The sequence below is a fragment of the Ambystoma mexicanum genome, chromosome 9 (genome assembly GCF_040938575.1).
Source record: "Ambystoma mexicanum isolate Mex_15411 chromosome 9, UKY_AmexF1_1, whole genome shotgun sequence".
Taxonomy (NCBI): Eukaryota; Metazoa; Chordata; class Amphibia; order Caudata; family Ambystomatidae; genus Ambystoma; species Ambystoma mexicanum.
The window spans coordinates 773,291,948-773,436,126 of record NC_090931.1 but is presented as its reverse complement, the minus strand read 5'-3'; positions in this window follow the sequence as shown (position 1 = coordinate 773,436,126).

The window sequence follows — 144,179 nt, the reverse complement described above, 5'->3', positions numbered from 1 at the left end:
CCCCTGGTGGCGGGGGGGTGGGGGTGGTGGGAGAAATGGGTGGGGGCCTGGTGGAGGCTGCCCCTGCACTGCTGGGGGTTGGGGGTGGTGGGAGGCATGGGTGGGGGCCTGGTGGAGGCTGCCCGTGCACTGCTGGGGGTTGGGGGTGGTGGGAGGCATGGGTGGGGGCCTGGTGGAGGCTGTCCCTGGTGGCGGGGGGGTGGGGGTGGTGGTAGACATGGGTGGGGGCCTGGTGGAGGCTGCCCCTGGTGGCGGGGGGGTGGGGGTGGTGGGAGACATGAGTGGGGGCCTGGTGGAGGGTGCCCCTGGATGGTGGGGGCTGGGGGTGGTGGGAGACATGAGTGGGGGCCTGGTGGAGGCTGCCCCTGGTGGCGGGGGGGGGTGGGGGTGGTGGGAGACATGGGTGGGGGCCTGGTGGAGGCTGCCCCTGGTGGCGGGGGGGTGGGGGTGGTGGGAGACATGAGTGGGGGCCTGGTGGAGGGTGCCCCTGGATGGTGGGGGCTGGGGGTGGTGGGAGACATGGGTGGGGGCCTGGTGGAGGCTGCCCCTGGTGGCGGGGGGGTGGGGGTGGTGGGAGACATGAGTGGGGGCCTGGTGGAGGCTGCCCCTGCACTGCTGGGGGTTGGGGGTGGTGGGAGGCATGGGTGGGGGCCTGGTGGAGAGTGCCCCTGGTGGCGGGGGGGTGGGGGTGGTGGGAGACATGGGTGGGGGCCTGGTGGAGGGTGCCCCTGGATGGTGGGGGCTGGGGGTGGTGGGAGACATGGGTGGGGGCCTGGTGGAGGCTGCCCCTGGTGGCGGGGGGGGGGTGGGGGTGGTGGGAGACATGGGTGGGGGCCTGGTGGAGAGTGCCCCTGGTGGCGGGGGGCTGGGGGTGGTGGGAGACATGGGTGGGGGCCTGGTGGAGGCTGCCCCTGCACTGCTGGGGGTTGGGGGTGGTGGGAGGCATGGGTGGGGGCCTGGTGGAGGCTGCCCCTGCACTGCTGGGGGTTGGGGGTGGTGGGAGGCATGGATGGGGGCCTGGTGGAGGCTGCCCCTGGTGGCGGGGGGGTGGGGGTGGTGGGAGACATGAGTGGGGGCCTGGTGGAGGGTGCCCCTGGATGGTGGGGGCTGGGGGTGGTGGGAGACATGGGTGGGGGCCTGGTGGAGGCTGCCCCTGGTGGCGGGGGGGTGGGGGTGGTGGGAGACATGAGTGGGGGCCTGGTGGAGGGTGCCCCTGGATGGTGGGGGCTGGGGGTGGTGGGAGACATGGGTGGGGGCCTGGTGGAGGCTGCCCCTGGTGGCGGGGGGGTGGGGGTGGTGGGAGACATGGGTGGGGGCCTGGTGGAGGCTGCCCGTGCACTGCTGGGGGTTGGGGGTGGTGGGAGACATGGGTGGGGGCCTGGTGGAGGGTGCCCCTGGTGGCGGGGGGGTGGGGGTGGTGGGAGAAATGGGTGGGGGCCTGGTGGAGGCTGCCCCTGCACTGCTGGGGGTTGGGGGTGGTGGGAGGCATGGGTGGGGGCCTGGTGGAGGCTGCCCATGCACTGCTGGGGGTTGGGGGTGGTGGGAGGCATGGGTGGGGGCCTGGTGGAGGCTGTCCCTGGTGGCGGGGGGGTGGGGGTGGTGGGAGACATGGGTGGGGGCCTGGTGGAGGCTGCCCCTGCACTGCTGGGGGTTGGGGGTGGTGGGAGGCATGGGTGGGGGCCTGGTGGAGGCTGCCCCTGCACTGCTGGGGGGTGGGGGTGGTGGGAGGCATGGGTGGGGGCCTGGTGGAGGCTGCCCGTGCACTGCTGGGGGTTGGGGGTGGTGGGAGACATGGGTGGGGGCCTGGTGGAGGGTGCCCCTGGTGGCGGGGGGGTGGGGGTGGTGGGAGAAATGGGTGGGGGCCTGGTGGAGGCTGCCCCTGCACTGCTGGGGGTTGGGGGTGGTGGGAGGCATGGGTGGGGGCCTGGTGGAGGCTGCCCGTGCACTGCTGGGGGTTGGGGGTGGTGGGAGGCATGGGTGGGGGCCTGGTGGAGGCTGTCCCTGGTGGCGGGGGGGTGGGGGTGGTGGGAGACATGGGTGGGGGCCTGGTGGAGGCTGCCCCTGCACTGCTGGGGGTTGGGGGTGGTGGGAGGCATGGGTGGGGGCCTGGTGGAGGCTGCCCCTGCACTGCTGGGGGGTGGGGGTGGTGGGAGGCATGGGTGGGGGCCTGGTGGAGGCTGCCCCTGCACTGCTGGGGGTTGGGGGTGGTGGGAGACATGGGTGGGGGCCTGGTGGAGGGTGCCCCTGGTGGCGGGGGGGTGGGGGTGGTGGGAGAAATGGGTGGGGGCCTGGTGGAGGCTGCCCCTGCACTGCTGGGGGTTGGGGGTGGTGGGAGGCATGGGTGGGGGCCTGGTGGAGGCTGCCCGTGCACTGCTGGGGGTTGGGGGTGGTGGGAGGCATGGGTGGGGGCCTGGTGGAGGCTGTCCCTGGTGGCGGGGGGGTGGGGGTGGTGGGAGACATGGGTGGGGGCCTGGTGGAGGCTGCCCCTGCACTGCTGGGGGTTGGGGGTGGTGGGAGGCATGGGTGGGGGCCTGGTGGAGGCTGCCCCTGCACTGCTGGGGGGTGGGGGTGGTGGGAGGCATGGGTGGGGGCCTGGTGGAGGCTGCCCCTGCACTGCTGGGGGGTGGGGGTGCAGGGGGACATGAGCAGGTGTGCAGGGTAGTCCCCTGTTTTGTAGGCTGCCTGCAGGGGCCGTGGAGGGTGTACAGGGAACACCTGTGAGGACCCACCCAGCCTAATCGCGTGTGACTTCCCACGCACCCCTGTAATACACGTACCCAGCCAAATCGCGTGTGATGATTCCCACGCACCCCTGTAATACACGTACCCAGCCAAATCGCGTGTGATAATTCCTGCGCACCCCTGTAATACACGTACCCTGGCTAATCGCGTGTTAAACTTCCCGCATACCCCTGTAATACACGTACCCTGGCCAATCGCGTGTTAAACTTCCCGCGTACCCCTGTAATACACGTACCCTGGCTAATCGCGTGTTAAACTTCCCGCGTACCCCTGTAATACACGTACCCTGGCTAATTGCATGTTAAACTTCCCGCATACCCCTGTAATACACGTACCCTGGCTAATCGCATGTTAAACTTACCGCATACCCCTGTAATACACGTACCCTGGCTAATCGCGTGTTATACTTCCCGCGTACCCCTGTAATACACGTACCCTGGCTAATCGCGTGTATAACTTCACGTGTACCCCTGATATGCACGTTACCCGCTTTGCGTTCCTTGTTTGGCAGCCCTGTAAACTGGTCCAGGGTTAGCGCAGCCCTTTGCGATGATTTAGTGATTTTGATGGCTTTTCCTTGCGCGAGGGCGTTCTTGGGGGCGTTACTGGCGCTGCTGCAGGGTCGCTGCGATACTCTGCGCCACGGCTGGTTTGGGAGCCTAAAATCCATGAATACGCTGTGCGCCGGATTCGGTTTTGGCGCACGCGGCTGGCGCAGACTATCGCACGCGCACGCTGTGCGCCAGCCGCGTGCGCTACTTGTGCGCTGAATTCTATGAATTATGGCCTGTCGCCCAGCATTGTTATATTTATTGTGGGCTGAGAATCTGTTAATGAGCTGGTCATTACTACAGTTTTTAAAGCGAGCCTTAGCCAGAAGGACCTTTATGTTGTCTCAATAAGCCATACATGCCAACATTCTCGACCACCTGGGAGGGAGGTTTTGAAACAGAAAGCGGGAGACAGGAATTTCACCATTGGATTGCATTGGGGATTTAATAATTTTAGGTGGGAGTAAGTAAAAAAAATAGCAATATTTTTTATCAAAAATTCAGGAGTCTCCTGCCTAAATCGGGAGGGTTCGCATGTATGATAAGCTGCACTTAGTACTGGAACTAAGCAATATCCATGACATATATTGCTCCCCAGGACATGTGTGTGGTAGGATTAGTAGGGTTGTGCAGGTGTTCATGTTCTTGTCCTTATGAGTACAATGAGAACGACCAGGGTAGCCCAATCATTATTGTTTCTACTTTTTCCTTTTTTTAGGGCCATGGTGATTTCTGGTATATGATTATGATCCCATATTCTAGTGCTATTTTAATTGGTGTTTCATATGAATTTTTGAGAATCTTGTATTATCACCCACTTATTTATTGAATTGTACAATGTGATTACTTGGCATACAGTGATGTTTTTGTTGGTATTATGTGATTTATGCGAATAAAGGTGAAATTGAAATTCCTCAACTTTGCCACATGAACTCTCTACAACATACCCAGATCCTCCCCCACTGCTACCTGACGAAAACATGTGTGTTGTCTCTCAATGCACAACTACTCTCTCTTCAAATTCCAGCTCCCAGTCTACAAAGCTATTAATGGTCTTGCTCCTCAGCACCTGTCTTATTGTATCTCATTTTACTCACTGCCTCGTTCACTCTGATCCTCCATTGCACTCAACTTCACCACCCCATAACCTCTCTGTGCCTCCTGATGCTTCTGCTCTTTGTCCCTACTTGCTCCGCTCCACTGGATCCCACTGCCCGTAACAATCAAAGCCAGCCCAACAGTTTATCTCTTTAAAGCTTGGATTAATCTTCACTTACATGCTCAAGAGGGAGCTTCCCCTTCCCTCTACCCATTCGCCTTAGCTGACCCCATCCCTGCTTCCAGTGACGTTTAATAAAGTATTTTTGAATATTGAAATAGTACTCCTCTTTTGTTTGAAGCACTTGCCCCCTTAGGTTAAGGATATATGTGTCAGTCACATGTTTTCTTATGTATTTTTTCTGTTTGTTTTATTTTGTGCCTGATATATGTCTCACTTGTTTACACCCTCATAAACTAGCATGCCTCTTATCTCATCTTTGTGCTATCGTATAGGCATGCTTCATGGGAGTGCCTCTGCCATCTTTAAATGTGATACCATAAGTCATTTCTGATCAAAATTTACATCCATGTGCTTCAAATAAATACAAATAATAAATCACATCATAGAGAAATAGTTGCCAAGGGATGCTTAGAATACAATAATATCCTACCCAATGATCTCCCGCATCAATGAGGGATAATCCCACCCCCCTCATTGGCATTAGAGCAAAGCACCTGGCACCACAGTGTGACTCATAACAACGAACAAGAAATTCAACCACATTTCTCCAATCATAAGGTAGTATCACTGGCTTTCTATCCCAGCTATCCCAGCCAGAATATTCTTTAAGATTGCCTGTGTTACTTATAAGGCAACCATTGTTTGCACACCTGCTCACCTAGCTGCAACAATATGCAGCTCAGACAGGTTGTGCTCCTCCGCCTCTGCCCACTGCAACACAATCCTGGTGGTAATCCGGACCACGCCCTTCAGTCAATACCTAGGCATCCTATCCCATCCCCATGGCTGGAACATCCCATCCCACATACTCTAACCGCCCCCTTTTTACTTCATATGGTCCCCCCAATGGCAAATAATGTGCTCTCTTGCTTCACAGTTAAGTTTATAAAACCACAAATACGAAAATACAAATAGTTCAGCCTTCTACTTCCTCCTCATAATAGATTGTGCAAAAAGACTTTGTGTAACGATATTGCAATGAACATCAAAAAGCCAGTCAGCTACCACAACCTGACATACTAGAAGAGTCCAGAGATGTGGTGGGTCTGGCGTTCATGAAACTTGGTACAATGTATCACTGTCACCTTTGTAACGTCACATAGAAATACACATGTTCCTAGAAAGAAATGAGCTCCACCTTTCATCACAGAAGACCATAAGCCCTAGGAAACAGTCAGTGAGGAAGGTGAAGGTCAGAATGTAAAATCTGTGAGTTAAAAGGGGGGGTCCACATTTTGATGTATCCGCTACAGTCAAATATAGCATATGTTTAATCTTTAAAAGGGTTGTCAAAATATTGGTAGTAATAAGATCAGTGAAATTCAAGAGTGTAATACAAACACCACGGCAGCCATTAAAGCAAAAGCTTAGTGTTTTTCATTAAAGATTTTTCAATAAATTCTCATCTGCACCACTTTGCCCACAGCAGGCCACTGGTAAGCTTGCAATGTGGTGCATAAAATACCTGATGGAAAGAAAAAAATAGTTATTAAACTATCTTGAAATGAGACACCGATGAAGAAATAGCATTGTGAGTTTGTCATTGGAAATACCAGTGTCCTAAATAAGAAATTGTATTAAAATTGATAAGTCTGAGATACTATTGTCATTTAATGTCTGGATATCATAGTCCATTTAGTCATTGCCTTAGGAAGTACTCACCTCTATTAAGCATTGACAACGGCAGTAGGTGTGGCTGTTGTGTGGTGAAAACATTATCTGAGTTCAGGCACACAGACACACTGACACACGTTGGCAGATGTGGGAAATGTGGGTGAATGAATGAATATGAATGCAAGAAATGATGATTGAATGAGGGTGAAATAAGGTGTGTAGATAACGATTGGTGCTGGAGGTACAAACGATTTTGAAGATGGATGAATGTATAAAGTTTAAGGGCACATATATTATGAGGATACTTGGAAGGATAAATGCACAAGTGTGTTATGGATGAATGGATAATTGGAAAAGCCTGTATGATCAATAAATGAGGGTGAATGACTTCATGTGAGAGCAGCAGTGCAATGCCAACTGCTTCATGACATATGCCAGCATTGGCACTGCATACCACGTTCCTGATCCAGCCCCCACAAAAGGCACCAGCATTCCAAATGTAAGGTGCCTTGATGAGTTCTCATCCAAATGTGTGCCAGCATTTCCCATGTAAATCAGTTTCACAAAGCTCAACTCATAATACTTTGCAGCATTGCCACTGTATATCACTTTCATGAAGCAGCAACTGCAATATATAAAATAACTGCCACTTTACATCTCTTTCATGACACTGTGCCCACAATATGTGCCAGTATTCCTACTGCTAATCCCTTTGATGATGTCACAAAGAAAATATATGATAGCATTGCCAGTGTATCTCACTTTCATGAAGCTACACCAATATATTCCGGTATTGCCACGGTAAATCTCCTTTTTATGAAGCTGTGCCCACAATATATGCCAGAATTGCAGCTTTAATATCACATTCATGATGATGTGCCCAGGATATATGCTATCATTCTGGTATGGTATGGTATGGTAAGTCCCCTAAATGATGCTGCCTCTCTCCCCAGCCAAACAAACAATTCATGGCTGCATTTACCCCCTTTGGGGGTGGAACCAAGCCTGATTTGCATATGGTTTTTCCCCTTTTGTAATGGCTTGGCAGGCGAAGAACGATGGTCTGGAGGGTTGCCCAGAGCAATGCCAGAGGTCAAGATTTATTCTAAACCTTCCAGCCATCAACTCTTTTGTTTTGCATTTACCTACACACATGCATACACAGTCACATTGAAATACCCATTTACACATATACACCAAGCACACACACTTGTTCATACTCTAGAGTGTGTGAATGCACAACACACACTCACATGCATATTACATTCAATTTAAACAGACACACATTCAAACTTGTATCCCTCTACTTACCTTCTTACATGGTAATCTGTCACTTGAGTCTTCTCTTCATTATGGTCAGCAAGAAAACATTCAGCATAAGGAAGCACAGCACGCAAAGTTAATCTTAAAACATGGCATGCCTGACAGACAGGCAACTCCAGGGACAAACATTTAGGAATTGAATAGCAGCACCCCTGAAAAGAACATGTTGGGTGCCCACCACCAGGGTTGAGGAGCTCAGTTTGGTTGACAGAAATAAAAACTTAAGAGACAATAGGAAATAACATGTTTCCAATGGAGCCCAGTCGCGAAGAATGAGTAGTAACCCATTTCTTAGAAATGAAAGATGGGAGGCAGTAGGAGGAAGGGGAGGAAGGGGAACGCCAGAAATCCCATTCTGCAAGAGACACAAATGACTTCCTATATCATTATTATTATTATTACTAGGGTATTTATTGAGCACAGGCCTAGCTTCTGGAAGCAATGGAGCTCTTTACAATCCTAGGTGGTAAGAATAAGGTTAGGGAGCATAGAAACAAGGGACTAGGGATCTAACAGGAGAGGGAGGGTAATAGTCACCAATGGATCTACAAGTGACCAGGCATCAGCTCCACCAGTCTCAGGTACGTTGGGGAGTGGATGGTGTACAGACCTAGGTGTTAGGGAAGATCCATTCCTTGAAGAGGAGGGTCTTGAGCTCCTTCCTGGACTGTAGAAGTGAAGGGGCACATCAGATGTTTATAGGAGTGGGTTCCAGCATAGACAGAGAAGATCTGTCTTCTGTTTTTTTTTCCTCCTGCACCGGCAGAGTTCACGTCTGCAGATGTCTTTACTTCTGGTTGATCAAAGGCCACCGAAGAGGCTGAGTTTCTCTGTGAGGTAGCTTGGGGACTTCAGGGTGACAGCCTTGTATATGATGTAGCAGGATTTGAAAATTATAAAGTCTTGCAGCGGGAGCCAGTGCAGTGTGATGAGGGTCGGGCTTATGTGGTTGAATTTGCAGAATCTTTTGATGAGTCATGCTGCAGCATGCATAACACAGCTCAGGGGAGCCAGGGTTTTTGCCGTAAGGCTGTCCAAAGGAGCATTGCCACCATCCAGGTGGAAGAGGTCCAAGGTTTGGACTGCAGATATGAAGTTGTTTTCTGAGATGAAGGGCTTGATTGTTCACAGGAGAGAAAGTTGGTACCAAGCGGTTTGTTTCTTCCTTTCTATCTGCTGTTTGAAGGATAGGTGTCTGTCGATGTCGAACCCAAGGGACTTGGCAAACGTGACCAGCTGGGCTTTGAAGCCTTTGAGGTTTTTAGCAAAGAGCCAGGTCTGGATGTCCGGGTGTTCAGTGTTGTTGGTCGGCAATAGGAATTCAGTCTTGGATGGGTTGAGCTTCAAGTAAGCACAGAACATCCACAAGTGGATCAAAGAGAGGCAGGCCTTGAGCCTATGGATGTCTTTGATAACGGATTTCTTGAGGTAGAGTTGCATGTCATCTGCGTATGGATGGATGTGAAAGTTGTATGGAGCAAGGAGTGTTCCAAGCTGTTGCATGTTAATAGTGTAGATCACAGGGGAGCGGATGGATAGTTCCATAACTCCACAGGGGATGGGTAGAGCTGGGGATCTGTATGAATCCATGTGTACAAACTGGTGTAATTAGCAAGGTATAATTTGAAGCAGTTGAGGATGACCTTGCTGATCCCTGTGCAGCGATGTTGATTGTCGTGACTGTCTTCTGGTCTAGAGTGTTAAATGCTGCTGAGAGGTCAAGGAGAACAAGGAGGCAAGGTTGTCCATCATCAAGGATTTTAATGGCATAGTCGATTACCTTGATGGTTGCTGTTTCTGTGCTGCATCTGGATCTAAAGCCAGATTGGTAGGACTTTTAAGGTTATTTACCGTGTTACAACACAGAGTACAGCGCTACTGCACAGGATCAATGTGTAGCATGTTTTTTTTTATTTTTTTTATGCAGTACCACTGCATGGGTTTGGGGCATTGCTATGATGCAATTGTTATAAGCTATGTGTTGCCAGTGTAACATGGACATATAAGTGAGGGCAGGTTATTCAGTCAAAAACGATGTTTACATATAAAAAGCAAATCATTTTTTTTTCACAGTTAAAAGCACACATTTGTACATTCAAAATGTGCACTATTTTTCACCTGAAATGCCTATGTTGCAAGAGACACATTTGAAAATTAATAAACTAACCTCATTAACAACTAACCTGATCATAACCCACTAATAATAATGTGTTCTTCAGTGCAACATGAATGGAAAATGACAGGCTCGGAAAGTCATTATTTAAATGCACATTCAGTTTTTTTTTTATTTTTGCTCTGCTGTTCTGTCCACAGTAACTGCAGGAAGCAAAGACCTCGAATAAGCAGGAAATCAGTTTGGTTACAGTTGCAACTGTATAAGCCAAGCCATTGTGTGCAGAGGGTGGTTAGGGCATGATAGAATTTTATTGGTTAGGATCCTTTGGTAGGAGGTAACCAGAGTTTTCTTGTAGAATCTCGAGGAAGGAGCTAGGGAGAGACATCTTGACACAGCTCGAAGAAGGACTGGGTTGATAGCTGGGGATGCCTGATTCCTAAAGCAGATTCAACTTGGTTGCAGAGACTGGGATTTCCAGTCAACAAGTCCCAGTTTGAGTGACAGTAAATGCTTGTCCTTGCTGGGTGAACCCCTCCAGAAGGCGAACAGCCAAAGAAGTTACATGCTGAATAAGCCTGGTAATTATCTCGCTGAGGTGTGGGGGCTGAGTGTGTACGGAAATATTCAGTCAGTGTAGGAAAGGAGATTTCTGTGCTTTACCCACGTGTTTAATGTTGCAAATTGAATTCTTGTTCCCTGCCACTCTCTTTTCAGTGTATCACAAATAATGCTGTTACTGTGCTATTTCATTTATTTCTGTAAAGAGTGAGATCATGTTTAAATGCAACTTTTATAATACACAAAAATATCTGAAAGCAGACGGGTGGTGTGTTTTATATTTATCAATACAGTGCGGATGATGTGGGGAGATGTTTAGACAGTGCAATTGTCATTTTTAAGGTAGCTAAAAATAAGATTTGGCTGCAGCTGTGTGCATGTCATTCAGTATGAGCAATTATAAATAACTGTGTGTGTTGTAGTCTGCCGGAGGTCTATGAGTCGGCAGAAAGGGAGGCCCGGGACATAGTTCACTATCGTATATAAGTTAGTGAAAAATACCACATGTAGTTCATTGTTGTAGATAATTCAGTGAGAATTGCCCATGGTGGCACACTAAAAATTAAAATGTGGTATTTCTGAAATGTAGGCCTGAGGTCTCTCTAGTCATCACAAGAACAAACTAAACAAAAACAAGGGGTTCTGGATATTGGGGCCACAAATAAACCAAAGGAATTATGCTCACCACCATACCAACCAACGACACAAACCAACCACGCATACCAACCGCGCATAGCATGTAAATGGGTCTGTGTGCTGAAATAATGCATATCCACTGTGTTATTGTTGTACATGGCCCAATCTGAATGTAGGGAGTGATCGTTACTAAATTATTATTTTTGGCGGTAAGAAAATACCGCCAGGCCCCAAATCTACACAAAATACCCAACAGACTGAAGGAGGTTTTTGGCTTTGATGTGTTGGGGGAGTTGCGTGGCTTCTGCTTTCTCAAGGATCTTACCTAGGAAGGGCAGATGGTTGATGGGCGATAGTTACTGAGGTGGTCAGGGTTCAGTGTTGGTTTCTTGAGAAGTGGGAGGATTTGTCCACTCTTGAGGGTTGAGAGGAAGGTGCTGAGATTTAGGGAGCTATTGATGATTGTCGGGTAAGGGAAGAGTGTTTCAGTTGGAAGTGTCTTGAGTATGCAGACAGGGAGGATGTCATCTGCATTTGATGTGACCTGGAAGGATGCTAGAATGTCAGTAAGATAAGGTCTTCCATATGAGTTTCTGCTGTAATTTTGTGAGAGGGGATGTGTAGTGTGCTGTCAGTTGTAGTGCTAGTGTTTTTTTGTTGGAGGGTTATGCTGATCTTATGCTGATCTTATTGATGAGAAAGAACTGATGATGGTGACTTTCTCAATGGAGTGCTGCATGGGTGGGTCGGGCAGAGGGTTGATGTAGTACTTGATGGCTTTGAAGAGGGCTCTGCTTTCATTGTTGGCCTTTGCTACGGTATGATAATAGTTGGCCCTGGCAGTGGAGATCAGTCGTCACCGCATACCACAGAGATTCTTGAGCAGGGCAAGGTCAGATAGGCTGCAGGATTTTTGACAAGTCTTGTCTTGTTTTTGGATGGTTTGTTTGTTGAAGTTGAATTCTTGGGTGTTGGAAGTTTTAGGCTTGATGACACGTTGTTTCACTGGGCATGACGGTTGATGTTGGCTGTGAGGGTGGTGTTGAGTTCTTGGAGTAGCGAGTCACAGTCATGGTTAGTTAGAGGTCAATCAGCACATGTGAAGTGAAGTTTGGAGAAGTCTTCAGTGAGAGCCTCCGCTGGGCAGTTTTTAAATGATTGGAAGTCTTGTTTTCAGGGTTTCCAATGCTTGACTGGTGTTGTTTGACTTATGTCAAAGGGGCTTCCCAGGTGGTCTGATTGGAGAGCTGTGATTGAGGGTGTGCAGGGCAGTGATAATGAGGACGAGGATATTACCGTAACTGTGTTTTGTGTATTTTGTGTGCTGCATGAGGTTCACAGTGTTGAGTAGCCAGTGGAGATCTTCTCACACTTGGTTGCTGGATTGCCAGGGATGTTGAAGTCACCAAAAAATATGCAGTTGGCATGTGTGAGAGATATGGTGGTGACCAAGTAGGTGAAGTTTTCAATAAAGGAGGTTTTTTGCTTGGGTGGTCTGTAGATGAGGTGAACAGTGACACTGTCCTTTGGGGAGAGCGGGAAGTGACAGGAAAGACTTTCGAAAGAGTCAATAGTGGTGACGTCCAGTTGGATGCATGGCCATGATACATTGTGAATGATGGTGAGGTCTCCACCAACCTTGTTTGGACAGTCTTGTTGAAGAATTCTGTAGCCATTGGGGATGAGGAAATTGAGGATGTGGGTGGAGGTGGAAGTCATCCAGGTCTCAGTAATTAAGATGATATCTAAGTCATGTGTGGTGATGAGGTTGGTGATGTGAGCTTCATGACTGATTGCTGAGCAGACATTGGCAAGAATTAGTCTTCTTGTAGTTGTGGATGATGGAGCGCTGATGGGCCTATGATGATGCGAGTTTGATTGCTGCGATGCAGTGTACCTGATGTTGTTGGTGAGCGGCATGGTTGGCAATGAGTGGTGATTGTAGGGATGGGCTGTTGGGAGAAAGGGGTGAAACACATATATGAGTGTGCTTACCTGATGTCTGAGGAGCATAGGTTCCAGTCCTGGGTCCTCCCGATCCGAACTGATCCAATTAGGAATTGCCCTTTTCTTCATCTGCCCTTCTCTTTGGACACCCGGTTGAGAGACGTCCTTGATCTACAAGTTAATAAAGGAAAAGAAGGGGCAGCGCAATTCGAGTGGGTAGGGCGTAGATAACGTGACCAGCAGCCTCTTCGCTGAAGTCTGCCTGGAGCTAGCGTGGAGTCATTAACTAGCTGACTGGAAGGTGCGAAACCAGGTGGTGGGCAGGGCAACTGAGTGGCAGGGACAGGTCATATGACCAGAAGCCTCCTTAATGCTGTCTGCCTGGAGCTGGCCTGCAGTCCTTCAGTAGCTGGCTGGCGTGAAAACAGGTGGTGGGCAGAACAATTGAGTGGCAGGGGCTGATCACATGACTAGCAGACTCCTCAATGCTGTCTATAGTGCAATGGGTCATGTTTCAGAAACAAAATTAATAAATGCACAATTTTATTTTATAGTATGGTGCTAGTAAGAGAAGGTGGGGCCAGACAGATTGGAGTGATAGTAGCATTCAATCAATCAAGGTCTGCTGCACCCTGCCACTTAAGGGTCAGGCAGACATCTGAATGGATGAATGCTCTACAGGATGGAAACAGCAAGCCAAACCACTTTGCTTCCTTACACAAATACGAAAGCCCAGAAATACAGGAATAAATGTCTGTTTTGCCAACTTTTAACCAAAACAAAAAATAGCCAATCATGCTTAAATATGGCGTAGCCGTCATGTGCAAAACAAATGGGAGTCATAATATTAACAAATAAAGGAACAATTATGATACTTTTCCTAAATAAAGCCTCCACAGATGAAAATTATATACTTTCAATTTGGTTTATATTAATAATGTCACAGAACAAAAAATAGACGATACTTTTTTTAACTAAGAGGAATTGTATTCTTCTCAGGTATGCTTGATGATAGGGAAATGATGTAGTCTTTTAGATTGCTGTGCAGCTAATGCTATATTTGTCAATTTTAAACGTGTGATATGAGGTAAGATGAGGTTTAACAATAAAGGAAGCATAACATTTCTAATGTGCGTTTATTGCATGTGCACATGTAACAACAATGCAATTCGTAATATAGCTGTAACAATTGACATGCGTATGACAAAAAACGAAATGGAGACCAAAAACGTTGTTTGGTCAGTGTGCTGCATTTACAAATAATGGAAAACATGGAACATCTTAGATTTCTGTTCTTTATGTTATGTGAATGTGCTTTTAAGCTGTGCCAAATCACCTGTGTAGTAGTTCCAGAGTGCCTAGTCTTGACATGAAGTGTTGTATTGTACTCCAGCAAGGGTTATCCAGACTGAGTCTGCTGGAGGAAGGATAAGAAGCAATGGGAAGATACTGAATGTAAGAAACAGACGCTACAAACAGACTGGAAGGGATGCTGCTGGGTAAGAATATTTTGTGATACCATCTTTGGATGTTAGTCCTGTAAGGTGGACTATAATGCTGCACAAGGGAAGGAGGCTATGTCCTGAAGTCTCGTGGTAATTGGATTGTGTGTCTAAGACAGATTTGGATAACTGTAAATGAGTACCCAATGAGAGGCTCCAGAGTTTGCTCAGGGAATCCTGCACATTTGGTATCTTATTTGCATCTCTTTACAGTGTAACCTCTTGACTGCCAAGTCTGAGCTAGGAGTGTCACTGACAAGAAGAACAAGTTACTTACCAACTGTAACGTTCTTTCGATTGGATGTTCCTCCCACGTATTCCTCATCTTAGATATATCCTTACCTTTAGATTTTGCCTCAGAAATGTTTTCTCTCTCCAGCAGAGGGCGCTCCACTCGAGGCTGTGGCGTTGATGTCCCTCTGCGGCACCCGTCGAGCACCGACGTCATCCACTGTATAAGAGCTTCGAGCACGCCCGTTGGCTTCAGTTCTGTTTTTTCGTATAATATAGTCCATGGATCTTAATTTGTTAAAGGTGTGCCTTTTTTGACCCCAGCCTTAAAAGAGTTTAGAGTGTACTTCACGTAAACTGTACTATGGGGTTGGTTGGGAGGGTCGATGAGGAATACGAGGGAGGAACATCCAATCGAAAGAACGTTACAGTTGGTAAGTAACTTGTTCTTCGAATGGATTGTGTCCTCCCACGTATTCCTCATCTTAGATAGGCTCCCAAAGCAGTTTTGTATTGGAGGTGGGAGTACAGTATCCTTTTAATCATGGACAGAATGGAGTACCGATTTGGCAAATAGACTTCCTTGAGAAGAGGTCGAGTCCAAAGCATAATGTTTTATAAAAGTGTGCATGGATGACCATGTGGCTGCTGCACAAATATCTTGTATAGGGACACCCCTTTTTAAAGCTGTTGAAGTTGGCATGCTCCTGGTTGAATGAACTCTCAGACCATCAGGTGGTTCTTTTCCAACCAATCTGTAACATTCTGTTATGGCTAAAATTATCCATCTGGTTAAAGTTTGTTTGGTTACCGGGAGACCCAGTTTGCATCCAGAGTACCCCACAAAAAGTTGGTCACACTGACAAATCTTTGCCAATCGTGAGATGTAAAACCTAAGAGCCCTTCTGGGATCTAGTCTGTGCAACCGCTCCTCTTCCTTGCTTGCATGAGGAGGAGGGTAAAAAGTAGGTAAAGTTATTTTCTGTGACAGATGAACATCTGAAACAATTTTAGGTAAAAAAGAAGGTTTGATCCTAAGAACTACTTTGTCCTTATAAAAGATGGTGTGAGGAAGGCCGCTTGCAAGTGCCTGCAACTCACTTGCCCTGCGGGCTGATGACTATGCTACAAGGAGTATTGTTTTCAAAGTTAGGAGCCTTAGTGGACAAGAATGTAAAGGCTCAAATGGAATGCATGTAAGACATTTTAGAGCCAAGTTCAGATCCCACACTGGAACCTGGAAAGGTATTGGTGGAAACACATTATTTAAACCTTTTAAGAATTGAAATATTAAGGGTATCTTGAAGTAAGATTCTTCTTCTGAAGAGCGCTTAAAGATGGATAGCGCTTCTAAGTATCCTTTTATCGTTCCAACCTGGAGCCCCAGGTTAGCTAAATGTAATAGAAAAGATAATATTGTGGAAATATTACATTGAAATGGGTCCACATTCTTTTCTCTGCACCAGTTACTGAACTTATTCCAATGGCACCGATATAGAGATGTGGTTGCTGGCCTTCTGGCCGAAAGCAAAATCTCCATCACGTCATCCGGAAGATCCCAATCCTTGTATCTCAGCCTTTCAGAAGCCATGCGTGAAGGTTCAGTGTGTTGACCTCCGGATGGAGAACATGACCTTCCTGTCACGAGATAAGATCCTCTCTTCTTGGAAGATGTATCGGAGGGCAGATGGGCATGTCCAGAAGGTCCATGTACCACGTTCTCCTGGCCCAATCCGGGGCAATTAGCATCATGGTTTTCCCGAACTTTCTCAACCTCCTGATTACTTGAGGGATCACAGGGACTGGAGGAAACGCATACAGAAGTGAAAACTCCCATTCCACTACGAACGCGTTCCCTAGAGCTCCTCTCGGGGGAAATTCCCTTGAGCAGTATAGTTTGCACTTCCGGTTGGCCCTGGTCGCGAACACATCTACTTGAGGGGTTCCCCAAAGGGTGAAGATCTCTTGAATGACTTCCTGAGCTATCTCCCACTCGTGAGAGACTGTGCTCCGCCTGCTCAGAGTGCCTGCTGTTGTGTTTTTCTCTCCGGCTAGATGAATTGCCTATAGAGAGATCCCTTCTTGTATTGCCCAGAACCAGAGTTGCATCACCTCTCTGCACAGCGGCAGTGACCCCACTCCTCCTCTTTTGTTGAGGTAATACATGGCCACTGTATTGTCATCATTATCAGAACATTCTTTCCCTGTACAGAGGGCAGGAAGGCCTCCAGCCCTAGTCTGATTGCCCTCAGCTCCAAAAGATTGATGTATAGTTTGGACTCCGATGGAGACCAACGTCTGCTGATTGTCAGATCGTTGATATGGGCTCCCCACCCCGTAAGTGAGGCGTCCGTCACTACTGTTATCTCCGGCCATGGCTGCCAAAAAGATTCTCCTCTGAGGATATGATGTCTGCAAGCCCACTATTGTAGATCCTGTGCTACTTGGGCTAGCACCTGCAGCAGATCTGACATTTCCCCTGAGAATTGGGACCATTGAGTTCTGAGAGCCCATTGAAGAGATCTCATTCTCAATCTGGCTTCTGGCACCAGAAAAATGCAGGATGCCATCAGACCGAGCAACCTGAGAAAATTGAAGGCCGGAAGATACTGGGCATTCTGGAATCTTGTTACCATCTGCAGAATGTGGTGAGCTCTCTCTTCGGGAGGCGAGGCTTTGCCCGAGAAGGTATCCAGGACTGCTCCTATAAACTGGAATTTCTGTGATGGTATCATGTTTGACTTTTTTAAATTCAGAGAAAAACCTAGTTTGTGAAGGAAGTGAGAAGTCTTGGACAGATGATCCAGGGCTTGTTCTGGAGAACGTGCTCTGATCATCCAATCGTCCAGATAGGGGTAGACATAACCCACCCCCCTCCTGAGACTCGCTGTCACCACCATCATCAACTTGGTGAAAACTCTTGGGGTGGAGGTCAACCCGAATGGCAGAACTCAAAACTGATAGTGAGAATTGCCAATCGCAAACCTAAGGTACTTTCTGTGCTTGAGATGGATTGGCACATGAAAGTAAGCATCCTGAAGGTCCAATGATACCAACCAATCCTGGAGTTGGAGAGCCTGAAAGATCTGAGAAAGTGTGACCATCTTGAATGTGTCCTTCCTTAGGAAATTGTTCAAGTTTCTCAAGTCCAAGATGGGTCTCAGTCCTCCGTCTTTCTTTGGAATAAGGAAGTATGGGTAATACCAACCCTTGTTCCTCTCCGCTACAGGTACATGTTCTATTGCACCTTTCTGTAGCAGGCTTAAAACTTCCTGCAACAGGAGCAGATCCAGATGTTTGGTAGAGTTGTATTCCGGAGGGTGATTCTGAAGTTTCTTTAGAAAAGGAAGTCAGTAACCTTGGGATACTGTTTCCAGTGCCCAAGCATCTGAAGTAATGCCCCGCCATTCTTCTAGATGCTGTGAGATCCTGCCTCCCACCGGGGTCTTGTGGGTCAAAACCTCAGAGTGGTCTTGCGGCAGCTGCAGCAGCGGCTGAAGGTACAGATGCCATTGCTGGGGCTGATTTAGCACCTTTTCCTCGCCCCCGAGGAAATTTTCTATGACCTCTCTGATTGGCCTGCCCTCTTCATCTTCCAATTGAGGAATAATAGCGAAAAGGACGACCACTCCAAGAAGATAAGCCTGTCTAGGGACGTTGCTGAGGTTGTCTTATAGCGGCACTGAGATATTTCGCCGCCGCTTTGCTGGTCTGTAGCTTCTCCAAACTTTCATCTGCCTTGCTACCGAACAACCTCGAGCCATCAAAGGGCATATTAAGAAGCCTGGATTGCACATCAGGAGCAAACCCGGACTTTCTTAGCCACGGAAATCTACGTTGCACTGTGCTAGTTGCCATGGACCTGCTGATACTGTCATCTGTGTCCAACCCTGATTGAAGGCATTCTCCCGAAGCCTCCTTATCATCCCTTATTATAGCTAGAAAGCCATCACATTCTTCACCTTCCGGGATGTGTTCAGCTGCTGCTGACATGCAGTCCCACAGGGAATATGTGAACCTTGCCAAGGTACAAGTTACATTAGTAGACTTCAAAGCCATACTGCCAGATGTAAAAATTTTCCTAGACCATGCATCCACCTTTTTATCGTCCCTATCTGGAGGGATTGTAGGGTATGCCACATTCTTTGTGGAAGTGGCTACCTGTACTACCAAAGTTTCCGGAGTTGGGTGTTTGCTGAGGTATTCCGGGTAAGATGTGCAAGGTCTATATTTTGCCACAAACTTTCTATGTACTGCCCCTATGGCTTCAGGACTAACCCTTCTCTGTAAGGCAATCTGAAAGGGTAGAATGGGGTCTTCTTGAGGTGTTCCAGATAATATATCCGTCATGTCATCATCTTGACAGACTGGTGAACTCCTACCCCACCCCATAAATTCTGTAACTCTGCTCATGAGTTTTCTATAACCCATATCAACCTGTTCTGATGGGTCTGGTTTGTCAAACTCATACTCTGGAGAAGTATCCAGGCCACTTTCTGTTTGCAAACATTCTTGCAGATCTTGAATTCTTGATTGAGGGTTAATTAACTCCTCTGGCACAGATCTTGTGCCAAATTTAACACCAGCAGAGGTGACTTCCTCCTCTTCCGATGAATCTCCCTCATAGATGGATGACATGGTCGTGAAAAAATCATGTCGACTCAGGTTGAAAAACCTTTTCAGGCATTACAGGTTTTTCCCTTATTAAAGGCTTGGGCATCGACGAAAGTGTCGATGGCGCCAAAGTTTTAATCACCTCCTTCGACACTGTCGAAGGAACTTTCGACAACCTCGATGTAATCGTCGAGGGCGCTGTGGAGACCGTCGAAGGAGCTTTCAAGGTTTTCACGCGTGAACTCAACGTATCTTCCTTCGAGGGAGTTGTCTACTCGAGGACCTTCGATGTCGACTTTGATGGCGTATGATCTTTCGACGCCATTTTGTTTCCCTCTACCTTCGATTTATGCACCGAAGGATCTGTCTTACGAGGTGATCGAGAAGAGTCTCTCGATAACGCTCTCAACGTATTTTTATCAGCTTTTCTTGTTTTGGACCTTCCTCTGTCACTTTTCTTGTGAATAGGAGCATGGTCTTCTTTAGCTTTCTTTGAGGGGGTCTGGGCCACATTCTCAAAATATTTTAGCATGGAAACTCGAAAACCTTCCCATTTACTCAGAGAGTCATGCTTTGATGGACATGCTATGACCTCTTCCGAAGATGTCGAAGAGGATGAGGGAGATCGATGTTGTCTCTTCTTAGCCTTTTTTGAAGACGAAGAATACTTTCTCGATCTACTCCTCCAATGATGTTTTTTATGGTATTTTTTCAAAGAGTCGTCCAAGTCTCTCTTTTTTAAATTGGACTTTGATAAACCCTCCCCCATCGCCAGTACACCTCTATGCTCTTTTAGGGCTTTGTGGGTCATCGACTGGCACGAACCACAGTCTTCCGTACGGTGGTCGGGACCGAGGTACCAAAAACAATTCTTATGTGGATCCGTCAGGGACATCTTCTTTCCACATTTTAGGCATTTTTTAAAGCCTGTCTTCAGTGTGGAAGGGTGCGAAGACGACGACATAGTTTATTTTTTTCACACAAAATACTGAAGCGCCGTTTAACTCGATCCGAAGCAAAGCTAATGGAAAAACGGAACTGAAGCCAACGGGCGCGCTCGAGGCTCTTATACAGTGGATGACATTGGTGCTCGACGAGTGCTGCCGAGGGACATCGACGCCACGGCCTCAAGTGGAGCGCCCTCTGCTGGAGAGAGAAAACATTTATGAGGCGAAACCTAAAGGTAAGGATATATCTAAGATGCTGAATACGTGGGAGGACACAATCCATTCGAATATGCTGTTTATAGAGGTGAGTGGTCAAAGAAGGTAAGGGAATGGAGTGGTCAAACTAGTATGTCAACATTGGAAATGCCTGCCTCTTTGATGTCACAAAGGTTATTCATAAGATGTGGTTCCAAGCCATGTCATGGTAAACTTTACTTTAATTTACTTTACTTTAATTCACGGTGAGACAGGGTGGTGCCTTACTTGGAGTAGGCTGTCAGAGTATGAAAATACATAGCCATTGATAGTGAGAAAACATAGCCTGAGCTCCTTATGCAGTCTGTGTTCATAAGACTATGTGAAAGGGGCTTGGTGGTGCATCTTCTCTGATCTTTACTAGAGGATCAAAGTGGGTCTGCAACTGTTAAATTAAATTGCTGCGCTATCTCGCTGGCTTGGCATCACATTTCTATCACTGTGGATGAGGCTGACATCAACAATTCCCATCGTTCATCACCTCCTTCCCATCCCCTAATGAAGCTCTTTGAAGTCCATGAAGGCCTGAGTGTTTATCTCACTCTGAAAACTACTTTCACCAGCGAATTAATTTGCTGCACCAGCGGTACACACTTTGGTGTTGCAATTGCAATAGTAATCTCCAAATCATTAACAAATTAGTTGTCAGAGGTGTGTGTACTGGTGATTACTGCACACCCAAAGCAGAGATGTGTATTGCAATGGCTGCAGGTACACTCAGATTCCATTATAAGATAAATGTATGGATTTTATGTTGGTACGAGACAACAGCTCATAGTATACGTTTTACACATTATAAATGCATTGATATTTTGGAACTGGTGTTGCTTTGGCAATTGAGCTGACTGGTCTAGATGTATAATTTAGATGCCGATGCGGATGGCTTTTTGTCATTAAATTATCACTGGTGGCTGCCATTATTTGTGCCAAAATATATTTCCAATGGCATTGAGGAATGGGGCAAGGATAATCTTTGCAAATAACTGATTTACTGTCCATATTTTAAAAGAAGACAAGATAGCTATGCGCCCAAAGAAGAAATAGTTTCGGTTTGTGGGTGTTTGCTTGTCACATTGCCTTGAAAGTGTTTCTATTTTAGTACATACTGGGCACGGAGTAAGGGCCTTATTACGAGTTTGGCAGTAAATCGACGGCAAATCATTTACAGTTAATACTACTCATTCTCGTGGCTATAGCACAGGATTATGAGTGGTGGTATGGAAGTGTAAATCCCAATTTTTATAGCCTATACGACACATTGAAAATATTTAGCGGATTTACTGCGAGCGGTAACGACTGGAGTAAAGTAGTTTGGGAGGAAGGATAGTTCTGGGGCAACACGTTTGTTTTGGAAAAAAGAAAATGCAGCACAACACAGGTTCAAATCCTGATCCCACCCATAGAAACCACTCGCATTATAAATGAACAATTAAATGTAAGATCACTTCCAGCTTTTTTCTAAAAGTAAATATTCCGCTTTAAAATCAAACTCGGAATGTTGTAAAATGGGTGTTATGATATGATATCATATGATATGGCATTTATAACGCATAAATGAACAAAGGGAAGACAGAGACAACGATCTTACTAGGCCAGGTTGTGAAAACAAAGAAATTGATATGAGGCTGGGAAGCCCAAAGGAAACACACCAACACAGGTTACAAAGGACATACAAAGCGCTTTATTAAAAAAGCTACAGCAGTTACCAAAAAGTCAATTGACAAACGGATAGCTATTCGGCTCTCAGAGTAACGTAACGAACTTCAACGAAGGTTCGATGCATTAGTAGAGAGACCGTACATTGGAATCCTTGGGCTTTTTATACTCTTTATCCAGCCCTGGCCAACCCCCTTGCGGGTTAACCATTCTTAAGACCAGGCCTAGGGTTCCTTGCCAGGTCAATCCTATAATTTATGCATTTTTGATCAGTTCTGCTGATACAGTTGTTCGTTTACAAATAGGTCAGGGATAGGACAAGGTCTCAGTTCGCGACCCCAACAAGTGGCCTGCAGGCATATTATTTATTCATGTGTGCGGAGGTCACAACGGCCAGAATCTCACTCAGAATGTCATTCGGCCTCCATTTTGATGTTCAGGGTGACTTCCACATTACAAGAGAACCTAAAATGGCGGCTAAATCCAAGATGGCGACTTACACAGTTTTTGTTAAGGTCAAGACCTTGCCGTGGAATCTATTTACACGATATTTTAGACAACTTGGCATAGGCCAACACACATTCAAATACTGCGATAGGAGGTATAATATTATTTCAATTCCAACAGACCCTCCTTTTGGCCTATGCCAAGTGCTAACATCATTTCTAATACTTTTGAAAATAACTCCATGTGTTGTCATCCATAGATCCTGAATCATTGTCTGTAATATCTATAGCCATTAGGTCGTTCATCAAAACCTCTTGTAACACGAATTCTTTAGATGCTGCATCTGGGGCATATATTTTATGCTCTATTGTGCTCACTGCTTGGGCACAACATCCCCCTAGCATTCCACATATACTCGGAAGACATTGAAAACAGCAACAAAGGAATAGCAGGATCCCCAAAATAACCAGAATAACAGAAAGCACCTTCCAACCCCAAGATCGTAAAGAATCCCAGAACCAAGTGCTAAGATTCCAATCTCCTACAGGGATATGTACTTCAGAACTAAGAGTATGCAAGTTCTGTATTGCTTTAAAAATTGTTGGCGAGGAATCTGGTACGAAAACACAGCAAGCGGACCCCACTAATTTGCATACTCCACCTCGTTCTGCCAAAATGACATCTAATGCCATCCGATTTTGGAGTGCTACCAATCTTATTGCTTTTTGCTCTAAGGTCATATTGTAGAGTATGTCCGTGGTCCGGTTGATCGTTCTCTACAGTACCCTTGCTAATCCCCTAATGTTCTCTGAGTTTGTTATTTGTCCCCAAAAGGGCACAACTGATTTCGCTATATCTCCCAATACTTGCCCAGGGGTATCTCCGTTCTTGTCCCGCCTTGGGCGAGCCTTAGAAACCTCCAATTTACTAGCTACAAATACCCCGGGTAATAATATTCCTAAATAACAGGTTCCCTGCCAATCCTTGGGCAACCAGGGAAATGCTAAACTACCACAAACAAAATAAACAGGCCCCCCTACATACAGAGGCTTGTTTTCTCCAGTCAAATTTACAATGTTCTTACAACCTTCAAAATCTCCCATTGGCCGAGTGCCATTTCTTTGTACACAAAAGGGAACCGAATCAGGGCTATGATTTATAGAATAAGAAGGAGGTACGGCGTCCTTATTGCCTATCGGAGCCATTTTAAAGGAAATTAGAGTTTGAAAAGGAAGAGATAGTTTATCAGACGGCCTAATATAAGCGACATTAGGTTTACTTCTATTTGCAAAAAGCGAGCATCCCAGGGGAGTCAATTCACGTTTCTCGAAATTCCCTGAGATGCTATCATTCCATCGCCCAAAGAATAATGCTCTAAGGGAGGCATAGAAAGCGGTCGTTAAAGGTAAATGATGTATATACCATCCCAGTCCCTTGTTCCCATGTTGCGGTAAATGAGTACAAATCCAACAATTACTCTTATTAAAAATGGCATGAGTTGCATTCATTACTGTCATTAGAGTGTTATTATGATCCTTTTGTCTATGTTGGGAGTCTCTAGGGGACAGAGTGTGAAGGTGTACAGAGGGAGTCAAAACAGTTGGTACATTCTCGGTCGGTAGTAAAGGTTTCAGAGGATAGATTTCTTCAAAATACCAAAGTCCTACAGCAGCAGTTGCAAAAATAACAATTATCATTATCAAAACACAGCAGCACGTTTTCGGGGCCCAGGCACATTGTTCATTGTCCAAGTTGGTCACCCCCTTATTCACAAGTCCAATGCGGGGAGCAGCAGCTGAGGTGGCAGGCATTGTATTTCCTCAATCGACGACCCCAATGTTCGTTGCTGGCGACGCTACGGTCGCGCGATTTCTTAGTCCTTCCCAACCCTAGCCAGCAGAATCCCTTTTGTTCAACAGAACTTTCTTATAAAAAGGAAAACTTCCAATCACTTCCTTTTCCCAGATGCACGGAAAAACCTGTGCCGTAGTTCTATTTCCTTCATCGAAGGTTGTACCTGATGGTACCCAAAATTGTCTGATCTGGAAATAAGGTGTCGTCACTTCCTGAGGAAAGCGACGTATCGGAGGCGACGGAAGTCGCAGAGCTTGAAACAGTGTTTTCCGGAAGTGATTTTTCAAGAGAGTGAGGAGACGAAATGGACTGTTCCCCAAGCTCCTCGGGCTCAGAGAAATTCTCCGACGCACTCACAGCGCTGTTTGCTACTCCAAGATCAGAGACTGTAGCATCAGCGAGGGGTTCTGCTTCTTCTGTAACGTGTGGCGTCGGGTGAGGAAGTTTCTTGACATGGTTCGCGTGGATCCAGTTCTTCTTTCCAGCCACCCGCACTGCTGTCCTGGTGACCAGTAACACCTGGTAGGGTCCCCGCCAGCGAGGCGCGAGACAGGAAGACCTCTCGTAGGCCTTCACTAGGACCCAACTTCCAGGCTGTATATCGTGTCCTGGGCCTGTGAACCGTACAGGTAAAGCTGAGTGCACCTGGTGATAAATGAAATACAGGTTTTTAGTTAACTGGTTACAGTAGTCTACAAGCAATACATTTTCCACCTCTCTCAGGGCTTTAGGTTTTGGGAGACCCCAAATGTTAGCAGGTCTCCCCATCACTACCTCAAATGGAGAAAGCAGGTTTTAGTCTGAGGTGTGGTACGCATAGCTAATAATACAATAGGTAAGGCATCTGGCCATTTCAGTTTGGTATCAGCACATGTTTTTGCAAGCTTATTCTTTAAGATACCATTGTGTCTGTCCACCAACCCTGCACTTTGAGGATGTCTAGCTGAGTGAAATCGTTTTTCAAAACATAAAGCTGTGCATATCTGCAAAATTACTGCTGCAATAAAGTGGGGACCATTATCCGACCAAATTACCCTCGGGAGCCCAAATCGCGGAAAGAATTATTTTACCATAATCTTTACAGTGGTCATGGCGGTAGCATCTTTAACGGGGAAAGCCTCGACCCATTTACTGAAGGCACAAATAATTACAAGAACATATTTCAGATTATTACATCGTTCCATCTCAATAAAATCAAAGTGAATAACCTCGAAGGGAACAGAAGGGGGCCCAAAGCTTCCCCTTGGAGTTACTGTCCCCTTACCCACATTGTGCTGTAAGCAGATCATACAGTTCTGGACATGCCTCTTCGCAGTCTCCAGAATCTTGTTATTCACCCAAACTTGTTCTAACATTTTCATGATCTGCTGGGCACACACGGTGTAGGACCGTGTGCCATCGTAACCATTGCCAATACATATGAATCAGGGAGCAACCATTTTCCTTCGGATGTATCCACCCAACACCCTTCATCATCCAATTTCCCCATTCCTTCAGCCCAACTTTTAGATTCTTCTATTGTGGCATCAGTTTGAATATCCCGCACAGACCCAATACCTTCATCCATTATGTAAGCATCTCTCATTTCCCTCAAGGCATACATGTCCGTGCTAAGGTCTGTGGCCGTTTGTCTGGCTATCAGGTCCGCAAAAGCGTTCCCTTTGCCCACCTCATCTATGACCTTACGATGTGCTGCACATTTCATGATCGCTAACTGTTTGGGGAGTGAGAGTGCCGAGAGTAATTGCACTATCAAGGGGCCATGCTGGATCTTGGCCCCATGTGAGGTCAGGAACCCTCTTTCGACCAGAGCCTTCCAAAGTTGTGAGCCACCCCAAATGCGTACTGGCTATCAGTATATATATTTACTATACGCCCTTGGGAGAGTTCACAAGCTCGGGTCAACACTATAATCTCTGCGGCCTGCGCGGAGTTATGCGAAATTCTCTTAGTTTCAACAACTTTGCTCAATGTAGTAACTGCATAAGCAGCTGTAGATGTACCATTGAAGTTTGAAGCAGGAGCCATCGCAAAACAGCTCCCCTTCTGCATTATCCAAAGGAGTATCTATGAGATCTATCCTGCTCTTTGTTTCTTGTTCAGTGGTATACAGGCAGTCATGTAATTCTTCGTCACCGCAAACAGTGTTTTGCGGGAAAGGTAAGAGTTCAGCCGGATTAAGAACACAACACCTCTTAATTTGGATGTGAGGGGCAAACAGAATTAGTTCATACCTTGTTAACCGCGCAGAGGTGAGGTGTTGCGTTTGGGTTTTGTTCAATAGAATATCAACAGAGTGAGGTACCATCAAAATCAAATCATGGCCTAGGACCATTCCCTCACTCTGTTTTACAGACGCGGCAGCAGCAGCGACAGCGCGCAAACATCTTGGCAAAGCGCATGCGACAGGATCAAGGGCGGAGGAGTAGTAGCCGCACGGCCTATTCTTCCCTCCGTGTTCCTGTGTTAACACAGCCAAAGCACATCCATCACATTCATGCACAAACAACACAAAGGCCTTGTCATAATTTGGAGTACCCAGAACCGGTGCAGAGCATAACGCGGTTTTGAGAAGCTCAAATGATCGTTGATGTTCCGATTTCCATGGCAGTGGCAGAGAAATGCCCTTCTTCGTCAAAGCCAACATCGGTTTTATCACTAGCGAAAAGTTTGGGATCCACAACCTACAGTAAGAAGCCATACCTATTAAGACTCTGACTTCCTTCTGTGTATTTGGAACAGACATGCCAGAAATGTGTTTTATTCTTTCAGGTGTCAATCTTCTCCCCTCCTTTGACAGGAGGTAGCCTAAATAGGCAACCTCCTGACAACAATATTGAAATTTTTTAAGCGAAGCTTTATGACCATTTTTAGCTAAATGAACAAGCAACAGTACAGTGCCTTCTTTACAAGCACTCTCAGAGTCTGCAGCCAAAAGCAAATCATCAACATATTGAAGCAGCGTACAAGTAGGTGGCAATTCAAGGGTGTCGAGCTGCTCTTTCAAAGCTCTACTATAAATGCTAGGACTTTCAGTATACCCTTGAGGTGCCCTGGTAAATGTAAATGAGCGTCCCCCCAAGGTGAACGCAAACAGATATCTACTTTCCTCATGTATAGGAATGCTAAAGAAAGCGTTTTTTAAATCCACAACGCTGAAGTGCGTAGCCGTAGCAGGGATCATTGTCAATATCGTCGTCACATCGGGCACAATTGGAAATTGTGGGGAGACCACTCTGTTAATAGCACGAAGATCAATTATGAACCGGTATGGAATTGCATTGTCGCCTTTCTTATATACAGGCAAGATCGGACTATTACACAAACTACCTGTAATCTCTTCGATCACCCCACGATGCACAAAATCGGAGACAATGCATTTCAAAGCACGTTCGCCCTCAACTGATATTTTACACTGCGGAATGCGTGGTAGTTTCACTTCATGTTTCAGAACTATTTTAACGGGCTCGATCTGTAATACCCCGACATCATTGTCATCTACCGCCCATAAACATTCCGGGACAATGCTAAACTCAGGAGGTAAAGGTCGAATCAAGAACTGAGAATTAGGAAGTTGCTGTGGTGAAACCGTCAGCCGTACTCCATCAGAAGAACAATGAATTACTGCGTTCAATTTCTTTAACAAATTCAACCCCAGCAAATTCTCTCCACAGTTTGAAGTGAGAAGAAAAGGGCAATGGTCCGTAAAGGGACCCAAAGAAACAGACACCGGTGCAGAAACTGGACAGACAGTTGGTATACCAGAAAACCCTACGGAAACATTTGTTTGCCCTGACAGTGGAATGTTTGGAACCCGAGAATGATCAATGGAGCATTTCTGCGCTCCAGTGTCTATCAAAAACTGGTGTTTCCTACTCCCTACTAATAATTCAACGTAGGGGCCTTTCTGATTAACGGGAATAGGTGAAGGTTCCAAACCCTGCTTCGGGCAATCCTAATGAAATAGAGTATCGTTGGAAGGAAGCTCTTCAGAAAGGTAGGCAGCAGAAGGGTGATCAAATATGTTCCTCAAGTCCACACTCGAGATCTGATTTTCCCGTGAAAAAGGTTGCTGAGGATCTTGTAAAAACTGACCTCTATCAGGGCCCCCTGCTCCAGGGCGGCCCCTAGGTCGTCTACCCATACCCCCAAACGCACTGTTTGACCTTTGGCGAAGGACAGGGCACTGTGCTCGCCAATGACCTTCCTGGCGGCAATAGGCACATTGATTAATATTCACAGGACCCAAAGGAGCATTTCCTTTTGGGACATACTGACCTCTAGTCTGTGTCGTGTCTCCTCTGGGGTTTCTAACAATTTGCTGTAATAATACTTTGTTTTTCAAATCTCCTTTCCTCTTTTCAATTTTGTCCTTCTCATTGTTAACACGGTTCTCATAATACTGAGCCATGTGCAAAACCTCAGATTGAGATTTTGCCTGCCAAGCGCTCTCAGAGGACATAATCTGTGACTGGATGTCAGGCAACAGTCCACGTACAAATTTGTCCACGAACAACCTTTTCCCAGACTCTGTACCTAAATCCTGTCCACTGAAGTCAGAAAATACCTGCTCGAATCTATTAAAAAATTTGGTGGCGCCTTCAGTTTTTCCTTGGACACAGGCCGTAAGCTTGTCCCAAATAATTATTTTCTCTGGAATTATAGTTTTTAATTTTGCGACAATTCTATCAGGCAAAGTAAGTATTACCTGTGGGGGTTTCTCACCAGCTGGTCTTTCCCCATCAATCCTAATCATATTAGCCTACGTATCTCCCAACCCTGGCACATCGTCTACTGTCCGAACCTGTTTCCATACATCTACGGGTAGGAGTACAGGAAATAGCAAGTCAATATCACTCAAGGTGAACACAGAGGACTGCAAGACGGACTCTATTTCTTTGTAAAACCCTGTCGGGTTTTTCCTGATATCGGGAACTGATTGTCTAATAGTGTTCACTTCCTGTCGTGAAAACGGGACGTGAACAAATTGTGATACATAATGTGCAGGGATATCCACAGCGGGGGCACCAGTCCCAGTGTTGGCGGGGATCTCAACTTTTGGGACAAAGGTCGGAGGAACCTCTCTCATAGGCAACTGAGATACAGGTGCCTCCGGCCGCTTACTAAGCAATAGAGCCAGGTCGAGCGCTAAGGCAGCTGAAGAAGTATCGGGGCGAAAAAGCCCTTTTACAAATCCCCAATAATTCTATGGGGCAACTAACCTTCTTTCTTACACATTCTTCTTGCAGGTACTGTACCATTACCTGAATTACCTTTCTTTGCATTTCTACTGTATCCTGACTATACGTGTCATATACTTCATCTGGCGGAATCGATGAATCCGAGATCCATCGAACCGCATCTTTAGTACAAATTTGTATTTCCTCAGGTGCCGATCTACGGCACGGATGGAACCGTTTCTGTACATATATTCTATCGTCTTTGTCGTCCTCATCTCGTGACTTTTCAAAGTCTTTCCTAAACTCAAACAATTTTTCAACATGCCCGTATACTTTCTGTTCTGTGTCCCTCGAAAGTGCCAAAGCATTCAGATCTCTCACCCCTTGTGGAAGATCCGAATTTTGTAATCTACCCCACATCACACATAAATGAGTCCCCAAACCTTCGATAAAAACATTTTTCTTGGGAAAACTATTCAAATTAGATAATGTGGAAAAAACATTAACTTGATCACCTTTCTCCATACAATGCTTAGCCCATGCAAACAATTCCTGTTTCTTATCTGCAGAAACAGTATTACGAGTGACGATCTTCGATCCTGTACCTGGATCAACTTCAGTCAATACGGGGCCACTCGGGAGCGGAGGTGTAGGTAAATTTAATAAAGGTGCAACTATCGGTGCAGAAGGAAGGGGCGGTGCGATAGGTGGAGGAACAACAACTAGAGGACTAGGAACAATAGGTTGTACAGGGGGAACAGGAATAACAGCAGGAACAACAGCAGGAATGGGCAGAGCGCCCAAAATAGGAACATACGGAGGTGGCGCAGAGGCATCAGGACTGCGTTCGTTTAACAATTTCTCAATAAATTCGTCGGGAACATGGAAATCTTTAGAGGGGTACATTTTCTGCATTCCAAGTGAAAAAGCCCTATCCATATTTTTAACTGATTCTGAACGTTTTTCTTTATCATATAACAACGCTTTTTCGGCGTTTGTTTTATGACGGCGTGCATGTTTGTCCCTACTTTTAAGCTGCTGTAACGCTTCTTTTTTCCAATTCTGTAAAACATCAAAGGCTGCAGGTCTAGCCTTCTTTTTCAACAAGACTGATTCTAGGTATTCAATACGGGGGATCTCAAAACTACCGTTGATTGGCCACTGAAATTCGGAGGCATGTCTGGTCTGTCTGTGCCAAATATCATTAAATACTATACTACCAATGCCATACTTACAGTACATAGTACATGCCGGCGACCCCTCCTGTGGTGCCGGGCGGCTAAATTCCAAGGATTGTCGATCGCTGCGGAACAGAGCCCTAAAGCAGCTAGACAATTTCCCAGGCATTTCACAAAGAATTGGTGTTACCTGGTCAATAATTGTGTCTGCAGATACAATACGCCAAATTCAAATTGTCAGGGTTAAATTAAGAGCCGGGTCACGATTGCATCTGACCAAACCGAAGGAGGACTGTACGGTTTATCAAAGAACTTACCTAATGAATTTTACCTTGTGTTTGGTGGTTTCGACAAATCTGCCCGCCTCAAAAATGGACCCTCGTCAAGATGCTGTGTCAGACCAAACGACTATCGTCCAAGGATCGGATCGTGCAGCGCTGCCGAGGTATCGCGTCTCGATCGGTCGGGCCCGCAGAATCACACCGTCCGATCCCGGTTCGATAGTCTGCGTCAACCTTCAATGATCCGGCATCAATCTTGAGGGTCCCTATTCGGGCGCCAACTGTGAAAACAAAGAAATTGATATGAGGCTGGGAAGCCCAAAGGAAACACACCAACACAGGTTACAAAGGACATACATAGCGCTTCATTAAAAAAGCTGCAGCAGTTACCAAAAAGTCATTTGACAAACGGATAGCTATTCGGCTCTCAGAGTAACGTAACGAACTTCAACAAAGGTTCGATGCATTAGTAGAGAGACCGTACATTGGAATACTTGGGCTTTTTATACTCTTTATCCAGCCCTGGCCAACCCCCTCGCGGGTTAACCATTCTTAAGACCAGGCCTAGGGTTCCTTGCCAGGTCAATCCTATAATTTATGCATTTTTGATCAGTTCCGCTGATACAGTTGTTCATTTACACATAGGTCAGGGATAGGACAAGGTCTCAGTTCGCGACCCCAACAAGTGGCCTGCAGGCATATTATTTATTCATGTGTGCGGAGGTCACAACGGACAGAATCTCACTCAGAATGTCATTCGGCCTCCATTTTGATGTTCAGGGTGACTTCCACATTACAAGAGAACCTAAAATGGCGGCTAAATCCAAGATGGCGACTTACACAGTTTTTGTTAAGGTCAAGACCTTGCCGCGGAATCTATTTACACGATATTTTAGACAACTTGGCGTAGGCCAACACACATTCAAATACTGCGATAGGAGGTATAATATTATTTCAATTCCAACAAGGTGACATTGAGTGCAGGGGTGTGGGGGGAGGAAAAGTGTTTAAGGGGGAGGGGAAGTGCAGTACATAGGATAGCAGTAAATAAATAGAAACAATAAAACAGCAATGGAGACCATAAATAAGAACAATAAGAAGTGCAGCCAGCCGGTGGCAGGTGCAAGGGTAAGTGCAGACAACAGGTGTCAAGTGCTGGTAGGGGGCTGTAGGGATACAGAAGCAGCCCCTAGTGCAAGGGTTACCAGGGGGGCAGTGCAGTTGTGCAACTGGCGGGTAGGGGACCTGGGCCCTAGAACAGAGGGTAGCCAGGTAAGCAGTGCAGTTTGAGTTTCAGCCAGGAGTTCAGCAGGGGAGAGGAGGAAGAGAGGAGGAGAGAAAGCAGAAGCAAAGAGGAAGGTTTTGAGATGCTTCCGGAACCGGAGATGGTTCTCTTCAATTTTCAGAGAGGCAGGGAGGCTGTTCGAGAGGGAGGCCCCAGCCGAAGAAAAAGATCTACCACCAACTCGTTGCTTGGAGAAGCGACGGTCCCTGAGGGAGTTGGAGGCGGATGAGCGAAGAGCTCGAGGAGGAAGATGTTTAGGAAGAGAGAGTTGAAAGTATTGAGGCCCCAGGCCCCAGAGGGATTTGTGGACAGTGCAGAGGGTTTTGAACATAATCCTCGCCGCCACTGGGAGCCAGTTCAGAGATTTCAGTCCTGGAGAGATATGATCCCTGGGGTTGTGGGCAAGGACAAGTCTTGCAGTCCTGTTTTGGATGAGTTGCAGAGGGCAGAGAGTAGAGACAGGCAGGTTTAGAAAGAGGCTGTTGCAGTAGCCTAGAGAGAACCAGAGCTCTGATAGTGAGCTTCTGGGGGAAGGAGAGGAAAGGAAGAATACCTATGAGCAGGTGCAGCTGGTAGTGTGACTTCTTAGAGATGTCAGAGATGTGAGGAGAGAAGGAGAGTGTGGAGTCAAATATGAGCCCAAGGATTTTAGCCTCACATGTGGGAGCAAGAAGAGGGCCAAGAGAGGTTGGCCAGAGAGCAACAGGAAAGGATGGAGAGGCTTTGCCGATGAGGAGAATGTCAGTCTTACTGGCATGAAGGCAGAGACCATTGGTGGTACACCACTCCTGGATAGTAGACAGACAGTTAGAGATGAGAGAAGGAGAGGAGGTGGCTGAGGGGAGCCTGAGAATGAGTTGTCATCCGCATAGCACTGAAAGTTGGGCAGAGAGCAGCAATGCAGTGGGCAAGAAGTGCCAGATATTGGCTGAACAGCCAGGAGAGACCTTAGACCCTTGGGGAACACCACAGGTAGCGATAGAGATAGAGGAGAGGAAGGACCCAAGTTGGACCTGGGAGGGTGTAACGCTCACCTGGTATCCACGGGGACGTCACTCAGCCTGTTCTGACCTCTTACGACCTCGAACCCTTCCCTGGAGTCTACTCGACTGGAGATTGGGCCTTGTTTTCTTGGAAAGTGTGCTCTCCGTCCTGCTTTCAGCGCAGGGGCGCGTTGATTAATGCAGGCTCGTTGCTGCCTAGTTACTTCACTGGCAAGAGTCCTACAGGTAAGTATAATGAGTCTGTTGAACAGTTCTCTAACTTCGTTCCTTTCCTTCCTTAGATGATGGCCGGCGTCCGGGGATGGCAACGTGCTGCTGAGATGAGTAGCGCTGAAGGTGAGTGAGAGCGCGTTGTGCAATGCGACCCTTTCATATTTATATTGAACTGAGGTCTTTCTCTGTGTCTTTTAGGTGCCGCGACGTTTTCAGCGTGGATGCTGGTTATGAAGAAGAAATGTGGTGAGTAAGCACGGTATGCGGCGCCTCTAGATGTTTCCACGCTAACCTGGAGTGTCTTTTCCCTCTTGCAGATGGATGTGAAGTTCCGGAGACAGAGGTCGCCCAGAGTGGCTGGGATTCATAAGCGTTTGAAGCTCGTACAGTCTTTAAAAATAAGCGAAGATTTGCTGAATGCTTACTAATGCCTTTTTTCTGTTCTTTTCCCTTTTCCTTACGAAGCGGCGTGCCGGGATGGGAATGACACAGCCGAAGATGCCTGCAGAACAGAAGGAGCGATGAATGATGGGCAGAAGTGCCGCAAGGTAAGACTGTTCCTAACTGTGTTGTTGTTCTTGCAGGAGCTGAGCGCAGAAGAAAGATGCAGGCCTACTGGAGACCGATCCGAACACGGTGAGTGTCACGCTGCAGGTGCAGAAAACACAAAGCATGTTTCTCAGCCTGGGCGTGGCTTAAATAGTCTCTGGGTATCCCAGGTGTCTCTGGGCTGAACCACACCCAAAAGACTAGACTGCACATGCAGTTCTGGGAACCAAAATATGTTGGGGCATCCATCTTGTCCCCATCAATTCACTACAAGTCCAATCCCCAATGTTATCCTACGGGAGTGAGTGAGTCTGGTGCCACAGGCGCCAAGTCTGACTCCAAGTGGGTCTTTGGAGGGATGGAGAGGCCCTTGAGGGCCATGTAGGTGATCGTGGCCTGGCTCCAGCCTGACATCTTGGAGGGCTGGGGACATGAGGGGCAGGAATCATGCAGCACTACGCCCCAAGGCCCCTCTCAAGGTGGCTCTTCTGTCTGGTCCCAAATTATACCCCTTCCAGTCTACTAAGTGGTATAATTTGGTTCTGACGTACTTTGAATCCAGGATGTCCTTGACTTCGAATTCTGGCTCCCCGGTGACTACTACTGGCTGCGGTGGCGTTGCTACCCGGGTCCCAGGTTGAACAGGTTTAAGGAGAGACACGTGGAACACAGGATGAATCTGCATGTTTGACGGCAGAGCTAGTCTGACCGCCACAGGATTTATCACGGAGGTGACAGTGAATGGACCCAGGTATCTTGGACAGAAAGTTCGGGTTCCTTTAATGGACACGTGTTTAGATGCCAGCCAGACTTTGTCTCCCACTTGGTAGTTGGGGGCCTTTGCTCGGTGTTGATCAGCAAACTTCTTTTGGCGATTGTTAGCTTGAAGTAGGTGTTCAGCTGCCCTTTTAAAGGTTTGAGAAATGGTTGTGTGCAAGGTTTTGACTGCTGGCATTTCCAGGGTTGTAGGAACGTTCAACTCAGAAGTACGTGGGTGCCTGATATACATGGTATAAAAGGGTGTCTGCCCAGTGCTGGTGTGTAGGGAATTATTATAAGCATATTCAGCTATCCATAATAGGTCGAACCAGCTTCCTTCAGCTTGGTGTAACATGCAACGCAGATACTGCTCGAGCGTCTGATTTGTCCTCTCAGTTTGACCATCCGTTTGGGGATGGTGACTGGTGGATAGCCGGATGTCGATCTGGGCCATAGAGCAGCATTTTCTCCAGAAGTTAGATACGAATTGAGTACCTCGGTCTGAGACCAAAACTGAAGGAAACCCATGGAGCCGTACGATGCCTTCAAGAAATACCTTTGCCAGAGTGGAAGCATTTGGGAGCCCCTTAAGAGGAATGAAATGTGCCATTTTTGAAAAAAGGGCCACAACCACAAGAATAGTGTTAAACCCTCGACTGAGTGGCAAGTCAGTAATAAAATCGAGGGACAACGTGTGCCAGGGTGCTGGTGGGAGTTACAATGGTTGTAATAGCCCAGCTGGTTTCTGCTTGGATGACTTGTTTTGAGCACACACTCCACAAGATAGGATGAATTGGATAATGGGCCTCATTACGACCCTGGCGGAAAGTGACTGACCGGACCGCAACAGCGTAAATAGCGTTTCCGCCATTGCACGAAGGAGCAAAGTGCGGCTAATTACGACCCATCGGGCACGAGCATTACGCCATGGCGGAATCCGAAAGGCTGCGATGGCGGAAATGACCCCAAAACGGCCCTTACCGCCGCCGTACGCTGCACCAGGTGCAATACCGCCACCCATCTTAGCGGTCACCGTAATGAGCGGTCACCGTAACGAGCGGGCACCGCAAATTACGGGCACCGTAAATATACGGAAACGGAAGTAAAAGCATGTGGCCGGAACGGGAAACAGCACGCCGCACAACTATAAAATCCGAATCCCAACACAACCATTAAAAATCCGACCCTGACACACATCCCAACCCGTTAGCAACCCCAGTTAAAAAAATAAATATGGGAAAGGTAGCCAAGAAAGCGTGTGATCGCAAGCGGCAGGTACACTTCTCCCGAGAGGAACTGACCGTGCTCACCGAGACCCTCCAGGAAAATGCCGCCGTCGTCTTCTCCAGTCAAATGACCAGGACGGCCCTTGCCAACAAGAAGGCCATATGGGCCCTGGTGGCACAGCGCGTAAGTGCGGTGGGGACAACACCCCGCACGCCACAGCAATGACGCAATCGGTGGGACGACCTGCGGATCCGCGTACGCAGCATACTTTCTGCGAACAGGAACATCGCCACAGCTACCGGGGGGGGTTCAGAGTCGCCCATCAAGTTGACCCCCTGGGAGGATATCTGCGCCTCCACCATAGGAATGGAGAGCATAGAGGGAGTCGGAGGGATGGAGAAAGGAGTGCCGACATCCGGAGAATCAGGTAGGTTGGCCAAGAGAAACAATGCGAAATCCACAAAACACGAACATGTGCAGTACCATGTGACCCCATAGTGCAATACATACTTTGCCCTGACAGCGCCCTCTAAAAGTCAGAATGAATAAACAAATCAATCAAGATGCCATAAACAACCCCTACATGTGCAGCATGCACCCCCTAACTGCAGGCAGCCAAATGAATGCATCCTCAATCCACACGAAAATGAGACCACCTCCAAGGCCCAGTCCCAAATCAGCCTCATGTACCACCCCAATGCATTTGATACGTTGCCATTCCAAATCCGACAGACCCATAACTAACGCTCGCCCCTCTTTACTCCACCACAGGGTCCGATACCAACGACGAGCTGCAGGACACCCCTACCAGCACGCCTGCAAAGAGGGCCAGGACCAACGTCCCAAGAGCCTCCACCTCAGGTGCAAGGATCAAGACACGGCAGCAGCAGGAATCAAGTGGCAGCACACTGGAGGGGACTGCAACAGGCACCCCAGCAGCCAGCAAGTCCACAACCCCAGCACCACAGGTCCCCCCAAAGAACGTATCTGATGGCACTGCCTCTGGTGGTAGCAGCACCATAGGTGACACAGCTGTCATGCCAGCATGCTCCGACACGGAAAACAGTGCTGGCGACGTAGGTACCATCCATGACCTTTCCCAATCCCCCTGCATGTTCCATCCCCTACACCATGACGAAACCACGCAGGGGCACCCTGAAGACGACGACTGGCCAACCCCCACAAGTCCTGTGCCAAGGCAACATGTGTTGAGCAGCCCCCCTGTCACACCACCGCAAATGTCCATGGCCCAGCAGAGGCAACAGTCCCTCGACCTGCTGATCGAGCAACAGCAGGAAGTGTCCACGCTACTCAAGGACCATGCAAATGAATGCGGGGGTTCCAGGGCAGCCATGGAAACATCCACCGAGACACTCAGGGCACAAATAGAGAAAAGTAGTGAGAGCCTCAGGGGAGAAATGGAGAGAAGCACCGAGAGCCTGAGAGCACAAATGGAGAAAAGCACCGAGAGCCTGAGAGCACAAATGGAGAAAAGCACCGAGAGCCTGAGGGGGGAACTGCATGCGACGTCCAAAGACGTTTGTGCTGAACTTGCTGCTGTGCGCCGTGTGCTCTCGGAGCTCTCACAAACCCTCAGAGACATGCATGGACGCGAGCAGGCAGAGACATCATCCGTGGCAAGTTCCGTCCAGGGCAGCCCCCAACGCAGATCTGGCAGGAACCTGCGCTCCACGGGCAGGGGTGCCCCTGATACCCGTAGAGGGGGCTTGCAATAGCGTCTACCCACGGACAGCATGCATATTTGGACACTGGTGTTGGGGGGGGAGGTAGTAGGGTGGAGGGGGTGTGTTGGGCTTCACTGGGTGGCGGGTCCATAGGGTGTATAAATCAAATCACATTAACAATACAGCACCTCATTATCATCCAATGACATGTGTGGACATTGATATTTGCGTACGAGGCCTTCATAGGCGTACAGTCCACAATGTGCCTGTACTACACACACACAGTGCCACAGGTCCCCTTTCCGTGTAATAGGCACCATGCGTGGTTGCTAGAAGCATGCATCTATGATGCTCTGTCGGATTGCACGTGCATCCTGTGCCTCATGGACTCCTTGAGGTGCCTCCACATCCCCACCCTCATCATCATCATCATCATCTTCAGGTGCATGCAGTACAGCGTCAGGGGGCATGGGCACATTCCTACGTATGCACATGTTGTGCAGCATGACACATGCCATGACCATCTTAGAAACCTTCTCATGGCTGTACATGAGTGCCCCGCCAGACCTGCTGAGGCTGCGGAAACGAGCCTTCAGTAGGCCGAATGCCTGTTCAATGACCACACGGGTACGTGAGTGGGCATGGTTGTAGTCCTCCTCATGCTCGTTCTGTGGGTTCCTGATTGGTGTAAGGAGCCATCTCTTCAGTGGATACCCGGCATCACCTGTATGAGACGAATAAAGGGTGTCAGTGGAATGATAGTGCTAAGTAGCCCCCCCCCCCTCCTGCAAGGTCATTGACGCATCAAATGGGCCACGATGTCATGCATGGAATGAGACTCACCGAGTAGCCAGGATCTGTGCCCTGCGTGTCGCTCCATGTAGAGTGGTATTCTTGTGTTCCTCAGGACCATAGAATCATGGGTAGATCCTGGAAATCTGGCACAACAATGCGTAAAGATCTTGTTGGAGTCACACACCATTTGCACATTGATTGAATGAAATTGTTTCCGGTTGCGGTACTGGACCTCCATGGCATGTGGGACAACCAATTCAACATGGGTGCAGTCGATGGCACCAATGCAACCCGGGATGCCGCCAAGTGCATGGAATCCCACTTTTGCGTTGGTAATCTCCTGGTACGTGCGTGGTAGTGTGATGTGGTCGTCGGCGTGCTTCAGGAGGGCATCGTGCACTTGGAAGAGTGTCCGTGAGAACAGTGGCTGTGAAATGCCATGCAACTGTCCCACTGTGTGCTGGTAGGTGCCTGTGGCCAGGAAGTGGAGTACAGACACCACCTTCAGTAGGGGTGGGATGGCGGTTGGGCTATCTATCATGCTCACGAGGTCAGCATGTGTCATGTCCACAATGGCGATTATGGTGTCCCGGTCCAAACGGTAGAGGGTGTGGATCTGCTCAGCAGTGAGGTTGAACGGATCAGCTCGGAGGCGTGGGATTGCGGGCCGCCTGCGTGGTGGTAGTGGCAGTGCTTGTGGGCCTTGCTGACCCTGCCTTGCCCTCCTCCTCCTCCTTCTCCTCCGTCTCCCCTGTGCGCCCGGTTGTTGTACCTGTTGTTGTTCGTCGTCTTCTTGTAGTTGTAGCACTTGCAGTGCTATCTGGTCCCCCAGGCCCAACATCGCTAGTCCTGCCGGTAGCATTTTGGAGTGGGAGTGGTTGTGGGAGGGGTTTGGGTCTGCTATATATGTGCTGTCGGCCTGTATGGCCTCCACCTGTGCTGATTGAATGAATCTGTGGCAGATGCAATCCCTTCTGGCCGAGCACGTCCCGCACGTAAGGCTGCATTTGGCCGCATGGCATCTTGGGATTGGAATCATGTATCAAATCCCGATGGCAGTGTGATGTACTTTGACTGATTTTCATGCTATGCTCCCATTGTTACACATGCTATGATTGCAGCCGCTTACATACCTGTGAAGAGTCAGTGGTATGTAGGGCTCGATCGATGGCCGACCCTCATGCAGCACAGTAACGTACTTCACCGACGGGCGTGGCGTCCCATTTGTGATTGCAGCCAGTTAGCATTATGACACACAGCCGCACTACATTGATGTAATTGTGAATGCAAGCGTTCACAGAAGCCTTTTCGACGTAATGTTGCAAGTGAGGAATTCGAAGGCCAGCATTTTTGGTTTTGAAGTAGCGGCGAGGATACGCCCACAGGTCTGGCTGGGAATGTAACGTTCTATTGTAGAATGTCCTTGGGACATGGCCCATAACGAGCAAGCAATGAATGATATGAATTGAATGGGATGCGCAATAGCGTAGTGGACGATAAGGCAGGACGTTCCCAAATCCATCTTGCTTCACAACACTACAGATCCGGCCAGGAGCACAGTGGTTTTTGCAGACTGCATTACGCACAGACGCGATGGAAGTTTCACATATTATGTGAGTGAATATTCATGCGTTTTCATTGCGGGATGAGGGAATGATGAATGGATGCATGGACAGATGATTCCGTTTAGGGTCTGCCATGTACATGGGTTTTTTGAATCACTCCCCTTCCCCTGCGCTATGTGATGCAAGGCTGCCATAGTGGGACTTACGTCTATCTGCCCTTGTCGGATCCTCCCTGTCTCGACGCGCCTTCATACACTTGTGTCTAGGCACGTTACTAATCCCATGTCATGGGTTCTATCTTGACGGACGCATGCACAGTAACCGACGTTGCCAATGGTGTATTTACCTCGATTGATTTCGTTATGAATCGATACTGATTTAGGGGTCTGTATATTCCTTTGGAGTGGGCTAGCATGCATATGGGTGTGGATTTGGTGTGTTGAATGAAGATTGTAATGCATCATGAGTCCCGTAATGCAATCGGTTAATTTGTGTTTCATTTGGGTGACAGGTATCTCCTGCCCTATTGCAGATGCCATCTCTACGCCACTCCTCCAGATGGGTTTTACTCTCGACACCTGCAGCTTCGGGTGAATCAGTGGAGCACCATTTCGATCTTATGGGACGATCGCCAATGGGCCACATGCCCTTACGCTGTACTGGTGGCTAGGTGCAACATTTCGGCCTTTCAGCTCGACTAGTGCCTGCCTCATGGGACGGACCTGCGGTTCTTGCCGCTTCCATGTTGCCTTTTGGAACGTTGATGTAGGCCCTGTGTGCCATGATGGTACAGGGCGTCACACAAGTGGAAGCTGGTCAATTATTGCAGATGCAGCCCTCGGTGATGATGGATGTTTTGGTGTTATTTTGCAAATTGCTGTGGGGCCTTTGTCATTTGGATGTGCTTTTAAATTGTATTCCGATATTTGTCGTGTTGCGTTATTCTTTGCAGGTGATGTGGCGATTTTCGATTTGTGGCGGTATGTATTGCGAGATGATCTGCATTGTGTTCCGCCTTCTGAGTTGAGTTGTGTGGTACAGTACTGGCCGCGTTTGCCTACGTAGCACAGTATGGTCACGGATAGGGGCTGCCATTGTGACTGTTTACATGATGTGCTGTTCAGGGGCGGGGGATTGGCTTTTGGCCGACTGGTGCCTGTCAGCCAGGTCGATTGGTGGAATGATGGGATGTTCAGAATGTGGCTGGTCACAGGTGCCTGTGTTTGCGTGCGTTTGTTGGAGGGGGACTGGGGTCATGTCCATTGGAATAGCTTCTGTATTCATGCCATCTGTGCCCTGCAGCTCCCATCGGCCCCTCTTGGGATGAGCCTGGCTGCTCAGTCACTCTGCCAACTTGTGTGGTACATGCTTCTGCTGATGGTTGGTTTGTTTACTGGCAAGAGTACAGGGCTGGTGCAATCCCCCTCAGGATGCTGTTTTGGATGTTGCCTTGCGCTGGTGGCAAGCGATGGGGGACTACTGTTGTTTTGTGTCATGTGTTCTTGATTTTCATTTTGATGTATTGTACCTTCACATGCCTGTGCTGCATCAGTACGGCTATGGTGACATGCCGTACATGGATGCCCACTCACGGGGCGCTTTGAGCCCCTGCATGCATTTCTACGTTGGCATGCATGGGTGAATTGTAGATTTCACTGGTTGCATAGTGTGAGTACATTGCGCCTGCCAGGAGTTGTGCAATGTGGCCAGGGAGTGGAGTACAGGCACTCAGTGGGCCATTTACGGTTGGTTCACGATGCCGTATTTCTCGCCATGGCGGAATGGTACTTTACGACGTGCTTGATGGCGTTCAGTACATGTCCGCTAGGGTCAGAATTCGCGTACCGTTGCGCCATGGCGGTGATTCCGGTTTTGCAAGGCGCGCGTGCGCGTACTTGGTGCAGTTAGCGTTGCCGTTCACTGCGGTGTCGCTAATGGCATCGTACTTTACGGTGACGGGTCATAATCGCAACGAGCGGTGTTCGATGGCGGTATTGCATTTCCGCCATCATTTTTCCATTTCCGCCAGGGTCGTAATGAGGCCCAATGTCTTTACGCCACGTGGGCCATCAATAATTTCGGTTTACTTTGGCTGGGGTTCTAGCGATTCCGGGGTGGCCCTCGATCAAGGAATCATGATAACCGGACATGACTTGTTCTCGTAGTTCTTGGTTTGGTAAGAATAAACGTTTCCTGAAGTAGGGCAACTGATCTTTATCATGTAATGTTCTCCTTGTGCACGCCATGCTTGTAATTGCTCCGGACTCATCAGGTTTTGGATTTCTTCATGTAATTCTTTCTGAGTTATGGTTGCTGTGATTCCTAGGAGCTTGTCACTCGGGATGATTGCTATTGGGTCATGGGTCTGATACCCTTGCTCTTCCACCCCCATACGGGAAAGGGCATCGGCCTTCCCCTTTTTCACCCCTGGTCAAAATGTAATCACGTAGTCATATTCAGCAAAAAAAAACAGCCCAACGTAGTTGTCGTGAGGATTGGGCCTTTGCCATTTTTAGGTTCTGGAGGTTCCGGTGGTCAGTTATTACGGTGATTGTGTGTCTGGCGCCCAAGAGGTAGTGTCGCCATGCCTTAAAGGCTGACTTAATGGCCAGGAGTTCTTTGTCTGTGATAGCGTAATTGAGTTCAGGGGGTGTGTATTTACGCGACCAGAAGGCAACAGGGTGTAACTGGCCCGTTTCGGGGTCCTTTTGTGAGAGGACGGCTCCCATTGCCATGCTTGAGGTGTCCATCTCCACCAGGTATGGGAGATCAGGGCGAGGGTGGCATAAGATTGGGGCAGATGTGAATCTTGCTTTGAGTTCCCAGAAAGCTTCCTCGGCTTCTGTTGTCCACTGGAACTTTTTGTTGCTTTTCCTTAGCAATGACGTGATGGGATGCACGATTTGCAAAAATCCTGGGATGAACCGGCGGTAGAAGTTTGCAAAACTCAGCATACTTTGAACCCCCTTGAATGAATTTGGGGATGGCCAGTTCAGGATAGCATATACCTTGTGTACATCCATTCGGATTCCATTCGGGCTGAGAATAAAGGCCAGGAATTCCACCTCGGAGACGTGGAATGAGCACTTTTCGAGCTTGGCGTAGAGCTGGTGTTGACAGAGTTTCTCCAATACGGATCGGATGTGTTTAACGTGGTCCTGCTTTGATGCGGAATATACTAGAATATCGTTGATGTACACTAGAGCACAGACATCAATCAATTCCCGTAGGACATCGTTCATGAAGTATTGAAATGCTGCAGGCGCGTTGCAAAGGCCAAAGGGCATTAGTTTTTGATATTGATATTTTCTGCATCACTGAAACATGGCTCGTAGATCCCATAGGCCCCACCTGCGACATCGCTGTCCCTGATGGGTATGTAATTTACTACACCAACAGGGAAACCGGTAAAGGAGGAGGAGTTGCAGTTATTGCCAGAAGCTCCATTGCACTCTTCCAAGGCAAATCATCATGTGGTGAATTCGAAATGATCCACCTCAAGCACTCGCCCACTGAAAAGAAATGCCTTAACCTTCTAGTAGTCTATCGACCACCATCTCCCACTCCGGAATTTAATGACAACTTTACACACCTCCTCAATCTCTTGAAAGGTCCAAACTGTGCCACATTAGCGGTCGGAGATTTTAATAGATGGTACGGCAATCAAACTGACAAAGAGGCCACCAATCTCGAAAACTCGTTATTAAACATAGACTATACCATCACAAATAAAGAACCAACCATGAAAAATGGACACCAACTAGATTGGATAAATACCAATAACCTTGAAACACACAACTACCAAACCAAACCTTGTATTTGGTCAGACCATTACAGTGTCTCATTTCAAGTCTCACTTCCCTTACCTAAAGAAAAAAATCCCAATCCCCCCAAAAAAGCTATGCAAAGGAACTTTAAAAACATCAAGAAAGAACAACTTGAATCATGCATAAAAGATTACATCGCCATCTCTAAAGAAGAGGACTCATGCGAAATTATGATGTCGACGCTCTTAGACCCTCTCAATAAGCTAGTAGAGAAAAACGCACCCTTGCAGACCAAAACATTTAGAACCAAAAATACAAAGCAAGAATAGTTTTCTAAAGAACTACTCGAGCTTAAAGGGGACAAAAGAAAAATGGAAAATAACTGGAATAAAAAAACCAACACCTGAAAACAGGGAAAAATTGAAAAATATAGAAACAAAATACAAGAAAGAAATAACAGAGGCCAAGAAACAGTATTTCAACAAACAAATTTTGGAAGCAGAAAATGCCTCAAGCAAACTTTTTAACATCTTGAAATCCCTAGACAAACCCTCAGTTATATCGCCACCTTTTATACCATCCCAACAGGAATGCGACAATACTCAAAAAGCTTTCTTTGAGAAATTAGAAAAGGCTAGAGATAAAATCACAAAATCACAACTAAACAAATCCACCATGATTAAAACGCCAGCTGAAGAACCACTTGAAAACATAGAACCCTTTCATTTTTCACCTATCACCACAGAAGAGATGAAAAGAACACTCGTCTCCATGAAACCTACCTTGTGCGCGGAGAACATCTTACCCGCCAAAATAATCTTAGAAAACTCAGATATCTTTGCCCCTATACTTGCTAAGATCATCAACACTTCCTTTAGGGACCAACTAGTCCCCCAGGCTATAAAAAAAGTCACAGTTACCCCACTAATAAAAAAAACGGCCTGGATCCAAGAGACCCATGCAACCTTAGGCCAATAACCAACTGTAACCTCCTGCTAAAGATTATGGACAAAGTAGCCACGGCACAACTACAGGCACACATTGAGGCCTCTAACGCGCTACACCCACATCAATCAGGGTTCAGACCATCTCATAGCACAGAATCAGCCATGCTCGACTTACAGACAAAGATGCTTAGCATCTTAGACAAGGGGAAAACGGGACTTCTCATCCTGTCAGACCTCAGTGCTGCCTTTGATCTCCTGGATCATAACCTGCTCGAAACTGCCTTAGGCAAAACAGCAAACTGCTCACAGGAGGCAAAAACATGGATAATGTCCTTTTTAAAAGGCAGAACATCCCGAGTCCATTGGGGAGACAAATTCTCAATGGAAAGGAAGATCCTCTGCGAGGTTCCCCAGGGAGCCAGCATGTCCCCATTGCTGTTCAACCTCTACATTAGATACTTATGCTACATCTTAGACCATGCTGATATATTCTTTGCCAACTATGCGGACGATACGCAGCTGGTACTGGAACTCAGCGGGGACCATAAAACCGATAACAACAATCTAAGTAGTATCTATAACATCATAGAACAATGGATGGATACCAACTGGATGTGTTTGAACGCCAGCAAAACTGAGCTGATGATCTTCGGATCCACCCAAGCCAGAAAATCACTGCCCCACGACTATGCAAATTTCAAGATCAAGGATGCTAACATCAAAGTACTTGAGAAAGTAAAAACTTTGGGTATGATGATGGAAGCGTCTTTAGGAGCAGAGGCCCAGACTCAATACATAAAAAAAACCTGCAATTACTACTTGAGACTCCTCAGAACTATTAGACCGTATCTCACGGAGATCAACTGTGCCACAGTAGCCAGAGCAACCATCCTTTCCCGTTTGGATTATGGGAAGGCACTTATGCTAGGAGCCAACAAAAAAAAACATCCAAGCGTTCCAGATTATCCAAAATAACGCAGTTAGGATAATCAAATGCAAATCTAAATCAGACCACATCAGTGCATCTAGGAGGGAACTACATTGACTCAAAGTGGAGAGCAGAATCCACTTCAAGGCTCTCACAATAGCCCACAGATGCATCCACGGGAAGGCACCAGGCTATCTAAAATCGAAAGTACGTTCTTATGTTCCAAGCCGCGCCTTGAGATCCTCGGATCAAAATAGGATCGCAGTGATGCCACACAAATTTAGATCTGGACTGGGAAACTCCTTCCCAGTCATTAAAGCAGCATCTGGAATAATCTGCCAGCCCACATAAGGAAAGAATCTAACTACTTACGTTTTCGTAAATTAGTGAAAACATATCTTTTCAACTGACCACTTTCATGACCCACTAAATCATTGATTCCAGGAACTGTCTCGTCCATTTCTGTTGTCTTTGTGTCCACGTTTCTGCGCCCGAAACTCGCGAGTTAACGGCGCAATACAAATAATTAAATAAATAAATAAATAATTAAATAAATTAGTTGATATTCGTACAAGCCATATTTAGTGCGAAAAGCAGTTTTACATTCGTCCCTCTGTTTTACACGAACAAGGTGATATGCCCTCCTCAGGTCTAGTTTTGTGTAGATTTGGGCATCTTTGACTTGATCAAGCAATTCAGGGATCAGTGGCAGGGAGTAGCGTTTTTTTACGGTAATCTGGTTCAGTGCGCGATAGTCGATGCACGTTCTCAAGTCCCCCTCCTTTTTCGGTACGAAGAATAGAGGCCTGCTGCCGGAGACTTCGAGGGACGGATGAACCCGTTGGCCAGGTATTGGTCAAGATAGGCCTTCAGGTGCTGGTTTTCTGGTTCCGTGAGTGCGTAAATTGGGCAACAAGGGATTTGTGCACCGGATATCAGGTCGATTTGGCAATCGTATGGTCTATGCGGTGGCAGGGTATTAGCCTGTTCTTTCTGAAAGACATCTTGAAAGTCCTGGTATTCACTTGGTAGGGTGCTGATTGCCACAGTTGCAAGTGTGGAGGTTCTGGTGTCTATTGGTTGTTTCTCTTGGCGATAACATGTGTGGGTGCAAGTCTCGGGAAAGGCCAATTCTTTTGCTCGCCAATCGATTCGAGGATTGTGAGCTACCAACCATGGCATTCCCAAAATCAACCGGAACTGTGGTACCTTAATGAGGTCAAAAACGATAGATTCTTGGTGTCCATCCTGGCACAGAAGGGTTCAAGCTGCAGTGCATTGGGATAGTGGACCAGAAGCTATTTCCGTGCCGTCGACAGTGGTAACAGTGTCGGTGGTTGATTTAGGGCGTAACGGAAGCCCCATCTTTGCCGCAAGATCCTGGTCGATGTAATTTCCAACGGCTCCACTGTCAATGCACGCTCTTACTGCGTGCATCCGAGACGGTTGTTGGTGATTGATCAAGACCAGAGATACTGCAAAATGGGAGGTCTGTAGTTCACTTTCTTCGTTCGACAAGTGGACCCCTACACTTGCCGGGCTCGGGAGTTTTCCGATTCCTTGATGGTATCTTCCTTGTCCGTGGCCCCTACCCTCCTCCTCGGTGGCTTCACAGGGCACTCTTTAAGGAAATGACCTGACCTTCCACAGTACAGACATAACTGCTGCTGTCTCCTTTTATCCCTTTCCGCTTTAGTCAAGGGGGATCTGACCCCCCCGATTTGCATTGGTTCTTCTGAACCTTCCGTGGTGCGGGCAATATTGTCCTTTGAACGCACATACATAAGGCGAGGGTCCGGTCTGGTTCGATCTGCTCTTCAGTCCTGCAACCTATAATCCAGTTGAACACAAGGTCAATGAATTCTGAGCAGTCTTTCGGGTGGTTCGCTACTTGTGCGAGAACATCCTTGAGCTCCCCCCACAACCCCCGATGTAATAACGTGGTTCTCTTCTCCACTGGTCATTCTGCTTCCACTACGAGTCTATTGAACGTGGCTATGTATGTTAATAGATCTTGATTCTCTTGGCGTAGGGACAGAAGTTTGTTGTCTAATGCCTGCCCATGAGTACGACGGGCAAACAGCTTTTCCATCTCCTGCTGAAAGCCCCTGAAGTCATGCAGCAAAGGATCGTCTTGGGCCACAAAGGGTACAGACCAGTCCACGGCGCTACCACTCAGGTAGGATTGCACAAAAGTGACCCGTGATTGGTCATTCGGTAAGGCCCCTGGTCTACAAAGGAAGTGCAGGTGGCACTGGTTCATGAACGTTGCAAACCTCTTGGGATCCCCCGCAAATTGTTCGGGCGGGGCCAAGGGAACTGCCCCAGGAAGGGTTATCTGAACGGGATTAGCTGATGGTGCTGGCATCGAGGGCACGCTTCCCGGCAATGGTGCATGCCCTGCTTGTTTCTGGAGAAGTTGCTGGCTTAAATCATCAGTGCATTCTTTGGCTACTATCAGCTCTCTCCTCAGGGTGTTGGTCTCCTGCCTGGCTGCATGTACTTCGGAACGTAGCTGCCCCAACATGTGGGCTAACTGGTCGGTTTCTGATGTTTCCATGACGCCCAGGCGGATTTTGATGTGAGGCTTTGTGTTCTGTAACGCTCACCTGGTATCCACGGGGACGTCACTCAGCCTGTTCTGACCTCTTATGACCTCAAACCCTTCCCTGGAGTCTACTCGACTGGAGACTGGGCCTTGTTTTCTTGGAAAGTGTGCTCTCGTCCTGCTTTCAGCGGAGGGGCACGTTGATTGATGCGGGCTCGTTGCTGCCTAGTTACTTCACTGGCAAGAGTCTGACAGGTTAGTATAATTAGTCTTTTGAACAGTTCTCTAACTTCGTTCCTTTCCTTCCTTAGATGATGGCCGGCGTCCGGGGATGGCGACGTGCTGCTGAGATGAGTAGCGCTGAAGGTGAGTGAGAGCGCGATGCGCAATGCGACCCTTTCATATTTATATGGAACTGAGTTCTTTTTCTGTGTCTTTTAGGTGCCGCGACATTTTCAGCGTGGATGCCGGTTATGAAGAAGAAATGCGGTGAGTAAGCGCGGTATGCGGCACCTCTAGATGTTTCCACGCTAACCTGGAGTGTCTTTTCCCTCTTGCAGATGGATGAGAAGTTCCGGAGACAGAGTTCCCCCAGAGCGGCTGGGATTCAGGTAAGCGTTTGAAGCTCGTACAGTCTTTAAAAATAAGCGAAGATTTGCTGAATGCTTACTAATGCCTTTTTTCTGTTCTTTTCCCTTTTCCCTAGGAAGCGGCGTGCCGGGATGGGAATGACACCGCCGAAGATGCCCGCAGAACAGAAGGAGCGATGAATGATGGGCAGAAGCGCCGCAAGGTAAGGCTGTTCCTAACAGTGTTCTTGTTCTTGCAGGAGCTGAGCTCAGAAAAAAGATGCAGGCCTACTGGAGACCGATCCGAACATGGTGAGTGTCACGCTGCAGGTGCAGAAAACACAAAGCATGTTTCTCAGCCTGGGCGTGGCTTAAATAGTCTCTGGGTATCCCAGGTGTCTCTGGGCTGAACCACACCCAAAAGACTAGACTGCACATGCAGTTCTGGGAACCGAAATATGTGCGGGCATCCATCTTGTCCCCATCAATGCATTACAAGTCCAATCCCCAATGTTATCCTATGGGAGTGAGTGAGTCTGGTGCCACAAGCGCCCAGTCTGACTCCAAGTGGGTCTTTGGAGGGATGGAGAGACCCTTGAGGGCCATGTAGGTGATCGTGGCCTGGCTCCAGCCTGACATCTTGGAGGGCTGGGGACATGAGGGGCAGGAATCATTGCAGAGGGTCGATCAGAGAGGAAAGAAGTAGGCCAAGCCAGGGCCTGATCGGTGATACCAAGGTTATCACGGACACGGTTGAGCAAGATCGCATGGTTGACTGCGGTTGACTGTGTCAAAGGCAGAAGAGAGATCAAGTAAGATGAGGACACAGGGGGTGTTGGAATCAAGGTTGGAGAGCAGGTCTTCACTGATGTTCAGGAGAGCAGTTTCTGTGCTTCTGGCAGCTCTGAAAGACAGATTGATGGTCATGAAGACAACCAACATATTCAGTGTGAAGATTAAGCTGGGAGATGGGAAGCTTTTCCAGGAGTTTGCCCAGGACCAGAGTGATAGAGATTGGGTGATAGTTGCTGGGCAGGACGGGTCAGCAGAGGGTTTCTTAAGAAGAGGGTGCACAAGGGAGTCCTTCAGGGGGGAAGGGAAGACGCCAGTGGCGAAGGAGTGGTTGCAGAAGTCAGCAAGAGCAGGAGCCAGGGTGTCAATGGGGTCCTTGATGGTTTTGGAGGAACAGGGGTGAACCTGTTTGGATGAGACTTTCATAGATTGGGCTTGTCTAGAAGCCTCATCAGGAGAGAACAGGGGAAAGGCAGAGAAGGAGGGAGAAGAGGCCAAAGAAGGGCCAGAGGAACACCAGGTAGTAGAGGGAGGAGTGGGAGAGGAAGAGATAGAGGACAGGATATCCTGAGTTTTAGAGATGAAATGGGGAACCAGAGCCATGCAGAGGGCCTGTGAGGGGACAGGAGAGGCAGAGACTGCAGCAGGATTGGCCTGTTCCTTGCAGATTTGAAAGAGTTTGGCCGAGTTGTTAGATGCCGCAGAGACGCGGGCTTCGATGTGGGCTCTTGGATGTTGGATGTGTGTTAATTCTGTTATACCAAAACAAATGGGAAGTAACACAATTACTGCCACTTTTTTACCACATCCCCAAATTGGTGGTGAGGCCTATTATTTTCTTCTGAGTGGAAGCAGTGGCAAAATCACATGTTATGTCTATTGTGTGGGTATGGGATAGACATGTACAGGCACAGCAACATTGATACTGCTTGGCCATGTGATAACATAAACATAAACTGTCTTAGTCCCTGTTCATATCTGGCAGTTCTTTGCAAATGCCAATCTAATGACTGGGGGGGGGGGGGGGGGGGGGGGGGGGGGTGTGTGTGTGTGTGTGTGTGTGTGTGTGTGTGTGTGTGTGTGTGTGTGTGTGTGTGTGTGTGTGTGTGTGTGTGTGTGTGTGTGTGTGTGTGTGTGTGTGTGTGTGTGTGTGTGTGTGTGTGTGTGTGTGTGTGTGTGTGTGTGTGTGTGTGTGTGTGTGTGTGTGTGTGTGTGTGTGTGTGTGTGTGTGTGTGTGTGTGTGTGTGTGTGTGTGTGTGTGTGTGTGTGTGTGTCCAACTGCAACAGACTGCAAAAGGTGGCAGCAGGTGACTCTTTAATGGAAAGTACAGTCTGTGCTTCCAAGGACTGGTGGAACAGGTTGGCAGTGCAGGAGCTGATTCTCCAATCAGTGTAAAGATAAAGGAACACAAGGACACATTGTAGCAATCACCTGGAGTCTATAGAGAGCAACTTTGTGATCCAACCTTCAGCATAAGTGGCTGTCGGAAGGGGGCAAAAGCTGGCAATAACATAGCAGCCCAATAGAATTCTGAATGCAAAATACCTATAATGGACATTGGTAGCTTTTTAGGGGAATAGATTGGTACACCGGCAATTAATCTATGGACCTACCTTTTGCGAGTCAAGATTTGAACAAACTGATGCCAAGACTGGTGTTCGAGACGAAGATTCGCTTATTTCCATACGATGGGATGAGGCAACCCATGGGAATGCCTAGATGCTCCAACTGTTATCATCATAATAATAGTAATGAAAAGAAATGAAATTATTCACAATCATTTCGTATTCAGGAATAACCCAGTCTAGGCACACTGTGGTCATTGTGTCCCACCAACCTGGTGCTCATAAGGCAGCTCTGAAAATTGGGACAGATTCCCTATGTTGCTCTCCACACACTTGCCACGTAAATCATGGCCTGATTGATGACGCACTGTAAAGTTATGTAGCCGCCCCCGCCCTCCTTTGTGCCGTATCCGGTTGGTCTTCCTTGGGACAGCACATTCGTAGAATGGTTCCACGTGTTTTCATTGTGGGCATTTCACACGTTGTCATTTTCTTATTGTTTGTTGTGGATTGGCTCGACAATCAAATCTTACACAAATCCTTAAATAAAATGTACATCACAAACAATAGAGTTAAAATCCACATATAAAAATATTAAAAGTGAAAGGAACACACGATAATACACAAAATAATACACAAACCAGCAAGAGCCATCTTAGTGTATTTGCATTCCGTCAAGTACTAAACATTTATGTTTTTTGGGGGGAAAAATGTAATTTCAGACCCCAATAGCTGCTATTTTCCAAGCAACTTGGGGACCTGATAGGATTGTATACCAAAGGGTCTCTGGTGAGATAATTATGAACTGCTTCATCAGCTGACCGACATGCTGAAATCTAAGGAGTTTTATAGCATTACACTATGCCAGTAAGTGATATAGCGTTTCTACAATGTCGAGTGTCTTGCATAGGCGACAAATCTCAAAATATGTTCAATTTTATTGTGGGACCCCAAAACTTAATTCCTAGGATAAAGGTTAAAGCGCAGTCTTAGAAACTCATCAATGCGCATCCAGAAATGGGTCCAGATATTCCCGTCAAGCATTCAGCAGCCTCCCCATAGTAGTGATGTAAGTAAATAGGTTGCATTTTTGCCATTTGTTGGTTGTAGATATTCAATCTTTTCTCCATAGTTTGATTGTTATATTATAAGAATTTGCCATCAATGCCTCACACGAGGCTTCTAGATCACTCAGAGTATTTTGGCAATAATAAACCCATGTATTACAATTTTCGTCACTGTTGACATTCATTTAGTGATTCAGCAATGGCCATAGGGAAACATTATAATTGCAAAGTATTATTCAGAAAATGGAAAGGGTTTTCCATTTGGATAACATTGCTCGAGAAAGCAGATCTAATTAGAAACGAATAATAGGGGCAGGGACATCAGATGCCAGTTGTAAGACCTGTCGCCAAAATATTCCCTCAAATTCAGACAAATGTATCAAATTGGCTAACATTGGATATTTCAGCACCATGGGTCAAAATGGGAACCACTTTGGACTTATAAAATCTTAATACCGGAAGAAGAGAATAGCTGCCATATTTTGCATTAATAATTCTGGCTTGGGATGCCAGTCTTGCATGTTCTGAATTTTAAAGTCGAAATTAGATTTGCTGAATTTCGACCACCATTCAAGGAGAAGCCCAGATCGGTAAAGGAGCTTCCCACCTCTATCTCTGATTGGTTTAAATGCCATTTGAAGGACGCATATAGTTTTATTTCATTGCTCTTAGTATCAGTATTTTGTTTTTGTAATATGGCATATACTTGGAGTGCCGTAAACTGTCTTTACAATCCAATCAAGGTGTTGTGACTGAAATCGCAGGTGAATCTATACCTGTGTTCCCAAGTACCAGCCAGAGAGGGTAAAACAACTCCCTAGCCAGTCATTAGAACCAAAGGTGGGACTGGGGGTAACTGTGCCAGGTCGTCGGTGGCTCAAAGGGAATCAACAGTGTTATAAACAGGGCCACACCAACTTGCCGACCCCTGACAGTGAATGAACAGAGGTATCCCCAGCAATGCTTACCTACCAAAAGATGGCAGGAGTTCAACCACCAAGATGATACGTTAAAGGCGGGTAAAACCAGCTTAGGATAAAAAGCGTACCACAATTTGGTGCAGAAAAGGTGGTATATCCAGCACGGATTCAAAAGTCACAGTTCCAGAAAACAGAGGTGCAAAAAACAACCAGTCCAATGTTACTTCATCCAGAAAAAACAGCAGTAATGTGACATGATCCAGGAAAATTTAGAAACATGCAGAAGACAAACAGTTCACCAATGCAATAGGAAAATCCAGGGGCAATCCAGAGAGAAAAGCCAAGTCCATATATCAGTTTGCCAGAATCCATAGAAAAGTCCCTAAACAATCCTCTGGAGAAGAAGCTATGGGCACAGATAGCCAGGGAAGTCAGAACCAGATAGCCAGGAATACTGTAGACTAAACACTGACAACAGAAAATGTTGAGAAGCACCATAACGTAGGTGCTTTCTCCTTTTATTATGGAGGTAGTGGCCATTTCCCGGTTAAACGTGTCACGTGACTCTAAGGAGTCACGTGACTGCTCTTGTTGTCTTCCCGCTCCCTGGCAGATGCTGACACACCAGGGTCTCCCAGATGCCATAGCAACCCCCAGGGACAGCGCAGACTCCGGGGCAGCGCCAAAGAGAAAGAGAGCCACAGTGCGCTGTTCGTGAGTTATCTCCCATGGTGGAGAATGGGGCACTGCCGTGCCTGTAATGGTAAGCAGCATCTATTTAAGACAGAGCCCCTCCATAAGGACTGCAGACCCCGCGGTCAATGACGAAAAAATCATTGGTACCCCCGCACTAACTCAGGGGTGTGGATGTTCTCATTGGGTTCCCATGTTCTCTCATCCGGAACCATACCACTTCCAATCAACAAGATATTGTAAATGACCTCTGTGGAAACGAGAGTCAAGGATAGCATGGACTTGGTACTCATCAGCCAAACTCGCAGTGATCAGAGTAGGTCCAATGTCACTTCATCCAGACAAAACCCAGAAGTAATGTCATATGATCCAGGAAAATTTAGAAACACCCAGAAGAAAAACAGTTCACAAATGCAATAGGAAATTCGAGGGGCAATCGAGAGAGCAAAGCCAAGTCCATACATGAGATTGCCAGAATCCGTAGAAAAGTCCATAAACAATCCAGTGGAGAAGAAGCCAGGGGTCCAGATAACCAGGAAAGCCAAAACCGGATTGCCAGTTATACTGTAAATGAAACACTGCCAACAGAAAACATTGAGAAGCACCGTTACTTAGGTGCTTTCTCTTTTTATGCTGGATGTAGTGGGCCATTTCCTGGTTTAACATGTCATGACTCGTAAAAGTCACGTGACCACCTATGTGCTGGTGCCCAACATACACTGACACGCTGAAGCATCTCACAGGTGCTATGTCAACACCCAGGGAGAGCGCAGTCTACGGGGCAGCGACAGAGAGAAAGGGTGCCTCCATGCGCCGTTCGTGGGTTGTGTCCCATGGTGGAGAATGGGACGCTGCCGCACCTGTAATGGTAAGCAGCGTCTATTTATGACACAGGGTCCGATCCAATAATGTCAGATCGTCTGCATATAATAATCAGTTTATTTTTGAGTGACTTAACTGAGGAGGGAACGAACACACTTTTATAAGAGCTTCATATATATATCAGAGAAAAACAAGTTCAAAAGTAAAGGGGCCAGGACACAGACCTGCTTGAGCCCTCTTTCACTGGGGATTAGAGCAGAGGGCAAAATACCTGCTTTATTTAATCGAATTGTAGTAGATGTATCAGAATAAAGAACTTTATTCATGTCAACCAGATAGTGTAATCAGCCCTATTGATGGAGTTTTGGCCACAAACTAATACGGCTAATACTATCGAAAGCCATGGTGTAATTTACAAATGCCACATAAGGTTGCTTAGGGCTCGTTCCTTGATTAAGTTAAAAATAAACAAATTTAGCAAGATCACAGTCCGTTTCACAAAGCCTGATTGGAAAGTATCAAGTCTCCCAGACTCCATCACCCATTCATGAAGTTGGCGTTCCAATAGCGATGAAAATAATTTACTGGCAACATGTAGCACGCATCGGGCAATAGTTCTGTGGATTGTCTCTGTCTCCCTTTTTAAATATAGGGATGATGACAGACAGTTTCCATGAGCTAAGGATCTTGTGCGGTGTAAGTCTATGCCTGAAGACAGCTGCTAAAATGAGAGACCCTAAGGAGGGATTGTATTTCAAGGTCATATTTGAAAGACCATCAGGGCCAGAGGCATGCAATATTTTACTTTTCAAGATTAGATTGTAAATATCTTCTGTATTAAACATTAATGGCCAGGAAGGCACCAACGGTGCCATCATGAGAGAGCTAGTTTGATTCTTTAAGGAGTTAATTGCCTTAAAATGGGAGACCCAAGTAGATGGTTTAGAGAATGTATTGACTTGAGCAGATGCCTACATAGTGGCATCCGAGTTAATCCTTTTCCAAAAATCTGATGAATTTTTAAGAGATAGTGCTCTTAGCATGCGTACAGAATTTTCTTTGAACTAGAGTCTCTTTGTACTGATGAAGACCATTTGTCTATTGTTGTTTTAGAGATCTACGGGCAACACAATTTCCCGATGTGATTACGAAACCCAGTGCTCATAGACGGTCCACATAGATCTCTTCTGGTCTTGAACAACCCTATCAAAGTATATCTTCTTTTTTTCTGAGTTGGCTTTGAAGGGGCAAAATGGCTGTCCATGTTTTATTTCTTGAGGCTGTTTCAAGCCAATTGTTGAACTTGGCTCTGTTTCTATTATTCCACATGAGTCTGTTGCGAGCGATATTAGCTCTCACGTTCTGAAAAAAAGCATCATATGTCAGTTGTGGGTAGAATATAGCCCAAGATTTGAAAAAAGGGGGAAGTGAACACTGGAATTAGTATCCTTTATCTCTAGTAATCTGCAATTTAGAAGAATCACCTCTGTCACAAGATGTAATCTATAGGTGTGATGGCCCTTTCACAGGGTGTGTCACGTTGAAAGCACGTCTTACAGCAATAAATCCAAATGGAAAGAAAACATTGTGGTCCAATCTGCTCCCTGCAGAAGACTGCACTCAGCTCACGCACTCAATTGTCATTTTAAATGTATTTTTAGATTGCAGCCGTTTTACAGTTTTTTAAATGGGGGTTACCCCTTCTAACCTCTCATCTAACCAACCCACACCACCTCTCCCTGCCAACCACCACCTCGCAATCGCCTACCCCAAATAAACAAAACACATGTTGTTAAAAAACGAAAACTGTGAAAACGTCTGTGAACTACACATTTAAAATGAGAATGTGTAAAAACACGGTAAGTGGATTGAAATATATGCTGAAAGATACATGTGTTTGTTATTGACTGTATTTCAAATCCTATTTAAAATATGTATATGTGAAGAAAGTTATAATCTGCTCAGAAGGAGACAGGTGTGTTAGATTGGATAATATACAAAATATGATTGAAGCACAACATAATAAAGAGTGAAAGGAGACATGAAAAAATGCAATTTCTGTGTTATTTGCAACACAGTGGATCCCTAATCTCTATCAATTACAAGGACCCTCTCTATAGTTCAGATATGAGATTGCACCATGGGAATAAAGAATTGTGGACACACTCAAGGATACATCTAGAAGAAGAAACATTTGGCTACTGGGTTTGGCAGAGGGCACTGAGAGAGACAATTTGGGAGCATTACCAGAAAATGTCAGACAGGCACACGTTAACACACCTAATTCACTGGCTGCAATTGACAGAGCCCATCATCTCCCCACCCTGAAGCCGGGGCTCAGTGAAACTCATAGGATTATGATGCAGGTCCCATGTTGCTGTCACCACTCCCCACTGGTGTCCCACTGTTATGTATGTAAATCGTTCTCATGTACCTACAAAATAATTTGGCCAGCTCAAGCAGTAATTTATGAGGCTCATCATCAGTCTGGTCCTGAGGGTCAGCAGTGGAAATTGTATTTGCTCTAGCCCTCTTATCTATGGCTGGGCCATGCATGAGAGGACTAGAGGTGGAAGGGTTCAAGAAGTGGAAGCTCTCAGTGATATCTGTTTAGGAGATATTGGAAATATGGAATATATCTGTTGTGTTGTTTTATAGAGGAAAACTAAAGGTGGGATTACAATTCCCATTAGGCTAAGTGGCTAGCCATCTTTGTATCCAGACTACAAAAGCCGGCACCACCCCAATGTCTTCACAGGTTATTTTATGTTTAAGGTTTGCAGTTTTCCATTTTGACTGATTTTTTTACAGATAAATACAGATATAAATCACTCTTATTCCTTTCATTATTTATTTGCAAAAAATGGATGAGAACGGAAATGCATGTCTCTTGATGGGTCTTTAAGTTGTCAAAAATGCATGGCAGGTTAGTGGCTGTGCAAAGTAACGCAACAAAAACGTTGAAAAAGGAACAGATATCTTTTTTAAGTTGTTTAAATAGTTGCACATATGCAGCGCTTGACTTGTTGTGCAAGAACGCAGCTCTCGCAGTTCACCCAATACAGGAAAGTACTGATATGTTTTCTTCAAGTAAATTAATATAGAAAAATACTAGTTAAAACTCATTTTTCTACATATTAACAAATAAACATGGGTACATACTGAAAAACTACCAAAGAATAAATATGGAAAATACAGATGGAAATGGTAAAAAAATTAATTTCATGAAACCGGGAGCCTTTTAGTTATTTGTGGTTATTTGATATTTGTATCGCACCTACTGCCATTGGCATGGCCTCGGAGCGCTGTGGTGGATGTACGCCCTTCGGAAGACTGTAATCTGAGCAGAGATGTAAATGAAAGCGGTACAATGCTTGTGTACATGTATTGCCACATCAGGGATAAACTGAGAAAAACTAGGTTTAAAGCAATTGTTTTTAGGCATGCAGCACATATTGTAAGCCATAAGGAAGAGTGCTGTGTCAGTGCAGTGGCTATGTGAAAGCTGGACTGAATTTTTTTGAGGGACTGAGCTGTGTTCTATGGGTGGCAGTGGGAGAGGTCGAGGGTGATGTAAGAAGCCTGTCAATCTCCAAGGCAACTTTCTACAATTGAGGCTCTGCTGTATGATATATGCTGGACATCTACTTTGATGGCTAACATGCGACAATATGCAAATCACATGCACTAGTGTATGATAAGACACAAATACCACAAGCATGAAACTTCTTGTCTGTAACATCTTTTACTTTAGTAGTAAATACTAATTTGGCTTCAAGCATCGTGGTGATAATGCATACTCCCCTATGGAAAATCGGGCTTGTCGCCCGTGCCATTGACAGTCTCCTAGTGTATCCAGTCCTTCAGAGAGAAACCTCACGCTAATCCCCCTTGATCAACCACCTACCTGAGTCCCATTTGTGCCCGATTCAGTGCATGGAAGAGTTCTGACTGCCTAGTCCATATTCCTTGGTGAGGTAGGGAAACCTGATGGAGAGGTTGAGTACATATGGCAGTATACTAGGGAGTGATGGGTCATGGAAGGCTTCAAAGTCCGGAGGGTCCATCTGGGGAAAGAGAAGCTTATATTTCGGAGAGCCAGTTTGATAAAATACCAGAACGAGAAGTCCATAAGGTACTAGGACAGCTTGAGTTAAGAGGGCCTAGAGTTGCTTATATTCGGCTAACAGGTGGGCTCTTGGGGGCGGGGGGCTACAGGGAGTTATGCTGGGAGGGTCTGATTCCATTAAGTCTCATTTGGTGGCTCTTGTCGATTGGCCAGGGTGGAAGAGGTAAGGTAGGGGGGCTGATAATTGGGCTTTATAGGATGTGTGAGGGAGAGGGAATGGGGCACTTAGAATGTGTAGGGTTGGATGGGTACATGAGGGGGGTTGTTTCTTGCATTGGGCAAGTGACTCTGATTACGTATGCAAGGGCGCAGGAAGCAAGGATGGTGGATGGGGTTGTATTGGCTGTTTGAAAAGGAGGGAAAGTGCCACTGAGAATTAGTTGGGTGGATGAGGCTGGAGCGAGTGTTGTTTGTCGTGTTTTGAAAAGTGGCCTAGACTACATATACAAGGGTGCAGAGGGGAAGAGCCAGGTTTCGAAAGCTCTCCTGAAGGCGAGGTAGTTCTATGCGGTGGATAGCTACAGGGAGAGGGTTCCAGATTGTGGATGCTTTTACTGAGAAGGAGTTTCCCCCTGTACGAGTTGATTTGGCTACTGGAATTGTGAGTAGAAGTGCTGAACCAGATCTGAGGTTTCTGTTTGGCCTGTAGTGAGTACATTTCTGCTGCGGTAATTCAGGTCCTTTTGTTGTAGAAGGCTCGATGAGTGATACAAATTGCCTTGAAGGAAGCTTGCCAACCATCAGAAGCCAATGGAAAACTTGGAGGGAGGGAGAGATGTGTTCTGTAGGACCTAAAGCTAGGAGGAGTCTCGCAACAGTGTTTTGCACTCAGAGTTTTCTCAGCTGTGAGGCAGGAGCTCCTAAATATAGGATTATTACAACAATAGCAGTGACTCTGTGTGGAAAGGTCAGAAAAGGAAAAATGTGGCCAAGGATTTGTATGTAGAGGAAACAGCTTTTTACAACTGATTTGATGTGATGTGTCTGAGTCAGGCCTGAGTTCATAATGCACCCAAGATTCTTTACTGAGGTGTTGGTGGAGAGATGGGCCTAGAGAGGTGTTCCAGGAGTGGGCTGAGCGAAGCGAGCGGTCTTCCCACATAGCATGATCTCCATTTTGCACGGATTCAGTAGAAGGTGATTGGCCATCATCTAGAGTTCGATCTCAGAGAAGCAGGTTGAGAAATCGGGAGAGGAAGAGGAAGGTTTTTCTGAGATTTTGAAGATGAGTTGGATGTCATCAGTGTAGTTGTAGTATAGTAAACCGTGAGATTGAATAAGGGCTGGCAGTGGGCTCAGGTAGAGGTTAAAGAGGAGATGGGGGAGAGAGAGGCACCTTAAAGCACCCAGTGGAGTACTGTGAGGGGTGCCAAGGTGAACAGAGGCAAATGTACGATTTATGATCTGTAGGAGAGGAAGGTGGAGATCATTTCAGAGTTATATCCCTGAAGCCTAAGGTGTGCAGTCTCTCTGTGAGGTTTGAGTGGTCTATTGTATCGAACACTGCTGAGAGGTCGGGTGGGATTAGGGCAGTGCATCCATCTGAGGGTGTGGGGTGTGTGTCTTTTTAGGTCATCCAAGATGGACACTAAGCATGATTCTGTTCATCGTAATGGTCTGAATCCTGATTGAGCAGCGTCTAGGATTTTCTTGAATTCTGAGAAGAGGCATAGTTGTGAGTAAGCCACTCAGTCAGCTAATTTGGCTCTATAGTGGCTATTCACGATGGGTCTGTAGTTGGTCAGGTCAAGAGGGTCAAGGAAAGCCTTTTTTTAAGGAGGAGCTTGATGAAGAAGGTCTTCAATTCTGATGGGAAGATACTGGAAGTGAGTGAAGAGTTGATGATGGATCGTGCTAGATTGCCATGTCAAGATTAATTTTTTATCAGGGATGGGGGCTCACCTGGGGAGCCTGTTGGCTGGCTAAAGGATACTAGGTTGGGGAATTCCAGGGGAGGGGTGAGAAGGAGGAGAAAAGTGGAAGGGTACAAGGTTGTTCTGTTACCAGGGATCATATGGAGTGTGAGGGGTTGTTGAGATTTTAGAGAGCATAGAGGTGTGTCTCTCAAGGGCTTTGTTCTGGAAGTAGTCTGAGAGAAATCACAAAAGAGTTGAGTGTGGCGGGGAGAGTTGGTGGAGCATGCAGGGTTGTTCAACTCAGCAAAGATCTCAACGGGTTCCCTGGTTTGGTGAGGGGCTTTGGAGATTCTGTTTGCGATTTGTAGGAACTCCTTTCTGCAGAACTCAGCAATGCAGCAGCTTGCTTCAAAGAAGACCTCTCAGTGAATACCATGGATAAACATCTGATGATGCACGCATCTAGCACACGCCCTATGTATACATACAATTCACTGTTTAAAACTGCATTTGATTAAACCATGTATGACTTTGACAGGCAACTCATACTAACTCTGAGACGATTAAGTTGTAAGGACATTTAGCAAGCTTGCGTTACCACCAACTCGCTAGGACAAAAGTGTGAGAGGAATAATGTATCTTCTTGCGCTGTACAATACATTTTGCAATCATTTGATAGTGCCTTAGGTATAGGAAATAGCATAGATGAAGAACTCAGGGAAGATGTTAGATTACCTTTTATTGTGTTATCTGCATAAGTCCAATTTAGACCTATATTTGAGGTAATAGACAGATAGAATGTTCATAGTTTCCAAGGCAGAACAGGTTGGATAATCCTTGGTAGGGTTTAGACTATACCATAAACCAAGAATCTGGTCTTCTCCCAGAGATGAGGAGAAATCCACTGGAGAATTAGGTTCGCTATCACCTGCGAGTTATGCAGAATTCACCATTTCCAATCTTACACGTACCAAAGCAGCATGTTCAGTCCAAATTATGAAGGAAAATAGTCTAATGCTCTACAATTGAGACATTTTCAATGAGGAGTTTAAACTTATGTTTGACCGTAGCAGCACAGCCATGGAAAGTGACCTGATGGATATTAAGCCGGACAGTTGTTGGAACTCTCCTCCAGGTAAAGCCACAAGCAGATAGGTGTGAGGATCTAATTTGTTTAGTACTGCATCCTGGCCATCCTCTGTTCAAATGAAAATGTAATAGGAGTCTTTCTGAGTCAACATATTTGCCAGCGTGAGTGGGGCGAAAGGAATCATATTTTGGGAATTTAAGGGGACTTCGAGTAAATAAAAACATGACAAGTGGCAGCCAGGTGATCTCTGCTTATATTTCACAAAAGTAGGACACTTAGTAAGAGACAGTACGGTCGAATCAACACATCTGAGAAACAGTTTGGCTTGGAACTAAGTGAAATCCCTTTACTTAGGCCACACATTAAAACTATGGCCTCAGCAATATTTTTTTGATCAGTGGTTAGCATGCTACAAACCACAGTGCTGTATATTAAGCTCATCATAACCCTGGTTTTGTCAGATCAGGAAGTCACAGGTTGTACTATTTCAGACTACTTAGCTCCGAGCAATTATTTGACATTGGGATGGCTTCCTAATTTAAATATCAATGCAGACAAAGGATCGACAGGAATGCATCAGGGCTGTGGATGGCACCTGTCTAACCTCAGAGTGAATATCTTTTTGTACAAGTGCTTGGTCATTAGGTGCTCTGAACGGCACCACAAAGAATGTGCTTTGATCGATGCACCTCAATTATGGATAATATTGGGAATGCCTTTGCTTACCTTACACAATCTGTCCATCAACTGGCCGTAGAAATCAGTCTGCTTCTGTTGGGGTACTGTCGTGAGATTTGCCTTATCGATCAGAGCTGACCCAGGTCTGGTGCATTCAGGTTGGTCAACTTGACCAGGCACAATTGGAACATATGCATTTTGCAGAAAAGTATGAACATGTAAATCTTCCCAATGAATACGTTGACTACCCATATATGTCTAGTGAATCACAAGCTGGGATACTGCCCCAACAAAAGTACCTTTGACTGTTAAAAACATAAAATTCTACTAGGAACCAATTCCATGTGGGCAGAGTTAGGATCTATCAGAGCAAGAAAACAAATATCTAAAGGAGTATATGGAAAGAGATCTTGACAACAGCTTGATAGTCCTCTGGAAATCAATAGCAGTCTCACCCTTTTTTTTTTCCAAAGCTAAAAGAGAATTACATCAACACATGGACTTCTGAGCTTGCAACTGCATTTTCACTAGGAATCGGTACCCACTGCTGCTCATATCCATACTCCTCAATCAAGTATGCCACACTGATATTTACCTCAGTTGAGATCTCTGAGTTGAATATAATCTCACCTGCTCATAGAAGGCAATGAGTGGATGTCCATGCTCCCTACCTAGTACTGTCGTTTGAAGTACTAAGTTACCTCATTTGGCTTGTGTAAAACAGCAACATTGTTTCACTTTTTTGTAAATTAGGATGAGTTCCTGGATGTAATGGTTCTTGTCTGATGTAGATGATATCCTTTTCCTTTACATGGAAACACCTCCTACAAATGTCTTCGACCCTTACTGAATTGTGAGAACATCTGTGCGGCAAATGGGGTAAATGGCAGTTCCAAGTGAAATCAGTGAAGCTTCATGACTTGTGTTTGAATCCCTTGGGAGTGGAAATAGACAATAAGAAGGTTTGAGCTACTGTGGATAGGCAGCTCTTAAGTACCGTGGAAGAAATATGTATTTTAGATTTGCCACTTGTTCTGGGAGGCTTATGAAGAATTTCTCAGGATTAGTAACACCAATGCAGCATTGCTAATGTGTGGGAGCGAGGGGTCGTTAGGGCCCCGCCCCCTCCATGCATTCAGTACAGCTTCGGCCACGTGCCTCCAATGGAGGGGGATGCCTCCATCGCCCTTATGTAATACCAGTGTCGGCTGGCCTTTGCGTAGATGGGGCTGTTGCGCAGTACATGTGGCATCCATTTTGTGCACCCTCGACTCCATCTTTTTGACTAGGCCTCACTGCAATAATACGAAAAGGCTTCTCTCCCCTCAGCAGCGCAGCGCACACCGCGCACAAGGCCCCAACCCTTTCTCACTGTGTCTGAACGCTTCGCAGCTCCATTCTCACGCTCAAGCCGGAGTTAATTGCAACAAAAACAACTGTAACATCTCACTCTTCCTATGAGATCACTGTCCTGTGTGTGAACTGGCTTGAGCCAGGCCCTGTAGCTCATCTATCTCCACAAACCTGCCCATGCCTCCTCACCCCCGCTATTGGAAAATTACTGCCAGTGTAACCCTGTGTCCCTGCAAGGTATTCTCTTGATGTACCAGATATGGGACCCCGCCATGATGCCCAGCCAGCATGCCCTTAGCTAAAATCAGACTTCCTGTCACAGTATATGGTCTCCTACTACTAACGAACGCCAACCTGCCTCAGCCTCTTTGACGAATCCAGACCTACGGTGCAATCAATGTTATCATACTGGTCAAGACCCTTAACCTGGTACCCCATATAAGTCCCAATAAGTGATGATGTAAATACAAAGATTAAATTCATAGGTTTACAATGATTTGCTCAAAGGAGATGTGATGACTTTTATTTAGTGCATGTTTTATTAGGTTGTATTATGTTAGCTTAGTTAGTGGCTACCCCGCCTCGCAGCGACCTGACCCTCACCCCGCCCCCGCACACAGGCAGATGGACCTTGTGACGCTCGTCCTCCCGCCAACTAGACAACCAATCCGGACGGAGCAACGCCCAGTGGACTATATGTATCTATACTGCCTATCCAATCCTGCACTGGACTAGTACCCTGTGTTAGTTGCGTCATTTATGACAATGTTTTACTTTATATTGTCATGTAAGTGTAATGTTTGCCAGAGCGCTCTCGGGCAGCAGAGTTCTCTGGATGCCAATTCTCGATAAAAGATCCAAACTCTCGCAACCTGTTCTCTTAGCCTTATTCCCTGGTGGGGTGTGTCTCATTTATTTGTATTGCACGTAGTAAGACGGGGATGGGCCCTTAAAATTGGTGACCCCCTGCAACGTGATTTGGGACAGGTGCCCCGAGGCCCCGTGCCATGAGGCGAGATACAGTACGCCCCCCAGCAAAACCATCACCTCCGCGGTCGACCAGCCTGTGCGCACAACAAGAAGGGTCCAAGGGTTCCCGGTTACCAAATACCCAACTAAAAAGCTGCTCGCCGAGGCGGGCCATGGCTTGGCTGGGGTGAGGACCAGATTGTGGTTAGACCGTGAACGGTGAATCTCGAATCACCCGACTGAACACGTGAGTACTGGTTGCGAAAGGTTCCAAGAGGTAAAGGAGGGGTTGGGTAAAAGGGACCAGGTAATAGAGTGGACAAGAGAAAAAGTTAGGGTCTGTGTGAATATACTGAGGCTTTTCTGATCTATCCTTTATATGGTCATTAGATTATGGGGAGATAAAAGAGGTAAAAGAAGAGTAAGGGATCCTAACCCGAAAGGGGTAGAATGCGGCACCGCGTAGCATTGTCTCGTCCAGTGCAGGTAAATAAGTGAAGATAAAGAGAAAACAGTAGGAGTCTCGTATATGTAGTAGACTCGGAGTAGTAAGTTAGAATATTCTTTTTCTGCATGAGCAGAATTCTTGGTGAGGCAGCAAGAAGGGAGTGAGAGGTGGGGAGTGCATGAGACAGTGGGCCTCATTATGAGTCTGCCGGTAACCGTGCCGGAAATTCCGGCAGGTTACCCCCGGACTCGTATTACCATTTCGCCTCCATGATTGCCGGAATCACCGGGGCATTACAACCCCAGTGACCCAGTAATTCCGGAGGTGGAATTCTGTTAATCCCCATTCCCATGGAGTCCAATAGGACTCCATGGGAATGGGGAAGTGGAAACAGCGGCACCATGCTGTAATGGTGCTGGTGTTTCCATGTCCGCCTGTGGGAGTTACACCTCCCGCCGGCAGGACTCTTAATCAGCCGGTCCGGAAAGAACGGTGGTAGCAGATTTACCACCACTGTTCTTTCCGGACCGGCTGACTCGTAATGAGGCCCAGTTAGAGCAAGGGGTAACAAACTGAAGTAATTGAAAGAAGGAGTTAAGCACGCAGGCAGTTCATGTTGCATGTTACATGTTTTCTGTTTTTATGTGTGTCAAAGGGCCTCATTCCGAGATTGGAGGTAGCCATGGTGCTATTTGCGCCATGGCTGTCTCCAATACCGGGACTGGCACCGGTCTTGTTCAATGGGGACTTACCGGTGCAGTCTGACCCTGGCGGGACCGCTAAATCCCCATTGAACAAACCATTCCCCATAGGGCTCAATAGGAATGGGGAGGGAGCTAATAAGGGTTTGGGACTTGTAAGCCCGTTATTAGCGCCCTGGTCCCTTAGCGGGACCCGTAAGGGACATGTGGTCAGACCACACGTTCCTTACAGTCCCCACCAAGGGACCTTGGCATAGGGTGGTAAGGGATTACCGGCACCGGTCTCCTTACCGGTGCCCGGTATCCCTTACCACCCAAGTCGTAATGACCCCCAAAGTGTTACATATTGGTCTGTTAGAAAATACCTATGTGTCTGTAAACTGAAAAGAATTTAAGGTTGATTAAGAAAATTGACAATGAAATGTGTAAGTAAATGAGAAATAGTTTGTATATTGGTAAACAATGAATATTTCCAGTTGAAATGATTTACGGTCCCAGTAAAATGGTTTAAGTGGGAAGGTTGTTGAAATATTGTTGATACCAAAAGCTAAAAAGAAGGTTGGAAAGAAGTGTTACAGCAAATAAATTGTTAACTGAGTGTCTGTATACCTGCACACAGGAGATTAAGTGACCACAAATAAGAGTAGTAAACGCTCTATTATGGGGGGACAACACCACTAGCACTTATTTGTCAACACCTCCCTTTGTACAGTGAGAAGATACAGAAATATCATGATCAGTGGGTGGCGGAAATAAAAGGAGACAGCACAACGCCAGACCCGCCACCGCCAATACCAAGAGGGCAAGAGCAAGAGTGGCAATTGGGTGAGTTTCTGTTCCATTTAACTGGTAAGTCCATAAGAATAATACGACCAACAACCCCAGATAGCCAGCGAGGGGATGCAAGAAGAAAGGGAGCAAGAGGAAGAATTAAAAGAAGTGTGGAGCGATTTAGATGAATATGAAGAAGGAGTCATGGAGGAAAACACAAACTACAAATGGTGCTAATACATAAAGGGACAGGGAGGCCGCACTACATACCATGGGCTCAAATGGATAAGAATAACTTGTTGAAACTTCTCCCCCCACTTTCGGGTGGGGTGGGGAAATGGATATACGCATTTGAAAAGAATACAGCAGGGGTTCCATTTGCAATAGGGGATGTGAAATGTTTCTTGGTGTCCGCTGTTAGTGATCAAGCAGACGCAGTGTGGGTGAAGGCGGGGTTCCCGGGAGTGACAATGAGCTGTGACCGCCATGATGGATCGCCATTCAATAACGATAGAGCACAGGTTTGGGATGCATTGCGGAGAACGTTTCCAGACATTCCAGATTTAAACTTAGTGATGCAGTGCACGATGGGAGAGGAGGAGGAGCCTACACAATTCATCCTCCGGGTGCAAGACCTGTGGAGAAGTGAAACGGGTACGGCGTGGGATCAATCCACTGCCTTGTTCTATTTCCTACTTAAAAAAGGACTCCTGAAGCAGGTACAGAAGGCCTTGGATAAAATAGCTGGGAAAGAAGCCAAGGGCTGGCCTGAGATCCAAAGCATAATTGTGCACCATTGTAGGAGGGTCAAAGAGAGAGAAAAGGAGATAGCACAGAAAAGGTTGGCAGACGAAGCAAAGTTAGTGCAGAATAAGTTAGTGAAGGTTGCAGCGCTGAATGCGGCAACATCAACTGATAGGAACAGTGAAGGGGATGACGGAGTAGGAAACACACCAGCCAGAATGGCCGCAACATGGGCTGCAGGAGGACAAGAACAGTGGGATGGAGAAGAACAATACAGAGGGCCCCAATGGCAAGGAAGACCAACAAGAGGACGAGGTGGGTACAGAGGACCAACAGGCGGATTTGGAGGAATGGGAAATAGAGGATTTATTGGACCTGGGATGAGAGGAGGATTGCAGGGGTCATGTGGGAACTGTGGGAGGTGGGGCTATTAGTCAAGAGAATGTAGAATGCGGCCTATGGGTTATTTCCAAGGACAGCCCCCCATGGGAAATGAACAACAATACGGTCATCCACACACGGGTAGTCCCTACGGGTTACCTATGAGAGGGGGTGGACAAAATAAACAATATTACAATGAACCCCAGATGCAACAAAGACAGCAGCCCCAGCAAAAATCACAACAGAGGGGTGTACAACAACAAATGGCAAGACAGAATACTGTAGGGAATGCAAACAATAACATTTTTGCAACATCTGCTAATGGCACACCTGCGCCATTTCGCGGCGCAGCAGCGGTAGGAGATAATGTTTTCTCAGTACCAGGAACAGAGACCTATGCAGATTAGGACAGCCCACAGAGAGCGCTTGCGTGTCCAGTCCTATCCACTACCCTACGTGCAGAAGAGGAACCACTAGTGGGAGCAGAGATAGGAAACAAGCAGTTTATCTTGATGGTAGACTCCAGAGTGGAAAAGTCATGTCTCATGGAAGGGCGGTTTCCGCTCTCGGGAAGAAATTTGGAAATGCAGGGGTTCTCTGGGGCTATTTTAAAAGTTTCTTACATTAAAGACCTTGACATAACGGTGGGGGGAAAAACAGTGCACGCACTTTTACTGTATCACAAAGATGCGCCAATAAATTTGCTAGCAAGAGACCTTTTGAGCAAATTAAACATGGCGATCTACTTTACTGAACGGGGGATAGTGTGTTCAACGCCTGGAGTGTGCCCCATACGAGCAATGTTGATGATTAGCTCCATGACAAAAGAAGTTGCGGTAAGAGGGGTGCCAATTGACAGGGATATGTTCATTTATGGTATCAAGCTGTTGGCGCGAGTGGTGCCAGAGTTAAAGAGAAAAGTGTTGAAGGTACCCTCAGATTTTATTTTTCATCCAAATATAAATACAGACATCGTGCCAGGAAATATTTTGTCTATTGATCTAGAAGGTGTTCAGGTCCCTACCAAACGTATCGCGGTGATAGAACTGGACAAACATGGGTGCGAGTGGAGAACAGTACTGTACATAGATCCAAACATAATGTTGCGCGACTTAACTGATGAAGAGTTGTTCACTGACAGTGAGGGTGATGGAGAGATAATAATGGAAATAAGCATACCATGTGACTTCATAATCCAACACAGGGAAATACACGACCCTCTCAGGGCTAGTGTCAACATGCCACACACAATATTTGAGAAAGACATGGAAAGGGTCCTGCCAGAGATTTGGACCACAGGCCCCCATGATGTAGGGTTATTGCACGAAGTAACACCAATCAAAATAAAATTGAAACCAGGTGCCATACCTCCAAGAATTAAGCAGTACCCACTATCAAGGGAAGCTGAGGAAGGAATTAGAGAGACAATAAATGCACTACTAAAACAGGGGATAATAGTGCCATCCAATTCCCCATCTAACACAGCGATTTCCCGATCAAAAAAGCGAAAGGCGGGGCATGGAGAATTATACAAGACTTATGCCCACTCAATGACATCATCAAGAAACAATTCCCATTAGTGCCTATTCTAGCCTCAATATTGTGTAGCATACCTAAAGATGCCACATGATTTACCGTAGTGGATCTGAAGAATGCTTTCTTCTCGATTCCAATTGACCGAAGCTCACAGTACCTCACAGTGTTCACGCTAGGGGGGAACAGATATGAACATTGCACACTACCGCAGGGGTATTGTGAAAGTCCCAGCAATTTCAATAGGATCCTGCATGAATCTCGGAAACATTGATGTAGAAAGCACAATAATACAGTACGTAGATGATTTACTTGTCTGCAGCAAGAGTGAAGAGCAGTGCAGGGCCGACTCCATAACATTGTTGAATTTGTTGGCCACAAAAGGGTACAAGGTAGACAAAGGAAAACTGCAATATTGCATAGAAGAAGTACTATACCTAGGGCAACTAATTTTCAAAGATGGTAAGAGGACACTGCCTGACAGGGCAGCTGCCACACGCCATATGATAATACCAAAAATAGTAAAGGACATGCAAAAGTTTCTCGGTATTTGCAATTACTGCCACGCATGGATACTTCATTACACGGCATACACACGCCCACTGTTGCAAGCGCTAAAATAATCACAAAAGAATAATGTCCCGATAAAATGGACAAATGAAATGATGGCACAATACTTCAAGTTGCGAGACCTGGTTGCAAACGCACCAGTCCTCGCGAACCCGGATAATGACAAGGGAATTTTATTTATTTTCACACTGCAATGGTACGTTAATGACTGCAGTGCTGATGCAGAAAACTTCACTAAGCCACAAGCCACTGGCCTATTCCAGCGGAACATTGGATTCAGTGATGCAAGGACACTTTGCATGCTAACAAGCTCTCGCAGCCTTCTCCATTGAAAAAAGCGCCACGATTGTGATGGGATGCTCAGTGACACTGCCCGCGGAGCACTCACTCTTTGCAATTCTAGAAAGATTCAAATCAACCTTAACAACACAAAGGGCAACAGCCTACGAAATAATAATTTCCAGCCCAAATGTCCATGTGGTCAGATGTAAAACAGTAAACCCAGCCACATTCATTACTGAACTATGAACTGTAGAAGACATGCAGGAACATGACTGTGCTACATATGAGGGAGAGGAGGACGACATCCCTAAAGCAAGTGACAACGCACTACAAGAAGGAGAAATATACTTCATATATGGTTCAGTGTCAAGAGATAGTGAAACAGGGGAAAAACACGTGGGAGTGGAAGTTGTAAGAATGGAAGAAGAAGGATATGAAATAATTATACAAAAACGCCTCCCTTCTCATTATTCCGCACAAATTGAAGCATTGCGCACTGCTAAAGGGTGCACAGTGACGATATATTCAGATTCAGCATATGCCACTACAACGGTACACTCAGAGTTGTCACAATGGCGACGAAGAGGGTTCCGAAGGGCAGATGGGTAGCCAGTACAACATGCAGCAATACTAAATGAACTAATAAAAGCGTTAGCAGAACCATCAGTAGTGGCAGTGGTGAAATGCCAGGCCCATACCAACAACACGGACGTGATCTCATTGGGAAACGGGGCAGCAGAAGCAGTAGCAAAAGATACTCTATTAAAAATAGAGATATCGGAAAGGGCGGAGGAGTGGTGATTATCGCAAGAAACTCTATTAAGCTTTTTACCACCCCGATTCAGTGCTCAGGATGTGAAATTATTCACCTCAAACTGCCCCCCACCCAAAATAACTGTATAAACATTATAACCTTATACAGACCTCCATCTTTAACATCAGATTTTAATGATGAAATTGTGAATATTCTAAACAATCTCAAATCCATCAATACAGAAACTATATTGATGGGCGACATAAATAGATGGAGAGGAAATCAACACGACCAACAAGCTCTAGAAGAGGACCTGCATAATATTGACTTTACCATCATCAACAAAGGCCCCACGGCTATTACAGGGAACCAGCTGGACTGGATTGTCACAAACAGTTCTAATGTAACTGTGCTTGGCACCCATCCATGTATCTGGTCAGATCACTTCAAAATTGAAATCTCCCTGACTCTAAACTTTAAAAAGGAAAAACCATCTAACATACCGAAATCAGTTTTTGATCGGAATTTAAAGAAAATTACGATTAGCATGCTCTCCGAAGAAATGCTGGAAATTATGAATAACAACAAGGACGAACACCCTTGTGAACATTTAATAGCCATATACAATCAAGGCATGACAAAATTACTAGACCTTCACACCCCACTTAAAAACAAGAAAGTCTGACCCAACTCTAGCCACCAAAAATGGTTTAATGCAGAAGCTGTTAAACTCAAGAAGGACAAAAGGAACCTTGAGAGGAAATGGCTTAAAGAACCTTCAGAAACCAATAAAACAAATTGGAAGAATGCAGACCGCATCTACAAATCTAAAATTATAGATTTGAAGAAAAATCACTATAATAACATCATTAGTACTGCGGCAAATTCCACTGGAAAGCTATTCCAGATTCTAAAATCTTTAGACAAACCTACCACTCTTACTCCACCATTCCAACCAATTGACATGGATTGCGAGAAAGTCCAAACCGCATTTCACAATAAAATCGTCAAAGCTAGAGAAAACATCATAAATTGTCAGACTACAAATACCTCATTTGACACCAATCTTTTAAAGAATAAGACCAAATGTGAACACTCCAAATTTCAATTCAGGTCCATTACTCTTGAAGAAATGGAAAAAGTACTCTCCAGCATGAGATGCACATCATGTCTGGAAAATGTAATATCTCCAAAATTTATCCTGGACAATATAGCTATTTTCGCCCCTTTCTTTAGTAGAATGGTCAACGCTTCTTTTAGGGATTTAACAGTACCTAACATCATCAAAACAGTCACGGTCACCCCATTACCCAAGAAACCAGACCTCAACCAACAAGTCCCAGCCAACCTTAGACCTATAACCAACTGCAATTTTCTGTCGAAAATCTTGGACAAAGTGGCCACAGAACAACTACAAAGCTATGTGGACAAAAATAACTTATTACATCCACAGCAGTCCGGATTTAGATCCAGTCATAGTACAGAATCGGCTCTGTTAGATCTCCAGACAGAAATGCTATCTATATTAGATAAAGGCAAATCAGGCCTACTGATATTGTTGGACCTCTCGGCAGCATTTGATTTGCTGGACCACACAAAACTCCGAGAAGCCCTGAAAAAATCAGGAAACTGCTCTTCAGGGGCTATTGAATGGATAGCTCAAAATAGGCAATCGAGGATTGTCTGGGGAAATAAAACATCTAAAACCAAACCGGTGGACTGTGGCGTCCCACAAGGAGCCAGTTTCTCCCCACTCCTTTTCAATCTCATGCACTGCCTTTGCACCATGCTCTCCCAAATGGGCATATTTTTCACGAACTTTGCTGATGACACCCAGCTGGTCTTAGAACTTAGTGGGGACTACGACAAGGATAGTGACATGCTCAGATCATTATACAACATCATAGAATGCTGGATGAAAGCAAATTGGATGTGCTTAAACGGCTCTAAAACCGAGCTCGTGATATTCGGTTCCACACAGGCCAGAAGAAAACTGAGCCGACTCTACTCTTCATTCTTCATTAAAAACACCCAAATACCAATCTCAGAAAAAGTGAAGACCTTAGGTGTATATCTTCAAGCCTCATTAGGTTCTGAAACACACAAAGCTTACTTAAAGAAAAACTGTCAATACCACCAGATACTACTAAGAAAAATTAGACCTTTGTTAGACCAAAAGAATAGCACGGCTATCGCTAGGGCTACAATACTATACAGATTGGATTATGGTAATGCCCTACTATTAGGAGCAAATAGCAACTGCTTGAAGAAATGTCAGGTGATTCAAAATAACGCCATCAGGACCATCACGGGAAAAACTTGGAGGGAACACATCACTGGCGAAAAAAGGCCCTCCATTGGTTGGCCATGAAAGAAAGAATCATGTTTAAATCTCTTACTATGGTTCACCGCTGCTTATACGGCAATGCACCAGCTTACCTCAAAAAACATTTCAATTGGTATACCCCTACTAGGCGACTCAGATCCTCTAATACAGGACAACTACAAACCTCCACAACTAAAAAACAGCACGGACTTGGAAAAGCCTTTCCGACTCTAAGTATAAAAAAATGGAACGAAATACCCATCACACTGAAGCTCAAGTCCAACTACATTTCCTTCCGAAAAAAATTGAAAACATTTCTTTACAACTAAATTCGCGAAACAGGTTAATCTCTCCTGAGGAAATCGGCCAATTCACTTGTGTCCTGTTCTCACTACTTGTTGTCCTGTCTCTTTATTAGCGCTCTGATGCCCGCGGGCTTTCAGCGCTTTATAAATAAATAAATAAATAAATAAATGCTGCATATTTCAATGCGTCCACAACCATTGAATGTATTGTCAAAACTACCAGTACAGATACATTAGAGAGGGGTACAGCAATATACTGTTAACACAAATAATAGAAATGCAAAGGAGAGCACCGGTAGAAGAGGAAGAGTTGTGGGTCAAAAGAGCGTGCAAGCAGTCGCCAACAAATTTAATATAGAGACAGGAACTAACTGGAAAAGTAGTAATGCCAGTGGAATTGTTGGAAGTAGCGTTTCAGCAGCTGCATTTCCTGACACATGTAAGTAAGCAACATATTGCAGCACACATACAAAAGCATTGGTTTGTTCCGAACCTCCAGGAACATTTGTCAAAATTTACCATAGAGTGTACCACATATCAGACATACAGTTCAGGAATGACACTAAGAACACTGCGAGGAACATTTCCACGCACAGTGGGACCATTCAGAGAGCTTCACATTGACTATGTGGACATGGGGGAGAGGTATCATGGAGCAAGATACTTGATTGTGGTAGTATGCCCCTTCTCCAGGTGGGTGGAAGCTGGACCATGCCCCCACCCGGATGAAAAATGCGCAGCAATGTTTTTGGTAAGGAAAGTGTTCTCAAGGTGGGGAATTTGCAATGTTATCAGATCAGACAATGGCACACACTTTGTGATGACCCCTTTAAGGAAGTAACATCATTACTAGGGGTTAAGCATAAACTGTGTTCGATTTATCACCCGATGTCTAACAGAGTAGTGGAAAAAATCAACCAGCTGCTCAAAAGTAAATTGTCAAAGTTGTGCAACACACTCAAAAATAATTGGGTGCATTGCCTGCCCCTAGCACTGTTCCAACTCAGAACGCAGCCAAACAAGGACCATCATTTGAGCCCGTACAAAATAGTGACGGGCAGGTGTATCCATACGCCACTCTCCCCAGTAAGGAAAGCATCAGATGCGCACAGGGCTGCCACAGTGCTGGGGGAAGAATTTAAGGAATACCTTACACAGTTGACATGCGCAATGCGTAGCATAGCACGACAAATTGCACCACCCTTTACAGAAAATGTTGCAACAGATACAGCAATGCCAGCACAAGACAGTCCAGAAGGACCGTTGATGCCAGGAGAAAATGTGTATGTGCGAACTTTTGTTCGGAGGTTGAACTCTCCAAGATTCCATGGTCCGTATGAGGTGATTTATTGCACACCCATGGCGGTAAAAGTGAAAGGATTGAAATATTGGATGCATCTTCCAGATGTGAGAAGAGCACGCAATAGTGGAATCCCTCAATGTGAGCGAACAACCAGCAGTGAAGAAGCAAGTGGGCAGGAAAAGTGATCATGGGAACAGTACAAAATAACAAGACCAGAAGTAACGAAAAATAGAATACAGAATGTATGTATGAATCTATCTCTCTCCCTCTGTTTCGTATCTATGTTCATCTTCTATCTCTCCATTTCTTTACTAAACTTAATGAAGAATACTGTCATGATCTCTGCTTCCAAAAGATCAGGACTTGTCCGACTCCCTTTGAAGCAGACCCATAACCCCGGTTCCGAGTGCCAGCTAGTCCCAATTGGGACCTTTTGGACCTTGTCCTGGCGCCAGTGGCACCAGGCTCATAAAGATGCCCAGTCCCAGCGCTGGAAGCGCCGGGCTCATAATGCTTGGGTGGACTTACCTGCAGCAGACCATGCTGCTTACTTACCTGCCAGTTGAACCCCTGATCCTCTTCTGTTTGGGACTACTTTTCCTGTTGGGTGGGGCAGGAGCCACTCCCTAGGTTCAGAACACTGGAACTCTTCTGGAAAGCAGGAACTCTTTTCTTACCTAGGCATGGCTGTGGAAGGAGACACCTAAGCACTACAGGAGGCTATTTAAACCACACCCGATGGATGAATCTTGCTTTGCGTTATTCTGCATTCTCTGCAGCAGAACGCTCATCGTGTCTTCTGCTTCTGATCCTGGGCCTAAGGGAACAAAGGCTTACCATCCTGGAATCCAGTCTTCAGCAGCACCTGTAAAGACAAAGAAAGAACAGGTTAGCACTACGGTCTTCAGTGGCAGTGCATCTCTTACCTGGTCCATCGGCTGTCACCAACGCCTCGCGCTGCATTCCGGCATCTGAAAGACAAAGGCTTACCTACTCTTCGCATGCTCCGGAGGTCTTCGCACTGCATTCCGGCATCTGAAAGACAAAAGCTTACCAGCTCTTCGCACGCTCCGGAGGTCTTCGGCGCTGCATCCCGCATCTGAAAGACAAAAGAAGGTGCGTTTAAAGACATTGGGCAACTTTATTACTCACGTGCCATTACTCCTTCCCACGCCGAATCCAGTGGGTATTCCAGCACCTTTCAGCTTCTCTAAAGCTCCGAACTTGTACCTGCAAGATAAAAGGGACAGTTAGTGCGCATCGTGAAGCAGGCTACAAGCGCTTACTTACGTGCTTCCAGGCGCTTCTATTCCTCACGCGGGTTCGATCCTCAACTCTCATCAGCCCGCCATCCGCCATCGCCGGAACCCTGCAAAACAAGAGATATCATTACAAAAGACTTTTAAGACATTTGAAGTGCCCAGAACTTACCGTTCGTGCAGTTAACGACGGACAGCAGTCCTCTGAGGTCAAGAGGCCTGCCCTTATCCAGTGAAGAAACTGGTTACGGCGCCCTGCCCCGAGGCAGATGGAGAGCTCGGCGTTCACTTACCTAAGACATCTTACTCTTCGAGTCAGACATACAGTGCACAGAGGTCCAGCCCAAAGAGCCAACCGTATGTTACACATCACCTTTGAAGATACCGCATTCACCCAGTCAAGACCGGCGCCTCTGCGGGAATCAGGTGAGCGTTACAGAACGCAAAGCCTATCGCAAAACTCCCACCCAGGCGCTATGGAAACCTCGGATACCAACCAGCTAGCCCAGTTACTGGGGGAACTAAGAGCAGAAGTGCATGCAGCCTGTCAGGAAACAAATGCTCTAAGAAGGGAACTGATTATTTCCAAGGAGCGAACAGACGATCTCGCTAGACAATTGCTACAGTCACAAGCCGGACAAACTCCGTTACCCGCATCAGGGGCAAATCTTCCTTCAACATCCTCTACGAACCCAGTGCAGATCAACCTACCTGGGAATGTACCTCTGTCTCCGCCCGAACGATTTTCTGGTGACCCAAAGAGGTTTGCAGTATTTATTAATCAGTGCCGGTTGCACTTCTTATGCCGGCCAGCAGCCTTTCCAACTGATCAAGCTAAGGTAGCTTTCGTGCTTTCGTACCTTAGTGGCAATGCGGCAGACTGGTCGATCCCTCTAGTTAATCAAGATGATCCGGTTCTCCATGATTTTCAAGCTTTTCAGCTCAGTATGGAAAAACTGTTTGCAAGACATTCACAGGGGCAGGCCTTGGACAATGAGCTCCTTTCATTGCGACAGGGTAATCAAGACCTTTTGGCTTATATTGCGTCTTTCAACAGACTGATAGTGGAAACTCGATGGCCTGAGGACAAAAGGATTACGCTGTTTTATAGAGGTCTACGTGGAGAGCTCAAAGATGTGTTAGCCCAAATAGTGAATCCCCCGCAAGACTGTTCGTACTATATTGACTTAGTCGTTCAAATTGACCACAGACTGCAGAACAGGAAGGCCGATCGTTCCAACTTTGATGCTCGAGTATTTTCCAAACCACCAACTCCTACCAAAGGAGTAGACTCCGGGGAACCCATGCAAATAGGGGGCCTGAAAGGACCACTAACACAAAAGGAGCGGGAAAGGAGAAAACAGCTGCAATTATGCCTCTATTGCGGAAACTCGGGGCACTTTCTTCGAGACTGTCCGGTGAAACCAGCCAAGAAGGCAGTAGGAGCTGCAGTTACCAGGGTCACAAACTCTGAGCAGGGAAACGACCTCGCCCGACAAGAATAGAGGTCCTCTTGCCGAGCGTTAAAACCAGTTCCGTGACCTCGCATTTCGTGATACCTATGGTCCTCATTAGCCCTGAACATCCGGATCGATTACATGCGATTGAAGCTTACGTCGACAGCGGTGCCATCGGCAATTATGTGGATCATGAAATGGTTTTGAGGATGAATCTGACTCTTTGTCCAAAGGCTGTAAAGGACGTCATTACTACGGTGGATGGTACGGAGATAGCCTCCGGACCAGTAACGCATACCACCCAAGAAGTGACGCTAGTAAGTCAAGATGGACACCATGAGAAGATCGTGTTCGATGTGATCAAGGCCCCTCAGTTCCAGATTATTCTAGGAATTCCTTGGTTAGAGAAGCATAATCCTCAGATCGATTGGCGAGCAAGAACGGTTCAGTTTCCAGAATGTGTCTCTAATTGTCACCCTCGACCTGGTGTTGCACTGGCAGCAATTTCCTCGGAGGCTCCTCAGTTACCTCCTGAATACCTAGAATTCCAAGATGTTTTCCGGAAGGATCAGGCTAACTCTCTACCTCCTCATAGGTCTTATGACTGCCAGATAGACCTGATACCTGGATCTACTCCTCCTTGTAGTAGAATTTATGCCCTCACCGAGCCTGAGAATCTTCACCTCCGACAATACCTGGATCAATACCTAGCAAATGGGTTTATTCGTCCTTCCAAGTCCCCTGCTTCCTCAGCTTTGTTCTTCGTTCCAAAAAAAGAAGGGGACCTTAGAACTTGTATAGATTATCGTGCCCTGAACCAGATCACCGTTAAGAATAGATATCCGTTACCTTTGATCCCTGAACTCCTGGACCAAGTCAGAAAAGCATGCATATATACAAAGCTGGATCTTAGAGGAGCCTACCACTTGGTACGAGTAAAAGAGGGCGATGAATGGAAGACGGCCTTCCGCACCAAGTATGGGCTATTTGAATATCAGGTCATGCCCTTCGGACTTTGCAATACCCCGGCCGCCTTTCAATATTTTATGAACGATGTCCTCAGAGAGCTCATAGATGTGTGTGTTGTTGTTTACATTGACGACATCCTCGTTTATTCTTCATCGGAAACTGAACATCGGAAATACGTGAAAATGGTCCTCGAGAGATTGCGTCAACACAAACTTTTCGCTAAGTTGGAAAAATGTGTTTTCAACGTGACTGAAGTTGAATTCTTGGGATTCATATTATCACCTAGCGGAGTGCGTATGGATTCAAAGAAGGTCGATGCAATTCTCAAATGGCCATCGCCATCCTCCGTAAAAGGTGTTCAAAGCATGTTAGGCTTCGCTAACTTTTACCGCAGGTTTATCCCCGAATTCTCTCGAATAGTCCAGCCCATCACCGCCTTGTTAAAGAAAAACAAACGTTTTGAATGGTCTACCGAGGCGGAACAAGCTTTCCAGAATTTGAAGACTAGATTTATCTCTGCACCGATCTTAAAACATCCTCGCCCAGAACTCCCCTACATCGTTGAAACTGATGCTTCGAGCCTTGCCATGGGGGCAGTTCTATCACAAAAGGACCCAGTAACCAATCAGTTGCATCCCGTGGCATTTTGGTCCCGCAAATTCTCGCCTCCTGAAATCAATTACACTATTACTAATAAGGAACTTCTAGCTATCAAGTCCGCCTTTAAGGCTTGGCGGCATTATCTTCTGGGGGCCCGACACACCGTTACTGTGATTACAGATCACCGAAACCTGCAATATTTGAAAACCGCGAAAGCTCAATCCTCTAGGCAACTCCGTTGGGCACTATTCTTTGCCGAGTTTGACTTCATAATTACCTATCGACCTGGTACAAAAAACGGTAAAGCTGATGCCCTTTCTCGGATGGGAGTGGAAGAACATTTGATCAATCCTAAACCTGTACCTATCATTCCCGAACAAAGAATTCTAGGTGTAATCGCCACACAATCCATAGAGGAAGATAAGGATAAAGCCAGGCTACTGGTAACTCCAGCAGACATACAGAATTGGCATCTGCAGGGAAAGGACTTTACGGTGAAGGACAACCTATTATATTGCCAAGAACGGTTATACCTGCCCAGCACAGATTTACAGAAAAAGGTAATCTCTTGTTATCACGATTCTTTAATGGAAGGACATCCCGGTATGACCAAGACCTCGGAAAAGATCAAGCGCTACTTCTGGTGGCCGTCTTGGAAAAAAGATATCAGAGACTTTATAATGTCCTGTGGAGTATGCGCCCAAAACAAGAGTCAAAAGGAAAAACCAGCCGCCCTCTTACGCCCTATTGACATCCCGCCTCGCCCTTGGCATACGCTTTCTATGGACTTCATCACCGATCTACCTCCATGCTCCGGATACAATACGATCCTAGTAATCGTGGACCTATTCTCCAAGATGGCGCATTTCATTCCACTCAAAGGCTTACCAACAGCAGCAACTCTGGCCTGAGAATTTCTCGAAAACATCGTCCGACTGCACGGTTTTCCTTCAGTTCTAATTTCGGATCGAGGTAGTCAATTTATTTCTCATTTTTGGCGAAGTTGCTGTCGGTTGGCTCAAATTGATGTGAGACTTTCGACCAGCCACCACCCTCAAACCGACGGACAAACCGAGAGGACCAATCAGACTCTGGAACAGTATTTGCGCTGCATGCTACAACAAACTGAAAAAACATGGAAAGATATCCTTTGGATAGCCGAATATGCCTACAATAACTCTGTCCACTCAGGAACTGGGAAGACCCCGTTTTTTCTTTTATACGGTAGTCACCCTCGAACCTCGGAGTTGGATCCACTCCAAGATCTTGGAACACCAGCAGTAGACCACCTGCATTCTACAATCACCCAAGCCTTTAAGGAAGCCGTTTCTCACCTTCAAAGGGCTAAAGAACAATACAAGAAAGGAGCAGACCAACATCGGAAGGAAGCCCCCCAATATCAAGTAGGAGATCAAGTCTGGTTATCCACCAAATATCTACCTCTAAAAGGACCACGCACATTCAACCCAAGATACCTTGGTCCCTATTCCATCACTACCATAGTAAATCTAGTAGCGGTCAAGTTGGACTTGCCCCCTCACATGAAGATACATCCGGTCTTCCACATCTCTCTATTAAAACCAGTGCAACCTCAAACCCGACTAACTACATCTCCAAAACCTATTCTAGTTGATGGAGAACTCGAGTTTGAAGTCAAAAGCATCCTGGATTCCAAGATCTCCAAATCTAAACTATTTTACCTGATTGACTGGAAAGGCTACGGTCCCCAAGAAAGATCCTGGGAACCTGCAGAATATGTCCACGCGCCTCGTCTAATCAAAAGATTTCATCGAACATTTCTTAACAAGCCCAAACCCCCGGAGAAGCCCGGTTTGGGAGGGGCCTTGAGGGGGGGTGCTGTCATGATCTCTGCTTCCAAAAGATCAGGACTTGTCCGACTCCCTTTGAAGCAGACCCATAACCCCGGTTCCGAGTGCCAGCTAGTCCCAGTTGGGACCTTTTGGACCCTGTCCTGGCGCCAGTGGCACCAGGCTCATAAAGATGCCCAGTTCCAGCGCTGGAAGCGCCGGGCTCATAATGCTTGGGTGGACTTACCTGCAGCAGACCATGCTGCTTACTTACCTGCCAGTTGAACCCCTGATCCTCTTCTGTTTGGGACTACTTTTCCTGTTGGGTGGGGCAGGAGCCACTCCCTAGGTTCAGAACACTGGAACTCTTCTGGAAAGCAGGAACTCTTTTCTTACCTAGGCGTGGCTGTGAAAGGAGACACCTAAGCACTACAGGGGGCTATTTAAACCACACCCGATGGATGAATCTTGCTTTGCGTTATTCTGCATTCTCTGCAGCAGAACGCTCATCGTGTCTTCTGCTTCTGATCCTGGGCCTAAGGGAACAAAGGCTTACCATCCTGGAATCCAGTCTTCAGCAGCACCTGTAAAGACAAAGAAAGAACAGGTTAGCACTACGGTCTTCAGTGGCAGTGCATCTCTTACCTGGTCCATCGGCTGTCACCAACGCCTCGCGCTGCATTCCGGCATCTGAAAGACAAAGGCTTACCTACTCTTCGCATGCCCCGGAGGTCTTCGCACTGCATTCCGGCATCTGAAAGACAAAAGCTTACCAGCTCTTCGCACGCTCCGGAGGCCTTCGGCGCTGCATCCCGCATCTGAAAGACAAAAGAAGGTGCGTTTAAAGACATTGGGCAACTTTATTACTCATGTGCCATTACTCCTTCCCACGCCGAATCCAGTGGGTATTCCAGCACCCTTCAGCTTCTCTAAAGCTCTGAACTTGTACCTGCAAGATAAAAGGGACAGTTAGTGCGCATCGTGAAGCAGGCTACAAGCGCTTACTTACGTGCTTCCAGGCGCTTCTATTCCTCACGCGGGTTTGATCCTCAACTCTCATCAGCCCGCCATCCGCCATAGCCGGAACCCTGCAAAACAAGAGATATCATTACAAAAGACTTTTAAGACATTTGAAGTGCCCAGAACTTACCGTTCGTGCAGTTAACGACGGACAGCAGTCCTCTGAGGTCAAGAGGCCTGCCCTTATCCAGTAAAGAAACTGGTTACGGCACCCTGCCCCGAGGCAGATGGAGAGCTCGGCGTTCACTTACCTAAGACATCTTACTCTTCGAGTCAGACATACAGTGCACAGAGGTCCAGCCCAAAGAGCCAACCGTGTGTTACACATCACCTTTGAAGATACGGCATTCACCCAGTCAAGACCGGCGCCTCTGCGGGAATCAGGTGAGCGTTACAAATACAAGAAAAAAACAGTGTACAGGAATGATGCCTAAGACTAAGATAAAATGATGTTAATTACAAATAAGTATAACAGCAATGCCATGCAAAAGAAATATAGAAAAATAGTATCAAGGTGTGCACACCGCAGATAGCATAACGTAGCAACAAAAAGAGATTAATGAATAACAAAAAAAAAATTATGAGAAATGAAATGTTTGCATGTCACTTAACAATTTTATACCGCCCCTCCAGGTAACACAATGGCCGAAAGAAGTGCACTCACGGATACCAACGCAATGTTAGTTAGCAATAGGGTAGCTAATAGAATGAATAAATATTATAATTTTGAGTGTGGCCTAAAATATTCAGCAATATTGTTTTCTATAATGGTATTTTTTATAGCGTGATACGATACCGTGTTTTTCATTGAGGAGGATATGAAAAAGGGGGGAGCGGGGCACAGCTAATATGAGAAGGGTCAGTACTTATATGGGCAGGGGTAAAAACAATGTGGAGAGATAATTATTCTGCTAATGATTACTCTGCCAATACAAACCTCACTACGTTGCACATTAATGGTACCGCAGCAGCCCCCCTTCTTCCACTTGCTGCTATCAGCGTAAGCAATGACAATGAAACAAAACAATATGATGGTGATTACTTTTGGGTAAATGAACCTAACATGATACAGGTTAATGCACAGACAACCAGAGAACATACCTTGCAAGGAACTATAATGCACTTTCATGTTGCTGCTACCCAAGTGTCCCCAGATTTATCAGCTGGGTACACTGTGAATTAACTTAATGACACAACGTGGGCAGGAGTGTTTCCTATACACTATCGAAAAGTAAAACTAATGAATAACCAGGAAGGGGGGGGAGGAGATGGAAAAGGGGGGCGGGAGGGAAAAGATATGATATCTACCATGGCCTAGGATTAGATGTAATTCAAGATCCCCGCCACCGCGAACAATCAAACAGATGGTACTTGGATATGAGTACCACTGCAAAACAAGCCACAAACGAGATCTGCTATGTCTGCTCGCTCATACCGCATGCATCAGACATACCCAAAATACTAGTACCACAAGAAGTACCCTTGTCAGACGCCCAGTGTTTAATTCATCGTGTATTATGTAGAATTCGGGGCACCTTCCAGGCACACACAGTTACAATAGAGCTGCTGCAGAACAAGAAAACATGCACAAGCAGGCGCGAAGGAGTGATCTGTATTAAAGAACCATTCTTTGTCATAAAAGGAACAAGATTCACGGAAAACAAGTGGCATGATGAAGCGATCGAGTGCAAAGCTGAGGCACTCAGAGGACTCACCGAAGAAAACTTCCAATGGGTCAAAGAAACGTGTGCTCCTGTCTGGTCCTAGCACATTGCAAAACTCACCTAGGTCAAGATGTAAAAAAAAATACCACATGAGCTTTGTTTTCATGGAAAAGCGAAGGTGCCAGTAGGCACCAACAAGCAATGCAACAAAACAATTATAATTCCAGACATGAAGAAAGGCACAGCTGCACTCATGGACATGTACTGGGTCTGCGGCAAACAAGCCTACCTGCATCTCCCGGCATCATGGAGAAGTACTCGCGCCATAGTCACTCTGTATTCAGCTCAGATGGTAATCCCAGAAAGTCATATCCAAGGAGGTGAAGGTTCAGCTGGCATATCAGCAGCAGGGCAATCGGCTGGCACATCGGAAGCACCCCAAGTAGCAGTAACAGAGCCTCCTTTGTATGACCTGTTATCAGAAAGTGAACTAAAAGACAGACTCTCTCGCAAAAGGAGATCATCAAACTACATCTCCACTAAATCATCTGCTCTTCTTGCTGAGATCCCGCTGAAGTATGAACTCTTCAACTCTGCAGAGACATTCTTTGCTTCCCTTTTAACACCAGGACTCCAGGATCGAACTAACGCCAATTGGTTACAAATAATCCGCTAGGAGTTGATCCAATTGTCCAATTGAAGAGAGATTCAATGTGATCAAGGTGGAACTTTGTGCCTTACACCTAATGGCAATACAGAACCGGTACGTCCTAGATCTTCTCACAGCAATGGATGGAAGTGTTTGCCGAAAAATCGGGAGCACATGCTGTACATTCGTACCCTCTGAAGATGCAGATAATGGGACCCTCTCCCACGTGATCTCAGCAGTACATAACCTGGGAGAGAGAATGTCAAAAGAGGGAGGAATAGAACCAAGCAACTGTTTTGACAACATGTTCAGCTGGGTACTATCCTGGTTCAACGCCGTGATGAAAATTTGTGTTCCTGTCATCGTCTTCATTCTGCTATTCTTCTGTGTGTGCCAATTATGTATCTGATGCTGTGCAAAATCTATGCCTAACTCAACTATGATGATGGTAACAATGGGCCGACAGGCCATGGTAGCATCTATAATAGATGCACAAATGCAAACTGGAGAACCTAACCCACCAAAGTATCGCATGACAGCTGTATACCGCCAGAATGGGGACTGGGTTGATAACCTACACCACACCACCATAAAAGAACCAAGAGAGCTGCAATGGTACAAGGAAGTGTGGGTGGACCTGGACGGTCATGGAGGGATATACATGACATGCACCCCAGATGAATATGCAAGAACGGGCCACAGCCTGAAAAGCGTATGTAGAGCATGGATACCCATAAAAGGTACAAATTCTTGGGACGAAGCGGTATCTGAAGCTGAGTATTATTGAAGTGAGAACAAAAGAGCTAATCGTTTGTTACTTTAGATGTAATGAAAGGGGGGAATGTGTGGGATTGCGGGGGTCGTTAGGGTCCCCCCATGCCCCCATGCATTCAGTACAGCTTGGACCATGTGCCTCCAATGGTGGGGAATGCCTCCATCGCCCTTATGTAATACCAGCCTCGGCTGGCATTTGCGTAGATGGGGCTGTTGCGCAGGACATGTGGCATCCATTTTGTGCACCCTCGACTCCATCTTTTTGACTAGGCCTCACTGCGATAATATGAAAAGGCTTCCCTCCCCTCAGCAGCGCTGCGCACACCGCGCACAAGGCCCCCACCCTTTCTCACTGTGTCTGAACGCTTCGCAGCTCCATTCTCACGCTCGAGCCGGAGCTAATTGCAATGAAAACAAATGTAACATCTCGCTCTTCCTCTGAGATCACTGTCCCGTGTGTGAACTGGCTTGAGCGAGGCCCTGTAGCTCATCCATGTCCACAAACCTGCCCATGCCCCCTTACCCTCGCTAGTGGAAAATTGCTGCCAGTGTAACCCTGTGTCCTTGCAAGGTATTCTCTTGATGTACCAGATATGTGACCCCGCCTTGATGCCCACCCCGGCATGCCTTTAGCTAAAATCAGACCTCTGTCACAGTATATTGTCTCCCACTACTAACAAACGCCTACCAGCCTCAGCCTCTTTGACGAATCCAGACCTATGGTGCAATCAATGTTATCATACTGGTCAAGACCCTTAACCTGGTACCCCATATAAGTCCCAATAAGTGATGATGTAAATACACGAATGAAATGTATAGGTTTATAATGATCTGCTCAAAGGAGTTGTGATGACTTTTATTTAGTGCATGTTTTATTAGGTTATATTATGTAACTTAGTTAGTGGCCACCCCGCCTCGCAGCGACCTGACCCTCATCCCGCCCGGACACAGGCAGATGGACCTCGTGACGCTCATCCTCCCGCCAACTGGACAACCAATCCGGACGGAACAACGCCCAGTGGACTTTATGTATCTATACTGCCTATCCAATCCTGCACTGGCCTAGTACCCTATGTTAGTTGGATCATCTATGACAATGTTTAACTTTATATTGTCATGCATGTGTAATGTTTGCCAGAGCGCTCTCGGGCAGCAGAGTTCTCTGGATGCCAATTCTCGATAAAAAGAACCTAACTCTCGCAACCTGTTCTCTTAGCCTTATTCCCAGTTGGGGTGTGTCTCATTTATTTGTATTGAATGTAGTACAACGGGGATGGGCCCTTCCACTATAAAAAAAGATGTCAAATTAATCTGTAATCCTCAGGCTGGACCTGCCTTTCGTGCACTGTAATGCACATGTATGTCTATGCTGGTGTTGGGACACCTAAGGGAGGTGGAGGACAAATCTCCATTCTACCTCCTTACTGCCAAATATCAGCAAAATTGGCAGAATTATGGCCGACGGGCTTACTGCCGGCGGAAATTCTGCCAAAATCCCCATGGAGTCCTATGGACTGCATAAATGGGAACTAACACGACCATACCACCCTTTGTGATCCGGCTGTAATACCGCTGGAACAAGTGGCGATAACAGTAACTCACTTTAGAGGTGTTCTGGCAGATTTACCACCAGAATATCATCAAACCCATGAAGGCCACTATCTTCTTGGTGCCCTGCTCACAAATTGGGTGATCACTACAACTTCTAATTCTTGCAGTCTGGTCGTAGTCTAATTGCGAGAGAACTGTGATGTCTGTTTTTCGTTTCTGAATATGATTTTATCACCTATAGACGTGGCTCAGCAAACCAGAAGGCTGACATATAGGCCTCCTCACGAGTCTGGCGGTAACCCTTGAATGCAGCAGTAGCGCTATTATTGCCGCATTTAAGGGTCGGCCAGATCATGGCCTTGGCTGATTTCCCCCCAGTTCTGAGCTGGGGGGAAATCCGCAGCACATTTGCCGATTTTCGCCGCTATTACCGCCGGCGGGAAATCCGCCAGTGGTAATAGCGTGAATTTTCCCCATTGGGCCAAATGGGGAATGAGAAATTCCCGAATGGGCCCAATGGGGAATGGGCACTAACCATTCCGCCAATCCCGTGATCCGGCACCAAACAATGGTTTGGCGAATATGTTGTACAGCGTGGGGGACACGCAGGAGCCCTGAGGGACCCCGCACACGATTGAGGTGGGATCAGCAGCTGCTGAGGGTGAGAATACTCTGATGGTTCTGTTGCTCAGGAATGATTCTATCCACTTAACAGCGCCTGTGGAGAAATGAGCTGCTGTGTCAAGATGCCTACAGAGGATCTTGTGGTCCACCAGATTGAATGCAGCTGAGAGATCAAGTAACAGTAGTAATGCTGTCTTCCCTTTATCTCTCAGCTCATCGATCTGAGTCTTCAGATCTATCAGTGCGTTTTCCGTCCCATGTAGAGGTCGGAATCCTGATTGTCTGACCCCTAGAAGTTTGTGCTGTTGGAGGTATTTTTGGATCTGCAGGTATGCAACTTTATCCCGAATTTTGAGTAAAAATGGTACCGTTGTAATGGGGCGGTAGTTGGTGGCGATAAGTGGGTCTAGAGTTTGATTCTTCAAGAGAGGGAGAACTGAAGATTGTTTGAGATTGACTGGGAAGGTGCCCGATGCAAAAAAGGTGTTGATCAGTTTGGAGATGAAGGGCCTCTTTTATGATGTGTGCTGGGCATACATCTCCTTTACAATTGGACGGTTTAAGAGAAAGTATGTTTTTTTTCACTTCAGGGATCATCGTTTTGGTGAAGCAGAATGTATTATTTGGATCAGCAATATTTGTAATCGGTGCGGGAGAATGGGTTGTTGAGGTAGGTTCAGGGAATCTTTCTTGTTTTTTATTTTGGTTTGAAGAGTATTTATTTTATTAGTAAGTCCTTGTTGTATCTCTGAACACCAATTCTTGTTTTTGATGCACATATCGGGTGTGGAGATAGGTGACTCTATTTCTTTTAGGATTGTGAATAATTCTTTCATACTGGAGTTAGAATTGGCAATACGTTCATTATAGGAATTTCTTTTTGCCTGACAGATTTCTTTTTTGTAGTGTGATGCAGTGGACATTAGCTTCTTTTTGTTTTCATTGGAAGGGCAGAGCCGCTAGTCGGTTTCACATTTCCTTTTTAATAGCCGCAAATCCTTTAATTGTGGAAGGAACCACTTGTTAAGGTGTGTTTTGGCTTTACTAACTCTCAGTCTAAGAGGGGCGACTTTGTCCAGAGTGGAAAGCATGATCTTTTTGTATTCCTGCACCAAGGTAGTTGGGTCAAGGTTGTCTGGCAGAGAGTTTGGTGTGGGTAGAATATTTGGGATCACACTGTGCACTGTAATATTCTTTTTCAGCCTGGTTAGACTACTTGGTTACTTGAGGAGCTATGAGTATAGGTCTAGTAGTGGAGAGCGTCAAGGACACGAGGGAGTTGTCAGTCCAAGATAGGGGAGAAATGGAGGTAATAGTAGCTATGCAGTTGTGGTCGGCTACCCAGTCCAAAGTTCTACCCTTGATATGGGTGGGAGCGTTCACTTTTTGTGTTAATCCTAATGCACTGACAGAGTTTACTATTTGTAGGGCCTGTTTATCCAAGGGATTATTCAGGCCTTGGTTAAAGTCACCAAGCAGCAGTACTTGGGAGGTGGCTTTGAGATTATTGGCAAGTAAGTTATGCAGGTCCTCCTTGAATGTGCCAATGGGACCAGGGGGTCTGTAAATTACCTGCATGGTGAGTGATTGAGAGTTCTTTAGTTGTAATTTGATAGAGAGGGATTCACATGATTGCAGGTCCTGGGGGGTAACTAATTGCATAGATAGACTCTCTCTGGATATGATGGCTATTCCACCTCCTCGGATCCATCTCTGTCTTGTCTGGAAATAGTGTATCCTTCTGGGACAGCCAGCATGAGTGCAGGTCCTGTGGCATTGTGCAGCCAAGATTCGGTTATGGCTAGGAAGTCTAGGCTGTCTTCCGTGATTAGGTCGGCTATGTCGATGGCATGAGCCACCAGAGACCTTGTATTGAGGAGAGTTCCTTTGAGGGATTGATTGTCTACTTTGATTACGGTGAGGCGAGAGGTAGGGCTGTTGGGATCAGATGCCTTGGAGATGTGTGTGGGCGTCTTGGTATTAAATTAAATGCACAGAGAGTGGGTGGAGTGGTCGGCCGTTTGACAATGGTGGGTGTTGTGATATGGTGTGTGTCAGTGCAATTGTAGGGAAGGCAGGAGCCGAAATCTGTTGTATTGATGAGTGCAGGTGAGAAGCACACATTTCCTGTTGCTGGTATTGAGTCTACTGTGCTCAGAGAGAGGGGGATGTGTTGGGGCATGTTAGCTTCAAGGGCAGTCCAAGGGTTGAGAGATTAGCATTGGAGTAGGGGTGTCTATTGCAAATGGACACTGTAGGAGCTTGTGTTTAGTGTACTAGACTTTTTGGGTCGTCTAATGGTGAATGAGTATGGTGTAACATTGAAAGAATGCAGTAATGAGGGAAGAGGAAAGTGGGAGAGAGGAGTGGGTTCAGTGGTCAATGACTTCTTCTGGTACGGTGGTAGAGGGATTCCTTTGTTTCAGAGATTATGATAGGTTGAATGGTGTAGGAGAGTACATAAGCATCCGGACAGAGTAGCCCGAGATTGAGAGTGTGGTTTCTTGAGGTGGCAGTAAAGCATAACAGTCTCCATTACAGAGTGCAATTGTCTGCCAATCTACGGGCCTAGTCCCTGTGCAAGCCAAGAGATAAGGAACTGATAATTCAGGTTCTTTGAATCTTGGATCATTGTTGTTTGTCCAATTCAGTTATTTGAAGAGCCATGCATTTAGCTGTCCTGAATGCCAGGTAGTTCACATTCATGCAAAGATGCCAAGGTCTGGATTTTCATTGTTTGGTAGGCACTGGTAGCAGGAAAAATAAGGAGGACCCTCCTTTTTTTAGCTGAAGCTGAGAAGTAGGACTAGAGCAGTGTCCTGGAAAGGTTGTAATCGTGGACTTTCCTTGTGAGGTAAGCTGTTCCCTCTCCATGGTAGGTGGCTTGGGCTATTCAGAGGGTTTGGAAATCTATTATTCTTCGACCAATGTCAGTGGAGCATGCACAGTACAGTGGTGATGTGTTCAGACATTTTCATCCTGAGTAGTATTCTGGCTGCTGTGTTTGTTGTTTTTCCATGAGGTATTCCGGGACCCTGAGATATAGGTTATTTCTGTAGTTAAGTTTTGTTAGGACTAGTTATACTGCGGCCATAGTCCTATGGGTAAAAGAAAAGTAAGGTATGATGCACCGTAGAGTGCTGTGTTGGAAAAACGGTTCTATGTTCTTTCATCATCTGACATTATTACGAATGCCTTTTAAACGTGTATAAAATTAAGAAAAGGCCATCCAAACCCACCCTCCGCCACCTATTCTTTACTATTCACGAACCCCACAACCCCTTATGTGCCCTTTTCCACCCCCCTCAAAATTTTGATTACTTTTTTCGTAATTTCATACACGTTTAAAATGCAGTCGTAGAAATGACAGGCGATGAAACGATGTTATACTGGAAAAACAGCTTCAACAATGTGCCTCGCGTGGGGTTTGAACATGAGTCTATGTCTATTGTGATAACAAGATTCCATTCCATGGATGATAGCACTGAGCATGGACCCATCTTATCGGGCAAAGGGATTGAGGTGGTGTTAGAAGGAGCCTAATAAAAGGCATAGGTTCTCTCTCAGTCGGGTTGAGTTTCAGTCTGTTTGCAGTCATCTATGAGTCAGGTAAGGTCTGGAGACTTTGCTGGAAGTTAGTTCCTCAGTTTGTAGATTATTTGTCTGGTAGATTATTTGTTTGTAGATTTATTTGTAGATTTATTAGCCGGTCAGATAGCACAGCGAGTAGAGCGCTCGCTTTGACATCTGTGCAGAACATGCTAATGCAGGTTCGAATCCCAGCAGGGTCAAACTCACCCTTTCATCCTTCCGAGGTCGATAAATGAGCACCACACACTGTGGTTAATAATAAGCAGCACTCAGATGCCTGAGGGTTCGTAGCAGCATATAAATGCAAAATTATTATTATTTGTGTATCCTTTGCATAGTTGTAGCTGGTGAGGCCAGAAAGGCTTATGAGGTCCAATAGGGGTGGCGGGTGGCATGTACATGGTGAAAACAAGAGTCAACAGTGTAAATCCTTGTAGTACTCCATAGATCAAAGAGAGTGGAAGGAATCTGTAGAGGGCTGTGCCGGTGTGAAGGGGCACTGGAGAGCAGAACGTGATTATGTTCTCATTACAATTGACCAAATCATATTTGGGGATGCACTACTAGTTACTGGATTGTTTAAAGAAATTAAATAGAGTAATTAATATTTCAGCTGCTCCAGTCAAGAATCCCTTGCTAGGGGGACACAGTCACTAGAAATATGGCATGCAAGAAAATAAGCATGTGGTAATGACAGACATACAATATATAATCAATGAATTGCTCCCGTCCAAAGAATCAATGGGACCAGCAGCCTCTAATTGATTGCCAGGTAGCTTGGGAGCCACTCTGGCCACTCCTTTACCAAGCATCCCAGTATTCACATTTTTTTATCAACATAATGCCCACCTGACTTGACTATTGTCCCCACATGACACCACCCATTGCCAGCCTTACAACACCTACCCTGCCGATAGATTCACACATGCCTGGTTCACCCACAGCACTGTAAATCTGTCTACTGGGCATTAGTACCCCAGTAACACCAATTTCACCTCATAACCCCTTTCTTAGGTGTTCCTTATAAAAGCACAAGTCCTTTGCCATTTGACCGATGGTTCCAAGGAAGAAGTGCACTGGTGCCCCCTTGTCTGACTATCGATTGCGTGCCATTACTTTGGAGGATGACCAGGTCATTATTCGAATGTGCAAACATTCCCATGGCAAAATGGTATCCACACTGTTTCAATACCTCTTGGAATTTAAACAATATCAAGAATGATATAAGAAAAATAACTTTCATGGTTTCGATTACAAGGCATCCTTGCCTCTTATTCTGATGACCACAATACTAATCTTTGAGCACACACACTTTGCAGTGGTTTATACCGAGCACATAAGGGACGAGATCAAGAAAATCGTGTGCATGTCCCTGGCAGCCTCTGCACCCCCACTCGGGCCTCCACTCACCTGTTTCTCCATCCGCCATCCCATAAGTCTAGCAAGGTCTCTCACAGCCACCTCCAAACAACACTAAATGACTTCCTCAACACATCACAAACATGTCACCCAGATGGAACTACCCAAATAAATGCAGACTATTTCCAGCATGTATGCCTTTTTCGAACACTGAATCAATAGCTACAAACAAAGAACACAAATGCAATCTCTTCTGTCTGTGCATATTGTTAAAATGCAGTAGCGGTAGACCTGCAGGACAATCAAAAGGGTCTCTTGAATTGACTATATGTTTCGAAATACAAATTCCATCAGTTCTCTCTGAAAAATGGAAAGGTCACATCCATTAAATTGGGCATTAATAACACCTACAGTATCACTCATTTCATCAACTTCAGAAGAGTGAATCCCTCAGTGCCCCTCGCCCGTGTTCGATACAGTGAGATACAGTGTGGGTTGCAAACAGATCTCTGCAGCAAACTGCTGAACCCATTTAGCTGTTTATGAAACAAGTACTAGGAAAGCTGATTATATTGATATAGTGCAAATCAATATGAACATACTTCCGACTCTTTGGTTAGACAGCTTATTAAGATAGCAAATCTGCTGCATACATCTGTGTACAACCTATAGAGCCTTTGCTAAACTCAAACAAATGGCATTACTTGTTTAGACTATGCAGGCACACAATACACATACCGAAGCCCAGGGTATGTGCATGCAGCTCTAGCACTAGTCCTTTAAAACTGGAAAACTGCTGTAAGGCACATTATTAATATTGGGGTATTTATTGAGCACACACCTAGATTCGGTGAGTGGCAGAATGCTATACATGTCATGGGGGAAGGGCATGGTGAGCGAAGCAGGGATACAAGGGAGTGGCGAGCAAAAACAGAGGAGGGGGAGGGGTGCTGGCAATTTGGCAGCAGGGGATCTACAAGTCACTGAGGGAGGAAACAAAGGAGAGCAGATCACCCAGTCTCCGGTTAAGTGGGTAGTGGAGAGAATGTGGTTCTAGGTACTGGGAACGACCCATTTCTTGAAGAGGAGGTTGCAGAGTCTAGGAACGTAGAGAGAATCTCGGGCTTTTGGTGCTTTCCTTCCTGCAACAGCGGTGCTCAAGTCTGTACATGTCCTTAGTCCTGGTGGATTGTAGGCCTCAGGAGATGCTGAGTTTCTCAGCAAGGTAGCTTGGGGACTTCATGGCAACAGCCTTGTAGATAATGCATATGGATGTAACGATTGTACTGGCTTCCAGTGGGAGCCAGTGCAGTTCAATGAGGGTCGGAATATGTGATCAGATTTGTGGAATTCTTTGATCAATTGTGCTGCAGCATGTATGACACATCTCAGGAGTGCCTGGGTAGTTGCCAGAAGTCCTTCCAGAAGGGCATTGCCACCATGAAGATGGGAGAGGACCAAGGCTTAGACACCAGATCTGATTTTGTTTTCTGAAAATAACAGCTTGATTTCCACAGGAGGGAAAGTTGGTGCCAAGCCGTTGTGTGTTCCATGCTATGTGCTGCTTGAAAAATGTTGTCTGCCAGTGTCGAATCTGAGGGACTTGTGCAGGTGGTCATCTGGCGTGTCAAACCCTCGAGATTCATAGTTTCCTTGGTCAGATGTAGGAATTTGGTCTTGTAGGGGTTGAGCTTCACGTAAGCACTGGAAATATGATATATGATATAATATGGCATTTATAACGTGCCTATACACAAGTGTTTCAAGGCACGACTACACAGGACAGGATCAATGTGAGGATGTATTCAATAGAACATGTCTTGTGGTAGACCTGTGGGTCATCTGCGTCAACCACTTTGATGGTAGCAATTTCCTTGCTACATGGAAAACAGAAAGGAAACACACTCAAAGAACAGTATAATGAAGTACTGTGCTGTCAGAGTCAATTAACACAATGAGCTTTGCTTAGGGGAAACCAGAGCTTGTGGCTCCAAAGCCAACAGGACATATGTGTCTCTCATTGGCGACCTTGCAAGGAAAAAGGTTTGGCACATGCCTTCTAATTCTGCAACATAAACATATTGACATTGCAACTGTATCTGTGGAACAACTGGGAAACCTGCATTCATGTTAATCATTATGATGCACCTTCATGAATTGTAACTAAGAAAATAAGTCTTACTCTATATGGATTTGCTGAGAAGCAGGGGTTTGACATGATACCATGGACACAATTATCTAGCTGGGTGTGAGGATTGACTGACAACATAATGAGGTGTTCTAATAAACTGCTATAAACTGCTATGCATACATGGCCATTACTTCAGCTAGAGTGCCCTGGGGCTCACAAGTGCATCTTGCATACAGGATAGACAGAAATACCCCACTGAAAAGGTGTGAATCTTCGCATGTATAGGTCACAAATAGACAAAAGGGGAGGATTGTGCAGAAAGATCACACAATAACCCTTACACCATAAGCCAAGAGCCACAAGTCTGTACTACGAAACAACCAACACGCTGACCCACCACCCACAGAAAGGTGGCTTACAGAAGGAAAGCAGAAAGAGTTGAGAAATGTTGGTGGCATGGGATTGGCTCAGACTCTGGATTTAAAATAAGTGAATCCTAACCCAACATTTATTACATTTTATAATGACACTATGCAGAGATCGAACTAAGCCTTGGGGACGCCAAGTGAACCAATACATTGTAGTGCACTAAGCAAGTTGTAAAGAGGTTGCTGTGACACCACAGCAATCCTCCCCCAAATTCACATGAAAGCTGGTGTATTTTGTGGTGGTCTCAGGATTATCCTAGAGCCAGTAGTAATTACAGCAAATACTGCACTCAGCTATGAGGGTAACTGGGCTGAAGAAGAGTTTTCTTTCATTTTCTGCAATTTTGTTTTGAATTTTGGTATTTGGTATTTTTAATTGTGTAGTAATTCAAATGTTTGATTGTGAGGAATCATGGCGAGAGTACTTACACCTCTCAGGCAGCATTGCGCAATCTGCCGCACTTCACCATCGTTACCACGTCACAAAGCAAGTTCCTGCTCTTTGTCTTTATTACCTACAGTGTTTATGTTTTTGTATCATCTGTCAACAGGTAAACAAAATCAACAAAATAAAATAAAAACACAAGGTGTTAAAGGAGGTTATGGTCGACCCCAACTCCGACCACTTCTCCACACATGGAGGATAGTGCCCTAACTACCTCCAACGCTGTCACCATGAAGCCCGTAGAACCCCAAATAAGCAACGACCACATACACCATCATGTGCTTGGCTCAACCAAAAGCTTGTACATGGGTAGGTGGATTTCTGTCTAGTGGCACACCGTGGGGAGCGTGGGCAGGTGTCATTAGTTTCTGCAAGCCTGTTGGCAATGACAAATATCACCCAAAGGTGAATCACCTAAACAATGGCACTCATAGTAGGCAAATGGTTCTTTGCGTGTGGATCATTATTTCAAGTGACGATGGCAAATATTGTTAATGGGAGTGGGATTTACTTTTCTAGCTAATCAACAGAGAGAATTTCCTATGCAGTGGTAGTGGCCTTCCTTTTCCTTTCCATTTATTATCATGTTGGAGTTTTCTGGGAGGTGGGATTGGGAGGGAGCATACAAGAGTGGTATGTGCTATGTGTACAGGGAACATTCATTATCTATGCTTGGTTAACTCAGACTGGAGAGAGTATTCCAGGAGGATGGATATCTTGTGGGTGCTATGTTTTGTTTGATTTGAGCAGATTTGGTGTCACCATATGCAACCGATTTTATGATATAATTAAGTTACGCGTAAAAAAAGAAGCTGTATAGATCAACATGAGTGCTACTGATTTTAACACCTGAAAGTACAAAGGCATAAATGAGGCAATTAAGAGACAAATAATTGGATCCTAATTTCATAGAAGAAAGGTGGGAACAGCACAACTCTACAGCAAGGTACACAGATGTCAAATTCTTCCGTTACTTCATTTGCTTGTTGCTGCACATATGCCTGCATCCGTCTGTTCCATTTCAGTTTATGGACAGTTTCTCATTTCTCCCACTGAAGTTTATAAGGGGAGCAGGGAGGTTGTATGGTAGACAGATGTTATTCTCATTGTGTGTTTCCACTATAGAATATGTAGCTTGTATGCATTGTGTTGTGAGCATAATAAGGAGATACAATACCCATTTTTGAGGTGGGTGATGACAATTGTATGTTTCATAAACCCTGTTATCGCCCTGTAGACAGGGTAGACAAGGTTAGTTCAAGAGGCACAATGGCTGCTGCATTTTTAGCTCTCTTAGATAAGTTCACTTAGATCTTGAGAACACAGACTAAGGTTGACGGGGGTCACTTTCATGTGATTGGAACTCCATTGGGATAGACATGTCCTTTATCCGGGGTATTGATATGAACATGATGTCAGAACGAAAACAATGTGATGGTATGGTAGTATGTCACCATGGTGACTTCTTGGGGGTAAGCATCCGGACGTCATGTACAAATAAACAGAGGGGATGTGAGGTGTGTGAAGAGCCATGTTTTGAGATGACTGTGGAAAGAGAGGTGGCGAGAAATAGTACAGAGAGCGAGCTGAGCTTGGTCCAAGCTTAGGGATCAAGAAAAAAAGAATGTGCGTCCGTCTTTGGGCAGAGACAGAAGCGTGGAATGGTGAGAAGAAGGTGGTTTGAGGAGCAGAGGTTGTGCAAAGTAGTGTAGTGGGGAAACCATTTGATGAGGATTTGAGGTCCACATAAATCAAAGGAATTATAAATAATGCAGAGAGACAATAGGCAGATGGCACTCTGATCAGACACCCCTTAGAATATTTCTGAGCCTGATTGGATCTACAACACTGATACCAAATTGTAGGATGTAGGTGGCCTTGATGTAGGGCGTGACATACGTTATGAAGAAAGTAACACGATTGTGGTACTTTTAAAGAAGAATGAATGACCTGTAGAATCATTAGTGGCTTCTGTATTTGGATCGCATGGGGAGTTAGGAAGACTCTAAATCGTCAAGTGACGAAGCCCTAAAACAAAAAACAAGAATTGGATAAACTAAATACGATGAATGTTTGCCATGCAAAAGAACTGACATCGACTAGGGGTAAGGTATGTGATTTGCTAGGCAGTTGTGTAAATAACTATAGGGCACATATGAAAATGTAGCAGGGCTAAGTCAATGAGGAAGGTGTTGGGAAGTAGAAGTAGGAAGTAGATGGCCTATGCCACCCCCTAGCCTTTCCCACAGTAATTAGATCACGTGTAGGCAAAGAAGGGAGAGACACTCACCCCCATGGCACGTCCCCTTATGATACAACATAGGGACTTAAATGAATAGCTCTGCTCACAGGCCTGAGAACAGACGCCATTTTACATTGGCCCAGATGCCATCTTTTTACTAGGCCCAAAAATCATCCCTCTGTAAACTCAGCTCTCCCTTCCCCAGCACCTCGCATGGCGAGGCCAAGACATCGCCACCCCCTGCCAGCTCCGCACGAGCCTTGTTCTCACGGAAGTCCAGCCATTTATTGTTGCAATTATTTAGTATCACTTTCACAGAATGTGCTCTCTGCAGAGCGTGAGATCGAAGCAGTTCCCCGCACAAGTGCCCATCCATCTCCACTAAACTGCTCATGGCCTCTCAACCCCCACCCCGTCAGGCCAGGGCCCACCAGTACCCAACCCTCAGTCTCTTTCATGTTTATTTTATTTAGTTTTAACATTTATAAAGCGCACAAGGCGTGGTCGCTGGGGCATTGTGGCGCTGTTACATCAAGCTTACTTAGTTGCGAGAGAGAAGAACCACAGAAGGATACAGACAGTGCAGAAAATTACAAATATACAGTCAGATTTACAGGATATGCAGAATATGTACAGGTGCTTCTGAAATTACAGGGGAACAAATGAGAGTCGTGGGGAGCGTATTTGGGAGGGGGATTTAGTTGAAGAGCTTAGTTTTCAGTGATTTGCAGAAAACTGTGTGGGAAGTTTTGCTTCTGAGAGTTGTGGGCAGGGCATTCCAGTTTTTTGGTGCTAGAACGAGGAAACTGGCACCTCCAGTTTTGGCTCTCCTGAAGGTAAGGACATTGAGCTGGTTGGAAAGGTGGGATTGCTTCGATCTGATAGAGGTGGCTCGGACTATTTTTTCTGAAAGATATGGAGGGGCTGTGAGTTAGAAGCACTTGTGTGTAATTGCCAGAGTTTTGAAGAGTATGCGCTCTTTGACTGGGAGCCAGTGGGCATCCCTTCTTGCCTGGGAGATATGATCCCTTTTTGGAACGCTTGGCGCAGCTCTGAGAGAATTATTTTGATTGATTTGTAATCTGTTAAGGTTTTTGGCTGAAGTGCCCATAAACAAGACATTAAAGTAGTCCAATTTGGCCCCAATGGTAGCACTGGCTATGGTGAGGCCGTTTTTGGCCGATAGGTAGGGTTTGACAGCATTAATGATTTTGGTTGTGAGTGCTGCCGATGACTTGGCTAGTCATGGAAAGAGAGGAGTGGAGGTAAACTCCTAGGGTTTTGACTGCTGGTGAGACAGTGATTGTGGTATTCTCTATGTTGAAGGAGCTACATTGGATGTTAGGTTTGTTGAGAATTTCAGGTAAAGGCAGCCACTGGGAGGGTACTTTAACATAAGGGGATGCTAGGCACAATAGGGTGTACTAACATTCTTCCCTTTCTTCTGCAGTTTCTAATACCAGCTGCCCCCTCAATAATCCCTTTTCCCTCACAGCCTGTTGCCATCACCCTATTCACTTGGTATATGTAGGGAATGGCAGGTCCTGGATGGATTAGGGGTTCTGAGGAGTCTCGTTGCTGCTTCCATGGTGATCAGATTACTGACAGGAACACATGCCCAGGATTGGTCCTTTGTCCAACAAAGTTGCTGAAATAGTGAATGGAACAAACCATCTACCTTTTACCATTGGTAAAAGGTAGATGCCTAAAATGCTGAATTAGGCAGACAAATAAATGGGTTGCCAGTTTAAGTGACACAGCTGGTGGATGCACATCTTTTGGACATCTGCTGGAGTTCTGAGTTCCCAAGGATACCCTGTTCAAATGAACCTTTACTTTACATTCTCATTGTTGTTCCAATGGTCAACCCCCAGTGATATGGTGTGGTTTCTTGTAAATTAAAAACCTTTTTGACACACTTGCTGTTGCATTACTTACAGGAGTCGAAATGGACCACAATGTCTGAGGTACTTTGGATAGGCAGCCCTTGCCTACAGTGAAGGAAATACGTTTTTTAGATGTGCCACATTTTCTGGGAGGTTAATGAAGAATTTCTCAGGATTAGTAACACCAATGCGGCATTGCTGAAAAAAGATGTTTTATTAATCTGCAATCCCAGGATGGACCTGTTTTTGTACAGTGGAATGCACATTTATGTCTATGCCAGTTTTGTGACAGCTAAGGGAGGACTATGAGAATCCAGAGACCAATCAAACTCATCCAGTGTCTTACATGTCCAGGAAGGTGAAGTTATGTAAGTGTAAACACTACGTCATTGGAGATTTGTCAAGCCTTCACAGACTAGCGACACTAAGCAGCATTGCAAGTCTGGCAGTGTGGTAAAATAATTGCGGTATAATGTAGGTACCTTTGTTAAAGCCACATTACCTCACTGCTGTGCTGTAGGTTTGGCGATGAGGTGGAGGAAAAATCGGTATTCTACCTCCTTACTGCCAAACATTGGCAAAATTGGCAGAATTATGGCTGGCGGAATTACAGCCGGCGGTAATTCTGCCAAAATCCCCAAGGATTCCTATGGACTGCATAAATGGGAACTAACACCACTATAGCAGAAAACAAACACCGACTGTTGCTAGTCGGTAACCCTCTGCTGCACTCCTAATGGGAGCTAGTCCCAAGTGAAAGTTATACCTTGTATATGCTTAAGGCTCCAAGTATGGAGAGTTAGATATACAGGGACAGAAATCAAATTGTTACAGAATTATAATTGGTTTTGTCTAATATTCAAAAGATTAACAGTATATCTGGGGCTCTGTCAATCTGACAATCTACAGACAAGAATCCATCAAGCTGAGAGTGGACAGATATAAAGTAGACCCAGTAGGCAATATAACAGAACATAATCATTTTAATTGATAACATACAACTCCATTGGAGTGTGTTAATGCTCATCGCATTCACAGATAAGTTTGTACCGGTCAATGGTTCAAAAACAACGGACAAAATTCAATTTGAGCTGGACAAAATAAACAAAACCTGTTTGGTCAAGAAAAGAACACACATATGTAGTGTACATTTACAGAATACCGGTGGTAGGGTAATTTATATGCAGGGTAATCACCACCTTGGTGTTGCCCCACTGCTGAGCAGTTACATTCCCTCTGCTCAGGGTTCCTAAAGACACTCCTATTGGGTAATCAGTGCCTACGCGTTTCGGATTAGTGAAAATCCATCTTCAGGGCAGGACGTGTTTTAGTTTCATCAGAGTTCAGTTGCAATTCCTACAAAGTATAAGGATACACTAATTAGGTCTGAAGCGTATTTCGAGGACTCTATCATTTAACTCACATAAATGGGAGTACACTAACCTGCTCTTCTTGTGAAGCAGGATCGAATCATAATCACCTGTGTGGTTAAAATAGCAAAAAGTGCTGCTTTTAAAAGTTTGACCCTATGCGTGAGACCATCTAGAACAAATACTCAAACTGTAAAGGTAGTTACTCACCCAGTCACAAGACAGCAGTGTCTCGCCGGGTGCAAGGGTGGTGACAGGCTGTAACACCAGGATTAGGCAGCTGGAGGCATGGAAGAGAATCTGGGTTACTATCAACTCGAGGCATGTAAATTTATGTTTTCTATGACCGTAGTAATCGAAAAACACCAGGGAAAACGTAAATTAGCGTGAACTCTATATTCACCAAGACTAGAGGTCAACCACCTCAGAAAGTCAGTAGCTCTAGTGGAGGGCGTTAATCATAGTTACTGTACAACGTACAATAAAAAAGTGGAGGCTATTCGGGCTATTCAGGCTAACTCCAGGCATGTAAGTACATGGTTTCAATGAGCATGGTAAACGAAAAACACCGCGGAATCCGAAGGTGTCATGTATGTGAAGTAGCGTGAAGACTATATTCACCAAGACTTAAAGTAACTGGAAAAGTCCGTAACTCTAGTGGAGGGTGTTAACCATGGTGTCCGTACAAAGTGCAGTGAAGAAATGGAGGCTGTTCACTGTGCTCATGCACCCATCGTGATTATCATACACTGAACATCAGGATCATGAATACTTACAACGAGCGGGTCGTCCACCATACGCCAAAGTGAAACAGCAGCAGCTCACGCGGGCGCGCTGCACGGCACTCCCCAGTCAGTGATGAGGTTTGGCGATCCACATGACACATGGTTTCTGCTTGCCTCAGAAACTCAAACCGATATATATTCCTCCAAACTAGATTACTGCTATGATAAATGGGTGTCCTGTACATTAAAACGACCAACCTACCTCAAAATACACCCCTACTTCTATATCAGTTTACTCAAATCCTCCATGTATTGGCTTTCATTCAATGCCCTCTAGCTGTTATACTACAGGGTTCCCCAAAACACTGTGTTATGTGATTGCTAGACTCCAAGATTGTTCAGGTTGAACTCTGGTATCTGTTCAAATCTGGGATCTGTTAAATGTGGCAGAACATGGACCAGAAGGTTTTGAGCCATTCACATCTATGGTCCCTGTTTAGTCCAGGAATTCCACTCTGGTCGTACGACAAAACCCTGGAGGGGGTGTAGATCGGGGAGTTGTGAAGAGCTCGTCTTACCGGTGGTTGTTGGTGACTGGTTTTTGTGAAATGCAGTCTTCTCTCGGAAGAAGCCACCATGCCAGCAGAAAACTGCCAATCCATGTACCCGCAAAGAGAAACAAGCCAAAGGCCAACGGGAAAACACTTGCGGGGGAAAAACCTGTGTAACGTATCTTCAAGGACATTGGACAGATCAGGAGAAGACGTGTTCAGCAATATAGAAAAGCAGCCAGGAAAGTCAGGAGGAATAAGAAAGGAAACCATCTCCTGCAGATTCGGGAATGAACTCCACCAGGAACAAACGAGGAGCCATAAACAAGGAGGAGGGATAATGAGGAACAAGCAAGAGAAGAGGTCCAAGGTAGGAAGGGAAAGGCAATTAGGAACGCAACAGAGAGGGAAGGACAAGGAACAAGAACAAGACTGCAATGGAGCGCAACAGAAAAAACGTATGCTAATCAGGCACAGAGTGTAACGGGATGATCTTCCTTAAATCCTTCCTCGCTGTAGTGATATGATGCTGCAAAGGCCTGGAACCGGAAAGAGGCATCCTAGTGACGTGGACTATAGTCGACATTATCTTGGAATGGGTCATCGGGATTTACCCGGTGTTGCTAAGCATAAGTGCTTCCACAGTCGCGAATCACCCCTGCTGTGTATAACACGAGTACAGTCATGAACGCCAGCTGGTGTCTTCCTCTCATGCCTGCAAATTGCTCACATGTGCCCACAAAATGCCCTGGTTAGCACCAGCAATATTTGATGGAGGTCACCAGCAGAGCGGTTTTGAGGTTCATAAGTGGAATAGCTAACTAAGTTTTAGGTTGATCATTAATATGTTTGCCCTTTTCTAAAAATGGATTGCATCGTTTTTCTGAATCGTAAGGTTGCAATGGTGGGTTCTGAGTGGATATGTGAAATTTTTGACGGTGCATGTGAAACTATAATTCTCATATAACTAAGGGACAGCCATATTATTATCTTATGGCTCACACCCCGAATGATCTTGCATGTGGTTGGGAGGGAAATATTGGGGCTGGTAAAAGAGTGTTGACTGAGTCTCTGATATTTGAGTGTAGCGTGTGTGTGTGCGATGTGCTATGTTCTGTTCTGCATGCCATGCATGTGAGGAATTGCCACCTGACAAGCGTGTAGAAGCATTTGCTTTTTTGATTTGTATTAGTTAATGAAAAGATGCAGGTAATTCCATTTCTCAAAGGGATTTCCTTTCATGAACGTCATGCTAAAATCATAATTTACACCTGTGCCTACCTGCATCAATCGCCTGATCTGCAGTGCCTGCTCTCCAGTGGCACAGAGCCCCAGGTATGCACCATTGTTCCAACAACTGTGAGATTGCTGTCCTGATGGCACACACAACTGTAAATACAAGCCATACCTGTGTTTAGGGTATGGTGGCAAGCATCTCTCATAGTTCCATAGTTTCAAGCCACATCAATCTGATATCACAAACATGTTATCCCTCTGAGCCCATTTCAGATGTAGAAGGGATATGTGTATTCTTCCCAGGCAGGCTGACGGTAGCCTTGGGGATTGCCTGTCTTTGTTCCTTTGTGAGTGCCGGCAACACCATCCCCAGAGATAGCCACTACACAGGAAGCTGCCCTGTGAACAGCAACCAAAGGGCACACCCATCCTCAAAAGGAGTAGCCTCACACCAAGGTGCTGCATATCAAAAGGCCTTTGATTCTATTAAGAAGGGAAAGGGAGTGGCTTTTGTAGACAGAGAAAGATCTTTGCAGCTGGAGGAAGGTTTCACCATCTTGTTTCTCTCTGCCTCTGTCTTTCCTTCCTATCCCAGCCACTTCCAACAGCAAAACGCACTTTGGGTGTGATGTCAGAAGGCAAAGTCTACTTGTTCCAAGAGTAGGGATTGGACCCCGAAAGAAGGCTAGCATTAGTTCAATTGCCTGAGGGTTTTTGCCACTTAAAAGAAGGGGTCTCCCACCACTTCTTTGAATCATCTTTGGACTTCAAATCTCCAAGAGGATTTCATTGGACCCTGTTGGCAGAGCAGCCCTTTACAAAGTCCTCCAGTTGAGAGGTGAAGACAGGTATTCTGAGGCAGAGGCAAGCTCTGCCCCCTAAACATCCACAGGGACTATTGGGGGTGAACTTCTGCTGGAATAAGACCTGCCTCTCTGCAAGCCACACTGTTGGCCAGGCCCTCACTGTGTTGATGGACCCATGGTGTGTGCAATCCTCCCTTGGGTTTGTAAGACAGAGAAAAGGACCAATCTTGTCCTTCAAACCCTGGAGTGGGACTCACAGCTTTTGAGTGCCAAGACAGCAAGGATTCATGCCATTTTGCTGCCAAACTGCTGCAAGCCATTTCCAGCGTGTATGACCCAGTTCAAACCCATGGGACTCTCTGAATCTCCCTTGGCAATCTACGACACTAAAATTGCAGTTCCGCCGATTCGAACCAGTTGGCCACCGCACCACGCTAGCTGAAGCACATTGTTTCCTCAGCTCAAACGAAGAAGTGCTCCTGCACTTACACGATTAAAATCACTGTTTGAACTGCGAGCATTTTCATTGCTGATTGAGTCCACGACCGAACTATGCCTGCTATTCACTCTGTAGTGCCTCCAAGGCTTTTACAAAGTGTGATGAAGTCTGGGGAAAAACATTTGGTGTGGCCCCCTTTATTATTTTTTACCCCTGGACAGCTACAGCACTGCGAACAGGAGGCATGAGAATTCTCCCCTTGAGTTTATGTGTGGAGGAACCATTATTATTATGACTGCAAATCACCCACATCAACGCTATGTTTCTTTACTGAAGAAAGATTCATTCCAGGCTAAGTTATGGATCATATGCATACATGTGTACAGAATGGCATGACAGGGTGTGGTGCATTATGCCAACATTAAGGTGTGCCCTGTCCCTGTGTGTGCGTTAAAACACACATCATCATATACAGAGAGAGACAGATGATTTTCAGTGGCAGCTGGTAAATTTTGTAACTGGAGGGGCTTAAATGCCTAAGCCAATCATGCGCACACTGAGGATGCCAAAAAAGAGGTGCCTGGGAGGTTTCTCTCAGCCGAGAAAATGTTTGAAACAATGGGTTAAAATGAAGCATTGTACAGCACTTTCTTTGAACAATTGGGTAAAAAGTAGTACAGTTTGCGATCGGCTTTGTATGGTAGCATATGAAACAATAGATGCAAGTCACCATCTAGGGCCCTACGACACTGCTTCTCTAAGAGGAGTTTAACGTTATGGTGCCAATTGTCAGTGCTACTGCAGCTGTTACATCACTTTAATACTGTGGTGGTAGATTTCAATGACATTACACTTTTTCGCTGAAATATTACAAGAAATGGACATAACTTAATGTGAAATATGCAAAGTTCATTCAGTTAACCTCTACAAATAGAATAAAACACCTGGGGCAAATTAGCATTTGCCTTTCAGGAAATGTTTCCTCAACAACGGAAACATAACTTGAGAGAGGACATTTCCCTGTAACGTGGCTGGTAGAGTATAAAAGACATGCACCTTTTAAACCCAATAATCTGCACTGAAACACACTCCATATGAAGACACAGGCTGCTGCTGTGAATCTCGCAGGTACCAGAGGGTCTGCTAGCAGCCAAGGCGCAGGCCCACGAGAAGCATCCATACCTCGTTAAATGCAACAGTCCTTTCGGCCTGCATTGTAACAGAAAGCAGTAGCCCCACCCCATGGAATACTGTTAGCCCAAAAGGCAATTGCTGATTGGACATCTGGGAAACGTCTGTTCAATCTCTCCCCACCCACCTGTCAGCCAATACCAATAGGAGACAGATTGGCTGTCTGTGGGTGGTGACATGTTAGGCTTTCTTTCCCGACTGCCCAATCAGAGATCTATTGTCCATGCATGGACAACAGGCTCAAATCACAGACTATCCATGATAAATACTGATAGGTGATGACACTAACGGTGCTGCCTTCCACTCACATAAAGGGAGGGTGCCACAACGCCCTTCCCAAGAGCGAGGACTGAAGCAGTTTACCCCCTATGCCACTGTCATGATAGCCCTGACTTCATCCTTTGTGCTCTTTCATTAAACTGACTCACCTGCGCATCCCATCTCCAACTCGACCGCCATTGAACCTTGACAGTCGAACAAAAACTGGTGACCCTCATGAGCAGCATTGCTTCAGTAACGCGTAGAAGCGCAGCCTTCTTCAGTTCGATCGCGTCTCGACATCTCTTTGCCAGTGGATTACTGTGATGGCAACATCTCGAACTGCCACAAGCTCATAAAGAGCGTTATGAAACCTGGTTTGCCATTGTCGAACCGCTAATGGACTGTAAAAGGTATTACTGCATGATAGCTGCCCCCCTGGTCCGTTTTGGGCCCTAGATACTAACTAAGCCACGTGAATTCCTTTTTGCAATTCAAGAACATATCCTTTTTGAACATTGTGTTTTTAATTGCCTCTACCCACATCATCTCATTAACCTGAGTGTTGTATTTTGCTATCTTGCATATTCTGTGTTTTCTTCTAACAGGAGTGTTTTTCTTAGACTTTTCGATTTAGTTATTATTGTACATGGTGTGGTAAGTTGAAGTATGTATATATTTATAGACCTTTGTGTAGACATTCCTTTATTTTGGACTGTTTTACTTTGCTGTTTGGTTTGCGACTGGACCACATTCATGCCCCACTTGAGAATATACCCTTCCCTCTGCCCACATTACCACAACATTCTGCCTGTTCTACCTTCATAATTGTGTTGCCTCTTGGTTTGTAGAAATGTGAGGGCTCAATAGGGCACTTTGGCCTCTACTCATTCCTTCAGGGCAGAAGTCAATTTATCACGATGCTGGCCAACAGGAACAAAAGATACAATAATGGTGTGTGCAGTGTGCACATTAACTCAGAGCATGGTAGGTAAGTGATTAAAATTAATGTTCTACTTGTCTGTCAGTTAGGGGCTGAACGAGCATGTGTGTAATGGCCAGTGGGTGTTTTCTATCTTTCATGTCACGTGAAGGTATCTTAAGACACTGTGTACTCAGGAGACCCGCAGCTGGCCCGTATAGCCGAAGTTTGCTCCAAGAGTACTTTAAGACGAGATAGCTGCACATTGAGATGGATGGGGGTGCAGATTTATTACTCCAACACCAATCAATAAGGACAACTCAATGGTTTGGCAAAGGGAGTCCATTTAATGACAAGTACAAAAAACGGGGAGTCATGGAAATCAGCAGTGATGCGATCGTCCTTCTCGCTTCAACTCCAATGAACTTCATAAAAAATAAATTGTTTATACTGAAAATTCATCATAAGTGATGTGTAACACTCAAAAGTTAATAAGCATTTCTGTTAGTTAGGAAAAGGTAACTTTAATTTAGGTGCTATATCTGTATGTGGTAACGGAGTGAGGGGATTGGGTAGATACTGTCAGGTGGGCATATATGCACTTCCTTCAAAATGACTACTGTAGACGTCACAGAAAGTACGACATCCCATTGGTTCTACTAACTATACGACCCTAGATTGTGTGGTCCATTGTGATTGGGTTGGCACCAACCACATGCATACATTTCCAATTTACTTAGCAGCATGCAGAATGGTCAGCCAGGTGCAGGGTGCCCCCTCAGCTACCCGGCCTTCCTCCAATTAAGGTTACAATCAATCATCACTTTAACAACAATGTGTCAATTATGTTACTGTGGTTGGCCTCGAAACTGCATCTTCTGCCTGAGAAGGTTCTGCTATTCTCTCCTGGGCGGATGCCATGCGTAGTTGTGAACTCGCGCTTCTCCTCACTTGGATGGTCACGTGATGCAGACACTGTGAATTTGCCTAGTTTCTCTCGATTTGTGCATTTAATTCTTATTCGGCTTGCCACCTGCCTTCGCTTCGTTATCTTGACCTTTCAGAGGCAGGATATTCTGTTCTTAAGTTTCAATTAGATGTAGCTACTGTTTGTTCCTTCTATTGGTATGACCGTGGCTCCTTTGGCATGAGTTGCATCTGCTGAGTTTCGATTCAGCCGTCTCTTCTTATTTTGCTCAAATATAAATCTTGTCTTGTTTAGCCTCTAGTAACCTGAGTTGATTCTGCTTTTCATGTAAAGTGGAATGGCACTTATAATACTGTGCTTCATTTTGAGGTAGATTATGTACAATGGCGCTTGTCACTCTATTCTTCTACTTAGCATAGCAAGCCGCACTGTTTTCTTAGCTTTTTTGCGGTTTCAAGCATATGTACAGGCGTTAGCTGGTTGGATATCTTCATCCTGCTTACAGCTTAACTCTCTTTCGCTTTGATAGTTTTCTATAACCTTAAGCTCACAATCTCTTTTTTCTCATGGTGTTTCGTCTCCTTGTGTCATTACGGGTTCTTCATTTGTTCTATCTGTGAGTCCGTCCGGGCTCTTGTGATGTCACCATTCGTCTTCCATTAAGACCTTTTTGGTTTCTTCCGGGACGGTACTTAGGCAATCTTCATTTCATCTCATTTGTTGGTAGGGTTTTCTCAATGGATACCTTACTGTCCATGGTTGTCTGGTTATTGGTACTTCAATAGGTGTTGCTCTTCTGATGGGTACTGGGCAGAGCCCAACCACAGCTCTCTGCTGGTTTATTTGCTCATCATACGTCACATATTTTGGTGTGAATGTACCTGATACTTCAAAATGGGTGATGGGAGTGCAGGCTTTATTTGGAACCTCGTCTACACTCCCCCCTCTGGGCGATTCATCGACCATTTTCACCTCCTCCTTTGGATGCAATTCACTCGATTCTTCTATATTTATCTTCACTCCATTGCCTCGGTTCATTCCTTCTTCATCTTCTGGATCTATACATGATGGTTTGAAGAAGTGTCTCTTTGGAGTCAATATTTTTATTACTCCTTTCAGGCTTCCTGCTGTCCTCACATGTTCATCTTTATTCCATGTCATTAGTTGACATTGTCCATTTGGGCTACAGTAAACCCATCTTCGCACATAGTTTCTGTGCTTCATGGGGTAGCGAAACTTTGTACCTTCTGCCGCGTGCCTGTTGACCTTCACAAAGTCTCTTATTTCTTCATCAGTCAGGTCTTTGAGCTTCCATTCTGGCTTGACATTAATCATGATTTTTATTTAGCATTTTTAAAGCGCTCACACAGCCCGCAGCATCGAGGCGCTGTTACAGGAATTGTTTTTTTTTTTTTAGTTGCATAATTGTAATCTTTGTTTTAGTTGCATATTTATAACGCGCTTAAATGCCCAGAGGTTTCTAAGCGCGGACCCGGGGATCGAACCTGTGTTGCTTTGTGTCATCTTGCTTCCAATGTGAACACGTTGCCGCTGAGCTATCCTCCCGGGATGATCTTCATCCCTATGGCTTTCTTCGCAGTTTTCTGGCATTGCGAGATTATTATCTTGATAACGCAAAGTCCTAGTAATATCATCATTAGCAGGGCTTCTAAAAACTTGAATATGTCTGCCATCCATTGTTGGACCCAAGAGAATAGTGATCCAAACCAGCTGTCATCATCATCTTCGTCAGTTTCGTCGATCATCTGGTTCTGTAGCTTTGTTAGCATACCTATGGCTTCTGTTAAGGTTCCATTTTCCTCATCTTGAGAAGGTATAAATGTGCAACATGATTCTCCTATTTTTGCACAAACTCCTCCATCCATGGCTGTGATCATGTGAAGAACATATCTGTTCTGGAGAGTCATTAGTCGGATGACTCTTAACTCTTCCTTTATTGCATTGAATCCTTTTATTGTCGTGTTGATGGTCTGCAGTAACTCCCATCTGGTTATCTGTAACCATTTAGTATTTGCTCCAACTTCGAATGTTTGCATGAAAATTGTTGCAAACACTGATGAGGTGATGCTGAACAGCCTCTGTTCATATGGGATTGCATGAAAAGCTTCTTCTGATTTAGCAGAGAAGTAATTCTCTCTCTTCATCCGAGTTATCAGTTCCCCAGATCTCTTCTTCCTCAGGTGAGCATCTGCTTTTAGGAAACTGTCAATATTCAGGTCACTTTTCGGGATCCCCAATGCTGGAACATGGGTGTTCACTATCATATGCCTCCCCAGTCTCTTGGCAGTCTGATGTATGCTTTGGATCCACACTCCCAATAATGATCCATAGTCACTGCAGTTCCATGTACCATTCCTCGAGCGTCAAAAACTCGTCCACAGTTCTGATTCTCTCCCATCTTCCTTGTGCCGTTATTTCTGAAATAGAACTTTGGGCTTTCTAGGGTCCTCCTCTTTCTTCGATCCATGTGAGTAGTTTTGCAAGTTTTCGCAATAATGGCTTGCATCCGTTTCTCACTATGTTGATGGTCAGCTCGTAGTGACCGAAGACCATCCATGCTCGGCATATTATTACTCCTTTCTCCCATCCGTCTGGTGAAAGCACTGTTCCCCAAATTTGCATTTGGCCTCTAATCTTCCATCTTCAAACTTCTTCTGGAGTTTTTCCTTTGACATTTAGCTTCTGGTTTGCTTCTCTTCTGATCTCTGCTCCTTTAACCCCAGGCTTCTCATATCTGCTCACAATGTGTTTCATCTTTCCATTGGTTCTTGTCTTTATGTCCTGGACATAATCGTCTTCATTTGGATCAGTTGCATCAGTTGCCCATTTCAGAGAGGTATCACTACCCATGAACTGGCCTCTGGTCTTGCACATTGCTACGTGTGACATACAGTGCGGTTGTCTGGACATCAATTTCTACAGCTACAAAGATCTTGGACTTCCCCATGCTGTATGGTAGGAGTGCACAAACAAAGCATTCTCCTTCTGTACTTCGTCTTCCAACTTCTTTCATGTGCTGGTACCAAATGTTCTTTCCCAGATGTGCTGTGCTGTCCAGGTAGTCGTTTAGTTCATTGTCATCTCTATGCATTCTTCTCTTGATTCTTAATGTTTTCCTGTAGTTGGCTATGACTACATCCCTAAATGCATCGGTATGACTTCTTCTTGCTGGAGGATTCTCAGGTACCCTGGTCCATGGTGCAGGCCTCCTCATCCGCACCAATTGAGTGGACAAGAGCCTGGTAGCTCTTTCCCTCTCCTCATACATATTTCTCCTGCTGGTTACAAATGCCCATGCCAACCAGCCTGACACTGGTCCGGTGTTTGGTTGTATTGTAGAACTGGTACTTGTTCCTTGCATTGAAATGCATATGCTTGGTAATACAGTCTCTGCAATTTTGTTCTTCAGTTCCTCTTGTAGTTCCCTAGCTTGGTGTATGTGCGAAATTAAAGAGTCTACTATCAGTTATGTCTATGCAGAGAGTTTCTCAGTGTTGGTTCTTATTTTCTTAAGAGTTTCTGATATAACTGCTCCTGTTGGTTTTTGCTTTAATTCTTGTTTTCTCACAACATCTGCTGTGGAGTTTCTTGTGGCAGGCAGTCTCTTCTTTTTTCTGCTGCTTTGGTTTGTGGTTCTGCAGTCATTGACACTAGGCCTGTTTCGTGTGCATTTAGTGTTTGCGTGCGTGTAGTTGTCAGTGATGTTACTTCATTCATTCCTTGCCGATCCTGTCTCCGGCCTTTCTTTTCGTTCGTTACCACAAGTGCGTGTTTATCATTGCTAATCACATCCATTTCAAGTTAATTCACTCCACCATCAGATTTTCTAGCGACTGGAATGAATATATAAAGTCTGGGTGCTTTTGTGGGTTATATGCGTGCATCATTAGGTGAGTGTACTGAAATTGGGATGCTTTGTGCACCAATAAAGAATGCAGTTCTGATCGTTAATGACAGTAAAACAATAATGAACATGATGGTACATTATGCCTCTGTAGGTCAGGCAACAGCATTTTCATCCAGAGAAGTGGGGTTGCCTCTCTTCTTGTGGGAGGACCAGATTGCTGTTCCGGACCCCCATCTCGATCATTCAATAAATGTCAGTGTTTATTGTTTCTGTGTTTTTAGAGTGTCCGGTACTCCACAAATGTCAGTGACACTGGTGAGCCTCCCTACCAATGACGGGTATGATTTTAGCACTAGATCAATGTAAGTTATTATGTCCTTTGTGATATCTCTACTGTGGGACACCATAAGTGATTCCGAATAGTGTCTCTGTAACAAATCGGGATTCTGTATTTGCTTCCAATGTAAGTGTCCTCGGTCAAAATTTGGCATATCCTTTTCTCAAAGCTTAAGTATGCCTCAGTCCAAAGTTCGAAGTCATCAGACTGCATTGTGGCTTGTACGTATAATTTTCTTCTTCATCCTGCAACTAGGATGCACAGAGTGTCTGTTTTTTATGTCGTTATCCAATTTTTGCTTAGAGGAAGTGTCCAATTTAAGCCTCAATTTGCAAAAAGTTCTTTGTCTTTGTCTGGCTGGTCATGCGTCCTTCTTCCGCGTCATGGATCTCGTCTGCATGTGCTGTAGTTCTTCCCCGTCACTCGATTCCTCTCATTGGGGTGCAGGAAGGGGGCCTTTTTCCACGATGTAGGGTTTTATATCACCGAGAAAAATCCAAGCTCTCCTGCCTTGTAGTTTTACTGCGGACGGAGTGCAATCCTCCACTGTAAAAGGACCTTTGAACCTTGGCTCGTCCCACTTTTTCCTTGTGTGATTCCTCACAAGGACGACGTCTCCAGGGAAGACGGGTGGAACACGTAAACCTTGAACTTGGTCTGTTGTAGTATCTCCTTCTGTGTTCTGTGCTGCACTGCACCCTTTTCGTCGTCGCTGCAGCTAGTCTGAAATTACAGTAAGGCAAGATGTCATGCAGTTCAGATAGTTTTTCATTTCAGACCACAAAGCCTCTCCTGTTGACTGGGCATCACATCTAGTTCTATCTCGAGGTGTCAGAGGAGTTCTCATTCTTCTTCCTGTGGCTATCTCGTGTGGCGTAAGATGATGGTCGGTTCCGAAGTGCATACTGTGCCAGTGGCAGGCAGTGCAACCATCCCTTCTTTAGAGTAAGCTTAAACTTGGCTATCCTTTCCTTTAACAAGCCGTTGAGCTTCTCACAGATCCCATTACCTTGTGGATGATACGCCGACGATAACTTGTGCTTTATACCAAGCAGCAAGCTAATCTGCTCGAACATTGTATTTACAAAATGAGGGCCATTATCTGACCTCATGACTTCGCACACCCCCCACCTAGGGAACACTTCTCTCACTAAATATGTGGCCGCACAGGTAGAGTCTGGGTGTGTTCATGGACCTGCCTCAATTCATCTAGAGAATGGACACACCACAACAATTAAGGATCTGTACCCGTTACATACTTGAATCATGTTGACGTAATCGACATGCAAGTGTTGAAAAGGCCCATTTGGCCTTGGGATGATTCCTCTCATTACTTTTAATGTGTGCCCCGCCGTAAACTGCTGGCAGATTATACAGTTTACCATAAAGAATGCAACGTGCTCTGCTAAATTCGGTATGAACCAGTCTTCTGCAAGCGTTGCTGCTAGGTTCTCCTTTGTCATGTGCGCCGGGTAATGTAACTGCTCCAGCGCTATTTTTAATAGGGCTACAGGCATTACTTTTTTACCTGTGATGTCTTGTTGCCACAAGATGTCACAGGGGTTTAAAGAACACCCTCAACATTTCCACAGGTTCTTCTCTTCCTGTGGTGCCTCCCCTTGGAGTTCCATTAGCTGTGTTTGCCCCAAATCACTGTAACTTTCAGGTGCAGTTCGTGTAACCATCATTCGTTCGTTGGTATGGATAACTTCCACTTCCATGATCATCTCACTTTTGATTGCCATACGCTTGGCTTTCCTGTCTGCTGCTTGATTCTTGTGTGAGATAAAATCTGTCCCCTTCGTGTGGGCGGTGCATTTCATGACTGCTATGCCCACTGGGAACTGTAGTGCCTTGATCAGCCTGTCCAATAAGGCTGCATGCTGCACTAGCGTGCCGTATGCTCGGAGGTAGCCCCTCCTTTTCCAGCGTGCTAAGCCTGCGTGCACTGTTGACATCACATAAGCGGAGTCACTGTACACCGTTACTTCCTGGTCTGCATGATTCTCAGTGGCGAGTATCAACACCAATAATTCTGCAGCCTGTGCTGAATAATGAGATGGTATGTGTGCACTAAAATGCACTTGAAACTCTCCATTCGTTGTGTGCTTCATCACAGCAACGCCTGTGTATCTTTGTCCATCATTTTGGTCGATCCTTGAAGACCCGTCAATAAAGACGATCTCTCCTTCTGCCAAGGCATTTTCTTTCACCCTGGGGATTTCATCATAGAATTCTTCATAATTTGACAGTCATGCATGGGCTCTCTTCCAGTGACTGGCTCTGCTACAAACATAGCTGAGTTCACTATCTTACATCGGACTATTTTAATTAATGGATTTGATCTGATCACCTCATAAGCAGAAGCTCTCTGAGATGTCAATGTGCCCTTTGGTTTCTCTACAATGGCAAATAGCGAGTGCTCAACGTACAACGTAATTGAGCATCCCATTACAATTGTTGTAGCCTTCTTTATGGCAAACGCTGTGGCAGCTAAACTTTGTTCGCTTGGGAAATGACCCCCCATAACTGGGTCCAAGTTCCCACTGTAGTACGCCAGGGGCTTGTACGCCAATGTGGTTCTTTGTGTGAGCACTGCCATCATAACGCTGCTATTTGTGTGTGAAAACAGGTAAAATTCCTCTGCATAATTGGGGATCCCTAAAACTGGCGCTGTGCAAATGGCTCTTTTGAGTTCAGCAAACCCTTTCTCCATGGTCTCACACCATTCGATCTTTTCCTTCGTCACTTAGGCCTTTTTTAGGGCTTGAAGTAAAGGCTTTGTGTAAGAACTGTAGTCAAAGACCCATGCCCTGACATAGTTGCATAGGCCTAAAAAGCTCTGCATCTGCTTTATCGTGTGTGGCTTAGCCTTGTTAAGTATGGCTTCAGCCCTTTCTGGGGTCACTTTTTTTTCCCACATGTGAGATCAGCTGGCCTATGTACAGCACTTCTTGTTTACAATGTTGTAACTTGTCCTTGTCAACTTTATATCCCTTCTCAGCCAGTATAGTCAATAGCTGAACAGAATAGTGCCTTCATTGCTCTTCTGTGGTGCTGCAGATTAAGATGTCATCCATGTATTGCAGGACGACACTTTTTAGTGCAATATTGCCCAAGTCCATCTGCAGGACTCTGTTAAAATTAGAAGGAGACTCACAGTACCCCTGTGGTAGCCTCGTGCTTTTCAGACGCATTTCTCTGAACGTGAATGATGTCAGATCTTGTGAGTTACGGTGCAACGTGATTGAGAAAAATGCATTTTTCAGGTCAATCACCGTGAAATATTTTGCCTCAACAGGTATATTACATAGAATTGTAGACTAGTCTGGGACTAGAGGGAACGTGGCCTGAACAATATCGTTTATTGGCCTTAGGTCTTGAATTAGCCTCCACGACCCCCCTTTACTTTTTTCACAGGCTACACTGACGTATTACATGATGACTCTGACATCACTAAGATACCTTGCTCTAGCATAGCAGAAATTTTCTTAAAAATCCCCTCATCTGCCTCTCTGGACATGGGATATTGTCGGGCTCTTGGTAGGATTGCTCCTGGTTTCAATTTAATCTTCAATTCTCCAACCCTGGTCTCAGTATGGACTACAGGTCCCAATGACATAGGCCTCTTGCAGGGACCTGTAGTCCATACTGAGACAGGCACCTTGGCTATGTCGTCATCAAAATCTTCAGGATGATTTAGTGCCAACATCATTCTCTGAAGTACTTCTCTTTTAATTATCTTTACCCAAAAGGTGAGACTCACTTCCACTATTGTCTCTCCTATATCTACTTGTTCCTCAAACAGATCATCATCGGTGATGTCAGTCAATCATATCCTTCTTCAATGGTGATTACTGCGCACCATTGTCGGCCCTCATCGTCATAACCATCAATCAAGGCCACTCTCCCTTTCACTGCAGCTGAGCGTATCATCAAGGGAAATACTTGTCCCTCCTCCTCATGCATCGCTATTCTGGGTCTGAATAAGAACTCATCAGGGGTTCTCATGATTTTGTCTGCAAGGCCAAGCAATCCTGCCATAAGCACACGCATGCCATATGCGAAGATTTCTGGCTCTAATGGTATAGGCCTCATAGCTATGTGTCCTGAGTATGCTCTAATCATTTTGCATACATTTGAGTAGTGCATTCCTGGAGTGGAACATACTATGCCCTTCTCTGTCAACAAAATTGTCATGTTTAACTTTGTCATTAAATCTTGACCTAAAATATTTACAGGGGTCTGCCGAGAATATAATAAAGCTACATTAATTTCACATTATCCTATGGAGACTGGAAGTGCATTTGTGAAGGGAACACGACTGGTAGATCCTGTAAAACTCTGAGTATCTATGGCCTCGCAGGACAAGGAAAACCTACCTTCACGTATGCATGAACGTGTTGCACCCGTGTCAACTAAGAAGGAATATTCTTTATCCCCTATGACGACATCCACCCTATGTTCCCTGTGAGGGTCTGCTGTCACTGATAGGATAGAAAACTTCAGGGTTCCCAGTGAGCTGTCCTAGTTTATACACAAATTTGGCCGACTGTGTGCCTGTGAATTTCCCCCATTCCCATTGTTACTCCCCATTCCAGGGTTAGTGGTCTGCCCTGTGCTCATCGTCTGCGATAGTTGCAGCAGTGCCTGTTGGGATTGTCCTTTTGGAAAATTTCCCATGCTTTGGGGCTGCACACCTTGTTGCGCTCCTGGCGCTTGTTGTTGCACCGTGTGATTCTGTGCACCACCCTGCTGTAAAACTACAGGTGGATTTGCCATGCCTGCTCCTGTTCCTTGGCCGTTCTGCATCATGCCTTGATTTATGCATGTGCGTGCCAAATGCCCTGTCATTCCACACAGCCAACATACCGGCGGTGGTCGGATCATTTGCCCATTTGACATGTCTTGGTTACCATTTTGCATATTTTGAAAACCTCCTTGATTATTTTGGAAACCTCCCTGATTACTCTGCCACCCTCTTCCCTTAAATCCTCTTCCCCTGGGATAAAACCCTGTATTGCCTTCATTATTTTGCTGTGGACTAGCCACCTGCTGCATGTTTGATTCAGCTGTGCTAGTTATCATGGCTCCCTCAAGAGCATATTTTGACAGTTTCTTTTGTACCAGTTTTGCTTCCTCACCCTTTCCAGTTGCTTCCTTTTTGCAATTCTTTTCCTGCAGCAATCTACAATAATGTGCGATGGCCAACTGTATTTCAGCCCAAGGCTTGGCTTCAATTCCCAACAGTTTCTTGAGTTGTTTCTATGTCGGCTCTGGCAGCCCTTGGCACAATATATGGTAAAACACAGGTATAGATTTCGTCCAAGATTAATGAGTCTCGAGCACCCATGCGTCTTGAAAATTCTGTATGTAAATTAACGGATCTTCAGACTCCTTCATCTTTCGCATCATTATAGCTCCCATATCAGAAGTGTCTGGGTATAGTACTCGCAGCACTTTCCATACTGCGGCTCTACAATTGCTGAATGGAGCTCCATCGTGCGCGGTATTAATTGTGGTTACGCCAGAGTAGCCTGCTCATGCCCACACGTCATCTGCTCTCTCACCAAGTATGGCGATTAGGAGACCTTTGATGTCCCCTATGGCTATCGTGTTTCTGCCTGTCATTTTTTCGAACTCATGTATCCACTTTCTGGCTCCCGATGTCAGCATTGGAAGCTAGTTTTTCAAATTTTCTCTATCCATGTATGGCCATGGTATATATTGCGGTCTTACTCCCCCTTCTCGAGCAACGAAATTGGAATATGTAGCCCTCTCTCTCTTCTCTCATTGTTTTCCTGTCTATTGCATGGGTAATATTCCTGCATCGCCGTCTACCTGGCAATGCCCTTAGTCTGTCCACATAGGGTGGCGAATGCACCCCCCTCTGACCGTGAGATACTTCTTCATATCGGTCAGGCTGTGTGGTGGACTCTGATGCTCTCGGTGCAGATTCGCTATTGTCTGACCACCTTATTCCTTTTTACCTCAGGAGCCATCTTTTGCTCCTTCCCTCTTCCTCATTTTCCTTGCGCTCCTCCCTTTCGGAGTCAGACATTTTCTGTTCCCAACTAGTGCGACTTCTCATATCCTCTTTGTTTCTACTTATTTCTAATCTATCCAGGGATAGCTCTCTATTCCCACTACTTCGGGAGACATCCTCAGTGTCATACAGCTGAGTGCTCTCTAGGCGTACGTCCTCCCCCTCCCCTTGGGGTATTTGTTCTAGCCCCATTTCATCATATATTCTATCGATCGTTTCTCTGATGATTCTGGTGTCGAAGTCATCGTCAATATTTGCCGTAGACGTGCATGGTACTAAATCGTACTCAGAAAAGAATTCTTCAAAATCTTACCAGTCTAGAACTGGAGCAGGTTTTTTAACCTCTTTCCCCAGATATTCAAGATCGCATGCTCTCTGTCTTCGCTTACGTTCTACGTCATCATCAAATTCTTTGCATTTCCTTGCCTCTTCTCTGACCCTATCTTCTTCCTTTCTCTTTTCATTTCTATGTTCTTCTGCCCTTCGAATTTCCTCATCTCTTTGTCTTTTTATTCTTTTCTCATTTATCCTTTGCTCTTCCTCTAACCTTTGCTGTTTCTGTTTGTCTTGGTCATTGGTTGCTCTTGGGTTGCGATCGAGCTGTCTCTCTTGCTCTTCGCGATATAGCTGTTCTCGCCTTTGTCTGTCTTTCTTTCTTATCCTTTCGTCTCTTAACTCCTTCTCTTTCCCCTTTCTCCGTGTCTCATCTAACTTCTCCTTTTGTTTCGCATCGTCAATGCCTTTGCCATCGAGTTTCAATAAAATTTGGCCTCCCATCCCTTCGTCTTTTGTGAATGCTATCTCATCAGTTCTATCTTCGCTTCCCTTCCATCTTTTCCCTTCTCTTTCTTTGTCGAGAGATGCACTTGTCTGTGCCTGATCTCTTCTTTCATCATAACGTCTCTCCTTGTCCCTTGGGACTGCAGAGGTAACATTCTTATCCTTATCTTTCCCTTGATTTTCGTCACAACTATGTGTAGGTGACTCATATGTGGGGTTGCTATACCCCGTGGCTGCTTTGAGTTCTCTCTGTGGGTATAATCCCTCGTTCTTACTTTCTTCAACTTTTGTTTCGGGTGGGGCAGGTGGCGCTGTAGGCATCTCAACCCCCTCTCTGCATACATTAAGTATCCAATCTGTTGCCGGCTCTTCCTCCTTTCCCTGTTCATACATTTTCCACAACTCGAGAACAGCAAGGCGTTTTTCTAACTCTTCTTGCCTGTATATGTGGCAAGCAAATATGTCATCATATGTTGTAAAATGGCTTTATATAAAGACCCATTTTGTGGCCATGGCATAAACATCTTGTGAGTGGTATCTTTAACCTAATCGGTACTATATTTCATCAGCTTGGGTGCGTGTTTTGGCAACTGCTTGCATAAGTGTGCCAATGGAGTCATGTCCTCCATGCTTAAATCTGTTCCCTTTTCTCTTATCTAACACTTGTCAACGCTTTCGTGAGGCTTAAACAACTTCTAACAATATGAGCGAGCACCAAACACAGCAAGCTCCAATCCAAATTTTCACAAAATGTTATACCTTCTGATTTATTCAAAAAACTTAAATTCATATGCGATTTTATCTCAGCTATTAAATCGCATAAAATTTGAATCAGTTTCTCTAAGAATTATTTTTTACATATGACGTCACAACAAAAACATAAAAGACAGACGCTTGACAGACTAGACAGAGACCAGCTGGACACAGATATCTCTGCCTCTAATCATTACCCCTTCATGGAGAGTAAAAGTACCCCTTTCACGACGTCTTTATACGTTGTGGTAGTCTATCTGTTCCCCATTATGTGGGACTCTGGGTACACATTTATTCTAGCCGCTATATTAAAGCGTAGGTATAAGGCGAATCCTCTCACTTCTCGGGTGTCTGGCCCAGTAACATCTCTCTTCTCGGGTGTCTGCCCCGGTAACGTTTTGTTTATTTTTATTACTCTCGAGTCACTATCCCCTTATAGATATACAGTCTTCTCTACTTCTAACTATAATTCATTTTTTCTCCCACCTCCCTCTGTTACCTTTTCCTGTTACTTGTTCGATAGCATGCACTTTTGCCAGAACATTAGTCTTTTTCACTCACGTTCACATGGTTCTTCTCTGGACCCTCAGGATCACCACCTTTGTTGCCGCCTTCTTCGGCTTTTCCACCCGTTCTGCTGCCTGTAGGAATGGCAAGGGATGCGTGGGGAACACGGGTCCCTTCAGTCCCTGACTGCAGTCTCTTTTTGCTGCCATTGTCTACGGGGAGCTTCACGGTCTACTCAGCTGAATGGCAAAGGACTTGTGATATTGCCAAAGACCTAGAGTTACTTTATGTTGACGGTCAATAGGTGTCTTAGTCAAATCAATAATCGATAATCGAGAACCATTAATCTCTGCTACCAAGTGCACTCAGGAGACCCCCGGCCGGCCCATATAGCCGAGGCTTGCTCCAAGAGTACTTTAAGACGAGATAGCTGCACCTTGAGATGGATGGGGGTGCAGATTTATTACTCCAACACCAATCAATAAGGACAACCCAATGGTTTGGCAAAGGGAGTCCGTTTAATGACAAGTACACAAAACGGGGAATCATGGAAATCAGCAGTGATGCGATTGTCCTTCTCGCTTCAACTCCAATGAACTTCATAAAAAACACATTGTTTATACTGAAAATTCATCATAAGTGACGTGTAACACTCAAAAGTTAATAAGCATTTCTATTGGTTAGGAAAAGGTAACTTTAATATAGGTGCTATATCTGTATATGGTAACAGAGTGAGGGGTCTAATTCCTTCCTTCAAAAAGACTACTGTAGATGTCACAAAACGTACGATGTCCCATTGGTTCTACTATCTATAGGACCCTAGATTGTGTGGTCCATTGTGGTTGGGTTGGCACCAACCCCATGCATAAATTTCCACTTTACTTAGCAGCACGCAGAATGGTCAGCCAGGTGCAGGGTTCCCCCTCAGCTACCCGGTCTTCCTCCATCTTCTGCCTGAGAAAGTTCTGCTATCGTCTCCTGGCAGATGCCACACGTAGGTGTGAACTCGTGCTTCTCCTCGCTCGGATGGTCACGTGATGCAGACACCGTGAATTTGCCTAGTTTCTCACCATTTGTGCGTTAAATTCTTATTCAGCTTGTCACCTGCCTACGCTTCCTTATCTTGACCTTTCAGAGGCAGGATATTCTGTTCTTAAGTTTCAATTAGATGTAGCTACTGTTCATTCCTTTGATTGGTATGTCCTTGGCTCCTTTGGCATGAGTTGCATCTGCTGAGTTTCGATTCAGCCGTCTCTTCTCATTTTGCTAAAATATGAATCTTGTCTTGTTTGGCCTCTAGTAACCCGAGTTAATTCTGCATTTCGTGTAAAGTGGAATCGCACTTATAATTCTGTGCTTCGTTTTGAGGTAGATAATATACAATGCCGCTTGCTGCGCTATTCTTCTACTTAGCATAGTGAGCCGCACTGTTTTCTTAGCTTTCTTGCAGTTTCAAGCATATGTACAGGCGTTAGCTGGTTGGATATCTTCATCCTGCTTACAGCTTAACTCTTTTACGCTTTGATAGATTTTTATAACTTTAAGCTCACAATGTCTTTTCTCATGGTGTTTCGTCTCCTTGTGTCATTCTGGGGTCGTCATTTGTTCTATCTGTGAGTCCGCCCGGGCTCTTGTGATGTCACCATTCGTCTTCCATTAAGACCTTCTTGTTTTTTTCCGGGACGGTACTTAGGCAATCTTCATTTCGTCTCATTTGTTGGTAGGGTTTTCTCAATGGATACCTTACTGTCCATGGTTGTCTGGTTATTGGTACTTCAATAGGTGTTGCTCTTCTGATGGGTACTGGGCAGAGCTCAACTGCGGCTCTCTGCTGGTTTATTTGCTCATCATGCATCACATATTTTGGTGTGAATGTTCCTGGTACTTCAAAATGGATGATGGGAGTGCAGGCTTTATTTGGGACCTCCTCTACAACGGAATGAGTAACTACACAAATAAAGCCTTCACCTTTTGTATGCCCATTTCCTGTCTCAGCTATTGCGCCTCTGAACTTAGTGTGCAACATATAACTCCTGGCTTGACAATTTGGTGGTAAAGCCACTTGCCAGAAAAAGGACTGCTGTGCCACTGATTGGTTGGGATCTTCAGATGTCACATGCAATTAGAGTATACATTGCATGTCTAGAGAACGCAATGGTTAGGGTATATTTGCTTGAATTGTGCATAATTGTAATAAGCGCTGGTAGTAACTCTGTGATAATTTTTCTGAAATGACATTTACAAAGACTGCACTGAGATCATGATTTTGCCACAGAGCTCCTCTCTGTGACAGCATATTTCATGGGAATCAAACTCACATAGTTGAAATTGTGTTTTTACCATTAGAGGACCATGTGTCCCAGAATACATGTAGCAACCTGTGTATGTACTGCACATAAAATGCACATCCTGAGATGAGGTTGCAGAAGCATTTGGGAAGCAATTCAACTTCATGTCCCAATGAACGCTCCTCTCCAGCACCAGGTTGTTAAAAAGCGTTCAGATGAAGCTGCCCATCTCCTTGCTCCCCTCCTCCACCCATTCACACCTGATTGAGAGCTGAGTGCTGATGGCCACAGTATCGGTTTTGGCCCATCAGGGGCCATTATGTGGCTTTGGGGGCGTGTGAATAGGTACCCTTAACCCCTGATGTATCATGAAGCACTGAAAAAAGATAAATGTAAGTAAGGTATTTGCATAATATCATCTATGGTACTGTAAGATAAAATTATAGAATTGGTATTATTTTGTGCCCTTCTGCCAATAATGTTGGCCATGCTGTGCATGGCTGGGTAAAAGAACACAGGTGATGTGGTGTGCGTCAGTGCAATTGTAGGGAAGGCAGGAGCCGAAATCTGTTGCATTGATGAGTACAGGTGAGAAGCACAGATTACCTGTTGCTGGTATTGAGTCTACTGTGCTCAGGGAGAGGGGGATGTGTTGGGGCATGCTAGCTTCAAGGGCAGTCCAAGGGTCGAGAGATTAGCATTGGAGTAGGGGTGTTTATTGCAAATGGACACTGTAGGGCTTGTGTTTAGTGTACTAGACTTTTTGGGTCGTCTAATGGTGAATGAGTATGGTGTAACATTGAAAGAATGCAGTAATGAGGGAAGAGTAAAGTGGGAGAGAGGAGTGAGGTCAGTGGTCAATGACTTCTTCTGGTACGGTGGTAGAGGGATTCCTTTGTTTCAGAGATTATGATAGGTTGAATGGTGTAGGAGAGTACATAAGCATCCAGACAGAGTAGCCTGTGATTGGCAGTGTGGTTTCTTGAGGTGGCAGTAAAGCATAACAGTCTCCATTACAGAGTGCAATTTTCTGCCAATCTACGGGCCTGGTCCCTGTGCAAGCCAAGACATAAGGAACTGATAATTCAGGTTGTTTGAATCTTGGATCATTTTTGTTTGTCCAATTCAGTTATTTGAAGAGCCATGCATTTAGCTGTTCTGAATGCCAGGTAGTTCACATTCCTGCAAAGATGCCAAGGTCTGGATTTTCATAGTTTGGTAGGCACTGGCAGCAGGAAAAATGAGGAGGACCCTCCTTTTTTTAGCTGAAGCTGAGAAGTAGGACTAGAGCAGTGTCCTGGAAAGGTTGTAATCGTGGAATTTCCTTGTGAAGGATGCTGGTCCCTCTCCATGGTAGGTGGCTTGGGCTATTCAGAGGGTTTGGAAATCTATTATTCTTCGACCAAGAGTCAGTGGAGCATGCACAGTACAGTGGTGATGTGTTCAGACATTTTCATCCTGAGTAGTATTCTGGCTGCTGTGTTTGTTGTTTTTCCATGAGGTATTCCGGGACTCTGAGATATAGGTTATTGCTGTAGTTAAGTTTTGTTAGGACTAGTTATACTGCGGCCATAGTCCTATGAGTAAAAGAAAAGTAAGGAATGATGCACCGTAGAGTGCTGTGTTGGAAAAACAGCTTCAACAATGTGCCTCGCCTGGGGTTTGAGCATGAGTCCACTGTCTATTGTGATTCCAAGGTTCCATTTCATGGATGATGGCACTGAGCATGGGCCCATCTTATTGGACAACAAGACTGAGGTGGTGTTAGAAGGAGCCTAATAAAAGGCATGAGTTCTCTCTCAGTTGGGTTGAGTTTCAGTCTGTTTGCAGTCATCTATGAGTCAATTAAGGTCTGGAGAGTTTGCTAGAAGGTAGTTCCTCAGTTTGTAGATTATCTGTGTATCCTTTGCATAGTTGTAGCAGGTGAGGCGAAAAAGGCTTATAATGTCCAATATGGGTGCCATGTAGATGATGAAAACAAGTCAACAGTGTAAATCCTTGTAGTACTCCATAGAACAAAGAGCGTGGAAGGGATCTGTAAAGGGCTGTAGAGGTGTGCAGGTGGACTGGAGAGCAGAACGTGATTATTTTCTCATTACAATGGATCAAATCGTATTTGGGGACTACCAGTTACTGTATTGTTTAAAGAAATTAAATAGAGTAATTAACATTTCAGGTGCTCCAGGTAAGAATCCCTTGCTAAGGGAACACAGTCACTAGAAATATGGCATGCATGAAAATAAGCATGTGGTAATGAGAGACATACAATATATCTTCAATTAATTGCCCAAGTCCAAAGAGTCAATGCGACCAGCACCCTTCAATTGATGGCCAGCTAGCTTGGGAGCCAGTCAGGCATCTCCTTTTAGCAAGCATCCCAGTACACCTATTCTTTTACCAACAGAATGCCCACCTGACTTGACTATTGTCCCCACATGACACCACTCATTGCCAGCCTTACAACACCTAACCCGCTGACAGATTCACCCATGCCTGGTTCACCAACAGCACTGTAAATCTCTCTACTGGGCAGTAGCACCCCAGTAACACCAGTTTCACGTTAAAACCCTATTTCTTAGGTGTTCCTTATAAAAGCACAGGCCCTTTTCCATTTGACCGTTGGTTCCAAGGAAGAAGTGCCCTGGTGCCCCCTTGTCTGACTGTCCATTGCGTGCCATTACTTAGGAGGATGACCAGTGCATTATTAGAATTTGAAAACATTCTCCTGGCAAAATGGTATGCACACGGTTTCAATAACTATTGGCATTTATACAATATCAAGAATGAAAACTTTCATGGTTTGGACAACAAGGCATCCTTGCCTCTTATTCTGATGACCACAATACCAATCTTTGTGCACACACACTTTACAGTGGTTTATACCCAGCACACAAAGGACACGATCAAAAGAATAGTTGGCATGGCCCTCGCAGCCTTTGCACCCCCACTCGGGCCTCCACTCACCTGTTTTTCCTCCGCCATCCCTTCAGTCCGGCAAGTTCTCTCACAGCCATCTCCAAACAGCACTCAATGACTTCCTCAACACATCACAAACACGTCACCCAGATGGAACTACCCAAATAAATGCAGACTATTTCCAGCATGTATGCCTTTTTCTAACTGTATATGTTTGTGCATGAATATCTGCACCGAATCAATAGCTACAAATAAAGAACACAAATGCAATCTCTTCTGTCTGTGCATATTGATAACATGCAGTAGTGGTAGACCTGCAGGACAATGAAAACGGTCACTTCAATTGACTTAATTAAACAAGTGTCAAATATGCTGCCTTTGGGTCACCACTATATGTTACAGAATACAAATCCCATCAGTTCTCTCTGAAAAATGAAAAGGTCACATCCGTTAAATTGGGCATTAATAACACCTACAGTATCACTCATTTCATCAACTTCAGAAGAGTGAATCCCTCAGTGCCCCTCGCCCGTGTTCGATACAGTGAGATACAGTGTGGGTTGCAAACAGATCTCTGCAGCAAACTGCTGAACCCATTTAGCTGTTTATGAAACAAGTACTAGGAAAGGTGATTATATTGATATAGTGCAAATCAATATGAACATACTTCCGACTCTTTGGTTAGACAGCTTATTAAGATAGCAAATCTGCTGCATACATCTGTGTACAACCCATAGAGCCTTTGCTAAACACAAACAAATGGCATTACTTGTTTAGACTATGCAGGCACACAATACACATACCGAAGCCCAGGGTATGTGCATGCAGCTCTAGCACTAGTCCTTTAAAACTGCAAAACTGCTGTAAGGCACATAATTAATATTAGGGTATTTATTGAGCACACACCTAGATTCGGTGAGCAGCAGAATGATATACATGTCATGGGGGAACAGCATGGTGAGCGAAGCAGGGATACAAGGGAGTGGGAAGCAAAAACCGAGGAGGGGGGCTGGCAATTTGGCAGCATGGGATCTACAAGTCACTGAGGGAGGAAACAAAGGAGAGCAGATCACCCAGTCAGTTAGGCGGGGAGTGGAGAGAATGTGGTTCTAGGTGCTGGGAAGGACCCATTCCTTGAAGAGGAGGTTGCAGAGTCTAGGCACGTAGACGGAGAAGCTCTGGCTTCTGGTACTTTCCTTCCTGCAACAGCGGCGCTCAAGCCTGCACATGTCCTTACTTCTGGTAGATTGCATACCTCTGGAGATGCTGAGTTTCTCAGCAAGGTAGATTGGGGACTTCATGGCAACAGCCTTGTAGATAATGCAGCTGTATGTAATGATGATACTTGCTTGCAATGGGAGCAAGTGCAGTTCAAAGAGGGTCGGAATTATGTGATCGAATTTATTTGTGGAGTTCTTTGATGAATCATGCGGCAGCATGTATGACACATCTCAGGAGTGCCAGGGTAGATGCCAGAAGGCATTCCAGATGGGCATTGACACTATGAATATAAGAGAGGACCATGGTGTGGACACCAAATTTGAATTTGTTTTCTGAGAAGACTGGCTTACTTTCCGCAGGAGGGTAAGTTGGTGCCAAGTGTTTGTGTCTTCCATGCTGTGTGCTGCTTGAAAGAAAGGTGTCTGTCAGTATACAATTTGAGGGACTTGTGCAGGTTGTCATCTGGGGGTATGAAACCCTCGAGATTCATAGTGTCATTGGTCAGCAGTAGGAACTTCGTCCTGTAGCGGTTGAGCTTCAGGTAAGCACTGGAAATACAGGACATGATCAATGTGAGGATGTCTTTGAAAGAAAAAATCTTGTATAGCTGCGGGTCATCTGCGTCAAACACTTTGATGGTAGCAATTGCATAGATAACAGAAGTACTTTGTTGTCAGAGTTGAGAGTTAGGGCATCAGATAACACAGGCCTCAAAAGCAGCGGTAATGCAATTACTGCCACATTTCAATCACAAGTCCGGCAGCATTTATCTCCAACTCTAAGCTGGGGGTAAATGCACCAATTTAATGCCCATTTTTGGGCAATTGCGCTGAAAATGCCCCATTCGATCCAATGGACCCAATGGGGAATACCCATTACCGCCCATCTCTTGATCCGATGCTAGTAGCGCCAGACCAGGTGGCGGTAACGCTACTAGCCCGGGCAGTACCCTGGTGGTATTACCGCAAGGATACTGCCCAACACGTGATGAGGCCCAATGAGCTTTGCTTAGGGGAAACCAGAGCTTGTGGCTCCAAAGCCAACAGGACGTATGTGTCTCGCATTGGCAAACTTGCAAGGAAAAAGGTTTGGCACATGCCTTCTAATTCTGCAGCATAAAAAGATTGGCATTGTGTACTGTATTTGTGGAACTGGAAAACCTGCATTAATTTGTATCATTATGACGCACCTTCATGAATTGTAACTAAAAAAATAAGTCTTACTCTATATGGATTTGGTGAGAAGCTGGGGGGGTGGACATGATACCATGGACACAATTATCTAGCTGGGTGTGAGAGCCGACTGACAAAATGATGAGGTGTTCCAATAAACTGCTATAAACTGCTATGCATTCATGGCCATTACTTCAGCTAGAGTGCTCTGGGGCTCACAAGTGCACCTTGCATACAGGGTAGACAGAAATGCCCCACTAAAAAAGGTGTGAATCTTCACATGTATAAGTCACAAATAGACAAAAGGGGAGACTTTTGCAGGAGGCTCACACAGGGCTCCTTACACCATGAGTTAGGAGCTACAAGTCTATACTACAAAACAACCAATACACTGACCCACCACCGACAGCAAGGTGGCTTCCAGCAGGCAAGCAGAAAGAGTTGAGAACTGTTTCTGGCACGGGATTGGCTCAGACTCTAGATTTAAGATAGGTTTATCCTAACCAAACATTTTATACATTTTATAATGACACTATGCAGAGGTAGAAGTAACACTTGGGGCGCCAAGTGAACCAAGAACATTGTAGTTCTACACTAAGCAAGTTGTAAAGAGGTTGCTGTGACACCACAGCAATCCTCCCCAAAACTCACGTGAAAGCTAATGTATTTTGTTGGTTGTCTCAGGATTGTCATAGCCCAAGTAGTAATTATAGTAACTACCACACTCAGCTGTGAGGGTAATTAGGCTAAGGAATAGTTTTCTTTCATTTTTTGAAATTTTGTTTTTAATTTTAAATGTTGGTATTTGGAATTTTTAATTTTGTAGTAATTCAAATATGTGATTGTTTGTGAGGAGGGAACTACAAAGCAGTGACTCATGGCAAGAGTACTTAAACCTCTCAGCCAATATTGCGCAATCTGCCGCACTGCACCATCGTTACCACGTCACAAAGCAAGTTCCTGCTCTATAAGTCTTTATTACCTACAGTATTTATGTTTTTGTATCATCTGTCAACAGGTAAACAAAAGCAACAACATAAAATAAAAACACAAGGTGTTAAAGGAGGTTATGGTCGACCCCAACTCCGACCACTTCTCCACACATGGAGGATAGTGCCCTAACTACCTCCAACGCTGTCACCATGAAGCCCGTAGATCCCCAAATAAGCAACGACCACATACACCATCATGTGCTTGGCTCAACCAAAAGCTTGTACATGGGTAGGTGGATTTCTGTCTAGTGGCATGTGTCATTAGTTTCTGTAAGCCTGTTGGCAATGACGAATATCACCCAAAGGTGAATCACCTAAACAATGGCACTCATAGTAGGCAAATGGTTCTTTGCGTGTGGATCATTATTTCAAGTGACGATGGCAAATATTGTTAATGGGAGTGGGATTTACTTCTCTAGCTAATCTACAGAGAGAATTTCCTATGCAGTGGTAATGGGCTTCCTTTTCCTTGCCATTTATCATCATGTTGGAGTTTTCTAGGAGGTGGGATTGGGAGGGAGCATACAAGAGTGGTATGTGCTATGTGTACAGGGAGCATTCATTATCTGTGCTTGGTTAACTCAGACTGGAGAGAGTATTCCAGGAGGATGGATATCTTGTGGGTGCCATGTTTTGTTTGATTTGAGCAGATTTGGTGTCACCATATGCAACCGATTTTATGATATAATTAAGTTGCAAGTAAAAAAAGAAGCTGTATAGATCAATATGAGTGCTACTGATTTTAACACTTGAAATGACAAAGGTATAAATGTGGCAATTAAGAGAAAAATAATTGGTTGCTAATTTCATAGAAGAATGGTGTGAACAGTACAACTCTGCAGCAAGGGACATAGATGTCAAATTCTTCATTTACTTGGTTTGCTTGCTTGCTGCACATATGTCTGCATCCGCATGTTCCATTTCAGTTTATGGACAGTTTCTCCTTGCTCCCAGTGAAGTTTGTAAGGGGAGCGGGTAGGATGTATGGTAAAGAGATTCTAATTCTCATTGTGTATGGTTCCACTATACACTATGCAGCTTGTATGCATTATGTTGTGAGCATACTACGGAGTTACAATACGCATTTTTGAGGTGGGCGAATACAATTATATGTTTCATGAACCCTGAAATTGCCCTGAGACAAGGTTAGTCCAAGAGGCACAATGACTGCTGTATTTTTAGCTATCTTGGATAAGCTAGGACTCACCTAGATCTTGAGAACACAGACAGAGGTTGACGGGAGTCACATGTTCTATTATCATGTGATTGGCACTTCATTCAGATAGACATGTTCTTTATAAGGGGTATTGATATGAGTATAGGTTTTGATAGGTTGAAACAAACCCTTGTGGTGAAACTATCCTAAAGATGCCTGACTTCAACCAGGGGTACTGCAGACTGACGCCTCAAAGGTAGGCCTGGGAGCTGCCTTTTCACAGTTGCAGGATGTCTAAGAAGAAGTCCTATGCACCAATAGGAAATTGTTCGGCTGAGAACAAGCGTATTCAACTGTGGAATTGGAGACTTTGGCTATCAAAGGGCCAATACCAGTTGGCGGTATTACTTGACAAGGGGAAAGTTCTGCCTCGTTACAGATCATTCCTCCACAACCTGGATGTAGTTAAAAAAAAGCCACCAACACCAGGGTAATGAGGTGGTTCCTAGATTTACAACCTTATAACATCAGAAGGGGACTGCCCACTGGGTTGACTAGAGGCGATTCCAAAGTCAATGGCTGGGGTATGTGATGAATCCAGGGTATTTGTCCCTTCTCCCCAAGGGGGAGCCACTCCTTTTGGGACTAGGGAGGTGAGGCTGCTATGCTTAACACCCCCAGGGATAGGGAAATCACAGTGGGGGTGACCTCCCCCTTGGAGGACAAGTAGTCTCCAAATAGAGCTTCAGCCTGGAAGTATGAAGCACTTGTGAGAGCAATCAAGAGAGAGGAGGTAGTCATGTGGACTGAGGAGCAGGAAGTAACATCCCACTGGACGGTGAAGTCAAGACACCGCCCCATGCAGACAGCGTGTAGAGCCTAGGAACTCCGGGATCTACTGAACACTGCTATTCTCTTTGCACTCCCCAGTCACCGCACCTGAAAAGGGGGACAGATCATGCTAGCGCTGGTCAAAAGGCACCTACAACCGACAATGCCGACACCACATTGTACACCAAAGGTAAGAGCCGAACCGATGAAGAGATAGGGAAGGCCAAGAAGGAACCCAATGTTACGATCACCTGGCTTCCACAGGGGAGTCGGTCGGACCCGGACAGCTGCGGTCTCCACCCACGTGATGCGTAGTGCAGCGATGACTGACTGGATCTGCCCTCCTAATCTTGTCTGCTTAACCCGTATAAATATTCTCCTGCAAGTGGAGAGATGGATTTAGCCACTTGTGGTTTCAAGTGATGGCACCCCCATAGTCCTCCCCAACTAATCACCTCCGAAATGCCCTCACAGCAATCTCACCTTATATTCTTGAAAGATGAGCTCTCTATCCTGCATGGATTTGCAGGTGCGCGTCGATTCCAGTTACTTCACTGGTTTGAAGGCTCGGGAGAGTTCCGGAGAGTATTAACTCTGAGGTTCCTGGTGAGAACCAGTAAGTATTAAGTTCATAGAGTTCAATATGTCCGATGTTCACTCTTGTTCCCCCCTTCCTTTCTTGTCTTGCAGCTGGCTCGTGAAAAGATGCTCTTGTGGCAGCCTGTGGCGCTCAGGTAAAAGTCTGTATTACCCGGCGCTGTCTGGTAAATGTTGCACGAGGAAAACGTGTTGTTTTGTCTCTCTTTACAGATGTGGCACGTGAAAAAATGGAGTCACAAAAGGATGCCTCCGGTGGTAAATCAGGTAAGTCTATGGTGCTAAGAATTATATTTGTTGGTTCCCTCGGCTCACCTTGTGGTTTTCTTTTGTCTCCTAGGTGCCGAAGTTCGGCGAAGAAATGATGGAGGCAGCGCCGACCCGAAGGATGCTGTGAAGACTGGTGAGCATGGCGCGGCGCTGCAGCTGGAGGTGCGGGGCGTGCAGAAATGATGTTCTTTACAGGTCCAGAGACAAGATGGATCCAGAATCAGGTGTGGAATAGAAATAAGTTTGTTTTCTAACCTTGTCCCTTTCTTTGCTCTTTGTTTTAGGAGCTCCGGCGTCGAGGCGGGCGTGGCAGAAGACTGGATGCACGCTGCAGGCACGGTGAGTGTTACGCTGCTGGATGCAGAATAAAGCGAAGTGTGTGTTGCTGGTCGAGTGTGGTTTAAATAGCCTCAAAAGTAGTCCCAGGTAAGAAGTCCCTAGAACCACACCCGAGTTAAAAATAGTCCCTGTAGAAAAATAGTCCCTTTCAGGCTTCATGTTGGATTGGAGTCATTTGCAGCATGGTCTGCCTGAGGTAAGTAATGACTATGAGCCTGGAGCCTTAGGTGCCAGGACTGATTCCTACTATGAGCCTGTCGCCTAAGGCGCCAGGACTGAACCCAGATAGCCCCTAGCCGGGGCTGCTGAGGTTTTACTAAATGTCTAGATGCCTGCTCCCGGGGCTTATGGGCTTGGTCCGGATGCCTGGGGGTAGGAATCATGACACCCGAGCTGCGGTTTGTTCCTGGGATAGGTTGGAGGATGGAGAGGATAGGCCAAGCCCCAAGCTGGGCAAAGAGAGAAGTTACCCTAAGCAGGGGGTAGAAAAAAAGATACCTAAGGTGAGAAGGAGCCCAAAGCCTGGGTAACAGAGAAAGAGCACCAAGCCGGGGTGAGAAAGAAATAACTCCAAACCAGGGTAAGCAAGAGAGAGCCCCAAGTCGGTTGAGAGAGAAAATACCCTAAACAGGGGTGGGAGGCCTGAGACCCCAAGAGAGGGTGAAAAAATATTACAACCCAGAAAGGGTAAAGATACACCATAACCCACATGTGGGTGAGAACCTCAATAGCATACGGTGGAGCACTGGGAAGCAAAGCCCAAGATGGGGAGAAAGAACAACGTTGAAACTTGGAACTGTAAACCAAACATCTGGCTTGTAAAGAAACTTAGTACAAAGACTTTGGGGCTCATTAAGAGTTTGTTGTTGTGGTAGAAAAGTGGTGGTAATTCTGTTACTGCCACTTTTACGGCACTGCCAAATTAACTGAAAAACAAAATTAGCGCAGCCGGAATTACCACCAAGAAAACTAGTGGCAATTCTGCCAGTGCTATTTCTGTTGGTGTAATTACCACCAAAAACACCAACAGTAATTCCACCGAATTACAAGGTGAAATACCACCAAATTACTGCCAAAAACAAGCAGTAACTACTCCAAAAATGCCTTTCAGTTACCTCCACCTGAGAGGCCACAGATGCATCCAATTGCATCCCAGAGTATTTAAAGCCCACACCTTCCACTCAACCCACTTTGAAGCAACATGCAGCCCCTAGCGGACACAGAATATGGGCTCCACAACTTGATGTTATATATTCAGCTGGAGAGGCATGCATTGTGGCAACGGCCAAGGAGACCTCCAGTGTAAAGGCAGAGGAGATGTGTCATAAGGAGACCACCCATGCCCTGGGTTAGACCCTCACACTGGACAATAACAGATGAGCAGATAACAACACTCTACCATCTGAATCGGGACACCATAGCTGACCTGCTTGGATTCATGCAACTAGACCTCAAGAGTGGGATCCAAATCAGAACAGCAATCCCACCCCTGCTAAAGCTGGTGGAGGTCCTGCACTTTAGAGTTATGGGTACATTTCAGCACACAGTTAGGGTGGTACATGCCATGTTGCAGCCAACTTGTTGTACAGTACTAGCACAGGTGCTCAATGCACTAATGCAACATGCACCTAATCGCAAAGCTATGGCGACATCCCCACAACAGGTGCATGCCACCAAGGCAAATTTCTATGCCACAGCACACATACCCAATGCGATTTCAGTACTGGACTACATGCATGTGGCATTGGTGCTACCCGAGGTACATGAGCAAATGAACTGCAACAGAAATCGGTAGCAGTCCATGAACATACACATGACATGCAATGCTTATCTGGCAGTGAGCCACACCTGCGCACATTTCCCGGGTTCAACCCATGATGCCATGGTCCTGAGGAACAGCACTCTACCAGCGTTCATGGACTCCCACAGGGACAAGTACTACATGGATATTGGGTAAGTTGCAACTGTGAAAATGCCATGGGCCAGAGAATGTGCAGGGGTGACGGAGAGGCAGAGAATGTGCTCAGGAGTATTGCCATACACATATGACATGTGAAAAAACTGATACATTTAAGAACAATGCAAGTCAACATGGGGCACAAAGCTCTACTCTCCAGAGCGAACTGCCCTTTGCCCACGTCACACCCTCCCATAGGAACAGTGAAATTAGTGTCCCTGATAGAAGGGTACAGAGGATGCACTGATGCACAGTCCTTGATCGCTGACAATAACAACATCACATTAACAAACAGAAAGGCATATGATTGACAAGACTGACCAACTATGCACAGCACAATGCCAAATCCAAAGTAGCAGTAGGCTAGTAAAATGCTATACAGTAAGCACATGAAAAGGAGGTACCAAAGGAGGCAAGGACTTTCACCATGCAGCTGGATCAATAGAACTCCTCCACCTTCATCCATTGTAGGGTTCACACACCCCTAATGTCATGCATAGAGAGGCTCTCCCTGTAGTCCCGATGAAGTACCTGATGCAATTGTTACACAAGCTGCAATGTTCAATGAGTCCTGGGTATACAACAAACACTTTAATCAGTAATCATGACACTTACTTATTGCAAGTGACTCAGGCTATCCACTGCTGCCATTGCTAATGGCAACCATCCAAAGGCCTGGTACTCCACAGGAGATGGTGTACAACGAGACACATGCACGGATCAGGGTGTGCATTGAGTGCACATTTGGACTGCTCAGGAGAAGATGCCGGAGCCTCCGCCAGACAGGTTGGGCCCTTATGTACAGTCCTGAGATGGTCTGTGCAATGCTGCACAACATGTGCATTCAGTGGAATTTCCCTATGCCTCCCGAGGAAGACATTGGCCACTGTAAGGGAGGCATGGTATCACAAGTATGACACTAACATAAAAGGTACAATTTGTAAAACCTTTATTTTAAGTTTCAATGGGGTTGGAGAAACTCCTACTTTGCCCTTTAGATAAGATGGGAGTAGTCTCGACCATCAAATAATAAATAAAACAGTCCTAGTTGAGTCTATCAAATCAATATGGACTATACTAACAAAACCTAATGTCTGCCGTATATCTTGTACAAAAAGTGTCAAAATGAGAATACCTATGTAAAGGAAAGTCAGTGTTCAAATATAAAAAATATATGTGGTTAAGTCAGCTCACCTCCCCATATTGGACAGCACGGAATGGAAGCGGTCACTGGAGGCGCGATGACACACTCTGATTCCGTTTCTTAACACAAAGGTAGTTCAAAATGTAGATGGCCCGCCTGGCCTTCCAGTTAAAGTCTTACTTTCCAATTTCCAAATCACAGTTCACCATAAAGTTCACGTTGGTCCCCTTCTGTCAGGCTCAGACCTCTTAAAGCAAAGGTTCACGTCACTCTCCCTTAGTAGAGCTTACACCTTGTGAAGCAAAAGTTCACGTCGATCACCCTCAGTCTGACTCAGACCTTCACAGCAAACACACATGCTTGCAGTGGTTCCCTTCCCCATGCTTAATTTACCTCCTTTAAGGGTTCCCTTCCCCTAACTTATTACACTTGTGGTCTCCCTCGGTGTGGCTTGGACCACTTCCTGATGCTGAACACCTACGACTGTGTGTGGCTTCTTCTACAGACCTCCGCAGGACCACTTTTACTTTCCAGCTTTCAACTCACACTCTTATTTAATTTTTCCCAGTGCTTCCTGGTCTGGATAGTTCACTGTCTTATGCATCAAATGTCAATGTTCACATTTTGACATTCCCCATCTCTCTGGGTTAATTTTCATCACCTTGATTTTATAGTTCATTCACTTCATCGCTACAAAGGATTGCCCTTTCTCTCAGACTTTCATGTGGGTTACTTCCTTTTGCCAGGCCACTCCGGAACTTTGTACAGCTATCGTTACTTCAAGGTTCATTCGCAGGTCTGCCTTTCTTCGCGTCTCACCCACAAGTGTGCAGTCTTCAATTGTGTGATATAATGTTGCCACTTAAATCTTTCTTTAGCACACACCAATCTCTCATGTCGCTTGCCAACTCATCGGCTGTGTGTGTTTCTTTCTTGTCTTTACTGTCTTCCAGTTTGCGAGTTAAGGTTAGTACCACAGGCTTGGCCTCGCCTCCCCAACTCTGCCATTCACATGGGAGTGTCGCTGGCATCCTTGAAACACAATGCAGCCTTCTTGTTTTGCCTTTGGCCTTCCCCACACATCTTTTACTGCCTTTTGGAGGCAATGACCTCCTGCAGGGAACTCCCGGTGTTCTCTATTCGTGGCTCACGTCCCTCAGTCCGTTGTTTGCTCCAACAGGTTCACCTTTGCCCAGGAAGTTCTGCTCTTACTCGTATTCCACCTTGCTCAGAGTTTGTCTCTATGTTCCGCCTTTTATCCATGTGAGGAGAACTAATTGGTATCAGATGTATGCACTTCGAGTCAAGTGCCTGACTTTGCCTGACCCAATTAGCGGGACATATCTGTTGTAAATAGCGTCACGAGAACGCTGCGTACCTGTTCGTCCGGTTGGGTTCCTTGATGATGAGGCCAGGCTGTCAGATGATCCGGATAGACGTGACAGATGGCGCGGGGAACCAGCCCAACACCAGCCCAAATAGAACCGGATTGGAGGTGAGCCGGCTCCCAACGCCACTGGTTGGCTCACCCCTGATTGAGTGGCGTCAGGACAGTGCAAGCACTGGCAGGGGGAGCCTCTGAGTAGATAGTCCGGGTCCTTATCGGGATTCCGATGGAAGGCAGGTCCGGGGACTGGAAGCAGCACGGTCCCTCCAGGGACGATGACAAGGAAGCAACAAGAGCAGGCTGGTAAGGAGAGGAGCACGGAACAAGTGGGAAGGACTCAGAGCGTATGGAGACCAGGAAGGACAGAGCGGGGACCAGAACCAAGGAGGGAGAGCGGAACCACTGGAGCAGGAAGGACGGAGGGAGACGGGGAAGGAGAAAGATAGGGGTCCCCCAGGCAGAACAAGGAAGGTAGTAGGCAGGGGTCCCCCCAGGCAGAACAAGGAAGGTGGTAGGCAGGGGTCCCCCAGGCAGAACAAGGAAGGTGGAAGGCAACAGGCAACGGGAATGCAATGCAAGGCAGCAAAGACACGATCCGAACAAACCGCGTTGAGACGCGGTTTGGAAAAGGATCAGGGCTCCTTAAATAAGCCCGCCAGCACCTGGGAGGCTTGCAACGCAAGCCGTGCCGTCTCCCAGGCATCGGGCACCCCACAACGAGGCTTGAGCCGCATACCCTCCGGAATCGAGCATCCTGCGCACTGCGCATGCGCGAAGAGCAGAGAGCGGGCGCCCGCGCATGCGCAATGTAGTGCGCGTAGGAGACCCGGAAGCGCCCGGGACCCAGGACGCCCCCGGACCCCGAAGCCGAAAACGAGGATACAGCCTCCAGGACGGGGAGCGCCGTAGCGGGTAAGGAGACCCTAGGACGGGCGGCGTGACAATATCCAATGCGATATCTAATGGTTAGCATTGTTACTCTCAGTCCCCCTCTTCCTTGGCACAGTGTTTGTGTAAAAAAAGGGGGGGAGTTGGGATAACAGAGAATCCTATGAAATAGGATGGATCATGGGCACAGGAAAGGGAGGCATACTGAGTCTCACCATTGGCTGTCCCACCTCCACTCCCTGAAGACTCCTCATAACGGTGATCCTCACGCATTCGTCCATCATCAGGGTCTGGATCCAAAGGCGATGGCCGTGCCATGGCCACCTGAAAAAGGGGTCTCGGGTGACTAGCAGGTGAGACACCCTTTGGTTTCTCACATACCCTACCCTATGCGGTGTAGCCGCATCTGTTTCACAGGGTAATCAGGAAAGGAAATCTATGATGCCCTGTCCCTTTCCTTTTCGGCGTTCCACTGTGAAACAGTAGGGTTGTCGGTCTAAAAAACATCACATGAATCGAGGGTTAGAGTCCTTTTGTTGATTTATCCATACCAAAGGTTAGTGGTCGGTACCAAGTGTGAACTTTCTCCCCACAAGGTAGTACCTCAGATGAATATTTGCCCATTTGATGGCAAGAGCCTATAATTCTGATACAGAGTAGATTTTCTCATGTGGGAAGAGTTTATGACTAGTGAATAGGATGGGGTGTTCTAATCCATTGCATATTTACAACAATACTGCTCCTAGCCCTGTGGGGGAGGCATCAGTCTGTAATACGAATTCCTTTGAAAAGTCCACCACCCTTAGTATTGGATATTGGCATAAGTTTCAAGTTATTGTAACATGCATCGCCCTCATTAGTCTAACTAATTTTCTGGGGCTCTGCATTCTTTAGTTTGTCTGCAGTCTAGCTGTTCTATCTATAAAATGTGGGATAAACCTACGGTAACAACCAATCAATCCTAGGAATGCCCTAAGGACTCTCTTGGTCTTAGGTGTGGGGGCATCTAGGATGGCTATCACTTTTTCTTGCTGGGTCTGGATACTGCCATTCCCTCGAAAGAAGCCTAGGTATTTCATGGCCGACTTAGCCAGCTTACATTTTGATGGATTGGCAGTTAAGCCGGCCTCTCTGAGGGTCCTCATAATAGTAAAAAGATGGAAAATATGGTCTTCCCAGGTTTTGCTATAAATGACTATGGGCCTCATTCCGAGGTTTGCGGTAAGTATGGGTTTTTACCGGCATGGCGGAAAGACCGAGTCCGGTCTGGTACAACGCCGCAATTTACAGGCCATTCCGACTTCGCGGGCATGAGCTTTCCGCCATGCCGGTAAATCCCCTAGCGGCATACCGCTAAAGGGCCCGTAAAACCCCTTAGCGGCATGAAGCGAGACGGTCGTTACAACACCGCTACCGAAGCTCTGCTATCCGTAATTAGCGGTGACCGTAATTTACGGACACCGTAAATTACGGTCACCGCTAATTAACGGATACGGAAATTACATCATCGCACAGGAACGGGAAGGAGCGCGGCGGCCATCTTTAAAAACACAATCCATTGCCATCCCCTTGATACAGAACCCGGAGGAAGATTCTGAACCTGAGACTTCCCAGCATTCACCTATATCATGCCGAAAGCACTCAAAAAAGGAGCTGCACGCCTCCGCAAGGAGCGCTTTACACAGGATGAGCTACAGGTCCTGGTAGACACCCTGCATGCCAATGCAGAAGTGGTGTTCAGCACTGATATGCGCAAGGCCACCATAGCAAGAAAAAAACAAATATGGGACCTGGTTGCCCAGAGGGTGAGCGCTGTCGGCAGCACCCCCCGCACAACAAGGGACTGCCGCAAAAGGTGGGACGACCTCCGTCTCAGGGTGTGGGCCATCCTATCGGCCAACAGGACCCAGGCCCTGGAGACAGGAGGAGGCCCAGCATCTCCAATCAAGATGATGCCCTGGGAGCAGACTTGTGCCGACATGATGGGCCCTGAATCCATCGAGGGGGTCGGCGAGATGGAGTGCGGTGCCCCGTCATCCGCAGATGGAGGTGAGTGTCATGAGTGAAGACAGTAAATGCATTCCCAATTCAAGCCACCGCCAAGGGATGGGCAAGCAGTCATGTCACATATGCCCCCCCCCCAATCATGCCGTAACAAGTGAGACCCAGGCTGATGCCACTTGCAAGGCTACAACCCATACTGCCCATAGCACACAAAGAGGCAGTCACTGTGAGTCAGCACAGTACTCTGCCAGCTTGATTGACCCAGACACCTGCATGCATTTACCATCCTAGCCCAGATCAATGTCCCACTCACCACCCAAATGTCACCCAAACGCTGCAACACCATTCTCATACCATAGCCTTGAAGCGATGCTGACCCCCAAATCATAGCTAATGCCATCTCTCTCTCTTCCACCCCACAGGCAGCGGACATGAAACTGAGGGCCATGAAGCCACCCAGCCCTCCACCTCCAGGGGCACAGGCAGGGGACAGCGGAAGCCTGTAGGAAGGAGGAGGCCACAGGCAACACCATCTGCACCAGCAACCCCCATGGAGGCTGCACAACCCCCACCCACACCCCTACCCATGCCTGCACTGGGAACGGACACATACCCCACAGTCCACTCGGAGGAATCCAGTGTGGCAGGGGAGCACGCTGCCATGTGCCTCATCGACGAGCCAGAGAGCCCTACATCGGTTCACCTATCTGACGTGGGGGAGACATGTGACACAGCGTACAGGCCGGAAACACCATCTCACACACAAGTCGCACTCAGCGACTCTGGGGAGAGTGACACCCCAATCCTTACAGGCCAAGGAGCACCACCTGCCTGTCCTGTATCCTCCTCCCCTGCGGAAAGCCCACAGAGCCCTGCACGGTCAACACCACGGCTGGCTACCACATCTGCCACACCATCCACGGATGGAGTACACGGGCAGCGCATCACAGCCCTGCTGGAGGACTTCCTACGGGACAACCGTCAATCACATTCACAATGCCACAATGACCTGCAGGCCCTGGGTGAGGTAATCACTTCAAACACCAACCGCCTCTGTGAGGTGCTGGGCCGGATTGCTGATGCCCTGGAGGCAGCACACCCAAGAACACAGCCCCAGTGGGAGTACCCACCATCACAAAGTTCATCCACACAGACCAGCCCTGTCTGCCGGTCAATGCGGACACTCCGCCGCCAGAACATGAATCCCCCTGGCTCTGGAAGTGGCCAATGAACATCCTGGCACGCACATTTGGGAGGGGGAGGGGGTGAGGGTGTGTCATTGGGAGTTGGGGGGAGGGGGAGGGGGGTGAGGGTGTGTCATTGGGAGTTGGGGGGAGGGGGAGGGGGGTGAGGGTGTGTCATTGGGAGTTGGGGGGAGGGGGGTGAGGGTGTGTCATTGGGAGTTGGGGGGAGGGGGAGGGGGTGAGGGTGTGTCATTGGGAGTTGGGGGGAGGGGGAGGGGGGTGAGGGTGGTGGTTTTGTTGTACACGTTCAAACTTAAACTTTTTAATACACTGGTTGTTCATTCACTAAAACAGAGTGGACATTGATCATTTTGCTTGTGTATTTTAATGTCGCACAGTACATGGTGTACATGTATCCCCACACCCCGTGCCCAATGTCCTCTCATCCTGAAACCCTCAGCTGACTTGTGAGTCAGAAATATTGTCCAATCAATGCTTGACGCACAGAACGTCCCTCCTGTGCATCGGGACCCGGCTGCTGTCCTGCCATTCCTACCTCCTCCCCCTCATCGTCATCTGGTGGTGGCATTTCCACGTCAGGGGGCAGTGGCACGTTCCGACGGATGCACATGTTGTGTAGCATTACACATGCCATGGTGATCTTGGACACCTTCTCGTGGCTGTAGATGAGTGCCCCACCTGAACGGCTGAGGCTACGAAATCGTGCCTTCAAGAGCCCGAAGGTCTGCTCTATCACCACGCGTGTACGGGTATGGGATCTGTTGTAGTCCTCCTCGTGCCTGTTCTGTGGGTTGCGGACGGGGGTCATGAGCCACGGCTTCAGAGGGTAGCCAGCATCACCTGCATGGAAGTGGAAATGAGGTAATCGTGTGTGCCCTCATGGTGGAAAATTGTACTGGTCATGCATGGCCACAGATGATTACTGGGATGAGCATGCATCCCCCCCTTCCCAGGCCGGTGGAGTATGAACCCCCCCCCTTCCCAGAACTACTCACAGCCCCAAAGCAACGCCATGGCCCATTCAGATGACTCACCAAGCAGCCAGGCGCGACGTCCGGCATGTCGCTCCATGTAGCGTGGTAGTGTTGAGTTCCGCAGAACCAAGGAGTCATGAGTTGATCCGGGGTATCGGGCATTGCAATGTGTGATGGATTTACTGGCATTACACACCATCTGGACATTGATGGAGTTTTATTGCTTGAGGTTGCGATACGGCACCTCCATGGCATGCGGGACCACCAATTCAACGTGGGTGCAGTCGAGGGCACCCATGCAATTTGGCATGCCTGCCAGTGCATGGAAGGCAGCTTTGGTGTCGTAGATCTCCTGGGGAGCCTGGGGTAGGGATATGTATTCCCTTGTGTGGGTGAGGAGGGCATCCAACACTTCTTTGAGTATCCGTGAAAATATGGGCTGAGAAATGCCATGCATTTGCCCCACTGTATGCTGGTAGGTGCCTGTGGCAAGGAAGTGGAGAACAGACACTACCTTCAGTAGAGGGGGGATGGCAGTGCGTATTTCTATGCGGCTCACGATATCATCATGTATCATGTCCACTATGCTGGTAATGGTGTCCCAGTCAAGCCGGTACAGGGTGTGGATCTGCTCTCGTGTGAGGTTGAAGGGGGTGGCTCTGATGCGGGGGATTGGGGGCTGCCGGCGTGGTAATGGTGGCTGCACCGGTAGGGCATGCTGGCCCTGTCTCACCCTCCTTCTCCTCCTGTGTATCCTCTGTGGTGGTGGCTGTGGTTGTTGTTGTTGCTGTTGTAGTTGTTCTTGCCTTGCAAGCAGGGCTGCCAGCTCCAGGAATGCTGCTACAATCGGTATCATTTTGGTGTGGGAGGGGGTGTGGTGTGTGGGTGTGCTCCTTTTGTGCTGTGCCAGACTCCATTGCCTCCACCTGTGCTGATTGAGTGCACCTGTTCCTCTTGGAAACACTGCTCAGGGTCCTTTACACCTTCTCAGCGATGCCGGTATTTACTCCATGGCGGTAAGGTACTTTGCGGTCTTGTGGAGGCCGTTTTTTCCATGTCCGCTTTACTTGGGATCAGCTCCGGTTTACGCCATGCCGCTAATTACGGCATGGCGTGTCGTGCGCGTGCCACTAAACCGCTATTTACGGCATCGTACTTTACGACGCCGTAAATAACGGTGTGGTGGGTCAGAATGGGCCGTAAAGGGAAACGATGCCGGTATTCCTTTACCGGCATCATTTTTCCCTTACCACCCAACTCGGAATGAGGCCCTATGTCGTCAATATAGGCCCCACAGAAATCGGAGTAAGGCTGTAATATCCAATCCATAAGACGTTAGAAAGTGGCTGGGTCCTCATACAGTCCAAAAGGGAGGTTTTTGAATTGGAATAGTACCATTGGTGTCAAGAAAGCTGTCTTATCCTTATCAGATCCATGTACAGGGATGCAAAACCTCCAAAAGTGATCAGTTTAGTCACCAACACATTAGAGGAGGACCATGGACTCAAACAGGGCTTGATAATGGTTTCCTTCAGCATTTTTTTAACTTCATCAATTACTACCTGCATTCGTGCTTCTGGGAGTCTATATGGTTTCAAATTAACCACTTTTCCCTTTGGAGTTCTGATATAATGTAAAGTACCATGTACTCTGCTTGGTTTCTCACAGAATACATCGAGGAATCCCATAATAAAGTTGTTTAAATCTTCTTGCTTCTGTTCTTGGGGAATAAGTTCAGAGTGGTATATCTCCTCGGGTACCAAACAAGACAATATAGAGGTGGTAGCAGCAGAAGGATTTTCTTGCCACTCTTTTAGGAGATTCCTGTTTGCTGTAGCACCTCATATGGCCAATGCCACTTTGAGACAAGTTTATTTTCAGAGGTAGGTAAGAGGACTAATACTTTCTATCTTACTGAAAATGATCCTAAATGTGCATTCTTGTCATAGGTGGATTTTTGTTGAAGTTGCTGGTGACTGTGGAATAGACTCCAGATGAGTTTCATGTGCTCTCGTAATCGGGTAGTTGTCTGTGAGAGGGGAATAGGTGCCTCTTCTCTTTCTTCCCAAGTCTCCCGGGGCATTTCTAAGACATATCTTGGTTCTCTACGGTAGTAGAGTAACTCAAAAGGGTAGAATCTGGTGGATGCCTAAGGGGTCTTTCCTACTGCAAATAGAGCCCACAGGATCATACGATCCCAGTCCTTCCCATCCTCATCTACAAATTTTATTAAAATCATTTTGAGGGTTTGGTAGAATCTCTCTGCCAATCCGTCCATTTGGGGGTGGTAAACTGAGGTTCTTAAGGTGGTAATATTTAGTAATTACTTGACTTCAGCTATAAGCTTACTCATGAAGTTGGAGGATCCCTGATCTGTTAGAATTTCTCTGGGGAAACCAACCCTAGAAAAGAATGGCAGCAGATGTTTTAAAATTTGCGGGGTTGTGGAGAGGCCAAAAGGGGGTGTGCAGGCCATGGCCGCCTAAGCGCAAAGCTCCCGCGTGCTGGGTCATTATGGGACCAGAGGCCCCCCTAACAGAACCTCCTTGAGAATAACGAGTGGGAGCATCATGAAGGGAAATACCCACGGACTGCCCTGGTGCAACTTGGTGTGCGGGGGACTCCTGCAAGGCAGTGAACGGGACACAGCCCGAAGCAAGGGAAGGCGAGGAGGAGCTGCCTCCTGAGGGATTGGGACCACATAGTGCCGAAAAGAAAGCAGGGCTGAGACAACAGTTTGCATGTGGGGCACTGGGCCCACTCACACTTGAGGCTCGCCCCTCGTCGGGAGCCCCCTCCTGTGCTGGTGCTGGAGATAGCCCGAGTCCTGTGACAGCATCCCAGTGAGGGACAGAA